Below are 144,179 nucleotides of genomic sequence, written 5' to 3'. Positions count from 1 at the left end.
CCTCTCCTCTCCGAGTCTGTGCAGAACCTACTCATTCCTTACCATCTCAGTCCACCAAATTTTCAACATTCGTCTGTAGCACCACATCACAAATGCTTCGATTCCCTTCTATTCCGGTTTTCCCACAGTCCATGTTTCACTACCATACAATGCTGTACTCCAAACGTACATTCTCAGAAATTTCTTCCTCAAATTAAGGCCGATATTTGATATTAGTAGACTTCTCTTGCTCAGGAATGCCCTTTCAGCCATTGCTAGTCTGCTTTTAATGTCCTCCTTGCTTCGTCCATCATTGGTTATTTTACTGCCTAGGAAGCAGAATTCCTTAACTTCAGCTACATCGTGACCATCAGTATTATATATTATAATAATTGGATATAATAAATAAGATTAATAATATTAAATATAAAATATTAATTAAGTTTCTCGCTGTTTTCATTTCTACTACTTCTCATTACCTTCGTCTTTCTTCGATTTATTCTCAATCCATACTCTGTACTCATTACGCTGTTCATACCGTTCAGCAGATCATGTAATTTTTCTTCACTTTCACTCAGGATAGCAGAGTCATCAGCGAATCGTATCATTGATATCCTTTCACCTTGAATTTTAATTCCACTTCTGAACCTTTCTTTTATTTCAATCATTTCTTCATAGATGTATGGATGGAACAGTAGGGGCGAAAGACTACATACTTGTCTTACAACCTTTGTAATACACTCCTGGAAATTGAAATAAGAACACCGTGAATTCATTGTCCCAGGAAGGGGAAACTTTATTGACACATTCCTGGGGTCAGATACATCACATGATCACACTGACAGAACCACAGGCACATAGACACAGGCAACAGAGCATGCACAATGTCGGCACTAGTACAGTGTATATCCACCTTTCGCAGCAATGCAGGCTGCTATTCTCCCATGGAGACGATCGTAGAGATGCTGGATGTAGTCCTGTGGAACGGCTTGCCATGCCATTTCCACCTGGCGCCTCAGTTGGACCAGCGTTCGTGCTGGACGTGCAGACCGCGTGAGACGACGCTTCATCCAGTCCCAAACATGCTCAATGGGGGACAGATCCGGAGATCTTGTTGGCCAGGGTAGTTGACTTACACCTTCTAGAGCACGTTGGGTGGCACGGGATACATGCGGACGTGCATTGTCCTGTTGGAGCAGCAAGTTCCCTTGCCGGTCTAGGAATGGTAGAACGATGGGTTCGATGACGGTTTGGATGTACCGTGCACTATTCAGTGTCCCCTCGACGATCACCAGTGGTGTACGGCCAGTGTAGGAGATCGCTCCCCACACCATGATGCCGGGTGTTGGCCCTGTGTGCCTCGGTCGTATGCAGTCCTGATTGTGGCGCTCACCTGCACGGCGCCAAACACGTATACGACCATCATTGGCACCAAGGCAGAAGCGACTCTCATCGCTGAAGACGACACGTCTCCATTCGTTCCTCCATTCACGCCTGTCGCGACACCACTGGAGGCGGGCTGCACGATGTTGGGGCGTGAGCGGAAGACGGCCTAACGGTGTGCGGGACCGTAGCCCAGCTTCATGGAGACGGTTGCGAATGGTCCTCGCCGATACCCCAGGAGCAACAGTGTCCCTAATTTGCTGGGAAGTGGCGGTGCGGTCCCCTACGGCACTGCGTAGGATCCTACGGTCTTGGCGTGCATCCGTGCGTCGCTGCGGTCCGGTCCCAGGTCGACGGGCACGTGCACCTTCCGCCGACCACTGGCGACAACATCGATGTACTGTGGAGACCTCACGCCCCACGTGTTGAGCAATTCGGCGGTACGTCCACCCGGCCTCCCGCATGCCCACTATACGCCCTCGCTCAAAGTCCGTCAACTGCACATACGGTTCACGTCCACGCTGTCGCGGCATGCTGCCAGTGTTAAAGACTGCGATGGAGCTCCGTATGCCACGGCAAACTGGCTGACACTGACGGCGGCGGTGCACAAATGCTGCGCAGCTAGCGCCATTCGACGGCCAACACCGCGGTTCCTGGTGTGTCCGCTGTGCCGTGCGTGTGATCATTGCTTGTACAGCCCTCTCGCAGTGTCCGGAGCAAGTATGGTGGGTCTGACACACCGGTGTTCAAAAATGGCTCTGAGCACTATGGGACTTAACTTCTAAGGTCATCAGTCCCCTAGAACTTAGAACTACTTAAACCTAACTAACCTAAGGACATCACACACATCCATGCCCGAGGCAGGATTCGAACCTGCGACCGTAGCGGTCACGCGGTTCCAGACTGTAGCGCCTTTAACCGCTTGGCCACACCGGCCGGCCACACCGGTGTCAATGTGTTCTTTTTTCCATTTCCCGGAGTGTATTAACACTTAGTTTCTTGGTCGTCCATTCTTATTATTCCCTCTTGGCTCATATTGTATATGATTCGTCTCTCCCTATAGCTTACTCCTACGTTTCTCAGAATTTAGAACATCTTCCACTGTTTTACATTGTCGAAGGCTTTTGCAGGTCGAGAAATCCTATGAATTGTCTTGATTTTCCTTCCATTATTAACCGCAACATCAGAAATGCCTCTGTCGTGCCTTTAAAATTAAACCACGTTCATACAGGCCTTGGAAGGCCCAACGGTACTAACCGGCCACCGTGCCATCCTCAGTCCACATGCATCACTGGATGCGGATATGGAAGGGCATGTGGTCAGCACACCGCTCTCCCGGCCGTATGTCAGTTTACGAGACTGGAGCCGCCACTTCTCTATCAAGTAGCTCCCCAGTTTGCGTCACAAGGGCTGAGTGCTCACTGCTCGCCAACAGCGCTCAGTAGAACGAATGGTCACCCATCCACGTTGTAGCCCAGCCCGACAGCGCTTAACTTCGTAGATCTGACGGAAACCGGTATTACCACTGTGGCAAGGCCGTTGCTCTCGTGCCTTTACCTTTCCTAAAGCCAAACTGATCGTCATCTAGCACATCCTCAATTTTCTTTTGCATTCTTCTGTATATTATTCTTGTAAGCAACTTGGATGCACGAGCTAACAGCTGATTGTGCGATAATTCTCGTACTTGCCAGCTGTTGCAGTCTTCGCAATTGTGTGGATGATGCTTTTCCGAAAGTCAGATGGTATGTCGCCAGACTCATACATTATACACACCAACGTTAATAGTTGTTTGTCGCCACTTCCCCAATGATTTCAAATATTCAGATGGAATGTTATCTATCCCTTCTGCCTTATTTTATCTTAGGTCCTCCAAAGTTCTTTTAAATTCTGATTCTAATACTGGATCCACTATCTCTTCTAAATCTTCCCCTTCATAGAGGCTTTCAGTGTATTCTTGCCACCTATCCGCTCTCTCCTCTGCATTTAACAGTGGAATTACCGTTGCCGTCTTCATGTTATCACCCTTGCTTTTAAGGTCACCGAAGGTTGTTTTGACTTTCCTGTATGCCGAGTCTGTCCTTCCGATAATCATTTCTTTTTCGATGTCTTCACATTTTTCCTGCAGCCATTTCGTCTTAGCTACCCTGCACTTCCTATTTATTTCATTCCTCAGCGACTTCTATTTCTGTTTCCTGAGTTTCCCGGAACATTTTTGTGCTTCCTCCTTTCATCGATCAATTGAAGTATTTCTTCTATTACCCATGGTTTCTTCGCAGTTACCTTCTTTGTACCTATGTTTTACTTCCCAACTTCTGTGATGGCCCTTTTTAGAGATGTCCATTCCTCTTCAACTGTACTGCCTATTGAGCTATTCCTTATTGTTGTATCTATAGCCTTAGAGAACTTCAAGCGTGTCTCGTCATTCCTTAGAACTTCCGTATCCCACTTCTTTGCGTATCGATTCTTCCTGACTAATATCTTAAACTTCAGCTTATTTTCATCACTGTTATATTCCGATCTATGTCTGCTCCTGGGTACACCTTATAATCCAATATCTGATTTCAGAATCTCTGTCTGACCCTGACGTAATCTAACTGAAGTCTTCACGTATCACGGGGCCTTTTCCAAGTATACCTCTCCCTATTGTGATTCTTGAACAAAGTTCTCGTGCCTGCATCCGTGGTCTAGGGGGCCGGCATGGCAGCTCAGCTGGTTGACCTCTGTAATAAAAAAACTGAGTGGAAGGATCAGCAAACGAACTTTAACGGGTGTCATCCGCAACGACCAAACACAACGATCATCAACGAACAAAATGCAAAAAAAAGGTAGCGTCTTTGATTTATAATAAAAACGTCTTTGTTCCCGGGTTCGAATCCCCCGCAGTCTAAATTTTGATTAATAATCAGCATTGATGGCCGAAGACTTCCAGCTTAAGAAGTCACCCCTCATTCTACCAACGGCCTCGTCAAAGATGGCGGAGGAGCGGACAGGGTTTCAAGGCACTCTCTTGTCCTAGGGGTATGAAATTGCCCCTAAAGGCGGAAGAATCAGCAATGATCAACGACATGAGTATGCAGAACGCAATGGAAACCACTGCATTAAAGACACGTAACGTGAATCCACAGGACGTGTGGCACGTAATTGAAGAAGAGTCTTGATGATCTCTCCATTGGCAAAAGATTCCGGAATAGTCCCCCATTCGGATCTCCGGAAGGGGACTGTCAAGGAGGAAGTTACCATGAGAAAAAGATTGATAACTTTCTACGAGCTGGGACGTGGAATGTCAGAAGCCTGAACGTGGTAGGGAAACTAGAAAATCTGAAAAGGGAAATGCAAAGGCTCAACGTAGACATAGTAGGGGTCAGTGAAGTGAAGGGAAAGAAGGATCTCTGGTCAGATGAGTATAGGGTAATATCAACAGCAGCAGAAAGTGGTATAACGGGAGTATGATTCGTTTTGGATAGTAAGGTAGGGCAGAGAGTGTGTTACTGTGAACAGTTCAGTGATAGGGTTGTTCTTATCTGAATCAACAGCAAAGCAACATCGACAACGATAGTTCAGGTATACATGCCGTCGTCGCAAGCTGAAGAGATAGAGAAAGTGTATGAGGATACTGAAAGGTTAAATACAGTATGCAAATTGATGCGAGAATCTAATAGTCATGGGAGACTGGAATGCAGTTGTAGGGGAAGGAGTAGAAGAGAAGGTTACAGGGAACATGCGCTTGGGACAAGTAATGAGAGAGGAGAAAGACTAATTGAGTTCTATGACAAAACATCTACAACAATATCCGCCAAGCCCATATAAATACCTTGACGTGCAACTGTAGTTGCCGATGCTACGTTGTTCTTGAAAATTCATTCGAATCATTAAAAAGTCATTAAAATCAGAGCATGTGATCTTTCTTTGCCCTGTAAATGATTTGATGGTACTTCATAACAAAATAAGTGAATGGCGCTATAGCACAGCATTTGTGCTTGATGTCCACATGTGAAGTCTGAAGGTTGCCTATTTCACTGGCCCCTGGCAGTCGGTGAACAGGCGTCTGTGTTGATAGAAACTTTTAAAGTGCCCAACAGAGGTGCATGGGTGGCACCAAGTGTGTTACCAAACTGGGGAGTCTCAGTGGGGCCTTTCACGTTGTGTCATTGTCAGTTTTCACATTTCTTCAAATTGTTTTTAATGCTGCTTAGCGATTCCGTCTTGTATACCGGAACAAAAATTGCAACGATGTCACATTCAGTGGCTCGCGTGCTCAGCGATATCCTTAGAGAAGAAGTGAATCATCTGAGTAGTGTCAGCAATGTCAGAGGCTGACAAAAGCGTCGTTCTTTTGTCAATCATACCGCAAAGTGTCGTTATCCACTTCGAAACGTGTGCAAATGAATGCCCAAGGGACATGCAAGTTACATTCTCTTCCTTTATGATTCCTCCTGAGACCTTTTCGTGTCGATTCTGAACAGCAGTGTGTCTGAAATGTTTTCCTCGGTCACCCTTAATGATTTCAACGTTGGGTGTCTCTGATCTGACCGTCAGAGAAGAGCTGAGAAGTGGGTAAGGGCAGGTGTGACACCCTTCCCACCGTGTGACATGTACACGGTTACGCTGGCCGGAACTGTGGATAAATTTGGTTGCACTTCAACCCCTCACATGAATTCAGAGCTTTGGTCTATTTTCGCACGTGTCGAGACCTTGGGTTTGAAGGTCGCCGAGTCCGAGGGAGACGCGCGACGTTACGCTTTTGCGTCACAGAGGGAGTCTGTAGGCACCTTCGACCCATATCTCGAACTTCTGTTTTGTTATGGGAATTCAAAAAAGATAGAGTATAATTTTGTGGCACATGTTAGTCCACAAAGTAAGCAAATCATTAAATAACTGGGAATTTAGAGAGGATTCGTAACAAAGCGAAACAGGAAAAAATCCCTCAACGTAGTGACAAATTCATTCAAGTCTTCGACGGAAGCACTTGAAAAGTCACAACACCCAGAAACAGATGGCCCCTGTAAGCCTGTATCGGAAATTATTTAGAGTCGCACAAGGGGCCTGAAGATGGCATGCTGAATTGGCGAAACTGGTAGCGAAAATAAAATAAAATAATTTTTCAATTTGCAAGGCTGTCTGACGAAAAAAAATTCAGAGAATCGTACATTCAACAATTACTGTTGTGGGTTGGCAGGAGAGCCAACACCGTATTATTAGAGGAAGCCGAAAGGCACGCGTTTTAGCTCACGCAGGCTGGCGTGAGGTCTGGAAGAGGACAAGGAAATTAGAATTTAGAAAAACGGACGTAGCTGGTGGAATACTTAACTTTAATCCATTAATGATGAGCGTCGCTCTTGACTGTACATGACTCAGTATCAATAGTAACTGGTAATGGCGCCTTGCTAGGTCGTAGCAAATGACGTAGCTGAAGGCTATGCTAACTATCGTCTCGGCAATTGAGAGCGTATTTCGTCAGTGAACCATCGCTAGCAAAGTCGGTTGTACAACTGGGGCGAGTGGTAGGAAGTCTCTCTAGACCTGCAGTGTGGCGGCGCTCGGTCTGCAATCACTGATAGTGGCGACACACGGGTCCGACGTATACTAACGGACCGCGGCCGATTTAAAGGCTACCACCTAGCAAGTGTGGTGTCTGGCGGTGACACCACAATTACCATGTGAAATTTATCTACGATCATAGCCCAGAAAAGAAGAAAGAGCCACAGCCACAGCCAAATGCTAACTACATGCGATGATATAGAAGAATGCTGCATATTAGATCACTAGATCGGATAACTAACGATGAGGTGCTCAATCGAATTGAGAGAAAAATGTTTGCACTACTTGACTGAAAGATTCTTGGTGGGATATACATTGTCGTCCAAGACTGATTTTATTCGTCGCGTACAAGCCATGTCAGTGCAGTAACTAGAATGGCAGTTTGAAATAACATCTGCAAACAGCAGGTGTGCATTCGACCAGTCAGTTGTGAGCAGGCAGAGTTAAGTAGTGGACGTGTGACAGTAGTGTGTCAACGTTGTCGTGTGAAAAATCGCAATGTATCGACATCTCCGAACCAAGTCCGTTTTGTCGAAAATTGTAAGCTCAAGTTTTCCCACACACTTTGACTGCCGAACAAAAACAACGATTCGGGGACACCTGCCACGATTTGACTGAAATGCAACGTGTTTACAATTCTTCTCTAGAAACACGCACAGTGAGACTTGGTGTCATCAATATGAATCTATCACAATACGAGAAAGTACAGAAATTCATTTGAAGGGTCGACACTTTGACAGTTTTAACCAGCAAGCAAGCCAAAGTCATGCGCAAGTTGGAAACATCCCACAGAAGGCATTTTATGACTGTTTCATATGGCTGTATGAACGGACTGAACATAGTACACAGTTGCAGGTGGACTGTGTAGAACATCTTATAACACTACTGGCGCAGCGCGCTACCTGTTTCCTGATAACCGAACTTCTAGTCCTGTTACAGAGAAGCCAAGTATAACGCAACCGCGGAATGTAAAAGGTCAAATATGACCCTAATATGCAGTAAGTGCCACCCTCTTGGAGTAATTTTGAAAAGTTTGACCGTGCTTTAACCTGACAGAGGGAATCGACCATGAATTTCGCAAGGGTGGCAATTAGTAGAAAGCAGAAAGCTTATAAATTTGTAAGAAATGAAGTTCATATAAAAGAATCAAAAACGGGCGCCAGTCATTAGGCATAATAATGTGCAAACATTATTCTCAGTGGATTTATATATACTCTTGCAAAAGGAACCTCCATAAATTCTTTTTAGTGAAGTGCAATGAACACCTACAACAACCAGACGAACTACACAATGGGTAGCGGAAGTTATCAACAGCATACGTTAGCAATCACAGAATTGTAAAAGAGACTTTCTCCCTGTTAACTACAATCATCACCTCCACCATTAATTAGCACAGAAAATGTTCTCAAAAAACAACACTAGACTAAGTGACACCTGACAATAGTTCAATTTTGACTAACATACATATACACATCATAAATGCAATAACATGACACTTAAATAACAAATTTCATATTTATTCCACTGTGGTAGCCGTCCGGAGTGGCCGAGCGGTTCTAGGCGCTACAGTCTGGAACTGCGCGACCGCTACGGTCGCAGGTTCGAATTCTGTCTCGGGCATGATTGTGTGTGATGTCCTTAGGTTAGTTAGGTTTAAGTAGTTCTAAGTTCCCATAGTGCTCAGAGCCATTTTGAACCCACTGTGGTAATGTTTTAGTTTCATTAGAAAAACTCCGATTCAAATTAACTTTCTCCTGTTAGTAAAATTTTAAAGTGGGGCCCTTAAACTGTTCCTTCCTTTATCAACTATGCACATCTTAAAGAAACACTTTTCATTACAATAATACTGATATCCAATCCCACTTGATATTAATTATCTTGAAATGCTTTATAACCATTGGCACTGACAATTAACTCTAACTTGAAATCATCTTGATCTTAATTACGTATAATTTCTAATAGGATCAAAATTAAGTGACTTATAAAACCACTTGTGAAGCAAGTGATTTTAACTAACCACTATTATGTTCATTAATACTAAAACTTGTGGTTCATGGTGTGGGTTCCTGTAGTCATGTCCTAGTTCATGAACCACGGGCAACGTATGAGTGGCCAAGTAAGTGGTCCCGACAGTCGGGATACCGGTTACTTCGGAATAAGGCTGGGCATCTCGGACATATTCTGAGTCGTGGTCACCTTTGTGCTCATACGGCAAAGACTACCAAATCCACCGGTTAGTCCCTCAGCCGTTAGGGGTAAAACCCAATGGGACTCGGGGCAAGTAAGGCTAGCAACCTGCTTCCCTGGTACTTTAAATATGATGCTGGCAACAATCAGAGCAAAATGCCTCGGACCTTTGGAGGTGACGGAGTCCCACCTCTAACTGACAAATCAGGGACTCCTAAGATACGACTTGGCAAACAAATGGTAATGAGATGGGGAGCTATTAATATCAATGGGGGCTACTCTGGGAAGAAGGTAGAGCTGGCAGAGGCTGCAAGTAAGATGGGGCTGGACGTTTTAGCTGTTAGTGACATTCGGATAAGGGGTGAAAAAGAAGAGGAAGTGGGAGAATACAAGGTCTACCTGTCAGGAGTCAAAGCAGGAATAGCACAATGGGGTGTAGGGCTTTACATCAGGAAAGAAATGGAACCCAGCGTAGTTGCAATAAGGTATGTAAACGAACGACTGATGTGGATAGATTTGACAGTGTCTAGCAAGAAAATTAGGATTGTGTCAGTATATTCGCATTGTGAAGGGACAGATCAAGATAAGATGGATAGTTTTTATGAGGCACTTAGTGATGTAGTTGTTAGAGTAAAGGACAAGGACAGTGTTCTGCTCATGGGTGATTCTAACGCCAGGATTGGAAATCGAACAGAAGGGTATGAAAAGGTTATGGGTAAATTTGGAGAGGATATGGAGGCCAACAGGAACGGGAAACAACTCTTGGATTTCTGTGCCAGTATGGGCTTAGTAATCACAAACTCCTTTTTTAAACATAAGAACATTCACCGGTATACTTGGGAAGACAGGGGAACCAGATCTGTCATTGACTATATAATAACAGATCAGGAATTCAGGAAGGCTGTGAGGGACACACGTGTATTCAGGGGATTCTTTGATGACACTGATCATTATTTAATCTGCAGTGAAATTGGGATTGTGAGGTCGAAAGTGCAGGAGGTCAGGTCCATATGTAGGAGGATAAGAGTGGAGAAACTTCAGGATAAGGAAATCAGGCACAAGTACATAACAGCGATCTCAGAAAGGTACCAGTTAGTTGAATGTAGTCAATTACAGTCATTGGAAAAGGAATGGACAAGGTACAGGGACACAGTACTAGAAGTGGCTAAAGAATGTCTTGGAACAGTAGTGTGTAAAAGTAGGATGAAGCAAACAGCTTGGTGGAATGATACAGTCAAGGCAGCCTGTAAAAGGAAAAAGAAGGCGTATCAAAAATGGCTACATACCAGAACCCAGGTAGACAGAGAAAGTTATGTTGAAGAAAGAAACAAAGCCAAACAGATAATTGCAGCATCCAAGAAGAAATCGTGGGAAGACTTTGGAAACAGGTTGGAAACTATGGGTCAAGCTGCTGGAAAACCATTCTGGAGTGTAATTAGCAGTCTTCAAAAGGGAGGTAAGATGGAAATGACAAGTATTCTGGACAGGTCAGGAAAACTGCTGGTGAATCCTGTGGATGCCTTGGGCAGATGGAGGGAATATTTTGAAGAGTTGCTCAATGTAGGTGAAAATGCGATCAGTAATGTTTCAGATTTCGAGGTAGAATGGGATAGGAATGATGATGGAAATAGGATCACATTTGAAGAAGTGGAAAAAATGGTCAACAGATTGCAGTGCAATAAAGCGGCTGGGGTGGATGAAATTAAGTCGGAACTCATCAAATACAGTGGAATGTCAGGTCTTAAATGGCTACACAGGATAATTGAAATGGCCTGGGAGTCGGGACAGGTTCCATCAGACTGGACAAAAGCAGTAATCACACCAATCTTTAAACATGGAAACAGAAAAGATTGTAACAACTACAGAGGTATCTCTTTAATCAGCGTTGTGGGTAAAATCTTCTCAGGTATTGTTGAAAGGAAAGTGCGAGTATTAGTTGAGGACCAATTGGATGAAAATCAGTGTGGGTTTAGGCCTCTTAGAGGTTGTCAGGACCAGGTCTTTAGCTTACGGCAACTAATGGAGAAGTGTTATGAGTGGAACAGGGAATTGTATCTATGCTTTATAGATCTAGAAAAGGCATATGACCGGGTTCCTAGGAGGAAGTTATTGTCTGTTCTACAAGATTATGGAATAGGAGGCAAACTTTTGCAAGCAATTAAACGTCTTTACATGGATAGTCAGGCAGCAGTTAGAGTTGACGGTAAATTGAGTTCATGGTTCAGAGTAGTTTCAGGGGTAAGGCAAGGCTGCAACCTGTCTCCACTGTTGTTCATATTATTTATGGATCATATGTTGAAAACAATAGACTGGCGGGGTGAGATTAAGATATGTGAACACAAAATAAGCAGTCTTGCATATGCGGATGACTTAGTTGTGATGGCAGATTCGATTGAAAGTTTGCAAAGTAATATTTCAGAGCTAGATCAGAAATGTAAGGAGTATGGTATGAAGATTAGCATCTCCAAAACGAAAGTAATGTCAGTGGGAAAGAAATATAAACGGATGGAGTGCCAAATAGGAGGAACAAAGTTAGAACAGGTGGACGGTTTCAAGTACTTGGGATGCATATTCTCACAGGATGGCAACATAGTGAAAGAACTGGAAGCAAGGTGTAGCAAAGCTAATGCAGTGAGCGCTCAGCTACGATCTACTCTCTTCTGCAAGAAGGAAGTCAGTACCAAGACTAAGTTATCTGTGCACCGTTCAATCTTTCGACCAACTTTGTTGTATGGGAGCGAAAGCTGGGTGGATTCAGGCTACCTTATCAACAAGGTTGAGGTTACGGATATGAAAGTAGCTAGGATGATTGCAGGTACTTGGTAGATGGGAACAATGGCAGGAGGGTGTCCACAATGAAGAAATCAAAGAAAAACTGGGAATGAGCTCTATAGATGTAGCAGTCAGGGCGAACAGGCTTAGATGGTGGGGTCATGTTACACGCATGGGAGAAGCAAGGTTACCCAAGAGACTCATGGGTTCAGCAGTAGAGGGTAGGAGGAGTCGGGGCAGACCGAGGAGAAGGTACCTGGATTCGGTTAAGAATGATTTTGAAGTAATAGGTTTAACATCAGAAGAGGCACCAAAGTTAGCACTGAATAGGGGATCATGGAGGAACTGTATAAGGGGGGCTATGCTCCAGACTGAACGCTGAAAGGCATAATCAGTCTTAAATGATGATGATGGTGATGATGATACTAAAACTTTGGCATTTTCAAAGTAAAAGCAGTTCATAGCAAATTAAAGCTTTTCATTAGTTTAATATTATGTGCCTCTCTTTTTATCTGTGAAACAAATGGTTTTACTAGCAACTTCTACATGCTTTAAAACTGAAACTTGAGGCACATTAAAATAAAAACAAATCAGCGTTGCTTCATAAACACGATACTCAGTCTTTAGCACTTTTAGGACAGGATCGTGCTTGGTACCACGAAGAGGACAATTTCCACGGTCAAACACAAATTTTGCAACACTTGAATTATTATTGCAAAAACACACACAAGCACACTGGTTAATACTGGTATACATATCTGTTCTCCAAAGTTGCTGAAAGAGTTGCGCGATAGTGGTGGCAAGCATGTGGCGGCTATCTGGTCTCCGCAGGCGGTTTAATGCTGAATTTCATTTCATCTTGGCGACGAGTTAATCATTTTTAGAGCAATTCGAAATGCGAGAGCATCATTTTACAGCCGGAACCACACCCGAGGCTATTCAATCATAGATTTGGTTTGAGAACGCCTCGCTTGGTACCTGCAGTGTTGACTATGCCTCTGCTAGCGATTACCTTTCTTTCCGCCCAGATTAACCTCCACTTCCACCTTTCCTTGCGCGTCAAACTCCTTCCGTAGTGGAAGGGGTTCCCTACGTCTTTTAAGTTACATGGTATAATTTCGCTAAGTATGAACCAGTTATTTATATACAACTTTGTTTTTACAAACAGACATATTTTATAAAAATCCATTATTTAAGCACACTGTTGAGTTAAACAAATTATACATCGTATAGTTCCACTTCCCTCCAACAATTCAAAGATCTTAACTCATACAGAATAAACACTTCATAGTTATATACACTTAATTACACTATATTAACTACTCATTGTCGATAATGGTGTTACAATCTGAAGCGTTAAAACCGCCATTTTAACCTCTCTCTGCTTTTGAATATTCCAGTCTCCTCGAAAGTTTTTGGACTTACAGGGTATCCTGAGGCATCAAGGAGTCCTTAGTTTTGTAATGGAGGGAAGTGTGAAGTATAAACTATGTGGACGGAGATGAAGGCCTGATTACAGTAAGTAGGTTCAGGTTAATATAAGTTGAAACTGTTATGTAGATATGATGAAGCTTGCACACAATAGATTGTCGTGGACAACTGCATGAGTACTGTTTCGTAGGTCTTCATACACAATTGTAAGGAGAGGTGGGCCACAGAGTGGTGCAGCAACTGGCATCGTAGGATAGCTGGAGAGGAGCAGAAATGACTGTGAACAAAGAACACAGCTAACAGAAGAATTATTTAACTTTTGTTTCTACAAACATACGAAGACTCAACACAAACAGTGCAGCAAGAAACAGAGACCAGCTGTTACAACAGAAACAACGATAGTGACGGAGCAGCGACTAGAAAGCGTCTGTGTAGTTTCCTAAACGATGTGGCTCCGAGCGCGAGTGACAGCCGCTGCCGCCGGCCCTCCTATACTGCGGCGGCAGAGGGCGCTCGAGGCACCCAGCTGCCAGAGGTGTGGCTCAGCGGGTGTGCTCCATTGGGTCCGCGGATCCCGCACGACTGCTATCAGCGTCTCACAGAAACTTGCAATTCGGTTGCAATGGCGCCTGTGGAGTAGTACCGCTATGTGATACCACAAAAACAGTCATCACACTGAAGACAACATCACCAACAATAAAGTAGAAGATTATATCATATCTCCTGAACATATGCTGTAATTGCTAGTGAAAGAGTGAAAAACACATTAGAGATTTCTTGTTTAGGACTTTTCCTTGTAGAGACAGAGGACTCAGTGTCATATTTTCATGTCGGCAGCAGTTTTCATGTCAGGCCCATACACAGGATATGTTAATTCGTCTCCTTGCCTTTCACGACGTAATACCCTCCTTTAGTACTCTTCTTTCGCTGGTTATTCCTATTGTTCGCATCTATTCACGGTCGACGTCTCCCGAACGGGAACAACAAGATTCTCTTGATATGAAGCCCATTACCTCAAACTTATTTGTGCATAAGTCCGTAACGTTTCCGGTTTGCAGGTTGCTGTTACGCTTGCTGTGGACTTGTTTGTCTGTTGTCAAAAAAAATGGTTCAAATGGCTCAGAGCACTATGGGACTTAACATCTATGGTCTTCAGTCCCCTAGAACTTAGAACTACTTAAACCTAACTAACCTAAGAACAGCACACAACACCCAGTCATCACGAGGCAGAGAAAATCCCTGACCCCGCCGGGAATCGAACCCGGGAACCCGGGCGTCTGTTGTCATTTTTTGTTTGTAGATCACTGTTACTTTCTGAGTCAACATATCGTCTTTTTGTCATTTGGAGGCAGTCAGTGGAGCTTTGGACGTTCAGTAGAGGGCTGACACCGAAGAAGGCAGCTAGAAACATTTTTGACGTGCAGGGGATAATGCCATTGAACAGAACACGATAAGAAAATGTTTTCTGCTTTTAAGGAGGATCTTTTTGACATCAGTGGCTCTCCATATTCATAAAGACCTTCGTGGTTAAATGAACGTTGTTTAAACTCGTTAAACCACAATCATCCACGCCACTGTACTCGACAACTGTAAAATGTAATGTACTGTGATCATTCCACTATCGTGCGACATTTGCAAGCAATGCGGAAGGTTCAAAAATCAGATCTGTAGGTCAGCATGCTCTTAGCCAAAATCACATAAATCAGCAGGTGATCATAAGTGCTTCTTTACTTGCTCGCCATCAATTGGTGCGTGAACGATGATCATTCCTGGCGTTTATTGTTACTGGTGACGAGATATGGTGGCTTTATGCTAACGTCAGGAAAAGGAAGAAATTGCTGAGCCCAAACAAAGCAGTACCTCCCCGTACAGAGACCTCGGCGCATCCACAACAGATGAAGTTATGCATCTGGTGGTACAGCTTCCTCGAGGTGTAACCATCACTGCTGATGTTTAATGTTCACGACTGAGACGTCTTGCAGACGCAGTCCAAGAACAACGACCACGAAGACAGCGTGAAGTGATGCTACTGCACGATAACGCCTGCCTGCATTCTGCCAGAGTGGCAAAAAGCACTATACAGCAGTCGTGTTGGGAGGTCATTGCGCATCCACCTTATTCACGTGATCTTGCGCCCTCAGAGTTTCACCTTTCCGACCTCTATCGAACAACCTTCAAGGAACTCCGTTCTGAATGAAAATGCACTCCGAGCATGGTTCAACGAGTTTATTATTGATGACAAGTCTCTGTTACGTGCCTGTGTTGTATTTATTAATTTTTTGGGAAACGGCTACGAACTTATGCACCAACCCAACAGTTACGCGGAGATGAGGAGGCTTGTACACAAGAGACTATCGTGGACAGCTGAATCAAAACAGCCACCATACTGAACAAAAACTACAGCAACAACACGAACAGCAACCCAAACGGTTAGAGTTTTTATCAGCATTCGTTGAAGGTATCCTGTAGTCGGTTGTGGAAGAAAGAGAAAAGCTAGAGGTAGTTATGATTTCTCTTTGCAGAGACAGAGGAATCAATATGATACTTTTCACGTCAGCAGCAGCTTTCATACACTACTGGCCATTACAATTGCTACACCAAGAAGAAATGCAGATGATAAACGGGTATTCATTGGACAAATATATTATACTAGAACCGACATGTGATTACATTTTCACGCAATTTGAGTGCATAGATCCTGAGAAATCAATACCCAGAACAACCACCTCTGACTGTAATAACGGCCTTGATACGCCTGAGCATTGAGTCAAACAGAGATTGGATGCCGTGTACAGGTACAGCTGCCCATGCAGCTTCAACACGATACCACAGTTCATCAAGAGTAGTGACTGGCGTCTTGTGACGAGCCAGTTGCTCGACCACCATTGACCAGACTTTTGAATTGGTGAGAGATCTGGAGAATGTGCTGGCCAGGGCAGCAGTCGAACATTTTCTGTATCCAGAAAGGCAGGACCTGCAACATGCGGTCGTGCATTATCCTGCTGAAATGTATGGTTTCGCAGGGATCGAATGAAGGGTAGAGCCACGGGTCGTAACACATCTGAAATGTACCGTCCACTGTTCAAAGTGCCGTCAATGCTAACAAGAGGTGACCGAGACGTGTAACCAATGCCACCCCATACCAACACGCCGGGTGATACGCCAGTATGGCGATGACGAATACACGCTTCTAGTGTGCGTTAACCGCGATGTGGCCAAACACGTATGCTGTAAACAGAACCTGGATTAATCCGAAAAAATTATGTTTGCCATTCGTGCACCCAGGTTCGTCGTTGAGTACACCATCGCAGGCGCTCCTGTCTGTGATACAGCGTCAAGGGTAACCGCAGCCATGGTCTCCGAGCTGATAGTCCATGCTGCTGCAAACGTCGTCGAACTGTTCGTGCAGATGGTTGTTGTCTTGCAAACGTCCCCATCTGTTGACTCAGGGATCGAGACGTGGCTGCACGATCCGTTACAGCCATGCGGATAAGATGCCTGTCACCTCGACTGCTAGTGATACGAGGCCGTTGGGATCCAGCACGGCGTTCCGTATTACCCTCCTGAACGCACCGATTCCATATTCTGCTAACAGTCATTGGATCTAGACCAACGCGAGCAGCAATGTCGCGATACGATAAACCGCAATCGCGATAGGCTACAATCCGACCTTTATCAAAATCGGAAACGTGATGGTACGAAATTGTCCTCCTTACACGGGGCATCAGAACAACGTTTCACCAGGCAACGCTGGTCAACTGCTGTTTGTGTATGAGAAATCGGTTGGTAACTTTCCTCATGTCAGCACGTTGTAGGAGTCGCCACCGGCGTCAACCTTGTGTGAATGCTCTGAAAAGCTAATCATTAGCATATCACAGCGTCTTCTTCCTGTCGGTTAAATTTCGCATCTTTAGCACGTCATCTTCGTGGTGTAGCAATTTTAATGGCCAGTAGTGTGTATCAAACCATTATACGATGAGGTTTCAAGTCACGGGCTAGCGATGTGCACGTATACTAATGGCGATAGGATCGCGTACTGAAGGTATAAAAGGGCAGTGCATTGGCAGAGCTGACATTTGTACTCAGGTGATCCATGTGACTAGGTTTCCGACGTAATTATGGCCGTACAACGGGAATTAACAGACTTTGAACGCGGAATGGTAGGTGGAACTAGATTCATGGGACACTACATTTCGGAAATCCTTAGGGAATGGAGTATTCCGAGATTCACAGTGGCAACGGTGTGTTGAGAATATCAAATTTCAGACATTACTTTCACCACGGGTAACTTAAGGAACGAGAGCAGCGGCGTTTGTGTGAGTTATCAGCACTAAGAGACAAACACTGCGAGGAATAATCACAGAACTCAAAGTGGGACGTACGATGAACGTATGTGTTAGCACAGTGCGGCGAAATTTGGAGTTAATGAGCTATGGCAGCAGAAGACCTTCGGAAGTGCCTTTGCTAACAAAAATGGTTCAAATGGCTCTGAGCACTATGGGACTCAACATCTGTGGTCATAAGTCCCCTGGAACTTAGAACTACTTAAACCTAACTAACCTAAGGACATCACACACATCCATGCCCGAGGCAGGATTCGAACCTGCGACTGTAGCGGTCACGCGGTTCCAGACTGAAGCGCCTTTAACCGCACGGCCACACCGGCCGGCCGCCTTTGCTAACAGCTCGACATCTCCTGCAGCTCCTCTCCTGGGCTCGTGACCATATTGGTTGAACCCTAGACGACTGGGAAACTGTAGCCTGGTTAGATGAGTCCCAATTCCAATTGATAAGATGATAGGGTCCGAGCAGGGCGCTGACCCTCAACGCCATGGACCCAGATCTACATCTACATCTACATCTACATCCATACTCCGCAAGCCACCTGACGGTGTGCGGTGGAGGTTACCTTGAGTACCTCTATCGGTTCTCCCTTCTATTCCAGTCTAATAATGTTCGTGGATTGTCAACAAGGCATTCATCTCCGGCGGTACTCCGAAAGGATACCGCCCTTCTATTGTGCCATTCCAGCACTAATCGAAGCGCTAGGGTTTCAGGTGCCAGCCAGCCAGCCAGCCAGCCAGCCAGCCAGCCAGCCGAGCAACAGCGATCCAGCCGAGCAGCAGCAGTCCAGCCGAGCAGCAGCAGCAGCTGCGGTCCCGGCTAGCAGCAGCAGTCCCGGCCAGCAGCAGCGGCCCCGCCAGCAGCAGTAGTCCAGCCAGCCAGCCCTCCAGCAGCAGCAGTCAAGTCAGCCAGCCTTGCAGCAGCAGCAGTCAAGTCAGCCAGCCAGCCAGCCAGCCAGCCAGCCCTCCAGCAGCAGCAGTGGCAGCCCCAGCAGCAGCTGCAGCCCCGGCCCCGTCCGCCGCAGCAGCAGCAGCTGTGGCATTTCTGCCAGCCGTTGCCAGCGTCAGCAGCGTGGGATTCTGGTCTTTGTCCGTCTTCATCTTCGTCCTTCTTCATCTTTGTCCATCTTCGTCCGTCTTCATCTGTCTTCGTCCGTCTTTGTCCGTCTTCGTCTGTCCCCAGTTTTTTCCTCTCCTTTTCGTCCTGTGCTTTTTTGTTTATCCCTGTCGTCATGTCATCCCCCACCACCACTGCCACTACTACCACCACTGCCATTGTGTACACGTCGCCCTCCGCCGCCACCATTACCATTACATGGTGTGCCCAGTCACACCCCCCCTCTTTCCATCCCTCGTGGCCTGTCGGGCCACTGCCCATGCCCAACTCTTTCCATCGCCTTTGCCATCACCACCACCACCGTCGCCTTCGCCGTTGCCTTCACCGTCACCATCTCCGGCCCCGACTGCTGCGTCCACACTGGGACCTGCCCCTTCCCGCCACCTCCCTATAGCTCCCGTCCCTCATATCACCACCCACCCTTCTGCCGCCGTTAAACGCCCTAGTGGCACCACCACCTGCTCCGCTCCCAAAAAGGCGCCGCCCCAACCTCCTTCCCCCCCCCCAGGATGCCATGGATGTCTCCCCACCAGGCCCTGCTCCCTCCGCCTCCTCCTCCTCCTCCTCCTCCTCCTCTCCCCCCCCCCAATCTTTATACAAATACCTCCTCTCCCGTCCCGATCCTTCCATTCTCGAGGCCCAGAATCTCTCCCTCCTCCTCCGCCAACACTTCGCTGGTGCCCCCATCTCACTCCTCACTCCCAGATGGGATTCAGTTCTCATCTCGTCCCCCAGCCCCACCCTCCATACTGACATCCTCTCCCACCTCCCCATCACCCGGTTTGGCCCCAACGCCTCCCTCACCCCTGCTCCTTCTCCATCTCCTACCTGCCAACCCCAACCCTGCATCACCTGCTGACCCTCACCGCCGTAATCACTCGGCTCAGTCCGACGATACGGAGGAGGAGGTGTTGGCGGAACTCAAAGCGCATCCCACACTGGAGGTCGGGCGGTCTGCCACATTTTCAACTCTGCCGGCCCCACCCGCCTTATGCGGGTTTTCTCCGAGGACCCCCCCTCCATTGACCGTCTCCTGAAGGAGCGTGCCCTCCTCTTCAACCAGCGCTATAAGGTCGACCCCTCCCATTCCCCCCCTCAATCCCTGCGCTGCCAGAGGTGTCTGCGCTATAACGCACACCCAACAGCCAAGTGCCACAAGGCCCCCACCTGCCCGCATTGTAGGCAAGTGCACTTCCTCTGGCAGTGCCTTAACCTTCAATCCCCTCCCTCCTGTACTATCTGCAATCTCCCCCATCCCACCTACTCCCAGAAGTGTAAAGCCCGACTCCCTCGACCACTCCTGAACTCATCGTCCCTGTCCGTCCTCCTGGCAACTCCCTTTGTCCCCCCCCCCCACACCGCTGAGGACATCATCAGGTTTCTCACCATTGTCCTACAAAACGTCCACCCTTTCCAGCGCCCTCACACCATCCAACAGGTCTCCCTCACCGCCCGTTCCGTCTTCCACCTCAAAATGTATGCCACCTACTCCCACAACAAGGCCCATTTCACCGTCTCCCATCTTGACACCCTCGTCTAAATCCCTGTTATGGCACGACAGCACTGTATCCTTTTCAACAACATCCGCTCCCTTCCCGCCAACAAGAACATCTTCCCGCACACCCTTGCCACCCACTGCGTGGATGCCCTCCTCCTCAATGAAACCTTCCTCCAAGCCCACCAGACCGTCCACACATCACCCTACCTCCTTCACCACTCCGATAAACCCCTCCCGATTGCGCATGGCGGAGTTGCCATTGGTCACCACCACCAGATCCCAGTTAGGCTCCAACCTCTCCTTCCCGACCCCACCGAACTCCTGATCCTTAGTCTCTTCTACCCCGGCCTTACTGTCACCTGCGCCACCATCTATGTCCGCCCTAACGCCGCTATTCCCTTCAACTTCCTCTCCCACATTGCCTGTACCTTCTCCTCCTACGTGATCGCCACCGACCTCAACATCCATAGTCGTTTCGCCACCCAGTTACGGCGGTCGCATCAGTTTCTTTCCTCCCTTCACGGCGACCTCATCCCTATCCCCCAGCACACCCATCCCAAATCCAACTCCACTCCCAATGTTATCCTTTCCTCCCCTAACCTCCTTGGCCGCATAACGGTGGATGTCCTGGAGCCTATTGGTAGCGACCTGACCCTCGTAATGACCCTCCCCCAAAGTACGTCCATGAGTATTCCCATGCCAACTGGAATGCCTACCGGGATACCCTCTCCACCCACGTTGATAGCCACCCCTTCACCTACCACCACCCTGATGATGTAACCCATGCCGCCTCCTTTCTCCAGTGGAGGCCCACATCCATACTGTAGCCATCCACTCCCACCGTCCTACCTTACCCCCACAGGCTGTCCTCCTCCTCCATGAATCCCGCCGTCTCTACCGTGCCTTCCTCCACACGCGTGACCCAGACACACTCTGATGCCACCGGCAACTCCACCGACACATTCGAAATTTGCTCGCGGCTAAGAAACGCCGGGACTGGCGACAGACATGCAGCCGTTTAAATGCTACCCTACCTATAAACTCGTCCAAGTTCTGGTCAGCCTTCCGTCGCCTTACCGCAACCAAACCCTCCCCCTACTATCCTCCTCTCCATGATGATCATCCCTTCCCTGACACCCTTAGTAAGCCCAATCACTTTGCCTCTTACCTCTCCGATGTCTTTTCTATCTCCGATGATCCCCAGTTCGATTACTCCCTCTTCCCAGATGTCTGCAATCAAACTGACACCTCTGTCCCTCCCCTTGCACCTGGTTTCCAGTACTTGGACAACACTGCACACACGGAACTCAATGCCCCTATCACTACACAGGATCTCATTGCTACACTCCGCACGAAACACAACACCGCTCCTGGTCACGATCGTGTCACCTACCGTCACCTTTGTGAAGCTCCTGTCTCTTTCCTCTCCACCCTGGCCAGGCTCTACAATGTCGTCCTGTCCACTGGTTACTACCCCGACCTGTGGAGAACCTCCCGTATCCTGATGTTCCTTAAACCTGGTAAACCGCCGTCCGCCGTCTCCTCCTACCATCCCATCAGCCTTACCTCGGTCTTCAGCAAGGTCCTGGAATCTATCCTCACCTGCTGCATCCACCAGCATCTCCACCAGCACCGCCTCCTTCCCGTTACCCAGTGTGGCTTTCGGCCATCCTTCTCTTCCGACAACCTTGTCCTTCACCTCACTCATCTCCTTTCTGAACAGTTTAATTCCCGTCGCTCCGCAATCTTCCTCTCCCTGGACCTCGAACGTGCTTATGACCGCGTATGGCATTCCGGTCTCCTCTTCAAGCTCCAAACCTTTGCCCTTCCCATTAACTACATCTGTCTGATTGGCTCCTTTCTTTCTGACCGTCCTTCCTACGTCACTATCCATAACACGGATTCCTACACCTTTTTTCCCTCCGCTGGTGTGCCCCAAGGCTCCATCCTCTCCCCCCTTCTGTACCTTTTATATACGGCGGACATGCCGCCGCCGTCACCTCCCGTCCACCTTCTCCAGTTTGCCGATGATGCCGCCTTCCTTGCCCTTGCCCCCACCCTGCAGCGCTCCCAACACCTTCTCCAATCCCATCTTGACTGGTTCACCGCTTGGTGCAATCAGTGGTTGCTCAAGGTCAATCCCTCCAAAACCCAGGTGATCATTGTAGGCAAAACCACCCCTTCCTTCCGCCCACTTGATTTCTATCTCACCATCTATGGCCGTCCTATCGCCCTCACCCCCACCCTTAAGTACTTTGGCGTCACCCTTGACTGTCGACTGTCCTGGACCCCCCATCTCAGGACAATCCAAGCCAAGGTACACTCCCGACTCCGTCTCCTCAAACTCCTTTCCGGCTGTACGTGGGGTCTGGACCCCTCCACCATCCTCCACACCTATAAATCCTTCATCCCCCCTGTGCTTTGTTACGCCCATCCGGCCTGGATCTCCGCACCCTCCCCCCCAACCTTTTTTAAATCCCTTCAAATCCTTGAACGCGATGCTCTCCGCCTTGCCTATCGCATCCATCTCCCCTCCCCCACGTGGATCCTGTACGATCTCATTCCGTTCCCCCACCTCCTCCTTTTCCTTGAAAGGATACGGATCCTGTACACCTCCCACAAACTCGATCCTCCTCACCCACTTGTCTCGCCCATCCTCTCCCGCCCCCACCCGCTGCCGCACCTGTATTCTCACATCCCACCCGGTCTCCATCTCTCCACCCTCCTTACCCTCTCCCAAGGTGGCTTCCGCCAGCTCCCTCTCCCTGATGATGCCCTCCTCATCTCCATCTACCCCTCCTACCAACTTTGATCCTCCCTCCCTCTTTCTGTGTTTGCTCCTTTGGGCACCCTCCCTCCCTTCTCTCCCTCTTCCCTCCCTCCTCCATTTCTCCCCACTCCTCCCCCGGGCTTCCCCTCCCCTGTCCCTCTCCTCCTCCCCCCATCTCCTCAGACATTGGCATCCTTGTTCTCCCCTCTCCCCCACCTCACCCTTCTTCCCCTCTTGGCAAGTCCCTGGACTCGCACACGCTAAGTGGACATTCGCGCGCCAGAGATGATCGCTGTCAGTGTCTCGTGTGTGCCGTCGTGTTTAGTATTCAGTGTTCACCGTCACACTCCATCGTTCACCAGTGCCATCGACATCTTCAGTGTTTGTGCTTCGTGTCAACAGTTTGTAGTGTGGATTGTCATCGAGTGTGAACGGCTTCGTGTTTTTTATGTTCATGTGTCTATTGTTTTTTTTCCCCGCCGTTTTGTTCCAACTCATGTGTCTTCTCTGTTTTATCATTGTACTATCTTTGGCTGAAGAGCGGTGTATTGTGCTGCTGCCAGCCTACCTGTTATACGGGTATTAAAATCACAATAAAAAATAAATAAAAAAATAAAAAAATCAAGGCATTATGGAAGCTGGTGGTGGCTCCATAATGGTGTGGGCTGTGTTTTCGCGGAATGGACTTTATCCTCTGGTCCAGCTGAACCGATCATTGAATCGAAATGGTTATGTTCGGATGCCTGGAGATCATTCAAGCCATTCGTGGATTTTGTGTTCCCAAAGGATATAATTTTTATGGATGGCAATCCGTCATGTCACGGGACCACAATTGTTCTCGATTGGTCTAAAGAACATTCTGGACAATTCGAGCAAATGGTTTGGCCACCCAGATCGCCCGATGTGAATTCTATCGAACATTTATGGAACATAATCGAGAGGTCATTTCGTGCACAAATTTCTGCCCGGCAACGCTTTCGCAGCTATGGACGGCTCTAGAGGCAGCATGGGTCAGCATTTCTGCACAGGACTTTCAATGATTGTTGAGTCCAAGCCGTTTCGAGCTGCTGCACTCAGCCGTGCGAAAGGAGGTCCGGGACGGTATTAGGAGGCATGCCATGACTTTTGTCTCCTCAGAGTAGGTCGAAATAGTCATGCAGAGACTAAGAGTCTTGCTCGCCAATAGCTGCATCAAAGCAGCCATAAAAATGAAGAAAACAAGTCCAACAACATACCAAAAGATTATAGTTTTCATTAGTATTCGCGGAATGTAAGCTGTAGTTGCTTGTGAAAGAGTGAAGAACGCAACAGACAGTTTCTTGCTTAGTTTTCTTTGTAGAGACAGAGGACTCAGTGTGATGGTTTCACGTCAGCAGCAGCTTTGACAAGTGAAGCCATTCCATAGCTTACCTTGTTACGTCACTCTGCCTTTCGCGACGTTCAAAATGGTTCAAATGGCCCTGAGCACTATGGGACTTAACATCTGATGTCATCAGTCCCCTAGAACTTAGAACTACTTAAACCTAACTAACCTAAGAACATCACACACATCCATACCCGAAGCAGGATTCTAACCTGCGACCGTAACAGTCGCGCGGTTCCGGACTAAAGCGCCTAGAACCTCACGGCCACCGCGGACGACCTTTCGCGACGTAATGGCCTCCTTTAGTATTCTTCTTTTCTCGATACATGCCTTTGTCCGCGTCTATTACGGATCGACGTCTTCTTAGCGAGAACACCAAACATCCGATGAAGTCAAGTCCATTAACTGGATTACAAGATAAATTTGTGTTAACACCAATTTCAGAATGTATAATAGTTGGTGTCTCTTGTCACTAAAGTCCGTTCTGAGTACGCATTACTATTAGTTACAGTTGACGTAATTGCTAGATGACGGTCCTCATAAAGCCATTTTACTAACGTTAAAATTTATTGCAATTGCGCTTGTCTACTTTGACTACTTTTTGTCATTCTCAGCCGAATTCTCTCTTCTCTTTTCATGATAGACTTCGTCTGCCTTCGGTCAAAAACGTCAGACGAACAGACAAGCACAGACATTCTTTGTGCAGCATTAACATTCTGCTTTCCTGCTGGCGGCTGCTCCAGGCTGCGTAATTCTTTGGCCAACTCCCAAGAGATACAGTTAATCTGTGAACACAGTGCACTGCATTCTGAAATGTCAGGGAGATACTGAATGCTGCTACAGTTATGAAAGAGGGAAAAATGCTGAATTGTGCTTTCTGTCCTGAAGAAAAAAAAGAAACCCTTGACGCAATAATTAAAAATGTTGCCGAAACGAATTCAACTAAAAAGCCATCGATTGTACATCAGTCTCGTTTAGAGCAACAAAACTATCACATTTTTGTTGGTTTCTAGCAGATTTCGTAGTAACCTGGTGGACTTTGTGAAATGTATGTTACTTTTTTTGCTAAATAGCGCATGAGGGGAAGAGATATTTGAGTTGAAATGAGAATGGTACATTGGCGAAAAAATAAAATAAAGACAGCTGTTGTACTGGGGACTGAGAGCTCTTAATGCCACGGCGTAGTTTGTCACGTGACTTGAATGTTATCAAACCTAGCACTGGGCGTCGTATCGAGAGTGCGGTAGCCGACCGGAGTGGCCATGCGGTTCTAGGCGCTACAATCTGGAACCGAGCGACCGCTACTGTCGCAGGTTCGAATCATGCCTCGGGCATGGATGTGTGTGATGTCCTTAGGTTAGTTAGGTTTACTTAGTTCTAAGTTCTAGGCAACTGATGACCTCAGAAGTTAAGTCGCATCGTACTCAGAGCCATTTGAGAGTGCGGTAGGCAACACTCACGATACACGTGTGCTCTTCAAACTGCAGTGGCTGGCACGTTGTGCGTCACGGAGACGTTTGTTACTAAAATCCTGAGAGTGTGTGTTGCAAGTAGAGTCAGGTGAGATACAGAGGGAGCATGAAGTCTTTCCCTGGAATCAAAACTTTATTTTTAAGAAACTGTGTAAAGTACAGCTACGTAGTTTGATGCGAATGGTAGCTTAACTTGTGAACTTAGTTCTTTTTTTACATATACACTTGCACATGAGCTCCGTTCGTTACCCGTAGATCGTCTAGCCCTTACTATCTTTGCCAACATTTCTTCCGTCACCGCCTCTATAGCATCTCTTATTCGTACGTAAGAATCTGTTCATCAGGAACTCGGAAACTGACAACTTTATTGTCTTTCAATATAAGGGTCTTTTCTGTTCGTCTCATTGTGTATTGCTTTCAGTCACTTTCTGTACTAAACCGTAGCTGCATGGTCCAAGTATGTATACGTAAGGTCAAAGTTTAATAGAGCTCTTTTACTTCGGTGTGACACATTGCGCCACACGAGCAACGTAACTGCCGTCCCCTTCACATCTGCTGTACAGCGAGCTACGTAAATTTAAGTATTAATTGTGTTTTTCTTACTTGTCACTTCCTTTTCCGTGTGTTTTTGCTTTTAGGAAGTTTTAATTTTCGAGTACTAGTAATAGTGCTCCATAGCTTTCGTGTTTGTTTTGAATATAGTCAGAAAGAGTAACTTTAGTCAACTGTAGTGCCAGTAGTGCTAGTGTCGTCGTAACTGCTGTCTGCTTCACATCTGCTGTAAAGCGAGCTACGTTAATTTAAGTATTAACTATGTTTTTCTTACTTGTCTCTTTTTTTTTCGTCTGTTTTTGCATTTAGGAAGCTTTAATTTTCGAGTGCTAGTAATAGTGTTCCACAGATTTCGTGTTTGTTTTGAATACAGTCCAGAGACAGGTAGTGCTTATTTTCATTGTTTCCAACAAGAAGTGTCTAGTAACAACAGTTTAGTCAGCTATCAGACGCCTTTAGTGAATTAGCAGTCTAGTTAAAAGTTGATTAAATCTCTACAGTAAATTGTTGATTTCTTAGGATGGATAGGATGTGTGACTGCTGTGTACAGACGCAGGAGGAGCTGGCCACTGTTCGCGAACATCTGAACGTGTTGATGGCCGCGGCCAGCCGTCTTCAGGCGGCTGCCTAGGAGTGTAGCGGCAATGGGGAGTCTGGTGCGTCGCATGCATGGTACACCCCAGGTGTTACATGCTTCACCCACGGTTCCTGCTGTCGAGACATCTTCGCGAGTACCTGGAGCGGTTGCGCCACCCTCTCCCCAAGGGGACTGGAGGGTTCAGCGGCGTTCGTGTCGCACGAGGCGGAGGGTCAATGTGGAGGCTGGCCATGTGGCATCGCTCGCTCTGCCTGTGAATGGACATGTGACCGCTCCTTCAGCAAGGTCCGAGCAGGCACACGGGGGGAGGGGTTTATTAGTGATTGGGAACTCCAACGTTAGGCAGGTGATGGAGCCCCTTAGGGAAATAGCGGAAAGGTCGGGGAAGAAGTCCAGTGTTCACTCTGTCTGCTTGCCGGGGGGTCTCATCCGAGATGTGGAGGAGGCCCTTTCGGCGGCGATAGAGAGCACTGGGTGCACCCGACTGCAAATTGTTGCTCATGTCGGCACCAATGACTCCTGCCGTCTGGGTTCAGAGGTCATCCTCAGTTCGTACAGGCGGTTGGCGGAATTGGTGAAGGTGGAAAGCCTCGCTCGCGGGGTGGAATCAGAGCTAACTATTTGTAGTATCGTTCCAAGAACCGATCGCAGTCCTTTGGTTTGGAGCCGATGGAAGGCTTAAACCAGAGGCTCGGACGATTCTGCGGAGATCTGGGGTGCAAATTTCTCGACCTCCGCTATCGGGTGGAGAAAAGTAGGGTCCCCCTGAGTAGGTCACGCGTGCAGTAGACGCAGGAAGCGGCTACAAGGGTAGCGGAGTACGTGTGGAATGCATATGTCTTTTTTTAGGTTAGAGAATTCCCTCCCTAGGCCCGACAAGACGCCTCCTGAGACGCGACAAGGTAGTAGTAGGCAGAACACAACAGGAAATAACAATATTAATGTGGTAATAGTAAACTGCAGGAGCTTCTATAGAAAGGTCCAGAACTGCTCTCATTAACAAACGGTCACAATACCCACATAGTACCAGGGACAGAAAGTTGGCTGAAACCAGATGTAAACAGTAATGAAATTCTAAACTCAGATTGGAATGTATACCGCAGAGACAGGCTGGACAGTGAAGGGGGAGGCGTGTTTATAGCGATAAAAAGTGCAATAGTATCGAAGGAAATTGGCGGAGATCCGAAATGTGAAATAATTTGGGTGAAGGTCACGGTTAAAGCAGGCTGAAACATGGGAATTGGATGTCTCTAGGCCCCTGTCTCAGCAGCTGTTGTGGCAAAGCAACTGAAGAAAAATTTGGAAAATATTTCGCGTAGATTTCCCGACCATGTTATAGTTCTGGGTGGAGATTTTAATTTGCCAGATATAGACTGGGAGACTCAAACGTTTATAACGGGTGGCAGGGACAAAGAATCAACTGAAATGTTTTTTAAGTGCGTTATCTGAAAACTACCTTGAGCAGTTAAACAGAGAACCGACTCGTGGCGATAACATATTAGATCTTCTGGTGACAAACAGACCCGAAATATTTGAAACAATTAACGCAAAACAGGGAATCGGCGATCATAAAGCGGTTACTGCATCAGTGATTTCAGCCGTAAATAGATATATTAAAAAGGGTAGGAAGATTTTTCTGTTTAGAAAAAGTGACAAAAAGCAGATTTCAGACTACTTGACGGCTTAACACAAAAGTTTTGTCTCAAGTACAGATAGTGTTGAGGATCAGTGGACAAACTTCAAAACCATCGTACAATATGCGTTAGATGAGTGTGTACCAAGCAAGATCGTAAGAGATGGAAAAGAGCCACCGTGGTACGACAACCGAGTTAGAAAACTGCAGCAGAAGCAAATAGAACTTCACAGCAGACATAAACATAGCCAAAGCCTTGCAGACAAACAAAAATTACACGAAGTGAAATGCAGTGTGAGGGGGGCTATGCGAGAGGCGTTCAATGAATTCGAAAGTGAAGTTCTATGTACTGACTTGGCAGAAAATCCTAATAAATTTTGGTCATTTGTCAAAGCGGTAGGTGGATCAAAACAAAATGTCCAGACACTCTGTGACCAAAATGGTACTGAAACAGAGGATGACAGACTAAAGGCCTAAATACTAAATGTCTTTTCCCAAAGCTGTTTCACAGAGGAAGACTTTACTGTAGTTCCTTCTCCAGATTGTCGCACAGATGACAAAATGATAGATATCGAAATAGAAGACAGAGGGATAGAAAAACAATTAAAATCGCTCAAAAGAGGAAAGGCCGCTGGACCTGTTGGGATACCAGTTCGATTTTACACAAGAGTACCCGAAGGAACTTCCCCCTTCCTGCAGCGGTGAACCGTAGGTCTCTAGAAGAGCGTCTAACATTCTGCGTGGTTTCTGCAATTCTATGTCGTGTCTCCCTACCACTTTCGCGCAACGACGCTCTGAGCGTGTTTTTTAGGGAATTGACTAGTTTGAACCTGGGACCTGTTGCTGGTAAGGAGACGCCAGACCACACATGACATGTAGAGTTCAGAAGATTTCAGTGAGACTAGCGATGATATAACCAAATAATTAATGATTTCAGCGTCAGCTCCACTGCACTCCCTGTAAAAGAATCTTAATACTAACTAAATTTAGTGGAAGGGGTTCAAGGCTTTCCTATTTTTAGTTATCTGGTAAAATAGCGTCGAAAAAGCAGTTGAGTTTGCCATTGGAAATTTTATTCTACTCTCAAAACATTGTTTATAAATTGCACTATTGATAAAATGAAGTATTTTAATACAGGATGATAAAAACCAACTGTGTTCAACAAAAATGTGAACGAATATTCCCTGAGTGGGTTTCCAAGTTCTACAATGGATCGAAGGATGACCTATACCATATCACATCTATAATCTAGGTTTAAATTAAGTTGCACAAAAGAGAAAACTATCAAAATGGTCTACAGTGACCCTCAATTATCTTTAATTACTTATCTAACTTGTAAATTACAGCGGCTGATGTGACTTCTCAATAATTATATAATAGAAAAATCATCGCGATTCAGATTTTAACTTATGTAGCAAATGTGAATACCATGAGCTTCAATTGACGATCGACACTAGCATTACGTAAGAAGGGGATGTAACAGATGAGACTTCTGCAGTTCTGAGTGAAGCCTTATGCGCTCAAAAATGCGGCACTGCGTCCGTTCATTACCTTGTCGGTGTTCGTCAGGGGGCGGCGGGCGGCGCAGCTCCATACAGCTCGCCGTCACCGAAGCAACTCTTTCCTAACTTCTCCTTACTACAATTTACCGAAGTTGGTTTTAAAAAAAAACTGTCTGGCTGTGTTTTCTACTGACCAATCAGGGTCTCAATGCTAACCTCAAGCTCCGCCTACAAAAATTATGTCTATCCAATGAGAAACGTTATACTTTTCGTGGTGGGGCAATGTTTTTAACGTTTGCAACATAACAGAGACGCGAAAAAGTCGCATGCCAAAACCTGCGGCTGGTGTGGCCCTTTTTTTGTTATCATAAGATCTATACTGTTCTTCTGGAGGGCTCTAGCTTTTAAAATGGGCAGGGGGTGGTCCTGGTGGTTAGCTGGCGACGTGGGTGTCCGTCCCTTATCGTAGGGCCTTCTAGCTTAACACGGTTCTGCTCTCAGGTCCTGTTCTCGTTTCTCCCCTCGGAACTGCGTCTGTCTCACAGTGGGAAGGTATGACATGCTTTTAGGAATTCTTGTGTTAGTCTGTGGTATACCATTTGCTCACTCGTTGCTCGTATTACTTTGGTTAATTTAATGTCACGATTTATTTGTAGCTATGTGACATACTACTGGATTTGCTTATCATCTCAGGGTTTTCATGGAAGGTGTTGGATTTGCCTGACACCTTACATATCACCACCCTTTGAACTTAATTTTTGCACTGAAGTTAGGCAATGATTGAATCGTTGTCTAAGTCAGTCAAAAATTATTCCTTTATCTAAATCTTGTTGCCTACTGTTTAACCACGTAATCCTGGTTCTATGCTAGTTTGTTACTAATTTATATTTTTATATTCTCTTCCACATTATTCTCAAAAATATGTTTATATTGAAATGAGAATAATATTTTTATTCTATTATAATTATTATTTTTTAATTATTTCCTTTCTTTATTTAAGTGTGAAGTTTGTTTTTTAAGAAGTTTGTTATCTAAAGTGAGGAGTTTTTCACATCGATTTTCTTAGAAATATTTTTTTTATAAATGTAGTAATTAAGTAAAATCTATTCCTAACACATTTTCCAAATATCTTGTACAAGTAAAATGTTTTTGTTTCTAGACACTCATTTCAACATCGTTACACTAACAAATGAGAATTATTTCCAAGAATTGCTTTGACAAAGAAATATACATACACAAGTATTGAGATATTATCCCAACAAATGGTACAAATGTTAAAAAAAGGGAAAACATTCCACAAGATAATTTTTTATTCTTTGCTTTTATAAGGAAAAAATAAGTAAAATATAGTTATTCTTTTATTTTTATGAGGAGAAAATAAGTGGCATATAGTTTTAGTGTTTATTATGCCTTACTTTTGTTCTTTATATACTGTCCATTTCAGAACTAATGACTTATTTTTATCGATAGTCTATTTTTTACTTAAGTCCATATCCAATGACTGTTATTTTGTAATTTATTAGCTGTCTGGTGTGCTTAACTTATTTAGTTTTTCACATGTTTCTTTTGCACAATTCCTACATCACATCATTTGATTTCACACATTCACACAATCCTATGAATGTTTAAGCATGAGGTTGGAGAATGTTTTTGCACAAAGGTGATGGACTTGAGCGAGATGGATGTGGGCAAGTATTTGATGTACAGCTTCGTTCGTCGTTCCTTGTTGGCTTTGCAAGTGTGTGTTGCTGTTGTGGAGGTCCCATAATGGAATGGAGCTGTGAGTGCAGAATCTCGTTGTTTACTCGCTTTGTATGCTTGAAAGTCATCGTTATGTGTCGCTGAAAGCGGTCGTTTCTCATTGTGATACTTCGCAGACGACTGGTTTACAGTAGGATAGGGATTTGGGAGGGTATGTCGTCTATTCTTCACCCTTCTTCTTTCTTGGTCTCAATCTTGCGAATCTTTGACTTCTGTCCTTCCTGCTTTTTCTCTGCTTCTTACTTGCTTCTTGGTTCTTCTCTGGGCAGGATATTCGAATATTTATTGATAACTAGTCACTTTGAAGTTCTCCTTATAGTAACAGTTTGATAAATTGATTGGATGTGTCATTTTTACTTTGTGGAAGTTTTCTTCAGTTTCGTGCATCAGCGTGCTGTTTAATAGCAGTAGTGTGACTTTTACACATATTTTTTTTGCCAGTGGTGGCTTGCCCAGGCCGTTTTTTGCTCGCTCCGTTCATTCGGGCGCCCCGGGGACCCTTCTGGCGTTCCGTGTCTTGTCGTGTCTCTGCAGGGTTCCGCCCCTCTGTGGTTCCACTGTCCTTTCGCTTCTCTCGACGCTTCTGCCTTGTAGGAATCGTGTCTTGCTAATTACGTCCTTTTCTTTCTTGATACTTCTCGCATTGCAACTTGTGGGTCATTGCATCTCATCCTTGTTGGAGTTTTTTCAATGGTTCTTACAAAAAGTTTTACTTATAATCATCTAACATATGTCTAGTACCTACATTGTTTTATGCCTTCTTAAAAAGCTTTACAAATTTCGGCGCCCTTTCCGTGTTACAATTCTAAGATATTTTGATTCTTAACTTCTACAAGAATCCTCAAATTAGTTTTTTATTTTTGTGTAGTGTCGTGGTGTATAGCATTTTAGTATTTCATGCTGTTAGACTATCTACGTTTTATCCCTTCACCTTAATCTGTGGTACTATTGGTGATATTTTTGTTTTTGTTTTTATTGAAACTACTTTCTTTTTCCCACCTTCCTCGCTCTTCATTCTTCTTTCTCCTGACGATCTTATCTGCAACATAATCTTGAAATATTGTGCTGATTATTTACCAGTAATAAAATTAATCTTCAATCTTTTTGATATGGCTCACATGGTGAAGTCCTAAGGTTTTGCATGTTTTACTTGAAACTTGTACTGAAAGTGTTTAATACTGCCCGTCTTAGGTAAAAATACCTCTGCTTTATCTTGTAAAATACCCTCTAATTCACTTTTACTGTGTTCTGAAATACCTTGAACTTCTTGCAATTTTTCGTCGATTTCTTTATGGACTTCTAACATGAGTTGAGGCGATTCCCCCTTTTGTGCATACCATTCTAATTCTTCATCCTCTTTATCTCGCGTCATTCGTAATTGTTTGTTTATAACTGGTATTTCTTCTAATTTTAGCTTTTGCTCAAAGAGAAGTGTGACATTCCCGAATGTTACGCTACCTTTCCCCATATCTATTATCGCTCGTCTCTCATTTAAAAAATCTGCACCTATTATCAAATCTACAGTTAGTTTAGGTATAATCACGAAGTTGGCTTCGATCTTTTGACCTTGACACGAAAGAGTTAACCTTGTTTGTCTCGTAACTTCCGCAGCATTCTTTCTAATAGGACCTCTTATTTTAATCTTACGTGTTTTCAGAACTGGCAATTCCACATTGGCATTACACTGCATGAATAAATTTTCTGAGATCGCAGTCAGTTCACTTCCGCTATCAATTACAATATTGACTGGGATATGCTTTACCATGGCCTTCACAATTGGTTGAATTTGAAAGGGTTGATTCTGTTCTTCTTCTTCTCGCATCAACGAATCCTCCACTGAATCATACATGAGTCTTTTCAGGAATTTCCCTTGTGAATTCGAACTTTCTGTAGGATAAGCTTCGACTGCTACTTCTCTCTCTTTTATTTCCTCTTCTCTATTTCTTCCTTCATTTACGCTTTCTTCAACATCCTCTACTTTCTCCTCATCCTCGTCTATCTTGTTCTTCGTCGCTACTTCCACATAATCGCATGTAAATGCTCTAATTATCGCTTCATAACTTCCTTCATTATATACGTTGGGTTGTGTGCCCACTTGTAACTTATTTTCAACTTCTGTCGACTGCGCATTATCCTCATTGAATTCGCTTTCCCTGGTTTCCATCTCAAATAGCTCTGCAATACTCATTACTTCGTCCTTTCCTACTACATTCGTTGTGCATGCCTCTGGTAATTCATCTTCCTCGTCAGTATTCTCCCAATTAATTTCGTCCCAACACGATATTGTTATTTTCCTGTCTTAGTTTTCATCTGGTCCCTGCGGATTTGTTTCTTCCTTCTTCTCTTCTCGTGATAAGGTATTTACTTCTCTGTTCAAGGTGCTGCAATTGTCCTGGGTCGGTGCGTCATTGTCTTTGGCATGGGCGCTTAGCTGTCAATTCGAACGTTTATCGGGGTTTGGTGGTCTTACCTCCACCTCTTCTATCTGTATTCTCTTTTCTTGCTCCGCTTGTTGATATTGGTTTCTTTGTTGATAATTTGTCGGTTTATTGGCGCTCGAATACCCGTTCCAGTTGTCGTTATTCCCTCTGTAATAGTTGTTGCCGTTCCTGGGTGAATTATAGTTATTGCCATATTCTCTTCTAAATCCATAACCGGTTCTTTGTTGAAATCTATTGTCGTTTCTTGGTGCGAAGTTATCACGTGGTTCGCAATTATTGTTTCTTCGTACTGTGTCTTGTGGATTCCACTGCTTTTTGCTTTCGTTTTCGTCTTTTTCTTGCGTCATCTTCCGAAAATATGAACTCTAGTTCCCTTAGAATCCCTTTAAATGCTTCGACGTCACTGCCTCCGCGCCCTACTAATGATTGCTGGTATTTCAATGGTAACTTCATCGCGCATAATTTAATCAACTCTCCGTCACTGTATGGTACATCTAAGCATTGATTTTTCTTTGCCATTACTTCGAAAAATTTCACGGGACTCTTCTCTCCTGAATTTTCAAAATATGGGTTCTGTAATAATTCGTACTTCACTCTGTTCTGTGCTTCGCTGGACCAATATCGTGAGAGAAACTTCTCTCTGAAATCATCGTACGATCGGCATGTCGCTGCAACATTCTGCATGGTTTCTGCGACTGTTCTTGACATGTGTGCACATATAAAGTCTAATTTGTGTGCTAGCGTCCAGTGTTCTGGTAATCCTACTCGGAATTGATCAATAAAAGTTCGTGGATGTAATAAGTTTCCTTCTCGAAAGTGTTGAAATTTTCTGACTGTGAGGAAATGATCATTGTCGTACTTCGTCATAGTTCCATATAAAATTCGCGATTCTTCGCCACTTTTGTTTCTGATCATTTCTCCCGTCGTTCTTTCCGGTTGTGGTAGATCCATTGGATATTGTCCACTCTAACTTTCGCCTACCCTTGCGTAGTATCGTTAGAGTGGTACGCAATAATTTTCTTCCATCGGTTGTGAACGTGTAGCTGAATGCATTGCACTGTACTCTTCGCGACCTGGCTTTCCATTGTCACGTATTGGTTGGGTCTCTTGTCTGGCTAACCTTGCCGCTTCATTGCACGATCAAAACTGTCTTGAAACATACATTTGTGGTTCCGCATGTGTTTGTGGTGCCGTTTGTTCATCAAGAATTTCGAAACGTGTTTGTTGCTGTGCAGGCTGTCTGATTTCACGTATGTTATTTTCCGCCTGTGATTGGAATCGAAAATTCATGATATCTTCGTTAACTGTTTGTTTTTCCGGTGCTGTTACAGATACGGATGTGATTGCAGACTCAGTGCTTGTTCGATCCTGTTCACTACGCTCTTCAATGGTTTGCAACAACTCTGTTCGCAATTTCTGAAATTGTTGCTTCGTTTGCGCTTCTATTTTGACTATGCGGTTATCATATCTTTTCAGCGCTGCTTTTGTGATACGTTTGTGTAGCACACTGTTTTCAACAATTTCACGCGCTGTACCTGCTGCTTGTCTAGTAATTACGTTTATCTGTTTCTCTAGTTTCTTGACTTCTCCCTGGGTGTTGTTGTAATGTTTTGATCTCGCCCTGAGTGTCATTACGCAATGTTAGTACGTCCGCTTGTACCTTGTCAATGTCTGTTTTCAATTGATTGTGACCTGTTATTAAGTTTCCTATCACTTCTCGAGATTCTTTTGCCTCGTCTTCAATACGACTTAGGTGTAACTGAATTTTTTTGTTTTGTTCTTTAATCTCACGCAATTGTCTCGTGGTTTCTGCAATTTGTTTCGTCGTTTCTGCATTCTGAATTTTAATTTGGTTCGCAATTTCTTTATTTTGTCTTGTCATGGTTTCCATCATTAATTGTAATAATTCTGCCAGATTGGTGGGTCCTATTGCGTTTTCTTCCGACGTCCTACGCTCTGTGTTTTCGTCCAAGTGTTGATTTGCAACCGATTGCATTGAACTGTGCGGTGACATGTTTCTCCTCGAATTCCTTGTACTCTGTGGTGAGGGAGCTCTGATTACTTGTACTATGGGTTCTACGTCTTCAAGACGTAAGTTAGAATCCTCATCGGCTGTCTCTCTACTTTCCTGCTTCTCTGTCGTATGCTGACTTATGTTTTCTATGCCTTGACGTACATTATCCTCGTTATGGTGCGTTGTCTGTCCTATTTCTCGCGATACCGCATCGTCTGTTGTACTGTCCTCTATTCCATCTTCATGCTGCGTCTCTACCTCAAGTCGGTCAAGGCCTCGATCTGCCATTGCTAATCTTTCCGAATCCCTTATTTACTGTTTTAAAAGCAATTCACGCGCCCTACTTCGCGTCAACATGCGCTCATACGATCTCACGCGTTTCATAAACTTTTTGCACACACGACTTGACAATCCATTCACTTACTTGTTGGGTCAGAACCAACTTGTCAACGATGTATCCGCCAATGGTGCACTTGCATTGGAAAGAAAACTTAATTCTAACAATATTAAAATTCATAACTTAATTATGCTATTGTCTCTGCTAGAATGTTTCACTTTGTATTGAATACTTTCTTACTATCTATCGCTGCAGCTCCTGTTTTCGACTATGTATAACTTTAAGAAAAAAAATTTTGTTACAAAAATTTTTCAACAAGATATTTTTCTAACCTAGTTAGGCATGTGATCGACCTTCAATCATAGTATTTTACCATCCCGGCAGGGTCGCCATTCTCTAAAATTCTGCGTGGTGTCTGTTTGTTCTAAGTCGTGTCTCCCTACCACTTTCGCTCAACGACGCTCTGAGCGTGTTTTTTTAGGGAATTGACTAGTTTGAACCTGGGACCTGTTGCTGGTAAGGAGACGCCAGACCACATATGACATGTAGAGTTCAGAAGAGTTCAGTGAGACTAGCGATGATATAACCAAATAATTAATGATTTCAGCGTCAGCTCCACTGCACTCCCTGTAAAAGAATCTTAATACTAACTAAATTTAGTGGAAAGGGTTCAAGGCTTTCCTATTTTTAGTTATCTGGTAAAATAACGTCGAAAAAGCAGTTACGTTTACCATTGGAAATTTTATTCTACTCTCAAAACATTGTTTATAAATTGCACTATTGATAAAAGGAAATGTTTTAATACAGAATGGTAAAAACCAACTGCGTTCAACAAAAATGTGAACGAATATTCCCTGAGTGGGTTTCCATGTTCTACAATGGATCGAAGGATGACCTATGCCATATCACATCTATAATCTAGGTTTAAATTAAGTTTCACAAAAGAGAAAACTATCAAAATGCTCTACAGTGACCCTCAATTATCTTTAATTACTTATCTAACTTGTCGTAAATTACAGTGGCTGATGTGGCTTCTCAATAATTATATAACAGAAAAATCATCACGTTTCAGATTTTAACTTATGTAGCAAATGTGAATACCATGAGCTTCAATTGACGATCGACACTAGTATTACGTAAGAAGGGGATGTAACAGATGAGACTTCTGCAGTTCTGAGTGGCCTTATGCGCTCAAAAATGCGGCACTGCGTCCGTTCATTACCTTGTCGGTGTTCGTCAGGGGGCGGCGGCCGGCTCAGCTCCATACACCTCGCCATCACCAAAGCAACTCTTTCCTAACTTCTCCTTACTACAATTTACCGAAGTTGGTTTTAAAAAAAACTGTCTGGCTGTGTTTTCATCTGACCGATCAGGGTCTCAATGTTAACCTTAAGCTCTGCCTACAAAAATTCTGTCTATGCAATGAGAAACGTTATACTTTTCGTGGTGGGGCAATGTTTTTAAAGTTTGCAACAAACAGAGACGCAAAAAAGTCTCACGCTAAAGCTTGCAGCTGGTGTGGCCCTTTTAGTGTTATCGTAAGATCTATACTCTTCTTCTCGAGGGCTCTATCATTTAACATGGGCTGGGGGCGGTCCTGGCGGTTACTTTTCGTGGTGGGCCAATGTTTTTAACGTTTGCAACGTAACAGAGACGCGAAAAAGTCTCACGCTAAAACTTGCGGCTGGTGTGGCCCTTTTAGTGTTATCGTAAGATCTATACTGTTCTTCTGGAGGGCTCTAGCCTTTAACATGGGCTGGGAGGTGGTCCTGGTGGTTATCTGGCGACGTGGGTGTCCGTCCCTTATCGTAGGGCCTTCTAGCTTAACACGGTTCTGCTCTCGGCTGCTGTTCTCGTTTCTCCCCACGGAACTGCGTCTGTCTCACGGTGGGAAGGTATGACATGCATTTAGGCATTCTTGTGTTAGTCTGTGGTATTCCATTTGCTCACTCGTTACTCGTATTACTTTGGTTAATTTATTTGGAGCTATGTGACATACTACTGGATTTGCTTATCATGTCAAGGTTTTCATGGAAGGTGTCGGATTTGCCTCACACCTTACAAGCATAGCGTTCCAAAGGATTGGAAAAAGGCCGTTTTCAAGAAGGGACGTCGAACAGATGTGCAGAACTATAGACCTATATCTCTAACGTCGATCAGTTGTAGAATTTTAGAACACGTATTATTTTCGAGTATAATGACTTTTCTGGAGACAAGAAATCTACTCTGTAGGAATTAGCATGGGTTTGGAAAAAGAATATCGTGTGAAACACAGCTCGCCCTATATATATATAGAGAGAGAGAGGTTTTAACAACGGAAAATTGTACTGAAATGCAGGAGGATCTGCAACGAATATACGCATGGTGCAGGGAATGGCAATTGAATATCAATGTAGACAAGTGTAATGTGCTGCGAATACACATAAAGAAAGATCCTTTATCATTTACTTGGAATCTAGCAGATCAGCAACTGGAAGCAGTTAATTTCATAAATTATCTGGGAGTAGGCATTAGGAGTCATTTAAAATGGAATGACCATATAAAATTAATCGTCGGTAAAGCAGATGCCAGACTGAGATTCATTGGAAGAATCCTAAGGAAATGCAATCCGAAAAGAAAGAAAGTAGGTTACAGTACACTTGTTCACCCATTGCTTGAATACTGCTCACCGGTGTGGGATCCGTACCAGATAGGGGTGATAGAAGAGATAGAGACGATCCAACGGAGAGCAGCGGGCTTCGTTACAGGGTCATTTAGTAATCGCAAAAGTGTTACGGATATGGTAGATAAACTCCAGTGGAAGACTCTGTAAGAGAGATGCTCGGTAGCTCGGTAAGGGCTTTTGTTGAAGTTTCGAGAACATACCTTCACCGAGGAGTCAAGCAGTATATTGCTCCCTCCTACGTATATCTCGCGAAGAGACCATGAGGCTAAAATCAGAGTGATTAGAGCCCGCACAGAGGCATATCTACAATCTTTCTTTCCATGAACAATAAGCGACTGGAATAGAAGGGAGAACCGATAGAGGTACTCAAAGTACCCTCCGCCACACACCGTCAGGTGGCTTGCGGAGTATGGATATAGATGTAGATGAGCGTAAAATGGTGTCTGCAGAGATGTCGCACGATCTCCTAATACAGATTTTCTAACTTTACTCAGCAGGTTTTTGCAAGAGCTATGTCGTCTTCCTTCGAAGAATTCCCACTTATCTCCGATCTTTTCTGTTACACTGTCCTATAAGCTATTAATCTATAAAGAAATATTATGATCCTAACAGCGTATCTCCAAATTCGTTTAAAATCTGTTCTCATTCATAAGGACTCCAAACACCGGAAGAATAGAACTGGTTACACTTGCGCTTTGTATTCAACAATGGTAAGTCCAAATAACTAAATTAATCGGCTGCTTTCCTAATCCAATTCTATCAATATCGCCTTATTGAATTCTACTACATTCCATTACCTTGTTTTACATTTGTAGATGTTAATTTTATCATCATTTTTCAAGACGCTGTCTCTAACAGAACTACAATTTCATCGGCATACGTCACGAATGAATTCCAGTTTCTGTCTTTCCCTGCAGTTTTTACGCTCTTCAGCTTCCGCAAATACAATGGAAGTTATAACCTGTCTATTTTTCTTGTCAGGGTTTTCTATACGTTTCTGTCTTTGCCTATTCTGCCGAATACCTGCTCATCCCGTACCTCATCAGTCACCTAATTTTCATCATCCTTCTACAGCACCACATTTCAAACGCTTCGATTCTCGTCTCCCACAGTCTATAACTCACTACCACACAACGCTCTGCTCCGTTCATTCTCAGAATTGTTTTCCTCAAATTAAGCCACTATTGGCGAAGAATGCCCTCTTTGTCTCCGCTAGTCTGGTTTTATGCCCTCCTTGCTTCGTTCTTCATGAGTTGCTTTGCTTCTACAGTGCACATTTTGTAAGTGTAAGAATAAGATTATATATATATATATATATATATATATATATATATATATATATATATATATATATTCAAGGACGATTTTAGCCAAAATCTCACGCTGCGCGCCCTCGCTGCATGTTAGGTTGCTTTCTCCGTCATTTTGAGGCTTTTCCCCGGTTGCATAGTTCACGGGCGTCCTGTATCAATTTACTCCATTTGATTTCACCTACACTACTGTGGTACGTTGTAAATAATCATCGTTTACATCCAGTATAGCAGACAGCTTTCAAGCTACAGTTTTGATACTAGCAATAATAATTATATACTAATAGCTGAGTAATAAAAAAAGAGATAAATACGAGGGCAGTTCAATAAGTAATGCAACACATTTTTTTTCTGAAACAGGGGTTGTTTTATTCAGCATTGAAATACACCAGGTTATTCCCCAATCTTTTAGCTACACAACACTATTTTTCAACGTAATCTCCATTCAATGCTACGGCCTTACGCCACCTTGAAATGAGGGCCTGTATGCCTGCACGGTACCATTCCACTGGTCGATGTCGGAGCCAACGTCGTACTGCATCAATAACTTCTTCATCATCCGCGTAGTGCCTCCCACGGATTGCGTCCTTCATTGGGCCAAACATATGGAAATCCGACGGTGCGAGATCGGGGCTGTAGGGTGCATGAGGAAGAATAGTCCACTGAAGTTTTGTGAGCTCCTCTCGGGTGCGAAGACTTGTGTGAGGTCTTGCGTTGTCATGAAGAAGGAGAAGTTCGTTCAGATTTTTGTGCCTACGAACACGCTGAAGTCGTTTCTTCAATTTCTGAAGAGTAGCACAATACACTTCAGAGTTGATCGTTTGACCATGGGGAAGGACATCGAACAGAATAACCCCTTCAGCATCCCAGAAGACTGTAACCATGACTTTACCGGCTGAGGGTATGGCTTTAAACTTTTTCTTGGTAGGGGAGTGGGTGTGGCGCCACTCCATTGATTGCCGTTTTGTTTCAGGTTCGAAGTGATGAACCCATGTTTCATCGCCTGTAACAATCTTTGACAAGAAATTGTCACCCTCAGCCACATGACGAGCAAGCAATTCCGCACAGATGGTTCTCCTTTGCTCTTTATGGTGTTCAGTTAGACAACGAGGGACCCAGCGGGAACAAACCTTTGAATATCCCAACTGGTGAACAATTGTGACAGCACTACCAACAGAGATGTCAAGTTGAGCACTGAGTTGTTTGATGGTGATCCGTCGATCATCTCGAACGAGTGTGTTCGCACGCTCCGCCATTGCAGGAGTCACAGCTGTGCACGGCCGGTCCGCACGCGGGAGATCAGACAGTCTTGCTTGACCTTGCGGCGATGATGACACACGCTTTGCCCAACGACTCACCGTGCTTTTGTCCACTGCCAGATCACCGTAGACATTCTGCAAGCGCCTATGAATATCTGAGATGCCCTGGTTTTCCGCCAAAAGAAACTCGATCACTGCCCGTTGTTCGCAACGCACATCCGTTACAGACGGCATTTTAACAGCTCCGTACAGCGCTGCCACCTGTCGGAAGTCAATGAAACTATACGAGACGAAGCGGGAATGTTTGAAAATATTCCACAAGAAATTTCCGGTTTTTTCAACCAAAATTGGCCGAGAAAAAAAATGTGTTTCATTACTTATTGAACTGCCCTCGTAGTAGTTGAAGTAGCAGTAGTAACAATGTAAAATGTCTGACAGGGCCTATAGCAAGAGAATTTGAAATTTGTGGTAAGGTCTTGTGGGACCAAATTACTTAGGTCATCGGCCCCTAAGCCTACCCACTACTTAATCTAACTTTAACTTACGCTATGGACAACACACACCCCCACGCGCGAGTGAGGACTCGAACCTCCGACGGAGGGAGCCGCACGGACCGTGACAAGGCGCCCTAGACCGCGCGGCTGTCCCACGCGGCCCTATAGCAAAGGAATTTGTTATCTATAACTGCACTACGTCATCTATGTGGTTGAATACTCTATTCCGAGGTGCGTTCATTAAGTAATGCAGATTATTTCTCGGCCAATTTCTGTTGAAAAAATGTGGAATTGGTTGTCAGGCATCGTGGATGGTTTCAAGAAGTCCCGGTAAGTGATGGCGCTATACGTAGCCTTCAAGATGGCGTCAGTAACGGTGGTGCGTTCCGGTCACAGAGCTGTCAGTCAGTGTCTTTTGGTGGAAAACCAGAGCATCAGAGATATTCGTAAGCTCTTGCAGAATGTCTACGGAGACCTGACAGTGAACAAATGAACGGTGAGTCGTTGGGTGAGGCGTCTGTCTTCAGCGCAACAAGATCGCGCAAACTTGTACGATCTTCCGCGTGCCGGCCGGCCGCTCAAAGCTCTGACTCTTGCAATATTGGAGCGTGTGGACACTCTCACCCGAGGTGATCGGTGGATTACAATTAAACACCTCGTTGCATAACTGGACGTCACTGTTGATGGTGCTGACACACCCGTCCAAAAGTTGGGGTACTCAAAGGTATGTGACTGCAGGGTTCCCCACTGGCTAACAGATTATCATTAAGAGTAACGAAGGAGCATCTGTGCGGAACTGCTTTCGCATTACGAGGCTCATCGTTATAATTTGTTGTCGAGCGTCTTCACAGACGGTGAAACATCGGTTCAACACCTCGAACCGGAGACAAAACGGCAATCCATAGCGTGGCGCCATACATTTGTAGCTGAGTAAAGAGAAAAGAAATAACTAGTAGTTGTAGTAAAACGTAATATTTTTGATAGACGTCTATACCTGCACTTGCGTTAAGCATGTGACTGAATATCCTGTTGTAAGAGGGTAAATAATAATAAAAACTATAATAATAATAAATCCGAACCACTTTGCAAATGAAATGCTTTTGCCGTCTGATACCCACTGCACTCTCTGTTCAGTTCGTCTCTCCAGAAGCAGTCTATTTCACCCTCGCTCTCTGTAAACAAATAACTTACAGCTGAGCACTGGCCAGTTATGAAAGTATCAGTGCTAGCGCATTTGATGGCGTCATTCTAGCATTTATTTTCCCTCTCTTCTCTCTTGTTCTGTCAGCGAACAGTCCATTTGGAGAAGGCTACCAGCCGGCCTCCCACCCAGGGCTACGTTCCTCCATTCCTCTCTCCCTCTCTGTCCTCCCTCTCCTATCTACGCCCCTTTCCACCCTGCCGCGCTTCTGATGGAACTCGCTGTGTTTCGCAACAGGCGGCCGACGGACACCAAAAGCTGGCGCCGCCGTTTGACCAGCAGTTCCGCTCCAGATACGCGCCTGACGTCAGCCACAAATGTTTGCCGCCTCCAGTCCACCCAAGGGATGTCCCTGAGGCATCTGTTGACTTCGGAACGGGGATCTCTCCGCAGTATCAAACTACACCACGACCCACAGTAATACACCGACTTACCCCACAAACGTCTACTAATTCCTGTCGTCTTAAGCAAAGCCCTGTGTACATAAGTTCAGTTTCGATACCTGTAAAATAGCCAATACTGCGGTCTTCCTAGACGGCTGAGCACGATGTTACAATTCTTTATTTAATTGTTGGAACTCGTTTTTATTTGATTGCAATAAAAGTACACCCTTTGTCGATCTCCACAACAGGAGCTAAGCATTATGTAGCACATCGCCGCTCTTCCTTTACTGGAAAATCAACGCATTTTAGTGACACTAAGTGAAAAGCTTATCAATTTTTTAAAATATTTCATTGAGAGGCAAGATTTTGTTACATCTTTCCCGACTGTCATGTTTTTGTATAATTCTATATCACCGAAGATACTTCCGACGAAGTCTTTGCTTAAAATGTTCCCGGATCTTTGCAGCTTTATATTAGAGCAAAACTCGACCTTTCGATGAACACCTCCAACACCTTCGTCAGCAGCAACTAGCTATGGTAAATGCTGCTGCGATCCCCTTTCTACAACAGTTACTCAGTTTGTGATTGGTTAACCTACGTTTTGTGACATCATACCGTCAGAGATCCCGCCGATATCTCCGATGGACAATCGATAGCGGCGTCACCGCTTTCGTTGGAACGTAAACTTCTAGGCGTATTTCTCTTTATATTATAGATCAGTAATTCCGACAACGGACCTAAGGCTATGTGGAATGTAGTGAATCGAAAGACAGGGCAACAAGGAACAGAACAGGATAACGTCACTATTTATTTAAACGGAAGGACTCCAAACGACCTGTCACACGTAGCATACATGCTTAATAATCATTTCAGGAGGAATAGCAAAAGAATATGTTGAACAAGCAACTTGCATTAAATTCAATCATATGGAATCGTATCCGCTTCTCCTTCTGAAATTAAGAGATTTATATATTGTCTCAAAAACGAAGGATCATCTGCATTTGATGGTGGTTACTACAGAGCACTAAACAATTGTTCGAACGTACCAAGCACTGTCTTTTCTGAAATATGTAATTCGTTACTAACTCACGACACATTTCTAAAGGGATTGAAATAAGCTTTCGTTAAACCTCTATAGCAAAGGTGATAGGAGAAGTGTGAATAACTACCGACCTGTTTCAATACTGACTCCATTTTCCAAAAGTTTCGAGGAGATCATTTATTCTACAACAGTATTCCACCTGAGGAAAAATAATATACTCAGTAAATCACAGTTCGTATTTCAGAAGAGTTGCTCAATTGAGAATGCCATTCACATATTCACTCACCAAATTTTATAAGCAGTAAATAACTAAACAGCACCATTTGGTGTTTTCTGTGAGCTATCTGAGGCATTTGAGTGTGTGGATCATAACATTCTCCGGGATAAAATGAGGTTTGGTGGAATTGATGGACTAGCGGATCAGTAAATAATGTCCTTTCTGACTAAAAGGAATCACAAAATCATACTTAATTATTCAACCAATGTAAGCATGGGAGATTATTATGACTGAGAAGAAATCACTTATGGGATTCCACATGGCTCAATCTTAGGTCTACTATTGTACAACAAGCAGAATTATTTCTTTCTACAAATGACTCTAGCATCGTAATCAATCCAAACATACTTACAGCAACTGAGGAAACGGTAAATGTTTTTCTTAAAAGTATTATTGGCTGGTTTCCTCGAAATGATCTCATACTCAATTTTAAAAAGAAATAACATATTCAATTCTGGACATTTAGCGGTACTACACCAGAGATAAGTGTAACACTTGATGAGGCAATAAAACCAGCTTGGAAAAGTCAAAGATTTTAGGTGTTCATACTGACGAAAATTTAAACTGAAAAAAAAACAATTTGGCAGTCCTAAAACAACTTAGTTCACCCGCATTAGCACTTCGAACTTCTGCAAATCTTGGGGAGAGGCAAACAGTAAGTTGACTTAGTTTCCGTATTTTCATTCATTACTGTCATGTGGAATAATGCACTGCGGTAACTTAACTTTAAGAAAAGATGCGTTCATTTCTCAAAATCGTGCTGTAAGAATAATGTGTGGTACTCACTCACGACCATCTTGGGGACATCTGCTTAAGGTGTTAGGCATTTTAATTACCGGTTCAAAATATATTTTTATTCGCTCATGAAATTTTTCATAAATAATCCACTACTGTTCAACAAGAATAATGATGATCACAATTATAATACCGGAAGAAAACGTGTCATTCATTACTCCACATTAAGGTTGTCTGTTGCACAAAAGATGGTGCACAATGCTGCCACCAAAATTTTTAGTCACATATCCGATAATATAAAATGTCTGACTGAGAGCAAGGTAAAATTTGAAAATAAATTGGAAAAGTTTCTCCTTGTCAACTCCTCCCATTTTGTAGAAGAGTTTCTAATTCTGTAATGTGTAAAACGTGATGGACAGGAATTAGCAACTCTCAACAGCACTAAAAATGAAAAAAACATAAAGAAAAATAACTGAAGATGATCAGCATGTAACCATGTTTACATAGTGTTATTTTGGGTGGCCAAGGTAAATGAGACATTTTGTACTGTAAATGCTCCAGTATCGGAAGAAGTACTTCGACCTGGTTTGAAGCACACTGTCCAGCTGAAGTGAAGGTGTTGAAGCACTGGAGTCGCATTCGTGAAGCGTGAGATTTGATTACGACCATACAGGTCAGGTTTCTCCGTGGTTTCTCTTATCTGGTTAAGGCGAATAGCTGGAAAGATCCTTTGAGATGGGTACCATTAAATATTGCTTTGAGAACACAGCGCAGGGGCTAATAACGAAAGAGAACGACTACAACACCTTGTCACGCTGCAGTACTTAATCGTAGCGTAATGTTTTTACAGTAATGTAATGTGCCAAGACATATGGTGCATGATATTAATGTCTTGTTACTTTCCTGAGCTCAATATCTCACTCATGAGAGCGGAATGTTTACACAGTTTTCCAGGTGGAGACTGAAGAGATGGAGGTGTGCATTGTTCACGTAGCATGTTTATGGACTTGGAGTCAGTATTCTGGACAGATTGAAGATAGTACAGGGAGCATAGCAACATTTTATTGATCCTGGAGTCACCACCACTAGACCGTAGAGTTTGCAGTGATAGTGTAATGAGATTTAAAGAAACAGAAGCAAAACTGTATTTATGTTATATGTAGCCTGGTGCAAATTGTGTATAATCAAAATAACATAGCGCAGTAGGGAACAAAGAATGAGGCATTGTAGGTTTTAAGACACTAGCTTCATATTCACAAGCATGAGTGTTCCGTCCGACCATAGTGATTTAGGATTTTCGTGGTTATCCTAAATCATTTCAGGCTAATGCGGGATAGTTCCTTCAACAAGGCCACGGCCGACCGCCTGCCTATCCGTGTAAAAGGTATACTCTATTTGTATGTTTATTTGAGATTTTTTTCGCTGTATTATAATCACAAATCTAATATTACTGTGTAATGTACCCCACGTGAATAATTAAATAAATAAATTTACTAGTTTCTAGATGCCATCTTTCTTTCCCCAGCTTTTACAAAGTATTATGGTACATATGTAAGTATTACGATTTAGAAAGAAGCTTGTGACTACTGGAGGTGTTTTATTTTAGTTTCTTGACTTTCGAATTTACACTATCGTTCAGTTTTTGGTCAACGAACTCCACAAAATTGTGAGCCTCGTTCTGAAGTAGTGTATGGTTCTTCTATACTAGCCAGTGCCACAGGGCATCCGAAAGTCATAACAAAACATAAGCACGCCATATTAATCCACAGAAATCCACCTACCGTTGCAGATTCAAACTTTCGAAAAGCCTTGTGGAAATAAATAAACAATGACTAGTAACAGTAAACTTGTTGTTTCTTACGAATAAATAAATGATTCCCTTCTCCATACTTGTCTAATCCAAGATCTAATGGTCCAGATCTAATGACCTCGCTGTCGAAGGAATGTATGAGTGGCGCTCAAGAAGTACTGCAACACTATTCTCTCGACCAATTTAGTTTGAAAAAATGAGGAATTTTTTGTGGATATCTTGGAATATCCAGAATGAAATTTTCACTCTGCAGCGGAGTGTGTGCTGATATGACACGTTCAGACTCGAACTCAGGACCTTTGCCTTTCGCGGGCAGTTGCTCTACCAACTGACCTACCCAAGCACGGCTCACGTCCGTCTTCACAACTCCTTTCTTCCAGGAGTACTTGTTCTGCAAGGTCTGCAGGAGAGCTTTTGTGAAGTTAGGAAGATAGGAGGTGAAGTACTGGCGGAACTGGGGCTGTGAAAACACGTCGTGACTCGTGCTTGGTTAGCTCAGTTCGTAGAACACTTGTCTGCGAAGGGCAAAGGTCACGAGTTCCAGTCTCGGTCCGGCACACGTTTTAATCTGCCAGGACGTTTCATCTTGGAATATTCCCGCTTCAACCTCCAAAGTTCCATGAAGCTCCGATAGCTGGCGGTGCTATAAGTAGCCTTCAAAATAGCGTCTGTAGCGGAGGAGCGTTCCGAGCCCTTCAGTTTCTTTGGCAGAAAATCAGAGGATCACAGATATTCATAGGCGCATGCAGACTGTCTACGGAGACCTGCCAGTGAACAAAATCACGGTGAGTCGTTGGGCGAGGCGTCAGTCATAACCGCAACAAGGTCGCGCAAACCTTTCCGATCTCCCACTTCCCGGCCGGCTGTGACTCCTGCAATGTTGGAACATGTAGAAACTCTCATTCGACGTGGTCGACGGATCACAATCAAACATCTCACTGCACAACTGGACTTCTCAATTGGTAGTGATGACACGTTCATCCACTAATTGGGGTGTGTGTGTATTGTGTGTGGAACAGGGGACCTCGAAACGACGGAGAGGCTTCATCTCGCCGTAGCCCTCACTGGTTCACAACCCCACAACAGCCCACAGCAGCCCACCCACCCCACCGCCGCCCCAAACCAAACCCAGGGTTATTGTGTGGTTCGGCCCCCAGTGGACCTCTACGGGAACGTCCCATATCACACGAGTGTAACCCAAAATATTTGGGTGGTAGAGTAATTATGGTGTACGCGTACGTGGAGACTGTTTGCGCAGCAATCGCCGACATAGTGTGCCTGAGGCGAGTTAAGGGGAACCATCCCGAATTCACCGAGGCAGATGGAAAACCGCCTTAAAAGCCACGCACAGGCTGTCCGGCAGACTGGACCTCGACACTAATCCACCGGGCGTATTCGTGCCGGGGACCGGTATGCCTTCCCGCTCAGGAAGCAGCGCGTTAGACCGCGCGGCTAGCCGGGCGGGCCCAATTGGGGTACTCAAACATGTGTGCCCGCATGATTCCTCACCACCTAACAGAAGAGCATAGAGAGCATCTATCCGTTTGGTCCGATGAAGGATGCACTCCACGGGAGGCAGTACGCGGATGACGAGGATGTTATTGATGTAGCAAGATGTTGGCCCCGATGTCGACCAGTAGAGTGGTACCACGCGGGCATATAGTCCTCCCATTAAAGTGGCATAAGGCCGTCGTATTGAACGGGGAATATGTTGAAAATAGAGATTTGTATACACAGAAGTGGGGAAGAGCATAGTGTACTGGAATCTTCAATAAAACCGAACTGTTTTCAGAGAAAAAATGCGTTGGATACTTATTGAACGCCCATCGTGAAAACCTGTTCTCCCTTTTCCAATATGGCTCAGTGTGACGGAGATAACAGTCATCTGAGACATCGTAAATAAACGTCAATGAAGTCACTTCGCTTACATCGGATTAGCTGTAGCCATTTCGCTACAGCATATGGGATGGAAAGACGAACAGCCATAAAGATACGAGGTGCATTCAAGTTCTAAGGCCTCCGATTTTTTTTCTAATTAACTACTCACCCGAAATCGATGAAACTGGCGTTACTTCTCGACGTAATCGCCCTGCAGACGTACACATTTTTCACAACGCTGACGCCATGATTCCATGGCAGCGACGAAGGCTTCTTTAGGGGTCTGTTTTGACCACTGGAAAATCGCTGAGGCAATAGCAGCACGGCTGGTGAATGTGCGGCCACGGAGAGTGTCTTTCATTGTTGGAAAAAGCCAAAAGTCACTAGGAGCCAGGTCAGGTGACTAGGGAGCATGAGGAATCACTTCAAAGTTGTTATCACGAAGAAACTGTTGCGTAACGTTAGCTCCATGTGCGGGTGCGTTGTCTTGGTAAACAGCACACACGCAGCCCTTCCCGGACGTTTTTGTTGCAGTGCAGGAAGGAATTTGTTCTTCAAAGCATTTTCGTAGGATGCACCGGTTACAGTAGTGCCCTTTGGAACGCAATGGGTAAGGATTACGCCCTTGCTGTCCCAGAACATGGACACCATAATTTTTTCAGCACTGGCGGTTACCCGAAATTTTTTTGGTGGCGGTGAATGTATGTGCTTCCATTGAGCTGACTGGCGCTTTGTTTCTGGATTGAAAAATGGCATCCACGTCTCATCCATTGTCACTACCGATGAAAAGAAAGTCCCATTCATGCTGTCGTTGCACGTCAACATTGCTTGGCAACATGCCAAACGGGCAGCCATGTGGTCGTCCGTCAGCATTCGTGGCACCCACCTGGATGACACTTTTCGCATTTTCAGGTCGTCATGCAAGATTGTGTGCACAGAACCCACAGAAATGCCAACTCTGGAGGCGATCTGTTCAACAGTCATTCGGCGATCCCCCAAAATAATTCTCTCCACTTTCTCGATCATGTCGTCAGACCGGCTTGTGCGAGCCCGAGGTTGTTTGGGTTTGTTGTCACACGATGTTCTGCCTTCATTAAACTGTCGCACCCACGAACGCACTCTCGACATATCCATAATTCCATCACCACATGCCTCCTTCAACTGTCGATGAATTTCAATTGGTTTCACACCACGCAAATTCAGAAAACGAATGATTGCACGGTGTTCAAGTAAGGAAAACGTCGCCATTTTAAGTATTTAAAACAGTTCTCATTCTCGCCACTGGCGGTAAAATTCCATCTTCCGTACGGTGCTGCCATCTCTGGGACGTATTGACGATGAACGCAGCCTCATTTCAAAACAATGCGCATGTTTCTATCTCTTTCCAGTCCGGAGAAAAAAATCGGAGGCCTTAGAACTTGAATGCACCTCGTAAAACGTCTCACTTACAGCACTCACCCGCTGAACGCAGTTGAGTAATGACGACACATACAAAGTCCCCGCTAGAGTTGTCAGAGATAGCTACTTGGTGACGCTGCCTTCACTGGCTCGGAAATGCCCCAGAGTGGGGTGATTCCGTCGCCAGCGCGCGCCTTGCAGTCTGCCGGCAGATAAGCTCGCTTCTGAGACAGCCTCTGTCGCGCCGCCTCTCAGAAACACGAGCAGCTTCCAGAGAATTGCGTAACGGCTGCTGGCCGCGACCCCAAGTTCACTGGGCGGCTTCGCGCGAACTCGCAAACTGCGTTCCGACATCCCTCCGCTGTCAGCTTTCGGGGTGTTCTTGATATCGTCTGGAAAATTGTACCCCTAGGTCACTTCCGAGTAATTCTTCTCCGGAGATGGATTACTCAAGATGAAACACAAGAGTGATGCAACGAGCTGTAGCACTTCTGTATGGCTTCCATTTGTCTAATTCTCCATCCCTGTTATCACCCTGGAAAAGATAATGCCTTTAACAAAGAGAGAGAGATTATTGGTGAACATCTTGAGCACGACACATGTATAAGTATTGAGGGATAATACTGTGAGGGATATGAAATTGAACGATCACGCAAAATCAGCAACAGGGAAGACAAGTGTAAGAGTTAAATGATTCAAATGGCTAAGAGCACTATGGGACTTAACATCTGAGGTCATCAGTCCCATAGAACGTAGAACTAATTAAGCCTAACTAACCTAAGGATATCACACAAATCCATGCCCGAGGCAGGATTCGAACCTGCGACCGTAGCGGTCGCGCGATTCCAGACTGTAGTGCCTAGAACCGCCCGGCCACTACGGCCGGCTGAAAGAGTTAGATTTGTTGGAACGGTCCTCGAAAAGTGTAATGCATTTGTAATGGAACCACACAGAAGGCTCTTGGTCGACCAGTTATTGAGTACTGTTCCAGTATTTGACGTGACAACACGAATATAACGAATTGAGACACGCGCTACTGGAACCTTAACAGGTCGGCATAACCCATGTGAAAGTGTAACCGAAATGCTCATGGGAATATAAATGGGAATCCTCGGAAGGAAGACGACGTAGTTCTCGCAAAACCATCTTCGGTATATTTAGAGAACCAAAACTGGGCGGGCGCTGTGGCCTAGCGGTTCTAGGCGCTTCAGTCTGGAACCGCGCGGCAGCTACGGTCGCAGGTTCGAATCCTGCCTCGGGCATGGATGTGTGTGATGTCCTTAGGTTTGTTAGGTTTAAGTAGTTCTAAGTTCTAGGGGACTGATGACCTCAAATGTTGAGTCCTATAGTGCTCAGAGCCATTTGAACCAAAACTGGAAGATGACTTGGTGACCACTGTGCTGCCACCAATTACATCTATTGTAGGGATCATTAGAAAAAAAACGAGAAATTAGACGGTCCTTCGTCCCTCACGCACCACGCGAATAGAACAGGACAAAACATTAATAATATTGTTACGATATACCCTCCGCCATGCACTGTATAGTGGCTTGAGACTTAGATGTCAAAGGAAGATACCACGTCTATGCTACCCTTTAGTATGTGAAGCTTTCGTAGCACAAATCGCTAACTCCTATTTAGTTAGCACAAATGGACCGCTATCTCTGACTGCACAAAACTAATGAACGTGTGTTATGCGATATACGTCAGTTCTCAGTTTAATGTACACTACTGGCCATTAAAATTGCTACACCACGAAGATGACGTGCTACAGACGCGAAATTTAACCGACAGGAAGAAGATGCTGTGATATGCAAATGATTAGCTTTTCAGAGCATTCACACAAGGTTGCCGCCGGTGGCGAAACTTACAACGTGCTGACATGAGGAAAGTTTCCAAGCGATTTCTCATACACAAACAGAAGTTGACCGGCGTTGCCTGGTGAAACGTTGTTGTGATAGCTCTTGTAAGGAGGAGAAATGCGTTCCATCACGTTTCCGACTTTGATAAAGGTCGGATTGTAGCCTATCGCAATTGCGGTTTATCGTATCTTGACATTGCTGCTCGCGTTGGTCGAGATCCAATGACTGTTAGCAGAATATGGAATCGGTGGGTTCAGGAGAGTAATACGGAACGCAGTGCTGGATCCCAACGGCCTCGTATCACTAGCAGTCGAGATGACAGGCATCTTATCCGCATGGCTGTAACGGATCGTGCAGCAACGTCTCGATCCCTGAGTCAACAGATGGGGACGTTTACAAGAAAACAACCATCTGCACGAACAGTTCGACGACGTTTGCAGCAGCATGGACTATCAGCTCGGAGATAATGGCTGCGGTTACCCTTGACGCTGCGATGGTTTACTCAACGACGAACCTGGGTGCACGAATGGTAAAACGTCATTTTCTCGGATGAATCCAGTTTCTGTTTACAGCATCATGACGGTCGCGTCCGTGTTTGTCGACATCGCAGTGAATGCACATTGGAAGCGTGTATTCGTCATCGCCATACTGGCGTATCACCCGGCGTTATGGTATGGAGTGCCATTGGTTACTCGTATCGATCACCTCTTGTTCGCATTGACTGCACTTTGAAAAGTGGACGTTACATTTCAGATGTGTTACGACCCGTGGCTCTACCCTTCATTCGATCCCTGCGAAACCCTACATTTCAGCAGGATAATGCACGACCGCATGTTGCAGGTCCTGTACGGGCCTTTCTGGATACAGAAAATGTTCCACTGCTGCCCTGGCTAGCACATTCTCCAGATCTCTCACCAATTGAAAACATCTGGTCAATGGTGGCCGAGCAACTGGCTCAATACGCCAGTCACTACTTTTGATGAACTGTGGTATCGTGTTGAAACTGCATGGGCAGTTGTACCTGTACACGCCATCGAAGCTCTGTTTGACTCAATGCCCAGGCGTATCGAAGGCGTTATTACGGCCAAAGGTGGTTCTTCTGGGTACTGATTTCTCAGGATCTATGCACCCAAATTGCCTGAAAATGTAATCACATGCCAGCTCTAGTATAATGTATTGTCCAATGAATATCCATTTTTCATCTGCATTTCTTCTTCGTGTAGCAATTTTAATGGCCAGTAGTGTATTTCTACAGTAAGATTAAAACATGGTGCTAATAAGATATAACTAAAGAATTCCCGTTACAATCCACACAGTTTCATGGAGTTTCGATAGGTGGTGACGGTATACGTAGCCTTCGAAATGGCGTCTGTAACCTGTAACAGAGGTGCGTTACAAGCAGAGATACGTCATTCAGTTTGTTTTAGCGGAAAACCAGAACATCGCAGATACTCTCATAAGCATTACAGAATGTCTGCGGAGACCTGGCAGTAAACAAAAGCACGGTGAGTCGTAGGGTGAGGCGTCAGTCATCAGCGCAACAATGTTGCTCAAACCTGTCCGATCTCCCGCTTGCTGCCCTGCTTCTCACAGCTGTGACTCCTCCGCTGTTGAAACGTGCGGACATTCACATTCGACGTGACCGACGGTTCACAATCATTGCGGACACTCTCACACGAGGTGATCGACGGATCATAATCAAACACCCCGCTGTTCAGCTGGATGTCTCTGTTGGTAGAGCTGACATACTGGACCACCACTTGCGGGTCTCAAAGGTGTGAGCCTTCTAGGTTCGTCACCGAACTTCCATCTGTTTGGCCCAATGAAGGTTGCACTCCCCTGGAAGCAGTACGTGACTGATGGGGAAGTTATTGCTGCAGCACGACGTTGACTCCGACGTCGACCAGTAGACATGTACTAAGTGGGTACAAGGCTCTCTCAGTAAGGTGGCTTAACACCGTCGCAGTGAACGAATATTATGTTAAAAACAGGGTTTTGCAGCCAAAAGAGTGGGGCATAATACGGTGTAATTGAATCCTAAATAAAAGCAACCTGCTTTCAGAAAAAGAAAGTGTTGCCTTACGCATTGAGCGCCTCTCGTATTGTGCATGTTAAACAGCAGCATATGAAATGGGTAGGACAAGCAGCGACTTGTCGTTCTAAGACATCCTTGTGGTCTGGAAACATAATAATAACTCAGTTATAGGGCTCTATGGAAATTTCGTTAATTTCATTCATAAAAGAGTTCGGGCAGCATTGGAAATTACAACTGCGACATTACGACAGAGTTGAATAAACTGTTCAACAAAAAGAACCATAAGAGCTTATTTGGAAACCTGTTACAAACAATGTTTTGTAAGGAAGATATAGGACGATATCTTGCAGGATTCGAGTGAAACAGCAAGAATCAACAAAAGTTAAGAATCAGCTCCTGCAACGATTCAAAACAAGGAGTTTAAAAATGGTTCAAATGGCTCTAAGCACTATGGGACTTAACATCTGAGGTCATCAGTCCCCTAGACTTAGAACTATTTAAACCTAACTAACCTAAGGACATCACACACATCCATACCAGAGGCAGGATTCTAACCTGCGACCGTAGCAGCAAGTGCCGTTCCCGACTGAAGCGCCTAGAACCGCTAGGCCACAGCGAGAAGTTTCAAGAAAGAAAAAACACTTGCAGAAAAAGTGAAATCCACATCCAAGAAGCCTCCTAAGCAAGATTATAACAGCAAGCCAGATTCAGTTTCCAATTCGCAAGAAGTATAAATTAGCTAATTTTTTGAAGGCTTTGTAAAAAATAACTTACCTAAAAGTATTTTAATGAAGAGTGCTGAGACATGTAAAATGTTCGAAAGCATTATTGTAATTGACGTACATAGATTTATTTGTGTTGATGTCTTGTGCTGATCTTGAGTGATACTAGCTTTTATTTCTACTTCAGTTATTTCTTGGCACTGAAAGTGTCTTCAGTCACTTCATAATTTAAGTGGTGCATGTAATGTGGATAATCTTGCCAAAGATTTGTCAGCCGTCTTGTTGCAACTGGATCAGCTTCTTCGAGGAGTGATAATTTCTAAACTGTTAAGCTATTTGTGAAACAAATACTTGTTTTTGTAATTTTTTCCTCAAATTTAGCTTTGAAAACGCCTATAGCACTTTTATAATTACATGTACATATATTTAAACGTAAATAAGTCGCAAACTTTCTCGTGAAAATAGTGGTAAAACGTGTTCATAGAAACCTAGAGGTAGCGGGATCGAATCCCGGTCGAACTACGAAAGCTTTTCAGTCTCCCTGTAACCTTGTCTTGACTTATCAACGATGTGAGGATTCACCAAAAACGACACTTGGTTCGATTCCCACGTTAAAATGTAGGTCCGCTTTTCCCAGTTCAATAAACAGGGTAGGTTAGGGACACCCAGGTCGCCTGAAGTGGCGTCCATTAAAAAGGTTGCACCAGAGTGTCGAGCCACACGCAGTTCTTATACCAGGAATATTACATCTCGTCCGCAGATCGTTTAGAAAGTGTATTGAACTGTGCATTCAGAAATATTTGAACTAGCTTGAACACCTCACTTAAACTAATCTTCCACCACTTGAACATCCACCTGAACACTGCCGATTATATATAGCATGTTGCATCCACTACTAAAACTTTGAAAGTCTGCAACTGCTTACCTAAAACTAATAGAAACTTGATATAATTTTATTTTTACGCAGTTGGTTTAAAAACAGATACGTTATAGAAAAAAAATCAAGATCAGCCTGAAAGATTTAAGTCATCGCTCTCTGGAAAATAGCTGGATAAACCATGTTATAAATTCGCAGAGAGAGTAACGCTGTTTATGTTTACCTCTCTAAGTAAGCATTTAGAGTTGTATATCTTAAATACCGTCTTTTGCAACTGTAATGAAAGTCTTACTTCAGTCCAAATGCGTTTCGCATTATTCTAAAGCATCTTCAGTGGTCACTGTAACAATATGGTTTATTTTTCCCTTACAAGTTTTTTTGTTAAGATCCCGAACAGTCCGCATCCTTTAACTTACTACTATAAACAGTATTAATTTTTATCGTTACTAACAGGTTTTTAGCTTATTTCTTTCTTCTTGTTCTTCCACGTGTAAGTGTTAGATTTTGACGCACAGCACTTTCACTAACACTAAACATATTGACGTTTTTGTGTGTTGCGAAGATTCACTGCCATCTCGCAGTTTCGTGTGTTTTGCTGTTGCAGGATGCGTTTTTTTTTTTTTATGGTGGAAGCGTCTGCTATTGCTCCGTGTAAGTGCTTATACTTTTCGACTAGTATCTGTCTGTGTGTCAGTGTGTTTATGGGTGCGCGCGCGCGCGCGCGCGCGTGTGTGTGTGTGTGTGTGTGTGTGTGTGTGTGTGTGTGTGTGTGTGTGCATGTGTATGTGTATGTGTGTGTTTGTGTGATTCATTGAGTTTGTGTGTACAATTTTTTTAAGTGGATGTGACTGTCCTTGTACGTGTGTGTGTGAAAGAGAGACAGAGAGAGAGAGAGAGAGAGAGAGAGAGAGAGAGGGAGAGTTTGAAACAGTTTTTTAAGTGGGTGTGATTGTCCTCGTGCGTATATACACTCCTGGAAATTGAAATAAGAACACCGTGAATTCATTGTCCCAGGAAGGGGAAACTTTATTCACACATTCCTGGGGTCAGATACATCACATGATCACACTGACAGAACCACAGGCACATAGACACAGGCAACAGAGCATGCACAATGTCGGCACTAGTACAGTGTATATCCACCTTTCGCAGCAATGCAGGCTGCTATTCTCCCATGGAGACGATCGTAGAGATGCTGGATGTAGTCCTGTGGAACGGCTTGCCATGCCATTTCCACCTGGCGCCTCAGTTGGACCAGCGTTCGTGCTGGACGTGCAGACCGCGTGAGACGACGCTTCATCCAGTCCCAAACATGCTCAATGGGGGACAGATCCGGAGATTTTGCTGGCCAGGGTAGTTGACTTACACTTTCTAGAGCACGTTGGGTGGCACGGGATACATGCGAACGTGCATTGTCCTGTTGGAACAGCAAGTTCCCTTGCCGGTCTAGGAATGGTAGAACGATGGGTTCGATGACGGTTTGGATGTACCGTGCACTATTCAGTGTCCCCTCGGCGATCACCAGTGGTGTACGGCCAGTGTAGGAGATCGCTCCCCACACCATGATGCCGGGTGTTGGCCCTGTGTGCCTCGGTCGTATGCAGTCCTGATTGTGGCGCTCACCTGCACGGCGCCAAACACGCATACGATCATCATTGGCACCAAGGCAGAAGCGACTCTCATCGCTGAAGACGACACGTCTCCATTCGTCCCTCCATTCACGCCTGTCGCGACACCACTGGAGGCGGGCTGCACGATGTTGGGGCGTGAGCAGAAGACGGCCTAACGGTGTGCGGGACCGTAGCCCAGCTTCATGGAGATGGTTGCGAATGGTCCTCGCCGATACCCCAGGAGCAACAGTGTCCCTAATTTGCTGGGAAGTGGCGGTGCGGTCCCCTACGGCACTGCGTAGGATCCTACGGTCTTGGCGTGCATCCGTGCGTCGCTGCGGTCCGGTCCCAGGTCGACGGGCACGTGCACCTTCCGCCGACCACTGGCGACAACATCGATGTACTGTGGAGACCTCACGCCCCACGTGTTGAGCAATTCGGCGGTACGTCCACCCGGCCTCCCGCATGCCCACTATACGCCCTCGCTCAAAGTCCGTCAACTGCACATACGGTTCACGTCCACGCTGTCGCGGCATGCTACCAGTGTTAAAGACTGCGATGGAGCTCCGTATGCCACGGCAAACTGGCTGACACTGACGGCGGCGGTGCACAAATGCTGCGCAGCTAGCGCCATTCGACGGCCAACACCGCGGTTCCCGGTGTGTCCGCTGTGCCGTGCGTGTGATCATTGCTTGTACAGCCCTCTCGCCGTGTCCGGAGCAAGTATGGTGGGTCTGACACACCGGTGTCAATGTGTTCTTTTTTCCATTTCCAAGAGTATTATATATATATGTGTGTGTGTGTGTTACATGTACTTCTTTTATTTATTGTCTTAAGTGGGAGGATTCTCCCTCTCTTCCTCCCTCCCTCCCTCCCTCTCTCTCTCTCTCTCTCTCTCTCTCTCTCTCTCTGTGTGTGTGTGTGTGTGTGTGTGTGTGTGTGTGTGTGTGTGTGTGTGTGTTTCTCCCCATCTGTGTGTGTCTGTGTGTGTGTGTGTGTGTGTGTGTGTGTGTGTTTGTTTGTAAGAGCAGCTAACACGTCTTAACTGCTGTTAGTTTTTACTATGGTATAGTGGTAGGTGACCTACACGACTTGTATATCTGCAACTGCGGAAAAAAAACAAAGAAGACGACATGTATAAATATTTCTTTCACTTATTATTTTTTAAGTTATGAATTAGAAACACTCTGGATGGTGCACAGTACGCTTTCCTTGGCCCTCCAGGAGAGAAAGTCCGACCGCTCTTTCTTATGCGAACACCTTGCGAGGATCGCAATCCTCGTCCTCCACTCGACGATCCCGCGCTCTTACAATGCAGACTCGGGCTGTAATTTGCAAAAGCCGCACGCCGCTCCGCCGCGTCCTCAATGACAGCACGCGCATTGCACTAACTGCCCGCGAGGAGCTGCTCAGGCAGTCATTTGAAATTCAGCCGCCTCATTGATGCGGAGTGGGTGTGACAACTCTCGCGTCAGCGGTGCGGAATTCCGACAACGTGCTCTTTATCGTGCCTCACTTATGACACTTTGGCTTATCGCCCGTGTGCAAAGGTTGTGCAAACCTGTTTGGAATGCGGCACGTCTACACTCAGAGTCGTTACGATGATAAAAACTTGTTTGCGAAATGTTTACGGGGACGTTAGAGCGACCTTCCCCCACAAATTACCCAGAGCGGTACCAGCTATGTTACGACTCTCGACTAGGGATGGGAAAAACCGACAATTTAAAACAGATACCGGAATTTTCGTTACAAAAAACCGGTATTTTTCAGTATTATTTCGGCCTCGGTTGCAACAAACGTTTGTTTTTTACTAATAACCGGAGAAGAAAACCGAAATATCTGTTACCAATAGTATCAGTGTTAATAATTTTGGTTTTTAAACAAACCTTTCCTTTAAAAAACGAGTAATTCGTGTTCAATAAATTTCCATTTCATAGTTTTATGGTGGTATAGAAAACGCCAAAAAGGGGGCATTGCTAACAACAATATCGACAGAAATGAGCAAGAAGCTCATGGCATAAGAATTGGTACCGCACTGCTGGGATAATAACGTACCTGTTACCATGTGATGTGGCCCCTAAGGTTGCTAGTGTGTACCTACAGCGTGAAAGACTTGCCTCATCTGATCTGTGCTGTATGCTGGTTCCTCGCTGTTGTCGTTCGGCATCAGTTGTATTACAGAATGGCACCATCCATAGCCTGGTAGTATTTTACGAAGTACGGTATCAGTAATACGTCATTTGCTCTAAATGATTAAAAACAGGAGGAGGCACAAGAAATTTGCAGCGTCGTGCATGGTTTACAATAAAAATTCAAAATATTCTGACTTGCTGGCTGTGTCTAATTAATAGGCCATTATCTGCTTGTCACCTTGGAAATTAATAAATTAACGGAAAGCAACGTTCTTCAATTTCTTTTTTCACCCTTTAGTACAGACTATTCGTAATGCCCAAATAGTGGAATGATCCTCGATTATAACATGATTTTTGAGCAGAGTTTCAAAAAATTAGAACAAATAGGATAATACTGGTGATTTTTTGTAGTATTCAACCACTTAACCCTTTCCGAGAAAAGTAGCAAATGGTGGACGGATTAAGTTTTCGTTTAGTTGCCTAGCTGAAAAAGAGAGAGGCAAACCTTTTCAAGTTTTGCTCGTTTTAAGTTTGTTGCAGGAAATAACAGGAATAGAAATACGAAAATCGGTTATTTCAGAAACCGGTTATTTTGAGCGGTTTTAATACTCCGGTTTACTGGCGTTGGAATGAACGATATAACCGAAAATCAGGTGTTTCCGTGATAACCGTCACTCCTACTCTCGACCTGCATTTTACGTGTTAGAGTGTGAAACAGTAAGACAAGAATGGGAATATCGCTGGTCTATATCTAGGTTTCTCATGTCTCGTCGGGAAAGTGAATATTCAAGATTTGCGTGTAACAATCCAATTTAATTGTAATAAGGTAATTTCGGGAATGCTCAATGCGAGTGTTAACAGGGACATTACTGTTTACATAACTGACCTAGTGGATAATGTCGGAAGCTCCACTGGCGGTTCCGTTGTGTTTAGGAGAGTGTGAGCACCAGAAGACTGTAACAAAATCGTGGAAGTCCTGCTGCGGAAGACCAGGAACTGGGGAAGTGGCCGGCGGCGTGTTGTACATGAACGGGTGGAGAGAAACATAACTGTTCGTTTGTACTATCGGCGGAAAATCAAACAGTAACAACGGTAAAATACCTTGGAGTAACCGTCCAGAGCGAGCTTAATTGTAATGACCACATAAAATTAATTGTAAGAGGAGCAGATGCCAGGATTATATTCACTGGGAAAATCTTAAGGAAATGTAATTCATTCACGAAAGAAGTTGCTTGTAAAACCGATCATCTTCTGACGTCGCCAGGAGATGATAGGCACGAAACTCGTTGAAACGTTGCGACAAGACGACATCACCACTCGGCTGATAACCCGAGAAGAATTCATCAGTGGAATACGCCGAGAAAAACTGCAATGGCAAATAAAAAGGCTGCCCACAGGATTTGTTCGAGGCCATTAAGCTTTCTTAACTGGAGGAACTGTCGTGGAAGGGACGAGTCTGAGATCGATAATGGACGACCTGTTTAAACTGTAATCACACACAGTTCGGTGCAATACGTCTTTCGCGAAAAGGTCAGGAAAAAAGCTTCGTGAAGCTCTTATATCAATATAGAGCTTCACCGTAGTAAAGATCACGAGCGAGCATGGCTATAAACACCGGCATATTCACTCCGCATCGCAGTAGAACTTGCCAGTTGCAGTACAGTCACACCAGACGATACCGCCTTTCGGTGACATGATACGCTCTCGGATGTATACTACATCGATTATAATGCTAGGAGCCTGAAGATGGAGCCTCCTGTGGTTTGAAATCTATCGGAGATAATTATGATAAACTTATACGGTTGACTGGGAATAAATACACTGAAGCCTCAAATAAACTGGTATAGGCATGCATATTCAAATACAGACATTTGTAAATAGGCAGAATATGGCGCTGCGGTCGGCAAAGCCTATATAAGACAACAAATAGGCTTGGTTCAGATGGCTCTGAGCACTATGGGACTTAACATCTGAGGTCATTAGTCCCCTAGAACTTAGAACTACTTAAACCTAACTAACCTAAGGACATCACACACATCCATACCCGAGACAGGATGCGAACCTGCGACCGTAGCGGTCACGCGATTCCAGACTGAAGCGCCTAGAACCGCCAGCCACACCGGCCGGCTAAGACAGCAAGAGTCTGGCGCAGTTGTTAGATCGGTCACTGCTACTAAAATGGTAGGTTATCAAGATATAAGAGAGTCTGAACGAGGTGCATAGTCGGCGCACGAGCGATGGGGCACAGCATCTCCGAGGTAGCTATGAAGTGGGGATTTTCCCGTATGACCATTCCACGAGTGTACCATGAATATCAGCAAACCGGTAAAACATTGCTGTGGCCGGAAATACATCCAGCCAGAACGGAACCAACGACAACTGAAGAGAATCGTGACGAGAGCGCAACCCATTCGCAAATTTCTGCAGATTTCAGTGCTGGCCCATCAACAAGTGTCTGCGTGCGAACCATTCAACGAAAAATCATTGATATTGGCATTCGGAGCCGAAGGTGCACTTGTGTACCCTTGATGACTGCACGACACAGAGCTTTACGCCTCACCTGGGCCCATCAACACCGACATTGGACTGGAAACATATTGCCTCGTCGGAAGAGTCTCGTTTCAAATTGTATCGGCCGGATGGACGTCTACGGGTATGGAGACAACGTCATGAATCCATGGACCCTGCATGTCAGCAGGAGATTGTTCAAGCTGGTGACGACTCTGGAATGGTTTGGAGCGTGTGCAGTTGGAGTGATATGGGACCCATGATACGTCTAAATACGAGCCTGACAGGAGTCACGTACGTAAGCATCCTGTATAATGCCTGCATCGATCCATGCCCATTGTACATTCCGAAGGACATGGGCAATTCCAGTAGGACAATGCGACACCCCATAAGTGCAGAATTGCTACTCAGTGCCTCCAGGAATACCGTTCTGATTTTAAACACCTCCGGTGCCCACCAAACTCTACAGACATGAACATTATTGAGCATATCTCGGATGCCTTGCAACTTGCTATTGAAAAGATATCTCCACCCCCTCGTACTCTTACCGATTTATGGACAGCCCTGCAGGATTCATGGTGTTAATCCCCTCCAACACTACTTCAGACATTAGTCAAGTCAATGCCGCGTCGTGTTGCGGCACTTCTGCGTGCTCGCGGGGACCCTACGGGATATTAGGCAGGTGTACCAGTTTCTTTGGCTCTTCTGCGTTTGATGATAAATGGAATAAATATTTTCTATTCTCTGACTAAGACATTAAAAGGGTGTTCTGCGCACACATCATATGTATGGACCCCACGCTCTCCGGGACTCTGAGCGGCACTTCCTGTTTTTCGCGGAAGGAAATTAGTCATCAATTTTAAACTGAAATAGTATTACTTTTGGCAATTTTGTACACGTGGATGTATAGTTTACTAAAGCAGTGGGAGCAACAGACCACAGACATAATATTGTGCGTACTTTCGAAAGTCTCAATAATAATTCGACATAAAGCTATTTCATTAACCTTCCTTTTACGTATTACAGATTACCATATAAGTTTTATTTACGCATTCTTTTTCACTATGGTCTACTGTTCCTTGCCACGAACTTGTGCCGCAATAGAATTGGACGAGACATATTATTTGCTTTACACTGTAAGAAAGCTCACATATAAGTCGTTCGTTTGTATACCATCTCAACAAACTTAAGCCAGGCAGAACAATGTTTGAGCAACTAGAATACTCACAATGTCAGACAGTTATTCGTTTGAATTACATTTAATGACACACTATCTCAGAACTAATTTTTCAGTCCTCTTTTGTATTCCTTTTACTAATTCTCAATTCAGGCATAACGTGCCATTACTGTATGTTACTCAACAATGTTTCGAAGAATTTAGGTGAAGTTTTAGGTTTCGAACTTCTACTAGCAAGCATAACAATGTGTCTAATAGTGTACTTTACTACGACAGTATGCCATCTTAGGCAGTTTATAACACTTAAAACATTTTATAATGGCATTTTGAAGCCGAAATCATGATTGTGTAAGTGTAAATGTAACTCTGTAAATAAACAACAGTATAATGGCGGTACTGACTTTAAAGAAATATATTATGACAGTGGCCCCGCATTATGAAAAAATTTTTAATATCTCAGATTTTATTCAGTTTATACACAGAATAAATAGAAAAGGAAGTCCAAGGAAAAGTTTGTAAAAGAATTTAAAGTTCGAGTAGAGAAAAAGAAAAATTTTAGGCTTGTCGATGACGTCGTAATACTTTCAGAGACAGGTAAAGGCTTATGAGATCAACTGAACAGAATACCGTCTTGAAAAGAGGCTAAAAGGCAAATATCAAGAAATGCACAGGAAGGGCAATGGAATGAAGTCGTATTAAATCAGGTAATGCTGAGGGACTTAGATCCATGAAATACTAAAAGTAGTCTTTGAGTTTCGCTAATTGGTCAGCAAAATAAGTGGCGAAGGTCGAAGTAGAGAGGATATAAAATAAAATCTGGAAATAACAAGATAAGCGTTACTGAAAAAGAGGAATACGTTTACATCGGACATCAGTTAAATTGTTAGAAATACATTCTTGAAAGTGATTCTTGTATGAGAGTGAAAATTCGGCTACAAGCAGTTCAAACAAGAAGAGAATAGAAGCTTTTGAAATGTAGTGCAACAGAAGAATGCTAAAGATTACATCGGTACGTCGGGTACGTGATGAAGAGGAATTTTTTTGAGTCATCAGTCTTCTGAATGGTTTGATGCGGCTCACCAGGCATTCCTCTCCTGTGCCTGCTTTTCATTTCAGAGCAGCAATTGCAACATACGTCCCCAGTCATTTGCTGGATGCATTCCAGTCTTTGTCTTTCTCTGGAGTTTTTGCCCTCTACAGCTCCCTCTAACACCACAGAAGTTATTCCCTGGTATCTTATCAGATGTCCTATCATCCTATCCCTTCTTCCTGTAAGTGTTTTTCCTTATATTCACTTCCTCATCGTTTCTGTGCAGAACCTCCTCATTCCGTACCTCATCAGTCCACCTAATTTTCAACATCCGTGTATAGCACCACGTCTCAAACAGTTCGATTCTCTTCAGTTCCGGTTTCCACATAGTCCATGTCTCACTACCATTCAAAGCTGTGCTCTAAATGTACGTTCTCAGAAATTTCTTCCCCATAGTAGACTTCTCTTGGCCAAGAACGCCCTTTTTTGCTGGTGCTAGTCTGCTTTTTATGTCCTCCTTGCTCCTTCCATCACGTGTTATTTTACTGTCTAGGTAGCAGAACTCCTTAATTCGTCTACTTCATGGTCCTCAGTTCTGAACTTAAGTTTCTTGGTGTTCTCATTTCTGCTTCTCCTCAATTATTTCGCCTTTCTTCGATGTACTTGCAATCCATATTCTGTACCCATTAAACTGTTCATTCCATTCACCAGATCCTGGAGTTCCTCGTTTTTGCTGAGGATAGGAGTATCATTGTCGGATCTTATCATTGGTATCCTTCACCTTGTATCTAAATCGTACTCTTAGAGCCTTATTTCATTTGTGTTATTGCTTTTTAATTGTACAGATTGAACTGAGGGGGTGAAAGACATCCCTGTCTTACGCCCTTTTTAATCCGAGAACTTTCCTCTTCGTGTTCAGTCTTATTGTTCCTCTTGGTTCTGTAAGCTTTCTTTTAAAAATTTGTCTATATGTGTGAATACTGAATATTTCTTTTTCCAAAACTTTCTCCTCGTGTAGCGTGTAATTCTCGTTCAACTGCAGAGCAATACTTCCTGCGGACTGATCCTGTGTTGCGCACATGAACAGTGTCTGAAACAAAACTTTAACCTTAATGAAATGCAGAATTTGAAATATTTAAAATAAATGTATTTAAATGCCATAAGAAATAACTGTGTGCTCAGTGAAAATTATGTTGCTGAAACCCAATACCAAAGTTCATTACGACAGTTGCGTGATATGAAGTGTAATGTGTGACGTGAAATATCCACAAAAAACTAAAATTCTGCTCAACTCCGAAGAAAATAGCTCTCTGAAATTACGTACACTGTTCATTGTAATATAGTCTACTTGCTTAGCACAACAACTGATAGTTCTAACTGACTTGCCTCTTGCTCAGCATGATATGCTATGTGTGGTATAGTGACGTTCTCGAAAGCAAATTGCGCAAATTAAATTCAGCAGATGCAGCACCTAAAGAAAGATAATCTACTTTCTTTGTTTTTGGTCAGAAATAATATCTGATTTAGTGTCGCGTAAGATGCAATGAACACATGACAAAGTGTTGAAAACTTAACTAAGAATGATGAATGTGGGTTTTACTAAAAAAGTAAATCATTCTTTAAATATTAAACTCTAATTATAGTCAAAATAGACTTTACAACGTAAGAAATCTCAAACTACTGGGAATTCCTCTCATTATAAAAATTACAGGCATCTCAACCAGTTGCGTAATTCGTGACATAAAGAAAAAAAAGAGATCAGATTAACACAATCATAAATATTATTAGTTGAGGGACAAAGATTTCCTTCAGTTAATAGTTTGACAAACAAACATCTTATTCCCCCGCCCGAATGGGTTACCTTCAAAAATTCCTCCAACAATCCTCTCCATTAATATAAATAATGAAATAGCTTTGCATCTCCGTAATAAAGTGTTCCGGGTAGTTTCTCCCAGATTCACAAATAACAGATCTCATTCTCGGACAAACTCAACTGCTCGCTACTGTGCCTCAAAATATAAGAATATCCCAGAACTGCACAGCTGACTTACCAGCAAGTGAACCGCAGACAAAACTAAACACAAAGTCAAGGATCTCATTCACTATTCGTGTAATGCGGTCATTCATCTATGCCCAATACAGTAAAGGTGAATTATTTACAGTAGCAGAAAGCATATGAAAACCTTACAGTTCTTATACATATTGTATATTATCCATATTTCCCTACACATCCCCTATTTTTCCCAGAAGTTCGAACATCTTGTTTCATTTTTCAATATCGAATGCTTTTTCTAGGTCGACAAATCCTATGAATGAGTCTTGATTTTCCTACAGTCGTTCCTCCATTATCAACCGAACCGATCGTCATCTAGAAGATCCTTAATTTTCCTTCCCAGTCTTCTTGTCAGAAATTTGGATGCATGAGTTGTTAAACTGACTATGTGATAATTCTCGCACTTGTGGGCAATTGCTGTCTTCGTAATTGTATGGATTACGAATTTCCGAAACTCTGGTGGTATCGCAAGTCCCATACATGCTACACACTTGCCACTTCCCCTAATAATATTACGAATTTCGATGCAATATTTTCTACCCTTTCTGTCTTTTTTTACATCAAGTCGTCCAAAGCTCTTTATTCTAATACTGTATCCCCTGTCTCTTCAGTGTCAACTCCTGTTTCTTCTTCCACCACCTCATCAGACAAATCCTTCGCCTCATAGAGATCTTCAGTTTACTCTCTCCACCTGTCCGCTGTCTCCTCTGAATGTAACGGTAGAATTCCCGTTTCAGTCTCAATGCAGCCCTTGCTTTTAATTTCACCCCGAAAGGTTGTTCTGGCTTTTCTACATGTTGAGTCATTTCTTTTTTGATTTCTTCATATTTTTCACGTAGCCATTTCACCTTAGTTTGCGTGCACTTCCTATTTATTTCATTCCTAAGTGTCTTCTATTTCTGTATTCTTGAATTTCACTAAACATTTTTGTACATCCTTCTTTCGTTCATAAATTGAAGTACTTCATCTGTTACCCGTACATTCTTCGCAGTTACGCTCCCTGTGCCTATTTTTTCTTCGCAACTTCTGTTATTGCCTTTTCTAGAGATGTCCATTCCTCTTCAACTGAACTGCCTACTGAGCTATTCCTTATCGCGATATCTAAAGCCTGAAATCTTGAAGCGTGTCTCTTCTTCCCTTAGTACTCCATGCCCTATCTTCGTATTCGTAATGAATCCTACTCCGGAATATCATCTTCTGGTGCTATTAAGCTATAGTCACAAACCAGAAAGCCTTGTCTTCATTCCGTATCATTTCACTGACCTCTATTATATATAGAATGTGGCTTAGCATTTCCCTTTCCTCATTTTCTAGCCTCTCTGCCACTTCAGACTTCTGACATTCCACGCAACGATTCTTAGAACGTTACCCTTTCGTTGGTTATTGAGACTTTTCTTCAGGTCACCTCCCCCTTGGCAGTCTCCTCTGGCGACCGGAATGAGGGACTAGGACGGAATCTTTTGCCAATGGAGAGATCATAAAGCCACTTTTTCAATTACAGGCCACATGTCCTCTGGAAACGCATTATACATCTTCAATGCAGTTCCATCGACTGTGGGAAAGCCAGAAAAGAAGAGAATCGAGGCCTTTGAGATGTAGTGTTACAGATGAATATTGAAAGTTAGGTGGATTGATAAGGTACGGAGAATCGGCGAGGAAACGAATATATGTAAAACACTGACCTGATGAAGGGACAAGGTAACACGACGACTGCTAAGACAATAGGGAATAACTTCGATGGTGATAGAGGCAGCTGAAGATGGTAAAAATTGTAGAGGAAGACAAAGATCGGAATACATCGGGCAAATAATTGAAGACATAGGTTGCAAGTGCAATTTTGAGATGAAGATATTGGCGCAGGAGAGGAATTCGTAGCGGGCAGCATCAAACCGGTAAGAAGACTGACGATTATAAAAATTACAATGGTTACGATTGCCTTCTGCATCCTCATACCGTCGATCATTGTGATTCTTCCGCCTGTGGGGCGGGGTTTCCCACCACAAGGGCAACTCCAGTGGAAGACTCTGCAGGAGAGACGCTCAGTAGCTCGGCACGGGCTTTTGTTGAAGCTTCGGGAACATACCCTCACCGAGGAGTCAAGCAGTATATCTCGCGAAGAGACCATGAGGATAAAATCAGAGAGATTAGAGCCCACACAGAGGCATACCGACAATCCTTCTTTCCACGAACAATACTAGACTGGAATAGAAGGGAGAACCGATAGAGGTACTCAAGGTACCCTGCGCCACACACCGTCAGATGGCTTGCGGAGTATGGATGTAGATGTAGATGTAGATGTAGAAGAGAGTGCCTCGAAACTCTGTCTGCTCCTCCGCCCTCTTTGACAAGGCCGTTGGCGGCCGCCTTTTTATTCTAAACTGACGAATATGGTAACGGAAGAAAGTGTGACGTGTAAAATTTCGGAAGCGGTCAAGGCATGACTACAGAAAGGAGGCTCAAATTGATATCGGATGCAGTACTTAGGCAGAGCTGAAAAGTCTAGGACACGGTAGATTAGCATGGAGAGTCGCATGAAGGACATTCTTTGGAGTGATGACAGCAACAGAGCGCTAATGCAGCATTGAAACTTCCTCATACACTTAAAATCTTACTTTTCGAATGGAACATAATTGCTATTATATTGTTGTATTGGAAGAGAAACGTAGTTCTGTCAGGATATGCTTAGTAACTTAATCGTGTTGTGAATCCCCAACCACCGTGTTTCCTGCACTCAGCACTTGTGACTCTGTATATACCTTCTACATGATGCAATACGGCGTTTAGATCTGAGCCGCACTTGAGCTCCAGGACAGACTTGGAGTCGCCAGCGGAGAACATGGCAGTAGCCCTAGACTTATTGACGGCGCCTACCCGGATAGCGAGAGATGCGCACTGCGCCTATGGGCAGGATGCGCCTTCTCCTTCTTCTCCTTTTGTAGCCACCGGGACGCCGCCCTGTCGGCACCTCTCTGACGAGGAAGATCAACAGGAAGGCCCGCCACCGCACGCATCTCAGCAGCCCATCCACGCTCTTGTTTGCTTGCGCTGTTAACGGTTCTTCTCTCAGGACCATATCTGTGCCATCGAACGAGCTGGCGCGGCAGTTAAATCCCTCCACTTGCGTTTGAGAGGAACCGGATTCAGGTCTCCGTTCTGTCATCCAGTTTTACTTTTCACGTCGTTCCCGTAACTCGATTTAAGTGATTTCCGGTGTGGTTCCTGTGAAAAGAAAGTGGCCAGCTTGTTTCTGATAGATGTCATGAAAGTTCATTACTAGCACCAAGGCTATTTTTGTACAGAGCGATGAATGACGCCTCTGTACGCCGTGTAAGCTGGTTATTGACTATGTGTCTCCCCCGATTTCATCCAGATTTACGGTATGTGCAGGGATTGGCCAGAACTGGAAGTGACAGTAGCAGAAGCTCCAGAGGGGCAAGCGTTTAAGCATCGCGCCTGGCAAGGCCCATCTCTGTTGGCGTAGTTCACAGCCGGCGTTTGGCGTAGGAAGTGCTGAAAGGTAATCCGTCGGTCGTGGGTCGAGTCTCTGTTCGGAAAGCTTTTTATTTTAAATTATTACGTACTTAACACTGCAAATAAACAGAAATAATATTCAGTGTATTGTGTTTATTAATGTTTTTAAACGAAACAAAAAGAAAAGGCAAAGAAAAATTTGGGATTGCAAATAAATTTTGGATAAGGACTTCGTATCTAAAATTAGATACTTTTATTGTTTTACAGTTGATGATATACATCCTGCAGTTATGTTCTTCGTAAAACAATTGCTTGTTCGTTTTGAGGTCTCTTTACAAAAACAAACGTGGTTTACATTCATAAAACGTTCTCTCTGATCGGACAGTTTGACACTAAACTACGCGTAACTAAGTCCTGTAGACTTGAATTGTCCCTTCTTGGAAAGTTATTTGCAAAGTCCTTGCCTAGGCTGTTAATTGAGTCCCTTCTGTGCCTTTCGTTTTCATACGTTTTATGAAAATACTAATAAATATAATACACTGAGCTTTATTTTTGTTTATACGCAGCGTAAGTAACGTAAAAATTGAAGATAAAAATATATGTTACGCGCTGGCTGGAAGCTACTCGTCTGGAGCTCCCACTTCTGACACTGGCGTTTCCGATCCTTCAAACTGGACGATATCAATAATGAGTAGATGCGGTCTCCCTCGTGAGTCTCGACAGCTTACGCACCACAGCCTTAGCAGTTATCCCTTCTCCTCTGCGCGTGCCTCCACGAGGTTATGTACACGTGTTTACTTCAAATTTGTTAAATCATGATTTGATATTGACTAAGTGCGGTTGACATACTGAGGTCTCTTTTGGCACTTGTTACTTTTTTTTGGAAACGGTAACCGACCCGAAGAGTTAATTAATCTTTTAGGAGACGTCGTCAATATCTCGACATCTTGCTCTGTAGACCTCCACAGAGGACTTCTCTACGGCTGTGCCGACGCTATCATCAATCATGTTACGGCACGTCTTCTAGAACATTCGAAGAGGATATGAATTTCACGCTCATCGACCAATCAGCTCCCTTCTTCCCAAGTGCACTTATGATAACCTCAGTATCCGTACGTAAAATTCCGTGTATGGCTGTATCACGCCCACGTTCTATGGAACTCTTGGTGGAAAATTAATCAAAATTATCAGAACAAGCTCTAGAAGGGAAAACATTTATGTAATACTTCGTTTAGTAGCCACGCTACAACAAATTTTCGCTAGCGCAGAGTAAACAAATACGAAAAGACAGTGCTCTTATTGCTCTTGCGTAATGTCGACGCTTTCTGGCGCTTCGAATTCAGTAACTTCGTATTTTCCCACAGAATGTCTGACACACTACGCGGAAGTGATTGTCTGTAGCTCATATTTCATCTGAATGAAAAGCTCGACAAATATGCAGAAAATGCAATACTGTATTAAACTGTATGAGCAATATATGAAGAAAGATTGTATTAGTGTACACTTTCTCATTGTGTCTTGAATTTTGTCATAGTTTAAATATCTGTCTATATCTACATCTACATAGATACTCCACAAGCTACCATACGTTGCGTGGCGGAGGGTGACCTGTATCACTATTAGTAACTTCCTTTCCTGTTCCACTCGAACATAGAGCGAGGGAAAAACGACTATCTACATGCCTCTCTACGAACCCTAATTTCTTGTATATTATCTTCGTGGTTCTTACTCGCAATGTATGTAGGCGGCTGTAGAATCGTTCGGCACACAGTTTCAAATGCCAGTTCTCTAAATTTTTTCAACATTGTTTCTCGAAAAGAACGTCACCTTCCCTTCAGGCATTCCCATTGGAGTTCGCAAAGCATCTCCGCATAACGTGTTGTTCAAACCTACGGGTAACAAATCTAGCAGCCCGCCTCTGAATTGCTTCGATGTCTTACTTCAATCCGACCTGGTATGGTTCCCAAACATTGGAGCAATACTCAAGAAGAGATCACAACAGCGTCCTATATGCGGTCTACTTTACAGGTGAACGACTCTTTCCTAAAGTCACTTACTTACTTACTTACTCCTCTGCTCTACAGCCTTTGAAGGGCCTCGGCCTGCACAACAATATCCTGCCATCCTATCCGGTCCATGGCTTTCCGTCTCCATACTCCGACACCCAGTTTTTTCACGTCTTCTTCAATTCCATCCACCCATCTCTTTGCGGGACGGCCCTTCCGTCGTCTGCCTCCAGCCTTTGCCATAAAAGATTTTCTTACGTGTTCTGTCTTCCTCCATTCTGACCACGTGTGCTGCCTATCGCAGTCTTCTTATTTTAATGGTAGTGACAATGCCAAGTTCTCCAAAAAAGTTATTCTAATTCTGCATTCGTATGGACGCGCCAACCTTCTTGATCGTATATTGGGCCATATATTTTACGCAGAATCTTCCTCTCCCAAAGTATAAGGATCCTTTACTCACTTGCAGTCATGGTCCATCTCTCGGCACCATATATAACAACTGGTCTTATAATTGTTTTGTAAATGAGGATTTTAGATTTTCGTAATAGAAGTAAGCTCTTAAGCGTGGGTAGTGTGGCAAAGTAACATCTATTGCTTGCAGCTGTTCTAGCTTTCACTTCGCTGCTGATGTCATTTGTCTCCGTGATAATCGATCAGACGTACTTGAACTCTCTCACCCTTTCAAACTCCTTGTCGGCTATCCAAAGATTTGGTTGGTTACGTTGGTTGCTCACTGACATTTATTTGGTCTTTTCGACATTGAGTACCAGGCCAAGTTCCCTTGTAGCTCCCTCCAGTTGTTGATAGGCATCAACCAGCACAGCAGTGTTCCGTGCTAGTAATGCTACATCAGCTGCGTGGGCTGGGTACTGCAGTGAACGTTTAAAAATGGTTCCTCCTCTATTTAACTCTATCCGACTTATGACTGTTTCTAGGCTGAGGTTGAATAGCAGTGAGGAGATATTGTTACCCTGACTCAGTCCCTTCTTCACTTCCAGTTCTCTGCAGATTTCGCCTTGTATTTTTACTTTACAGTTGGTTAACAAGTTTCTTAGGTATTTCAGCCTCTTCCATCACATATAAAGCTGGTGAATGTTTATTTGACATTCATGACAATTTTCAAGTACTATGCGTAATGTGAATATTTGGTCATTTGTTGACCTATTTCTTCTAAAGCTACTCTGATAGTCTGAAATTCTCTCCCACATAGGGAGTAAGCCTTCTAGTTAGGATCTTGGAGAACACTTTATATGTAGTATTTAGCAGGGATATTCCTCGGTAATTCTGGCAGTTTAATTTATGTCCTTTTTATGTATGAGGCACATAATAGCCGTTTTCCATTCCATTGGCATGCTCTCCTCGTGCCATATGCTCACTATTACTTTATGTATTGTTTTCCACAATGCTTCCCCACCGTATTTGAGAAGTTCCGCCTGAACTGGTCTTCGCCAGGTGTCTTATTACTTTTTAATGTCTTAATGGCTTGTATCACTTACTCCAGCGTGGGTTCTGGTATTAAGACCTCTGGTTTGTAAAAAGTTATTTCCACCAGTACTTCTTGCTCTAATCCTTCTACTTCTGGGTTCAGTAACTCTTGGAAGTATTCTGCCCATTTTACAGGTATTTTATTACTCTCCCCTACCAAATCCCCTTCTTTATTTCTACATATATGTGATCTGGTTTGAAACCCAGCTTTTCTTTTTTTAGTCTTTTGGTACATTTCACGTACTTACTTTTCTTTTCCTAGCTGTTCAATTTCTCTCAGTTTTTTTCTTTTCTGGTGCTCTTTTCTTCTTTCTGTAAACCCTCTTAGCTTCTCATCATATTCATTCAGATTTGCTCTACATCTTCTCTGAAATAATTTCTTTCGTGCTATTCTACGCTCCTCAGTTCTCCTCGTACATTCTTCATCAACCCAATCTGCCTTCCTTTGAGACTGTACATGTACCAAAACCTCAACGGCTGCCTCGAGGATTGCAGCCGTACATTGTTTCCATATCATTTCTATACACACATCAAAAAAGTTTTGCATCACCCCAGTTCCCAGAACTCCTTAACGTAGAGGTTTACTGTAGATATTGTATCACAGACACAGTCCCTTTGACTCTTCAGAGATGTCACTAAACCCACCCAAAGATGTAAGCAACCATGCATGAGCAGCGCCTATTAAAGGGAGGGGGTCCGACAGCCGATCAGGTCCAGTCATTCCACCAGGCAGAAAGTACACAGCTCGTGTTGTCTGTACTTCAACCGTGCCTAGACGGTCAATACCGCGATTCGATCACTTCCGCATTGCACTTTGTGCCACGAAGGGCTCTCAACAAGGGACGTGTCCAGGCGTCTCGGAGTGAACCAAGAAAATGGCTCTAAGCGCTAAGGGACTTAACATCTGAGGTCATCAGTCTCCTAGACTTAGAACTACTTAAACCTAACTAACCTAAGGACATCCTGCCCGAGGCAGGATTCGAACCTGTGACCGTAGCAGCAGCGCGGTTCCGGACTGAAGCGCCTACAACTGCTCGGCCACAGCGGCCGGCCGGAGTGAACCAAAGCGATGTTGTTCGGATATGGTGGGATACAGAGAAACAGGAACTGTCAATGACATGCCTCGCTCAGGCCGTCCAAGGGCTACTACAGCAGTGGATGACCGCCACCCATGGATTATGGCTCGAAGGAACTCTGACAGCAACGCTACCATGTTGAATAATGCTTATCGTGCAGCCACAGGACGTCGTGTTACGACTCAAATTGAGAGCAATAGGTTGCATGATGCGTAACTTCACTCCCGACGTCCATGGTGAGATCTATCTTTGCAACCACGACACTATGCAGCGCGGTATAGATGGGCCCAACAATATGCCGAATGGACCGCTCAGGATTGGCATCGTGTTCTCTTCACTGAGTGTCGCATATGCCTTCAACCAGACGATCGTCGGAGACGTGTTTGGAGGTAATCCGGTCAGGTTGAACGCCTTACTCACGTTGACCAGCGAGTGCAGCAAGGTGGAGGTTCCCTGTGTTTTGGGGTGGCATTATGTGGGGCCGACGTATGCTGCTGGTGGTCATGGAAAGCGCTGTAACGACTCTACGATACGTGAATGCCATCCTCCAATCGACGGTGCAACCATATCGGCAGCATATTGGCGAGGCATTCGTCTTCATGGACGACAATTCGTGTCCCCATAGTGCCATCTTGTGAATGACTTCCTTCAGGGTAACGACATCGCTCGACAAGAGTGGCCAGTATGTTCTCCATGCATGAACCCTACCGAACATGCCTGGGATGGATTGAAAAGGGCTGTTTATGGACGACGTAACCCACCAACCACTCTGACGGATCCACGCCGAATCTCGTTGAGGGGTGGGACAATCTGGACCAACAGTGCCTTGATGAACTTGTGGATAGTATGCCACGACGAATACAGGCATGCATCAACGCAAGAGGACATGCTACTGGGTATTAGAGGTACCGGTGTGTACAGCAATCTGGACCACCACCTTTGAAGGTCTCGCTGTATGTCGGTACAACATGCAATGTGTGGTTTTCATGAGCTGTTAAAAAGTCGGAAATGAAGTTTATGTTGATCTCTATTGCAATTTTCTGTACAGGTTCCGGAACTTTCGGAACCGAGGTGATGCAAAACTTTTTTTGATGTGTGTATGTCCATTTGATGTGTCGGTATCGTTCTTAATCCCTTCTATTTTCGTCTGATATGTTCTCTGTATTTCTTCTAACTTTAGTTTCTTAGTGTCAAAACTCTTCTGTTTGCGGCCTTTTTGTTTACTCAGTAGTGATATCCTTTGCCTGTACTTAATTCTCACTAGATGATTGTCTGTGTTGCAGTCAGCTCCATGTTGGCTGCTAACATCCTTTATGTGAGATCCGTGCCACCGATCAATCAATATATGGTCTACCCGATTTCAAGTTTGTCCATCTGGTGACACCCATGTTTCTTTGTGTATATTTTTGTGTGGAAATCATGTACTGCAGACAGTCATGTTCTTATTTATAGCAAAATCTACAACCCTATTTCCATAGCCATTTGATATTTCATGGAGGCTATGTCTTACTATAGTTAATTGATAAGCATCTTCATTTCGTATTTTAGCTTTCAGGTCTCCTACCAACATCTTACCACCGTGTTTAGGAGCCTGATCATATAACTGCTCTATCTTGCAGTAAAACTCAACCTTCTGTTGTTCATCTGCTTCCTCTGTGGGTGCCTGTACATTTATAACTGTTATACTGAAAAATTTTCCCCTTAATCTTAATATGGACATCCGTTCATTGAATGGTTCGAAGCGCATTACAGCATCTTTCAGTCCTTTGGCGACCACAAAATCTGTACCAAAGGTATTCGTCCTCCCGCCGCTACAGAAGATAGTAAAATTTCCTGAGTCCATTATGTCATTTCCCTTCCTCCTAATTTCCTGGAGAGCCAATAGTTTTATACCGTAGTTGTTTACTTGCGTAAGCTTCAAATGGTTCAAATGGCTCTGAGCACTATGGGACTCAACTGCTGAGGTCATTAGTCCCCTAGAACTTAGAACTAGTTAAACCTAACTAACCTAAGGACATCACAAACATCCATGCCCGAGGCAGGATTCGAACCTGCGACCGTAGCGGTCTTGCGGTTCCAGACTGCAGCGCCTTTAACCACACGGCCACTTCGGCCGGCACTTGCGTAAGCAGCTGCCGTAGGGCTCCAGTTTGGTACAAGCTCCGAACATTCAATGTTCCTATGTACACCACTCTTATCCTTTCTCTGTTTGCTGGGGTTGGTATCTAAATATCTGTCCGGCTTATCCCTTTGTTAGCACTCGCAACACGTGATTTTTACAACCATTTGAGGGGTTGCCCCTTGCAGCTCGCCGGGTAGCTTGTTCCATTTTCAGGGGAACATCCTTAGCCTTTGTAGATCCCTCTGCTGACTGCAAGGCAGCAGTTGATGGTTGGGGGCTCGTCTGCCTTTTTTTTCCAAGCAATTGGCCCTCATACCTGCTGGTTTTGGTCCGCCCCAGGTATTTTATTTCCCTGGTACCCTCCATTTTTGGAGAACGTTCCCCTATCCGCCACTTGCGTTATCTATATGCCTCTGTGCGAGCCCTAATTTCTCGTATCTTTCCGTGGGTCTTACTCGCAGTGTATGTTGGAGGCTATAGAATCGTTCGGCAGCCAGTTCTCTAAATTTTCTCAACAGCGTTTCTCGAAAAGAAAGTCGCCTTCCCTCCAGACATTCCCATTTGAGTTCCCGAAGCATCTCCGTAACACTTACGAGTTGGTCAAACCTACCGTTAACAAATCTAGCAGCCCGCTTCTGAAGTGCTTCGACGTCTTCCTGGTACGGATACCAAACACTCGCTCGAGCAGCATTACTCAAGAAGAGATCACACCAGCGTCCTATATGCGGTCTCCTTTACAGATGGACGACCTTTTCCTAAAATTCTCCCAATAAACCGAAATACTTTAGCTGACCAACAAGAAGGCTTTCCTTTGATCGCATGGAGTGCGATGACGCTGACACGTAACATGATATACTGTCGATTTTCCCACGTTCTGCCAGTGAATGGAACAGGAAGTCTGCATAACTGAAGAGTCTGTCTCTTCCAAAACTCGATCATTAAAGCACAACCTCGGATAAAATAATGATGTAAAAGGAAATCGGTCGGACTCTTTCCAAAGGAACCGTCCTAGTAGTTCCACTAATAAATTTACTAAAGTTACGAGAAATCTGAATGACAGTGGGCGGATGGGGAACTAAAACCCGCTCTTCCCAAATGCGAGCCCATTGCCTTAACCATTATTCCACCATGCCTCGTTTCGTCTGCACGTGGGTGATTATACATCTCAGTACATTACATTCCAAAACGGTGATTTTTATGGAAGTAAATTCATTACCTGGGCACCGACAAGTGCAGCGCAAACAGTGCTTCATTTTTGTTTATGTGGTTGGAAGAAGAGAGATTTACACAGGAGAGACGTGGATACGAGCGATCAACTACTAGATCGCATCAAAGACATCACTGCGAACACGAAGGAAGCATTCATGTAGCACGAAGGGGTTTCTCAAACTATGACCTCAAAGCTTGCAAAAAAAAAAAAAAAAAAAAAAAAACAAATAAAAGAAGAACATATAGAGATCTGTAAGTCTAGCGTGTCTGAATAATTATAGACATTTCCAACCAGGGATTTGCTTACAGAAATCTTGTAGTTGCTTCGATTTAAAAGTGGTCCTAATTTGGATGTTCTTGTTTCCACGCAGATTTAACGAAAAAAAAACTACAAAGCCCGATAACATTTTATTCAACCGACGATAAAGCTTGCGTTTCGTCAAAATGTATACCTTTGTGCCTACAGTGCGATGTATATTGATTTCGACACGTGAAAAATTTCGTAGAAATTACATAACGCAAGTGAGTTCATTGGTTGAAGATACCGCAGCGACAGAATTAAGGGTCACTATAAAACTATACTCATTAGGAGTGATCAGACGCAGGCCCACATTCATCGAGATAATAAAATATGCCTGTGTTGCATGACAGCTTACACCAACGTTTATTTAAAAAGAATTCTTCTGTAGTATTTATCAGATCTCTTTTCCTGCGGAATTCGCTACGGAAAAATACTACGTGTACAAAAGTCTCTCTCTTCTGGCGTGGTTCTTGTTTCTAGGATGTGTACCGCAGTTTTATCTAAAACACAGACCTTAACTATCATCCAGCAGTATCCGAGAACACCAAATAATCACGATTCGGTTACGTTATTTTATAGCAAATAGTTTCATAGTGATAGTCGCCCTATATATGTGTCAAATGTTTTTCTTATTTTGTTGCAAAATATTGTGAATGATACGCCGCACCAGATTGTTATACATCTTTGGAGGCAGAGTCACTTCGCGGAACAGTAAGCTTTTCTCTTGGGACAGCCTATATGATAGAGAATTAATTAGCCAAAAGAACACTCTGTCCACGGAATGCAGAAGAATTCTGCTCTGTACTGAAGTGGAAAAACAGTAAAAGAAAAAAAAAACAGAACACTGGCGGAACATACGTACCAAAGAAAGATGTGCTACACAAGAGAAGCAAGGAAAGAATTAAGCAGAGCAGCGTAATGAGAAGTGGAGAGAGACGCTGTGAACAATTACTTACTTCGGCTATCAGAGAAATAGAGGAGTATAATATTTCCACCTGTCTAAAAAATGAGATTGACAGGAAATGTAGAATAGCAAAGCAGAAATGGGCAGAGGGGAAATGCTTTAGAAGCCCGCAAAGAAAAATTGAAGAGACCTTTGGAGAAAACAGAAGCATATCAAGAGCTCGGTTGGCAAGCCGGTACTTAGCAAAGAAGGTACAGCAGAAAGGTGAAAGGAATATCAGAAGGGCTATACAAAGTAAACAAACTTGAAGACAATATATAAACAGTAAAGATGGGAGACATGATACTGCGTGAAGAATTTGACAGCAATGAAAGACCTAAGTCGAAACTTGATGTAGATGACATGCTCTCAGAATTATTGACATCCTTCGGTGAGCAAGTCATGACAAAACAGTTCCACCTGAGACTTAAAGTAATTGCACTAAGCGAAATACCCTAAGACTTCAAGAAGAATGTACTTCATATTTCCGACATATTGTCGTGAAACGGCAGCGACCACACAATACTGAAAATGTATATGTTTTAGCCTATAGTCGTAGTTTATTATTATGAATGTAAAATGCCAATTCCGAAGAATGCAATTGCTGACAGACGTAAATACTAAAGAAACATCAATTTAATAAGTCATAGATAGTTGCAAAATACTGCCACGGGTTATCTACAATGTAATGACAAAACTGGTAGAATCCGATCTCGGCGGAGGTCAGTTTGAGTTTCAGAGAAATTCAGGAACACTGTAGGTAGTACTGACTCTTCTAACCTTCTTAGAAGATTGGTTGAAGGAAGGAAAGCCTGGATTTGTAGATTTAGAGAAAGTTTTTGACAATCTTGACTCGAATACACTCTTTGAAATTGTGAAGGTTGCAGGGATATAATACAGGAAGCAAAAGGTTATCTACAACTCGTACAGAAACCAGAGTCTGTAACACCTCCGTTTTTAGCCCGACCTGATCTGATCGAATAGCAGCCCAATATTTATTATTAACATGACCGTGAACCTAATGGGGCTGGTAATCGGAATCGACTGCTACGGAAGTTGTTACTTTCCAGTTCGTCCTGTTCAATACGCTAATACTGAATGTATGGTAATAAGGAACACCAACACAGTTTTACTAATTACGAACTTATATTCTTCTCAAAACACAAGAAGGAGACAGCCACTGCCTTCGTCATACATATCTGACTACGGCTAATCTCAGCACAGGCTTTCTTCGTTTGCCATTATCGTCACACGCTAATCCATCACTGCATCCAACACTGCAATCCAAGGTTAGGGCGGCGCAGTAGACGCGAAACTAAATATCGCAGTAGTATCGTCGCTGACCATTTTTATAAAGATACTTCATCACTTTCCCGCTATTTATTTATTATTTAGAGGGTCTGACCACGGCGATGATGACACCCTTCTCGGTTAAAAACCCTGTATTCCAATAACGGCCTCCACACAAGATACTAAGGGTAATGGAATGTAGTCGAATCAAATCATTTGATGCTGAGAAACTTAAACTAGTAAATTAGACACCAAAAGTAGTATATGAGTTTGGTTATTTTGTCGAAATAGAGAGGATATAAAATTCTGACTTTCAACATCAAGAGGAGCATATCTAAAAAGAAGAGGATTTGTTAATATCGAATAAAAATTTAAGTGTTAGGAGTCTTTACCGAAGGTATTTGTCTGGCGAGTAGCCTTGTATGGGAGTGAAACGTAGAAGGTAAACAGTTTAGACAAAGAGAGAGTAGAAATATATGAAATGTAGTGTTACAGATGAATGTTGATTAGATGGGTAGATCAGATAACTAATACAGTACTAAACCAGAGTACGGGAAGAAATAAATTTATGGCATACCTTGACTAAAAGAAGTTATTGGTTTATAGGACAAATTACGAGACATCAAGGAATAATTAGTTTGGTAATGGAGAGAAGTGTGGTGGGACTAAAGCTGTAGCGTTTGTAGTTCGGGGACAGTTTTGCGAGTATGCAGTGCAGGGTATTATTTAGTATGACTGCATGGAACTCTACACAATGGGGCATCATTTAGAAAATGACCATTAGTCACTGCTGAATAACATTATTCGGCAACGTATTCGCAAGAGCGAATATGAAGCACCATCGCCTGATGTTGGAATGACGACAATGAAAATTTGTCTGGGCAGTGACTTGAACTCGGGTTTCCCGCTTTACGGGAGCAAAATAGTTCAAATGGCTCTGAGCACTATGGGACTTAAGATCTGAGGTCATCAGCCCCCTAGAACTTAGAACTACTTCAACCTAACTAACCTAAGGACATCACACACATCCATGCCCGAGGCAGGATTCGAACCTGCGTCCGTAGCGGTCGCGCGGTTCTGGACCGAAGTGTCTACAACTGCTCGGCCACTCCGGCCGGCTTATGGGAGCAATCGCCTTAATCGCCTCGGCTATCTGTGCACGAACCACAGCAAGGCTCAAACCTCCATATGACATCGTCCATGTGTCACAAATTGCACTCATACGTTGCGTATGAGTATTGAGAGTTGAGGACCTGGTATTGGCGAAGAAATACGAAATAGCAGTCCCTGTGTAATTAAGAAGCATGATGCAATGTTCCTAACATTCCATCGTGTTTCCTAACAACACAGCCACTGACTGCTATTTCGTAGTAATATTATAGATCATACAAGCACAGGCTTTATGGTTAATGGCTTGAATGAAATGCGTCTTGGTGGATGACCGAGTAATGGGCACCAAATACTCCAATGATACGATCGCTATGGCGGATGCTCTTTTTCAGGCTGATGATGATTTGGAAAATATTAAACCTGTTTACACTAAAATTATTTTTCTCATTTTTTTGCAAACTTTACATGTACCTTCTGTTTCCTACAATATTATGAATGAAAGATGCCAATGCAACAGCACTTAGGCAGGTACAAAAGGAAAAGAGGAACACAGAAAAACTTCACATAATTTAGCTGGCCTCATAACGCCATACTCATTTTTTTCTTTCTTATTTTGGTCGAAGGGGTCGAAGAGGAATGATGCATGACATTTTACTTACTTTTTGAGTGGCCTGATAAGGGAAAAGAGCGCTGAGTTCAAAGGCAAGAAACATCTGACGATTACGACGTAGCAGCTCTCTTAACCGCTTACGCAACATTGGCTGCTAGTCGGTCACGAGCCCACTTATCGCTCGTTATATTTCGCATTAATAAATTACTGGTCTCTGGAGGCCATTTAGATGGACAGCTGCGCGAAATATTGCTGTAAACATGGTCTGCTTTGTGTCTTCATCCGCATACTGGTTTGGAAGTCTCGCCTGCTTTCGACTACGGGTGTGTAGCTCGAGCAAGCAGGTTACTCGATAATTTTGCTGTTGATAAACACGAGAAACAATCAAGCCCGGACAAAATCATCGACAATTGAGGTTTTAACCAAAGTTGCTGGCTCGAGAAAAAAAGTGATCTCTCCGAAAAATAGTAGACCATTAAGTGAAACGAATAGTGTTACTGTCCGCAGCTCGTGGTCGTGCGGTAGCGTTCTCGCTTCCCGCGCCCGGGTTCCCGGGTTCGATTCCCGGCGGGGTTAGGGATTTTCTCTGCCTCGTGATGCCTGGGTATTGTGTGATGTCCTTAGGTTAGTTAGGTTTAAGTAGTTCTAAGTTCTAGGGGACTGATGACCATAGCTGTTAAGTCCCATAGTGCTCAGAGCCATTTGAACCATTTTTTTGAATAGTGTTACTTCTGTAACACCACTGTTTCCCCGTCATGTGTCTAACTCACGACATAATCATACGACTGTCAACATATGTCCGTCCGATCGTGTTCTGCACGGAAGATGGCAATCCGGTCAACGACCAATGATAACGTCACGGCACCTATCAAACGGGATAGTGTTTGCTGGGTAATCCAAATCCACAATCGCTATGTCAACAGTCAAAAAAATAAAATGGTGCAAATGGCTCTGAGCACTATGGGACTTAACATCTGTGGTCATTAGTCCCCTAGAACTTAGAACTACTTAAATCTAACTAACCTAAGGACATCACACATCCATGCCCGAGGCAGGATTCGAACCTGCGACCGTAGCAGTCACGCGGTTCCGGACTGAGCGCCTAGTGTACACAGTCAATGACGGTGCTGTATGGCACAGTGGGAAGGCCTACCAGACTCTCTGCGGTGGACGGACGTTGGAAGAATGGAAGCAGGACAGTCGAAAACTGATGTGGCCCGATGGTTTAACGTGAATCGTTTTCTTTTTTTAATATGACGATAGTTCATACAGACCGGAACTGTATCCCGAAGATCACATGAGGGCCGAACACGTGTGACATTAGAAAGAGAGGACCGTTATTTGGCTGTAAGGGGATGAAGGTACTGCTTTAGTACGGCACGGCAACTGGACGTGTTGTATCGAGGCAAAAGTTGTGCAGAAGGCTTCGTCAGAGTGGCCTTTATGTCTGAGACCTGCTGTATGTGTACCTCTGAAGCGTCTTCGCAGAAGGGAACGTCTGGAGTAGAGTCATCAACATGCCACCTGAACGGTAGAACAATGGGCGAATGTTCTTTTCAAAGATTATTTCCGATTTCGTCTGGAGAATGATTCTCGACGGATTCGCTGCAGCCCTTGTTGTTTTGCGTGGCACTATCACAGCACAGGTCCACACTGATGTTCTAAGCACTTTCTTGCTTCCCACTGTCGAAGAGCAATTCGGAAATGGCGATTGCATCTTTCGAGATGATCGAGCACCTGTTCATAATGCACGGCCTGTGGTGGAATGGTTACACGATAACGATATCCCTGTAATGGGCTGGCCTGTACAGAGTCCTGATCTGAATCCTGAAGAACATCTTTGGGGTGTATTGGAACGCCGAGTTCGTGCCAGGCCTCACCAACCGACATCGATATCTCTCTTCAGTGCAGCACTCCGTGAAGAATGGGCTGCCATTCCCCAACAAACCTTCCAGCACCTGCTTGAACGTATGCCTGCGAGAGTGGAAGCTGTCATCAAGAGTAAGGGTGGGCCAACACCATACTGAATTTCGGCATTACCGATGGAGTGCGCCACGAACTTGTAAGCCATTTTCAGCCAGGTGTCCGGATACTTTTGATCACATAGTGTATTGTGGTATTTCATTTGCGGGAGGCCAGGAAGTGTCTTGTGCGACACCACTGTGACAGTCACCTACCCACACCATCAATGTTTTTATGGCTGTGGGCGACGAAGGTTGACAAGTATTTCTATGAGACAGAATATTCAGAAATAGAATCTTCCCGCTAGTCAGTTAGTAAGATTTCTTCATGAATATTTGTATACTGATCATGTTTATCGTTGATCCTTGACGATATTTGAAGAATATCCTTCTGGATATTATGTCACATCATTCTTTAACAACAGTTAAATGAAGCTTTGTTTGTAGCTGTCCTCTTTCGCCCAGCGGAACTTCTGGAATCTATCGACATCATCGTCCACATACGGTCCTTTTGCGGTCGTCACATAACAACCATTGTAACTATGCAGGAACTTTATTGAACAGATGCGTGTGGAGGGGTCTGTGTGTTGCCTGTGTTACTCTAACACTACAAACACAGTTCATTTTCTGTTTTCGTCTCTAATAGACAACTGGCAAAATGAATACCCGGGAAATGCCAGATATCTCATCTAGTAATGGGATAAATATTGAAATGCACTGACTTCTTCTTTCTTAAAGTTTCTGCCGTTTCATTACATACGATTTTAACATCGTGTAACTCAAAGCAGGTCGTATATCCTGAAGTTGGACGTCCTTATGTCAAAGTCGAATGACACAGTTCATTACACAATTGTTATTTTTCGCACCATTTTAATACGTCGTATTATAACTTAGTACGGTTAAATACAAAAGACTCAAGAGTCAAGTATTCTGATACTTTCTTTTTGTCAGTCTTCTGAAGCAGACCTAATAAACCGTTGGTTTGCAACTGGTTGGCTGATTTTCAAAGCTTCTTGAAACTTACATTGTCAGAAGCTTCTTTCTCAATTTAAGGTCTACATTTGATGCTAGTGAATTTTCTTACGGTGAAGAACGCGTTCTTTGCCTGTGTCAGTCTACTTGTTATATTCTCATTTCGGTTCGTCTGCAACACTACTGTTGAAATGAGAGGAAAGGGAAAGAGCAGAGCCAGAGGAGACGACAGGTGCATTTTGCTGTAGAAAAGGAATGAGAATGGCGTTTAAAGTCCCATCAAGTACAGTATCTCTAGAGGGCGAGGAAGGAGCGGAGCCATTTGGGCATTCGCGTAAATTGGTTCACAGAAACCACGAGAAATGTGAGCTTTGATCGTAGGACTGAGAGTTCAAGTCCAGTAACTGAGTCAGTACACCGCCTCGCTTGGCGTCGTTGTGCGGTCATTTCAAGTGCAGCGTGTAAAACTGCAAGAGACATGACGGTGTAATTACAGAGAGAGGCGTTTGAGCAGACTGTTAGCGAGCACGACGAACCGCAGGAGGTGGGCGTGGCCAGCTCTTCTGCTGCAGTAAAGGGGCGAACGGTAGGGCGGCGACCGCTTCCTGTGCAGAACCGCTCCACCCGGCTGCGGTGCATCACGCGACCACTGGCAGCACGCGGGAACAGCGCGTGCGCAGCTGTCTCGACCCCCAGTACTGTGTACGTCGGCTCCGTACCCCGTGTGTGGCCTTTCTGCGGTTTACCTATCTGGTCACAATGAGCTGACCGTCTCTACTACGTTACAACTACACAATGTGATCAAAAGTATCCGGACACCTGGCTGAAAACGACATACAAGTTCGTCGAGCCCTCTATCGGTTACGCTGGATTTCAGTATGGTGTTGACCCAACCTTAGCCTTGATGACAGCTTCCACTATCGCAGACATACGTGCAATCAGGTGCTGTAAGGTTTCTTGTGGAATGGCAGCCCATTCTTCACGGAGTGCTGCACTGAGGAGAGGTATCGATGTTGGTTGGTGAGGCCTGGCACGAAGTCGGCGTTCCAAAACATCCCAAAGGTTTCTGTAGTAGCATTCTCGTCAGGACTCTGTGCAGGCCAGACCATTACAGGGATGTTATTGTCGTGTAACCACTCCGCCACAGACCGTGCATTATGAACAGGTGCTCGATCGGGTTGGAAGTTACAATCGCCACACCTGAATTGCTCTTCAACACAGCGAAGCAAGAAGGTGCTTAAAACATCAATGTAGACTTGTGCTGTGATAGTGCCACGCAAAACAACAAGGGGTGCAATCCCGCTCCATGAAAGACACGACCACACCACTGTTGACACCACACACGTTGGCAGATGAGTTCACAGTGCATTCGCCGTACCCACACCCTGCCATCGGATCGCCCCACTGTTTACAGTGATTCATCATTCCACATGACGTTTTTACACTATTCAGCCGTCCAATGTTTACGCTCCTTACACCAAGCGAGGCGTCGTTCGGCGTGATGTGTGGCTTATGAGCAGCCGCTCGAGCATGAAATCCAAGTTTTCTCTCCTCCCGCGTAACTATCATAGTATATGCTGTGGATCCAGATCCTGTGTGATGGTCTGGATAGATGTCTGAAAATTACACATTACGACCCTCTTTAACTGTCGATGGTCTCTGTCAGCCAACAGACGAGGTCGGCCTGTACTCTTTTGTGTTGTACGTGTCCCCTCGCGTTTCCACTTCACCATCACATCAGACACAGTGGACATAGGGATGTTTAGGAGTGTGGAAATTTCGCGTACAGACGTATGACACAAGTGACACACAATCACGTGACCACGGTCGAAGTCTGTCAGCTCCGCGGAGCCCCCCGTTCTGCTCTCTCATGATGTCTAATGACTACTGAGGTCGCTGATATGGAGTACCTGGCAGTAGGTGTCAGCGCAATGCATCTAATATGAAAAACGTATGTTTTTGGGGGTGTCCGGATACTTTTGATCACATAGTATACGTGTACGTTTTTTATGTTATTGACCTGCCAACACTTGTTAGTAATTTTTTGGTAATGGTACTGACTTTATGCCTGGTGCAGCTGATCTAATGCAGTCTGTTTTGCATAAACGTCTCGTCTCAGTTTATTTGAGCGTGTTCAGCCGACAGAGACACTCCCAGATTTTCTTATATATGCAGCACTAGCATTTATTATTTGTTTACTCCGCCATTTCCTCTTTCTTTACCATACACCCGACTCTACTCTTTAAAGAGTCATCTCATTCTTATGAAGCCATATTTCATTAATTATGTGCCTCACAATGATTACTTTCCAGGTTGATGGTTGTCTGTTATATTTTATGTTCTTACGTCTCTACTACCTGGGAGCAATCTTTGCTGCCGGCCGAGGTGGCCGAGCGATTCTAGGCACTACAGTCTGGAACCGCGCGACCTCTACGGTCACAAGTTCGAATCCTGCCTCGGTCATGGATGTGTGTGACGCCCTTAGGTTAGTTAGGTTTAAATAGTTCTAAGTTCTAGGGGACTGATGACATCAGCAGTTAAGTTCCATAGTGCTCAGAGCCATTTGAACCATTTTTTCAGCACTCTTTGCTGTCATATTTGCGGCCAATGACCGATTTTCCGTTTATTCACTGCTGCGTCTAATATGCTAGACTGCGCTACAGAATTAAAGCAATTTTTAGAAACACGGTAATTCTCATCCTTAGCGACGCACAAGTTTGAAATATGGCTGAAGGATGAGTACAACATTCCCATGCAAAAGCGCAAAAGCGTGCCGCCCTGCGATACTTGCGAAAAAAAGGTCACAGATAAGAAGTTTATGTAACGAGTGACGTCGGTTAATTATGTCATTTTGGCACCTAATTTCGACACGATTTTGTCCAATGCCGCCTTGGATTTTTGTGTGAACAATGTATTACGCCACGAACAGTTGAGTGTTATAAGCCATTACGGAATGCACGACATGATACATGTCCTTCGTACTAGACTCTAGATGATGCGTATGGGGTCGGACGTTAGATTCAGAGATGCGAATTTTGCTCAGTTAGCAACAGTAAATCATTTCAGATGCAAAATAATATTTTTTGAGTTACGTATGTGCGGGCGCGCGCTCACGCGCATGTGTGTGTGTGTGTGTGTGTGTGTGCGTGTGTGTGTGTGTCGAATCATATCTCAAAGGCAGTCAACTCATGTAATTATATCCTGCTTTTGGAGTTCATTCATTTGGTAAAGAGGCCATCTTTAATCAGGGAAATTTTATGTTAACTTAATGAACACTGTCACAGTAAACAGTATTTCACAGACGAAATACATTCAGTAGTGTATGTGGATACTGCCTGAAAAATGTGTTGCAAATAGGGTTAGTAAGAAGTGTGATGTCTGATACTGAAGTAATATTGCACAAAACACGAAAATGTAGCGAAAAACTTGTTTACTTACAATATTTTGGGGGGTTTAGTGAGAAAGAGATTCTAAAAGGTTTGAAGTAATGTGTAATGTTTGTTGGATTAGCTAAGTTTTCACATTCTCAAATACTGGATAATTATAATCTGGATAATTTGAACCGCGTGCGTTGCGCTGCCGGCTTATAAACGGTTTTTAACTTTAATACTTACCTTAGCGTTTTAAATATAATAAGTTAGATAATACCTATTAACAAGTGCTGTATGACGCCACTTCAAATTTTTAAATTTGTCGGCAATTATACGAATGTGAAAATCAAATTTTGTTGCCCCTCGAAGCCGTTAGATAGACAACCTACAGCTTGAAGCGGTTGACCGTTTTAAACGTTTAATAATACAGAATCCGAACGCTTGTAGAAGCGGTCACGATAAACACTAGACCACGAGCTGTAGCTGACTCCTTGGGTGCATATTCTGTATACGTCTACTAGGCCTAAATGATCTCTGTATGGACTGCTTATGATAACTATGGGTCTCCGAACTTTATTTAACCTTCTTCGTGGAGAGAGTTTTGCCATTATGGGAGAGATTTCATCCGAGGAAACTTTCAATCCTATTGTTTGTGAGTTAGCTGGAATAAATTCTGGCCTATCTGGACATACAGATGCTGAAACGGCAGTGTTGGGCCTAGTACTATGTGGTTCCAGGATTAGCTCATCGGCAGGTGCTTCTGATACAGGAAAATCGTTTGTTCCAGACTACAGAAAATCAGTCTTGAAAAACAATTCCCTTAACCGGCTAGACTCCTTTTTGCAAAGCCATTCATTGCGGTCCCTATTTTTACTACCGAAGAGACACGAAATATGAAATACACTGAAGTGCCAAAGAAAGTGGTACACCTGCCTAATGTAGTGTAGCAACCCCGTGAGCAAGCAGAACTGCCGCAACACGACGTGGCATGGTCGTGACTGATGTCTGAAGTAGCACTGGGGGTTGCAGACACCATGAATCTTGCAGGATTGTCTGTAAGTCTCTAAGAGTACGAAGAGGTGGAGATCTCTTCTGAACAGCACGTTGCAAGGCATCCCAGATATGCTCAATAATATACATGTCTGGGGAGTTTCCTGGAGCCAGTCTGTAGCAGTTCTGGACGTCTGGGATGTCGCATTGTCGTGCTGAAAATACCCCAGTCACAATGCAAATGAATGGATGCAGGTGATCAGACAGGATTCTTACGTATGTGTCACCTGTCGAGTCGTATCTACACGTATCAGGGATCACGTATCACTCCAACTGCATCCGCCCCACACCATTACAGAGCCTCCAGCAGCTTGAACAGTCCCCTGCTGATATGCGGGGTCCATGGATTCATCAGGTTGTCTCCGTACCCATACACGTCCATCCGTTCGATACAATTTGAAGCGACACACGGTCCGACCAGGCAACGTGTGTCAACGATGGGCCCCGGCTAGGCGTGTTGTGCAGTCATCAAGTGTACACGGGCGGGCTTTCGGCTCCGAACACCCACTCCAATGATGTTTCGTTGAAGGGTTCGCACGCTGACGCTTGTTCATGGCCCAGCATTGGAATCTGCAGTAGTTTGCGGAAGGGTTGCACTTCTGTCACGTTCAACGATTCTCTTCAATTGCCGTTGGTCCCGTTCTTGCATGATCTTTTTTCGGCCGCAGAGACGACAGAGATTTGACGTTTTACCGGATTCCTGATATTCACGGCACACTCCTGATATGGTCGTACGGAAAAATCCCCGCTTCATCACTACCTCGGAGATACTGTGTCCCATCTCTCGTGCGTCGGGTATAATACCGCGTTCAAACTCACTTAAATCTTCATAACCTGCTATTGTAGCAGTAGTAACCGATGTAACAACTGCGCCAGACACTTGTTGGCTTATACAGACGTTGCCGAAAGCAGCGCCGTATTCTGCCTGTTTACATATCTCTGCATTTGAATACGTATGCCCGTACCAGTTTCACTGACGCTTTAATGTGTATGATAAATTAACCCTTCACTGCGCTGCTTTGCGGACGTGCAAACGAAGTTTCAGCTGCGCGGGATTAGCCGAGCGGTCTGGGGCGCTGCAGTCAGGGACTTTGCGGCTGGTCCCGGCGGAGGTTAGAGTCCTCCCTCGGGCATGGGATGGGTGTGTCTGTTTGTCCTTAGGATAATTTAGGTTAAGTAGTGTGTAAGCTTAGGGACTGATGACCTTAGCAGTTAAGTCCCATAAGATTTCACACACACCAAACGAAGTTTCACCTACCCTGAATCAGGAAACTGGTTTGTTTGCAACAAGATGAGCATCCACACACACAGCGTGACAACGTCCGAGGCCCCTAGGGTTCTCAGCCGGTCGACCATTGTGGTGATTTCCCCTGGTACGGCAGCAGAAAAAGGCGCGCCGACTGCGGTGCATACGAGAGTGGCACCACGTCGTCTTTCGGACGACTCGCACTTTCGCGTGCACCGCCACTAGCCAGAGTGCATTCGTGATCGCTATACGGGCCATCATCTTTGTGCGATTGTATGCTGTGCTACCGGGTAAACAATATAGTCGCATCACCTTCACTTAGCCGGTAATCGGACGGCAGGCACTACACTGCCCTGTTTTTTTAGGTTTCCATGATGTTATCTTTCAACAGAACAACTCAAGACCGCATGTTTCCCCTGCTGTCTTGTCCTACATTGATACTGAAAGTGCCCAGCTGTTGTAGTAAGCACACTCTCCAAGCTCTTAAATACTGAGAAAATAAGATCGTGGATTGTCGACAGAATGGCACGCCTTCAGCTCGCCAGCCACTAAAGCTGTAGAACGCTGGTATCGCGTTGAGGCAGGGTGGATGACGTACCCGTATCCGTCATCCAAGCTCTTCTCGTTTCAAATGGCTCTAAGCATTATGGGACTTAACATCAGAGGTCATCAGTCCCATAGACGTAGAACTAGCTAAACCTAACTAACCTAAGGACATCACACACATCCACGCCCGAAGCAGGATTCGAACCTGCGACTGTAGCGCTCGCGCGGTTCCAGACTGTAGTGCCTAGAACCGCTCGGCCACTGCGGCCGGCTGAAAGAGTTAGATTTGACTTCTGAAATTTTCCCGGCGTATTTCTTCTTCTAATAATTTCCGGGTATGCAGCCGGATCCCGTCGACATTCTGCCACGATATTTCGGCCCAGAGACGTCCGGCCATCATCAGGTGAGTACACAACTACTGAAGAGCCCAGGTGCAGTCGCGGTATTTATGCCGAATCTCGCGCATGTGAAATGTACTGGCATCCTACAGCGCATGCGTCAGGTGTTGACATGCGCAGCATAGCCGAGTTGTACGTGCTGCCCTCGGTGGTGGAAATAAAGGTTCATCTAGTCATTGAGTATCGAATGACACTGTCGATTCCGCTGTGATTGTATAATTTTAATAACAGGATTCCAATTTTTATCCAGCTGAAAGCCGTTGTCACGATTTATAAGATTATTGGCAAGACGTATTTCCACTGATTCCTTGATTACGGAATCCCAAAAACCGGAAACCGGTTTCCGGTTTTTGGGATTCCGTAATCAAGGAATCAGTGGAAATACGTCTTGCCAATAATCTTATAAATCGTGACAACGGCTTTCAGCTGGATAAAAATTGGAATCCTGTTATTAAAATTATACAATCACAGCGGAATCGACAGTGTCATTCGATACTCAATGACTAGATGAACCTTTATTTCCACCACCGAGGGCAGCACGTACAACTCGGCTATGCTGCGCATGTCAACACCTGACGCATGCGCTGTAGGATGCCAGTACATTTCACATGCGCGAGATTCGGCATAAATACCGCGACTGCACCTGGGCTCTTCAGTAGTTGTGTACTCACCTGATGATGGCCGGACGTCTCTGGGCCGAAATATCGTGGCAGAATGTCGACGGGATCCGGCTGCATACCCGGAAATTATTAGAAGAGTTAGATTTGTTGGAACGGTCCTCGAAAAGGGTAATGCATTTGTAATGGAACCACACAGAAGGCTCTTGGTCGACCAGTTATTCAGTACTGTTCCAGTATTGAGGCGCCTAGAACCACTCGGCTACAACGTCCAGCAGTTGTCGTTCTCAGCGTGTTGCAGCCGTAGTCGGTGACACAGATGGCAGCTCCATGTACAAATTTCAAGCCATGTACAACCCCAAATGGTCTACAACAAGGGATAGCGTCAGGCACATATGATATAGTTTCACGCACGAGAGGTATAAAAGGGCAGTGCACCGGCGCAGCTGTCATTTGCACTCGAGTGATTCATGTGAAAAGGTTTGCGGCATGATTCTGTCCACAAACGGAAATGTACAGACTTTCAATGCGGTTTGGTACTACGAGCTAGACGTATGGGACATTCAGTTTCGGGAATCATTGAAGAATTCAATATTCAGAAATCCGCAGTGTCAAGAGTGTGCCAAGATTACCACATTTTAGGCATTACGTCTCCCGACGGACGATGCAGTGACCGGCGGCCTTCACTTATCGACCGAGGGCAGCGGCGTTTGCGCAGCGATGTCAGATAAGCAACACTGCGTTAAGTAACAGCCGAAATCAATGTACGACGAACGTATCCGTTAAGGACGATGCGGGAAATTTTGCGTTAATAGGCTATAGCAGCAGACAGCCGACGTGAGTGCCTTTGCTAACAGCACGTCATCGCCTGCAGTCGTAGAACAACCGGTGATATGTATATCGAAATTTCAGCATATTAAACTCGATTCATAACTAAGCTGGTGCCTTATTTAGGACTGTGAAAATGTGAGTTTGTAATCTTACGGAACACATCAAATATGGAGCCAAGATTGGGAGACTGCATACAACACTGCATTCATAAAATAACACACGAAGAACGTTGAAATATATGCAAGAGGAAATTAACCACAACCAACCGATTCAATTTTCACCCAAAGAAGTTACGTTCGTAGCGCAATCCTGTCCGTCATGTAATTACCACACACTGGTATACTAAATTCATACTAGCTCTCTGTTAAGTCTTCCCGAAAAGAATAGCTGAGGGCTACTTTGATGATTACACCACATGCTTCACGTGGTCAACTTGGTTTACACAAAGCGTGTAACTCCACAATAATTTTGATAATTAAAATAAATTAGATCGAAAAGCAATTTACAAAAGAAAAACCTCGAACTGGTTACTATCGTCTTACTATTAACCTGATGGGTCAAACAATTGTACAAGCACATGGTACTTGTCTCACAAAGTACACCCCACGTGACTTGAACATAAAGAAAAGTTGCTATATTGAAAAATATTGTCAAGACGAGACGATATAATCTCACGCACATTCGCATTGAAGATTGATGATGCTAGTTAGAGTTACTGATCAACACGTGGTTCCACTTTACTCACAAAGTAGTGACAAAGCAACTACCGGAATATATTCTGAACTGTACACTCGAATCACAGTGCGTTGCAATTTAAGATAACATTAGATATTTTAGAGATGAACCTGAAGTAAAGGTGATTAAATTTTCAGTTAGGCTGAACTTAAGAAATCCATTGTCCTACGGACTCAGCAGACACGCGCTTAGCCGGAGATCTTACCACTTCAGACGCTCACCACGGACAGACTGCCCTGGTCCCTTCCTGAGGGTGGCTCACAAATACAAACGGAAGTGGCCAGAGGGGCAGCTTCCTATACCAACATGACAAGGGATGGATAGGACCATACTAAGGATAGAAACCTCTTTGCTTTTAGAAAGCGTAGCTACCTGTTCCGACGTTGGTTCTACTGCTCTCTAGCAGACAGGCTTGTCTGCTACCCTCAAGCATGCAACTAGAAATACATTTGCTCATTCATCCTCTCACACAGAAGGGAAGGGGGATGACAGTATCTTATCATATACAGTATATAAAAGAAAGCGGATGTAGGTTCCGTATGAGACTGTGTGACATGAATTACATATAAACTGTGTTTTAAAGTGTAGTAGTGTGACAGATCGTTCTTGTTTATGTGTAAAAGTAACACGTTTCACTGCTCAGTCTCCTCCCAGATAGTCAGAAACACCACAGTAAATTTAGAAGAGGAATTTATGCCGTAAATGACAACAGATTTAAGAAATTAACATGAAAGGAATCCAACAGAGACCTTTCAACATCTATGCCCCAGGGTCAGGTAAGAGGATAGGAGAACGAAGACTCTACAACAGTTCGACAAATTAGTAATAAAGTCATACAAAGGAGTTCAAAAGGTTTACTTATCTTTGTGTATTGTCGAATAATGAAGTCTGCAACATCGCTTGTAATATAACACAAAGAGGCCCTCAATGGTTAAGTGAAAATAATCGTAGATAAACTTCACAGTAATAGCAAATGCAATTTACAACAACTTGAAAGGTCTCTGTTGGATTCCTTTCATGTTAATTTCTTAAATCTGTTGTCATTTACGGCATAAATTCCTCTTCTAAATTTACTGTGGCGTTTCTGACTATTGAAAGGTCTCTGACAACGTTACAAAGTGTCTGCTCACTTCTAAGAGTTCACTAAACGACGTTCCCTGTCTAAATCAGCACTGCACTATTATCTATATCTAAGTGGGCGAGTAGGCTTTTGTCCGTTGTCGTCTGGTCATTGATGGATTGTTCTCGGGCGGCAGTTGGCCGAGGTGTAGTCGAAATCTTCATCCTCAACGCCGGCCGTGGCGCTGGCGAAAATCGCGCAAGTGGAGAGTCTCCATGGCACTAGCACCAGCTCGCATCTTTCGCCTGTGGTGTTTTTGCACCTGGCTGTGTCTTGTCCGGGCGACACGGTAAGTTGGGCTCGACAGATGAGTCCCGTTTTTAAGGCGTGATGGTAGGGTTCGAGTGTGGCGGAGACTCCAAGAAGCCATGGACCCAGTTTTCAATAAGGCACTGTGCACACTGGTGGTGGTCCCATAACGATTTGGCCACCTAGATCATTATGGCACATAATCGAGAGGTCAGTTCGTGCACAAAATCCTGCACCGGCAACAGTTCCGCAGTTCTGATCTGCTATGGAGGCAGCATGGCTCAGTATTTCTGCAGGGGTCTTCCAAGTACTTGTTGAGTCCATGACACGTTGAGTTGCTGTACTACGCTGGGCAAAAGGAGGTCCGACACGATATTAGGAGGTATCCCACGACTTCTGTCACCTCAGTGTGTATGCGCAGTCAGTAATACTTTCTTGCTTACCATTTTTCCTGGTGTTGCTATTTCTACGGCCAGCAGTGCACACAGTGTTCTCGCCATCTGGGCACAGACTCGCGGCCCTTTCTCCACGTAACGAGCCTGGTCCCTGGCCTACGCCTGCCGATGTCTGGCGGCGACGCCCGCAGGTCGCCTTGGCTGCTGCTGCTGCTGCTGCCGCTGGCCCACCGCGCTCATTATGCGGCTCGCGCTATGAATTATTCAGCGGCTCACAGCCAGCAGAGGGCGCTCATCCATCTCGGCTTCTCGCCGCAGGTAGGCTCCTACCATTTTCGTTGACACCCAGCTATCAATTCCGTCAGCGTGTTGTGGCTCGAGGCATCGCCTGTCCGAGGAATTGATTCACACCTGGGCGAAATTAAGCTCAGCCGCACCACCGTCTGGAAACCGAAAGCTACGTATAAACAGAATCGATTTGGCTATCTAGTCATGAATCGAAACATCTGTTATGCAGACTAATAATACTGTAAGGGAAAAGGAAGATCTTTTTGTCGCTACTGACAGTCAGGAACGGCATTGATTGTGGTGGAAAATGAAATGACTGCACGGCGTTATTGGGCAGCACAACTCGTCTGGGGTTGGTCAATCGCCTGCTGCAAGTCTTTTTATTGGACGTCACTTCGACGGATTGCGCGCCGACGGAGATGAGTTGAAATGATTAGGACAAAACAAACATATAGTCCCTGAGTGAAGAAAATTCCCGATCAGTGCGGCCGCCGAACCCGGGACTCCGCAGCCTAGAAACAACCGAGTAACCACTAGTCCACGACTTGCGGATGATAGTAGTAATACAATGCGCTATGTGATCGAAAGTATCCGGGCACCTGGCTGAAAATGACTTACAAGTTCGTGGCGCCCTCCATCGGTAATGCTGGAATTCAATATGGTGTTGGCCCGCCCTTAGCCTTGATGACAGCTTCCACTCTCGCAGGCATACATTCAGTCAGGTGCTGGAAGGTTTCTTGGGGTATGGCAGCCCATTCTTCACGGAGTGCTGCACTGAAGAGAGGTATCGAAGTCGGGTGGGTGACGCCTGGGACGAAGTCGGCGTTCCAAGACGACCCAAATGTGTTCTGCAGAATTCAGGTCAGGACTCTGTGCAGGCCATTCCATTACAGGGATGTCACTGTCGTGTAATCACTTCGCCATAGGCCGTGCGTTATGAATAGGTGCTCGATCATGTTGAAAGAGGCAGTCGCTATCCCCGAATTGCTCTTCAACAGTGCGAAGCAAGAAGGTGCTTAAAACGTCAATGTAGGCCTGTGCTGTGACAGTACCACACAAAACAACAGGGGGCGCAAGCCCCGTCCATGAAAAACACAACCACACCATAACACCACCGCCTACGAATTTTACTGTTGGCACTAATAACGCTGGTAGATGACGTTCACGGAGCATTCGCCATACTCACACCCTGCTATCGGATCGCCACATTGTGAACCGTGATTCGTCACTCCACACAACGTTTTTCCAATCGTCCAATGTTTACGCTCCTTACACCAAGCGAGGCGTCGTTTGCATTTTCCGGCGTGATGTGTGACTTATGTGCAGCCGCTCGACCATGAAATCCAAGTTTTCTCACCTCCCGCATAACTATCATAGCACTTGCTGTGGATCCTGATGCAGTTTGGTATTTCTGTGTGATGGTCTGGATAGGTGTTGGCCTATTACACATTACGACCCTCTTTAACTGTTGGCGGTCTCTGTCAGTCAACACGCATTTGTGTTATACGTGTCCCTTCAAGTTTCCACTTCACTATCACATCAGAAACAGTGGACCTAGAGATGTTTAGGAGTGTGGAAATGTCGCACACAGGAGTATGAGACAACAGACACCCAATCATCTGACCACGTTCGAAGTCCTGAGTTCCGTGGAGCGTCCCATTCTGCTCTCTCTAAGGACTACTGAGGTCGCTGATATGGAGTACCTGGCAGTACGTGGCAGTGAAATGCGCCTAATATGAAAAACGTATGTTTTTGGGTGTGTCCGGATACTTTTGATCACGTAGTGTATGTTAATGAGGGTCAGTATTCTTAAAACTTTCATTATTTCCAAAGTTATATCACTAACGTATATACCATCAATCATAATCGACATCGTTCCCTCAGTGCTCAAGATCGTGATCAGCAAGTAAATATCATTGCATTGTCCTTAACACGGGATGTGCGGTCACAATGCTTACGCGGGCACTTACTGCTGTTTCCCTGTTAACGCCAGAGGTCGTGCTCTTTCTTAAAGTGATTGCTGAACTTTCGGTTACGCTATCAGAATATCTGTCAACATATATCGGAGCTACGGCGTTGGCAAGCCACAGAAAGAATTTTGTGTTATATATTTTAAAATATATTTTTTAATTTTTATTATTTTTTAATGTAAAGCATAGAATATATTTCTCTTTCTGAACACTCCGTGTTAAGAAGTTAGCTGTTAGATTCTTCGTTGTAGGAATCCTGTAACGATATTCCAACTAACCAATATTTAGCCCATTGATTTTCCTTTTTCTTCTGCGATATTACTGTTCTCTCTAAATTTTATCGCTTCTAGCGTCATCGCTGTGTTTCTGAGCGCAGAGTGGCAAACAAAACGACAAGAAGCGACGAACTGCCACTTTCAGATAAAATAATAATGACATAAAATCACACCGGCTGCGGTGGTCTCGCGGTTCGAGGCGCTCAGTCCGAAACCGCGCGACTGCTACGGTCGCAGGTTCGAATCCTGCCTTGGGCATGGATGTGTGTGATGTCCTTAGGTTAGTTAGGTTTAAGTAGTTCTAAGTTCTAGGGGACTGATGACCACAGATGTTAAGTCCCATAGTGCTCAGAGCCATTTGAACCATATAAAATCACGAAGGCATACATCCGCGTATTCTCCAAGTAACGATCCCTTATTCTGCAACCAATCGGGCTGAATGCTACCGCCATTCCCATTTCGCACTCCCGGACAAGCTTGTGCAGCCTATTATTCTCCAAACCTATTCTAACCAGATTTCACTCTAACTCCTGACAGATACCCTTTCCCAACCATCCGCCCCCTCTAACTTGAGCTGCATATCTACATTGCACTTGCACTTTGCTTCTCACGGTATCATGATACTATTCCATCTATTTGTTGACTGTATCTCGTGTTCTATGGTTATCGTTTCCACCTCCAGATCAAGAACTCTCGCGTTCCTGACTGGGTGCTGTCTAATCATTTCATCTCCAGCGAGGCGCAGGGACCTCAAATAGAAAGACTTGCAACATGCAACGGCAACGGCCTTGCCGCAGTGGATACACCGGTTCCCGTCAGATCACCGAAGTTAAGCGCTGTCGGGCGTGGCCGGCACTTGGATGGGTGACCATCCAGGCCGCTATGAGCTGTTGGAATTATTCGGGGTGCACTCAGCCTCGTGATGCCAACTGAGGAGCTACTCGACCGAATAGTAGCGGCTCCCGTCAAAGAAAACCATCGTAACCACCGGGAGAGCGGTGTGCTGACCACACGCCCCTCCCATCTGCATCCTCAACTGCGGATGACACGGCGGTCGGATTGTCCCGATGGTTCACTTGAGGCCTGACGACGGAGTGTGCACCATGCAACCGAAATACCCACATGGGATCTACCTGCCAATAGTCTCATACGATCATTTCATATACTTCTTCACTTGCAGCTGATTAAATATGTCTGATTGTCGCCTTCCAGCGGACCTGCAGAACAGAAGCATCAATATCACAACCAACAGTCAAAAGAAACAACATCTAAAGTTCACCTTGCAAATCATCTATTTTAATATAAAAATTTACTAATATATTTAATAATATCTATGTTTTTCGTCTTTAATGTTAGAACAACACTGAGTTTTCAAAAATTTAGCGGATGGAGAGTATTCTCTTATAGAGCAAGCTACTGACCTTTATAAGCGAACTACAATGATATTACGGACACTGATTAGCCCCCCGATGGCAATAAAATGTCTTGTAAGAATTTGCCGCCATTCTAGGCGACAAGAGACAAGATATACACAAATCTACCTCTACATCTACATACATATTCGTACTCCGCAAGTCACCGTAAGGTCAGTGGTGGAGTGCACCCTGTACACTGCTAGTCGTTTCCGTTCCTGTTCCACGTGGAGAGAGAGCGAGGGAAAAACGACAATCTATATACCTCCTTATGACCGCTAATTCCTCGTACCTTATCTCCGTGGTCCTTAGGCGAGATGTACACTAAAGCGTCAAAGAAACTGGTGTAGGCATGCGCATTTAAATATAGAGATATGCAAACAGGCAGAATACGGCGCTGCGGTCGGCAACGCCTACATAAGACAACATGTGTCTGGCGCAGTTGTTACATCGGTTACTGCTGTTACAATAGCAGCTTATCAGGATTTAAGTGAGGCTGAACGTGATGTTATAGTCGGCGCACGAACAATGGGAAACAGCATCTCCGAAGTAGCGATGAAGTGGGGATTTTCCCGTACGACCATTCCAGGAGTGCACCGTGAATCAGGAATCCGGTAAAACATTAAATCTCCGACATCGATGCAGCTGGAAAAAGATCCTGCAATGGATTCGTCCAACGATGAATGAAGAGAATCGTTCAGCGAAGTGCAACCCTTCCGCAAATTGCTGCAGATTTCAATGCTGAACCATCAATAAGTGTCAGCGTGCGAACCATTCAGTGTGAGCTTCCGAAGCCGAAGACCCTCTGGTGTACTCTTGATGACTGCACGACACAAAGATTTAAGCCTCGTCTGGTCCCGCCGGCACCGACATTGGACTGTTGATGACTGGAAACATATTGCCTGGTCGGACGAGTCTCGTTTCAGATTGTATCGAGTGGATGGTCGTGTACGGGTATGGAGACAGCCTCATTAATCCATGGACCCTGCGCTGGCCTGTGTGGCCGTGCGGTTCTAGGCGCTTCAGTCTGGAACCGCGTGATCGCTACGGTCGCAGGTTCGAATCCTGCCTCGGGCATGGATGTGTGTGATGCCCTTAGGTTAGTTAGGTTTAAGTAGTTCTAAGTTCTAGGGGACTGATGATCTTAGATGTTAAGTCCCATAGTGCTCAGAGCCATGGACCCTGCATGTCAGCATGAGACTGTTCAAGGTGGTGGAGGTTCTGTAATGGTGTGGGTCGTGTGCAGTTTGATTGATATGGGACCCCTAATACGTCTAGATACGACTCTGACACATGAAACGTACGTAAGCATCCTGTCTTATCACCTGGAGCCATTCACGTCTATTGCGTATTCCGACGGACTTGGGCGATTCTAGCAGGACAATGCTACACCCCGCACGTCCAGAATTGCTACGGAATGGCTCAGGACACTCTTCTGAGTTTAAACACTTCCGCTGGCCACCAAACTCTCCAGACACGTTCATTATTGAGCAAATCTGGGATGCCTTGCAATGTTTAGAGGGGATCTCCACCCCCTCGTACTCTCACGAATTTGTGGAGAACCCTGCAGGATTAATGGTGTCAGTTCCCTCCAGCACTACTTCAGACATTAATCGAGTCCATTGCGGGACTTCCGTGTCATCGCGGTTGCCCTACACGATATTAGGCAAGTGCCATCGTCCTGTACGCTATCACCTTTACAGATGAACAACATTTTCTTAAAATTTTCCCAATAAACCGAAATCGACCATTCACCTTTCCTACCAGGATCGTCACACGCTCGGTCAATTTCATATCGCTTCGCAACAGAATCCTCACATGCCGATTCCATTTCATACCGCTTTGCAAAGTTATGCCGAGATATTTAAACGACTTGACTGTGTCAAGCACGACACTACTAATGCTGTAACCGAATATTATGGGTTCGTTTATTCTAATAATCCGCAGAAATTTACAGTTATCTACATTCAGAGCAAGCTGTAATTCGTAACACAAACTAGAAATTTTGTCTAATTAATCTTGCATCATCCTACGGTCACTCATGTTCGACACCGCAGCATCATCAGCAAACAACCGAAGATTGCTGCTCACCCCTTCCACTTGATTATTCATGTCCTCCCGTATACACAAGAGTAAAAATGCGCATTGGGAGAGAACTTGCAGATCAATAACTGTTCAAAAAAAGAAGCTACTTGTAAACTTGCACTAATTACGTTACACGATGTAACACAGTAACTACAACCAACTAATCTAAGATCTATATCACATCTACACTGCCTGACAAAAAAAGTTAAACACCCAATAGGAGAGGAGGGAACTAAATGAAACTTTAGGGGGTATGTGATGTTATTTCAGTGAATACGAAACAATATTGAATTTACAAAGAACTTGGCAGTATCAGCCTACTTTGCAGAATGACGTTGCATTCCTTTTTGCCTAGATTTGCATTCATTCGATTGAGAAGATTGTCATAAATGCGCTGTATTCTCTCTTGAGGAAAGCTGACTCGCAGCTGTTCTACCTGGTCCTCGACATCCTCGATGCACTGACACGTTGTTGACCTCCGAGCTGATTCCACGTGTATTCTAAAGGGGCAGATCTGAAGAGATTTCTGGTCACAACAGCGCCTTAAAATCGCACAAACAGTTTACAGAGACGCCTTCTATGGGTCGATGTGCATTGTCATGTTGAAACATGGCACCATGGTACTGTCGCGTGAGAGGTAACACATGAGGACGCAAAATTTCCGTGTCGTACCACTACCAACCATAACCTTACACGATGGCTCATCACGCAATGACGCCAGGAAGAACACCGCAGTGCCTATGTAAAACATCCCCAGCGGTCGCCGGCATATTCGCCGGCGATGGTCATCCGGGATAGTGCAGAACTGCGACTCATCGTTGAACACAACGCAATACCGTTCAGCAGCTGTCCATACTTCCTGGTCATGTGCAACATTCCAAACGCAGTAGTTTGTGTTGTGGTGTTAATGGCAGCCTACGTATGCGACGGTAAATCCCTAGTCCGGTAGCTGCCAGTCTCCAATCAAAGGAGCGGGATGTCAGGGACAGATGTGAAGGGGTGCGATGTGCCTGGAACGGAATACGGCGATCTTCCCATGTGGTGGTCACACGCGTTTGATCGGAACATTACAACCCATTCCCATACAGTCGAGCATCGGACCACTGTCACATCCGAATGCTGCACTAATCTGGAGATTGCAGGTTTCGAATAACTGGCCGCATAGAGAACCACAATGAAACTCTTTTCTAATTCTGTCAGTTGCTGATAACATTTTCTCATAAGAGTACGCAGCATATCCGTATCCTTGATAGTGATCAGTGAGCGTCTGACATTGTTCACAGTCCTTGCATCCGTACCAAGCATGGTAACAACACGAAACACAAAGAACACTAATGTCCTGTCGTGGCAATTCTACCTGTCAGTGAAATGTAACAGCTATTATTTACATACCTGCCGATGGTGTCTATGTGTACGAAGTTATTTTGACATCCTAATATGCCTTCTGGGTGCTTCCTTTTTTTTCAGGCAATGTATATTCTTAGTACATTTTTCACTTATGAATACATATTAATTTGTCTAACTTTGTAGTGTGTCTTACGTTTTCTTTCCTTCTTTTTCACTCTGTCATTTTTTAACTTACCTAACTCCACTAAGTGATCTCATATGTCTAATACTAAACCTTCGTTCTAACTCTTGCTATCTCTCCAATTACCTATTAAGTTCCATTAGACTAATTGAAACCACTAGACAAACCTGCTAAGAAATTTTAGGAATTAAGTGATCTTTCTTTCTTTCTCGGGGCCTTTGTCCCACTTTCAACGCAGGGTCGGCCATGTTACTATTGATTTGGCAGTGTTAGTTGCAGAGGGTGGCTGGATGCCCTTCTTGCCGCTACCCCGAACCCCCTAGGATTGAATTTGTGTACCCCAGATGTCTGCGTCTAGTGTAAGCCATGGAAGAGTGTGAATGTTTTCAAATATCTGAAAATCGTGTAACTGAGGCGGAACGTGGGGACCATCCCGGTATTCATCTATTGGGATGTGGAGAACCGCCTAAAAACCACATCCAGGCTGGCCAGCATACCGGTCCTCATTAATCCACCGGTCGGATTCGAGCCGGGGCCGGCGCGCCTACCCGAGTCCAGGAAGCAGCGCATTAGCGCTCTCGGCTACCCTGGCGCGGTTTAGGAATTTAGTGATGAGGATCAGAAATTGCATGTAGCTGGTTGTACAGTAGAGACGTAAAGGCAAGTATAGAAAATAGAAAGAACGGGAGTACTCCTCAAATAAAGAAAATGAAAAGAACAGCAGTAGTCCTTTCTTTGTTCTTTCATGTCCTGCCCTATTGGACGGACTGCCTGAAGTAAAGCAAGTAGACTTCATACTCCTACAAGTGACTTGCGTGTTTTATAGTAAACACAGTTCGATGGCATCTTTCTTAGCCTTTGTGCAACGTGTTTCGTCCATTAAATGCAACGGCAGGTAACTGTGGCAACAGAAAGCTATCTACTCTTTGCGTGAATTGAATGTGTATATGTTCATTAATTTTGGATACAGAACACAATGAAATTAGCCAGACAGATACGTATTGACAAGAAACGTAATTCATCTTGTCAGGCGACACGTGTACATTCATCCACGGCCCAATTTCAATGACACCATGCCCACTGGGATTATAATTGAGAATGTCATTGGGTCCAAATGGGAATGGCGTGCTTCAGAACACTTGTTCCTGCACCACCATTGTTCTCTGCCGTCAGATCGCAGCTTATTCCGTTTTACAAAGCGGGTAAGTTTCCAACCTGCACGTCCTGGGATGAGGCGTCGACGTCCAGCACCTTGTCGTCTGCCAGTAGACTACTGCGCGAACAGTCGATCTGCTTCAGCGTTTCCAAGTTGTTCATTCCTAGGCTCCAAGGCCTAACACATGCCTCTGAGCACTATGGGACTTGACTTCTGAGGTCATAAGTCCCCTAGAACTTAGAACTACTTAAACCTAACTAAACTAAGGACATCACACGCATCCATGCCCGAGGCAGGATTCGAACCTGCGACCGTAGTGGTCGCGCAGCTCTAGACTGTAGCGCAAGGCCTAACAATCAGCTTTTTATCAAAATTGCTGAGGTGGCCAAAGTCACAGGCACCTCTTACTGTCGTGTCGGACCTCCTTCCATTGGCGTAGTGCAGCAATTTGAGGTGGCGTGGTGTCTGTAAAGAGTTGGAGATCCCCTGCAGAAACATTGAGACTTACTGGTTCTACACCCATCCATAATTGGGAACGTATTGCCAATACAGAATTTTATACAGGTACTGACTTCTCTATTATGTCCCATGTTGGGCGATCTGGGCGGCCGAATCATTCATTCGAATTACCCAGAATGTTTTTCAAACCGGTCGCGAAGATTTGTGGCAGGTGACATAGCGCATTGTCATCCATAAAAATTGGATTGTTGTTTTGGAACATGAAGTCCATGAGTGAATGGTCTAGAAGTGGCCGAACATAACCATTTCCAGTCAATGATCGTTTCAATTCGACCAGAGGAGCCAGTCCATTCCATATAAACATTGCTCACACCGTTATGGAGCCACCACCAGCGTTCACAGTGCATTGTTGACAGCTTGGGTCCATGGCTTCGTGACGTCTGTCCCACACTCGAACCGTACCATCAGTTCTTACCAACTGAAATCGGGACTTATCTGACCAGGACACTGTGTTTCAGTAGTGTCCAACCGATATGCGCTGCACTGTCCTAACGGATTTCTGCAGTTATTTAAAGCATTGTTCCTTGTCTGTTACCTCTGACACAGCTCGACGCAAACGACGCTGCTCTCGATCGTTATGTGAAGACTGTCGGCCACTGCGTTGTCCGTTTTAAGAGGTAATTCCTGAAATTTGGTATTCCGAGGCTGTCGATTCCCGTCGTGTGGCCATAATCACGCCGGGCAGCTTTTCACAAGAATCACCTGAGGACAAATGACAGCTCCGCCAACGCCCTAGCTTTTATATCTAGTTTACTACGCCATCTGTAAATGTACATATCACTACCCCATGACTTTTGTCACCTCATTGTATGTCAACGTATCCTCCCGTTTGCGGCAAGTATCAGAACGATTTCCCACTCGTCTTTGTCCCGCTTGTGTATCTTATTTACGTCTCATGTGTACACCACCAGGCGGCATTCAGTCTCGCAATGGGTAGTGGTTTTGGTCCGTCAGTATATATTCGTATTACATTTATGACGTATGTAAACCTATGCATTTTCTACCTTTATAGATTTTTTCTCTTTCTCGCGAGGTCTTCTTTCTTGAAATTCCCTAAATTCGTCCCACATAGCTTCTCATTCTAAACCTTTATTCTAAACCGCTGTATGACTCCGTCTACGTAGTTATCCAAAAGAAGTTCTATTGACCAACTAAAGCCAATTAATTTGCCTGTAAAGAAATTTTATGAATTGTATGTAGCATGTACCGGGTGACAATTATTGAATTATATGGAAAAAACGTAAATTAGTCATAAACTACGGTGTGCGCACTTTATTCAATATGTAAAAGTCACTACAGATATTCGGATTTAGGTCATGACATGTTCGATATGCCTGCCGTCACTGGCGATGATGTAGCGCAGACGAATAGCGAAATTCTGGATGACCCGCTGAAGTGTCGGACCATCGACGCTGTCGATTACCTCCTAAATGGCTGTTTTTGCCTCAGCAATGGTTTTCGGGTTATTGCTGTACACCGTGTCTTTAATTTAGCCACGCAAGAAGTAGTCGCACGTGTTCAGATCTGGAGAATATGGCGGCTAATTGAGGCCCATGCCAGTGGCCTCTGGATATCCCAGAGCCAGAATCGATCCCCAAAGTGCTCCTCCAGGACATCAAACACACTCCTACCTCGATGGTGTCGAGCTCCGTCTTGCATGAACCACATCTTGTCGAAATCAGGGATACTTTGTACAAAGGGGCTGAAATCATCTTCAAAAACGTTCACATGCCGTTCGGTAGTCACCGTGCCATCAAGGAATATCGCACCGATTATTCCATGACTGGACACTGCACACTGCACAGTCATCCACTGAGGGTGAAGAGACTTCTCGATCACGAAATGCGGATACTCAGTCCCTGAAACGCGCCAGTTTTGCTTTCTGATGAATCCATCCAAATGAAAAAGCACTTTGTCGCTAAATCAAACCATACAGCGCATATAATTCTCATCATGACCCGCGACCAATCGTGCAGTTTGAACGTCCTAACGCAAACCATTCAGAAGTTATAGCGATTTTGTTTCATATAGTTCAATAATATTGTCACCCTGTAGATGGTTACAAGGGTAGAGACATAAAGGCCAACAAAGACATAGAAAAGTTCAGCTACGCACATTTTGGCCCACGAAAATGTTATCATATTCTTCGAACGACTTGTTATTTTAACAATATGGAAAAGCGAATTCGAAGAGTCTTGTCTATTTGTAAACTTTGTCAAAAGGCGAAACCAGCTACATTCACTATGATGAGGAATACTGTTATCCTCAAACATAATTTGCATTAATAATATGTTATTTACTTTGTAAAGATGTTTAGACATTATTTATTCTGTTCTGTTTTAATGCTCATGTGTGAAGTTGAAGTTTCAATAATTATTCTGATCTTTTATATATTTACTTCTGTCATAATTCCTGTAACACTGATGTATATGTCTATTTCTATTCTTTTGTAAAGCTTGTACTACAAATGTTATCTGTATCATTATGTTTTAATAATGTATTTTGTACCTTTGTTATTGTATTTTTTATGTTATAAAATTGTAATTGACACCAGTTCATCATATTATTGACTTGTAAGTTCCATTTCACTGCACACGTTTCTGTTGGTCATAGTATATGGACAATATGTGAGAAGCAGAGACTGTTAGTGTTTGCACGTGTGTTGATAATTCAGCAAGGGACTGGATAACAGCATTGCTGGTTCTAAGGACAATTCCAAAAACTTCGTGAGTGTACAAGTGGTGGTTTATGGACTTGCTATATTGTCTGCAAGACTTCTAAGGACAATTCCAAAAACTTTGTGCGTGCATAAGTGGTGGTTTATGGACTTGCTATATTATCTCCAAGACTCTTCAATGGTGATTGTGCACCCGCACATGGCTGCTGGCCATCTCTACAAGGACTACAGTGGGTCTGCATCTTTGATGACCCACCAATACCATTATTTCTACAAGGACTGCAGTGGGTCTGCACCTCTGGTGGCCCACCAATACCGTAACCTCTACCAGGACTACAGTGGGTCTACTCTGTGATGACCTACCTACCAATATTCTTCAAAACGTCGAATGACTCTGCTGTGGGTTTGCTCTGTTGTGGCCCATTACCTGTCAGCATGTCAAGAGTCAGCACTGTTTTTCCGTTGGAAGGACAACACTACTTCTTCAAGACTCCATGGAAATCCACTACATCCGTGTGCATTTTCTTTTACTGCTCAGACATTGAGAAAAACACTGCAATTTTACAGTGATGAACAATCTGGACTGTCTCTATGGACTGTGAGAAAATTTTAGCGTTTGGCCAACATTGTATCAATAAGTGTGTGCATTTGATTTCTTTGTTATACTTATACTTATCGCGAATGGACCCAAAAGGATCACGCAAAGCTTTCTGACGTCGTTTCTTCCATACTTCTTTCATTCGTTCTCCATGTTTTCTTTTTCTTTCTTCTGTCCATTTTGTTCCTGGTCTCTTTAGTGCTTCCTTCTCCGACAATACAATCCACTTTTCCACCTTATTTCTAAAAGTTTTTCTATCTTTGACATCTTTAAGTTCAATATTTGCTTTTTGTAAATCTAATTTTACTTGGCTAATCCATGGTGTTGTTGATTTGACTTTTTCTATGTAAGTGAGAATTCTGTTGTTGAGTCGTGTGGGGGGAAGTCTAGTGACATGTCCATAAAATTTTAATCTTCGCCTTCTTATGTCTGCTGCCAGGTTTAATAAAGTTTCTGTGGTTCTTCTTGATTGTATCCGGTATCCTTCTTCTGTTAATTTTGGACCTAAAATCTTTCTCATAATTTTGCGTTCTTCTTTTAGTATTTTTTCTAAGTCACATTTTGTGTGGAGTGTGAGCGTTACACTAGCATATAGTGCTGCTGGCTTAATTACTGCGCAGTAGTGTCTGATTTTTGTGTTCGAGGAGATGCATTTTTTATTTGTTCTTTGTTATTGTAATTATGAAAAATTTTATCAAATCATTATTGGCCACTGCCCAAAGCAATTTGTAAAATTTTTTGTGGGGATCATGGGGGCTATGTAAGTAGGCTGTTTATGTTTTCTTATCGGCAACGTTACGTAGCGCTCGGTATGAAAATCACTGGCTGTGCTGTGTGCAGTCTGTAGCTAGTTTGCATTGTTGTCTGCCATTGTAGTGTTGGGCAGCGGCAGCTGGATGTGAACAGCGCGTAGCGTTGCGCAGTTGGAGGTGAGCCGCCAGCAGTGGTGGATGTGGGGAGAGAGATGGCGGAGTTGTGAAATTTGTAAGACTGGTTGGCATGAACTGCTATATATATTATGATCATTAAGGTAAATACATTGTTTGTTCTCTATTAAAATCTTTCATTTGCTAACTATGCCCATCAGTAGCTAGTGCCTTCAGTAGTTTGAATCTTTTATTTAGCTGGCAGTAGTGGCGCTCGCTGTATTGCAGTAGTTCGAGTAACGAAGATTTTTGGTGAGGTAAGTGATTTGTGAAACGTATAGGTTAATGTTAGTCAGGGGCATTCCTTTGTAGGGATTTCTGAAAGTCAGATTGCGTTGCGCTAAAAAATATTGTGTGTCAGTTTAAGCACAGTCTTGTATAATTTTTCAAAGGGGACGTTTCAAAGTAAAAGGAAGAAATACATCGCGCACTAAGACGAAAACATTTGACAACATTCAGTGGAATCTCAGTCGTTAAACGGTTTCACCGTTCATACAATAATCTTCAAGAGACTACAAGAAACAACAGAATGACGTGAAGAAGTAGCTGCTTTCCCATTACAAAAACCTATCCTGAATATATCTCGCATGGCAAAATGTACATAAATGTCGTGTGACAAGGGCCTCCAGTCGGGTAGACCGTTCGCCGGGTGTAAGTCTTTCGGGTTCACGCCACTTCGGCGACTTGAGCGTCGATGGCGATGAAATGACTATGACTAGGACAACTTAACCCCCAGTCCCTGAGCGGAGAAAATCTCCGACCCAGCCGGGAATCGATCCCGGGCCCTTAGGACTGACATTCTGCCGCGCTGAATACTTTTTTTTTTAATTTTGTTCGGTAACGTTCGTCGCGTTTGGTCTGGGCGGGCGTCATAGGACATCCGTGCAAGTTGATCGTTGATTCCTTAGTATTTTTTTTGTTTTTTTTTTAATACAAAAAAGTACTCATTACACTACTCAGGAATCTACCTGCTTTTATCGTTGTTTTAATTCGATGTTGGTTTGTAAACCAAACTCCCTGAGTTCCATAATAGTAAACGAAAATTCTGATTATCACAACGTGAATTGTGCTTTCTCCTGGCCGAACTCCATCTTTCTATCTTATGGATCCTGAGTTTTTCCACATTCCTAAGGTTTATTAAATACATACGAAAATTTACGAGATATGTTTCACAGTAGGAACTTATTGTGCTGCAGAAAATGCTAAAATAGTGAAAACTGCTAAATTACTGGGTCTCGTACAGGTTTCTGATTTCTTACACATATACGCAAAAGCATAATGCTAAATGCTAAAATAGTGAAAACTGCTAAATTACTGGGTCTCGTACAGGTTTCTGAATTCTTACACAATACGCAAAAGCATAATACGAGCCTACCAATACAGATTCAGCTGGTTATCGGAGACACTTTTCAAGGGCGTAGTAACTGTAAAATGAAGCATTAAATCAGTCTATTCATATTCTCTGTGGGAAATGCCGATAGCCAGTAAACAGATGGAAGTACCGCTGCGCCAAAATTTGAGGATTTGCACGAAGCTCACTGACACCACGGGACAAAAGAGGAAGAATACCCTGTACAGCTATATGACCACTCCTATTTAGCAGCCGGTGGCAGACGTCCATGTCATAAGAGTGCGATGTTGACTGAGGTTGCGTCAGAACGACTTAGTGGACGCCTGGTAATCTGGCCGGCTAATGCACAGAAGCTGCCGTTCGTCCAAAGACCAGCGTGACTCAGTTTTAATATGTCCATTATAATTATCCGGGCTGTTATGCCGTGGTCGGTTGATGAATTCTTTGTCGATTCCCAACGTTTCGTTTCCGACTGCGGGAGACATCTTCAAGCAGGTCCGTAGCTCAATGGAAGGTCCAACACACCCACTGGCTCGCAGTCAGTAGCAGGTAGTCAGTAGTCCAACACACCAACTGGCTCGCTACTGACTGCGAGCCAGTGGGTGTGTTGGACCTTCCATTGAGCTACGGACCCCCTTGAAGATGTCTCCCGCAGTCGGAAACGAAACGTTCGGAATCGACAAAGAATTCATCAACCGACCACGGCATAACAGCCCGGATAATTGTAATGGACATGATATTTCCGGCCGTGAAAGTCTACATTTTAGTATCAGTCTTAATAACTTTATTATATTCACGAAGAAATCACTAGAATTACCTCTTGTTACCCTAATTTAGTTATTAGTTCAAGCATTCGAAAGCTAGACCAAAGTTCGATCATTCAGAAATTCTTAAACAAGCTAAATAGGTCTTTCGCCGGCATTAACAGCCAGACTCTGAATGGATGATTAATCCGAAAATATTTTCAATCGCTTTATGGTTACTGATTTTTAATATAGTGTTTTGTGAATTGCAATTTGACAGTAAGGCACTGAAAATTTAAAGCATGTTGTGGGTTTATTCAATAATGCGACAAGATGGTAGCCTTGTTGAAAACTATGTCCAAATTATCAGTTACAACTAATCTAAACGCAATGACCTGCGAATATGAATTATAGAATTGGAACTTTCAAGCCATAATATTACACAAGGTGCTATTAGCAAATTAGAAGTAACATTAGTGAAGGTCCATGTGATTGAATTAGCTGTTTATCGTAGTCCATTCAAAGGCCCACCATCGGTTTCGCAACATAAAGGTACATCATCAGGTGTATTTAAGTAATCACTTGTGCGTGATGGGAATTACAATGTTCCAAGGTGCAGCTACAAACGAAAGTGACTAGCCAAACTAAAAGGCTCTGAAAAACCGATGGTGGGATTCCTAAATAAAATCCGCAAGCTGCGAAAATGTGGCTTTGGATGGTTCAATAAGCGGGAGAAGCGCTCATTGGAATTCGCACAGCAACTCATATGGTTAGTTGGACAGAAATGCCTATACAAAATTCGATAATGACCATCGTCACCTGGACCAGATCGGATACTCGGTTGGCCTGCTTGATCCATCTGACGATGAATGTAATCGAATTTTGTACACACATTTCTGTCCAACTGACCATACGCGTTGCTGTGCGAATTCCAATGAGCGCTTCTCCCGCTTATTGGACGCCCTCCATTTGTGTTCAATAGCCTTTCTGTTTGATGTAAACCGTTGAGGGACCACTCACTTCCGTTTATAGCTGCACACCTTGGAATATACTAAAAAGCATGAAGTGATTACTGAAATGAGCCTGAGGATTTACCTTTAAGGTTTGTCTTTGAATGGACTACAATAAACATCCTACTGACCCAGAAGGAGGCCACTGTAAACGTGGTCCAAAATTGGTTTTTTCAGCATAGTGTTTCACTTTATGACGCGGTGCAATACAAAGAAAACTTTCATGTCAGCACAAAAAAATTCTTTAACTTGTCTGTCATATCATCAAATTAGATTTTGTTTTCCTGCCAAACACTGGCTACATTCAACCCTTTCAAACACTAATTCAAATGGCTCTGAGCACTATAGGACTTAATTTTTGAGGTCATCAGTCCCCTATAACTTAGAACTACTTAAACCTAACTAACCTAAGGACATAACACACATCCATGTCCGAGGCAGGATTCGAACCTGCGACCGTAGCGGTCGCGCGGTTCGAGACTGTAGCGCCTAGAACCTCTTGGGCACTCTGGCCGGTTCAAACAACTCTGCTTACAATTGTGTACATGAAGTTTTACTGTGTCTTAGCTCCAACAGCAGTATTTTTTCTAATGGGAACTTGAGGTACATATTTGTGAATGTTCAACCTTTTCACCATGCGCAAGTGCTGCCGTCTGTTGGGCATTCCGCTATATAACTGAATATTGTTATTTCGCGTGGTAATTACTGAGTGATAATTTTACTATTTATTCCAATACAGAATATTTCGTAATTAGTTATTTAAGTCCATAAAATTAAACCAAGTGTGCCAGTGTGTTCTGAAAGTGGGTACATATTTTTGTATAAATCTAGTATACAGAATTATTTAAAAAATCAGCTAAGAGCATTATGACACAAATAAAAGTTTTACGTCCCCCCAGAAAAAATTCTAGTTTGAAAGGGTTAAATCTGCTATGAATCTCTCTATGTTTTCCTGGTAGCCTTCTAACATGGCTGTCGCACCACGACCGGTTTTCCCATCCTTCACAACTTTACTCGGCACGTACCTTTGTAAAACGCATTGTGTAAAATTCTAGAAATTCTTCAATTTGTAATCCACCATTTAACGCCTCAAACCACCCAACCCCTTTTCTTTAATAAACCGAAGTTCACTGAATAAAACAGCTAGTTTTTCACATATCTCATTGCTTATGACGTCATATCTCACGAACTATATGTCACGCAATGATACAATTTTGGAGATGGATTCTATGGTCCATGTGGATACTGTCTACAGAACATGTTGCGAACAGAGTTAGTAGTGAAGAAGTAATAAACTAAAATGTATACATGAAGTTGAATTTTGAGAGCTCACGATTACACACAGCTGTATGACTCCAAAATCAATTATAAAACACGTCGTTAACAGACCATCTTTTGGTATCTGCACACAATAGGAAACAAAAGTAAGGCACAATGCATCATCACATAAGAAGGAGGGTTTAAGCACAGCTATTTTTATTGATTACTGAGAACAGGCCCGACGTTACTCTGTATTTACTTCATTTGCAGACTAATAATTATTGCAATTGGGAATGGTATGTTTTAGGTTGGTTAATACCTCCAAGTACATGTGGCACGTGTGAGCTATTAATGCCAATTTTCCCCTGGGCAGCAGATCAGGTGTTGAAGTGTGGACATGTGGACGCAAAATGGTTAGTCTATACTGACAGGCGTAGTCTGCTTAGTGGTGCAGTTACGACCGTGCAGAAGACATCAGATAGTAAATTATGTGACGCGTTTGTAGGAGGATTGTTAGACGAAGAGAAGAAACAACTAACGCACTGATGTGAGTACATTTTAAGACTCTGCATATCAGCTTTCGTTTGTCAGTTAGGTTTTGATATTTTTTGAAGTTTTCTTTGTTTATGTAGCAATTTTTTAACCAGCCTATTAAACCATGGTGGGTTTTTCTCATCTCTAAAGACCTTGCTAGCAACATACTTGTCTAAGTCTTACTGAACGATGCTTTTTGAATTTTTGCCTTTTTGCCCCAAGCACTAGATATCTGTGGTAACCACTCAGATACTGTGCTATTTATAACCTGTCACTCTTGTTAAGCAAGAATATTTCCGTGCGTTTCTTTATGCTCCTTATAATATATGTAGTCAAAGCCTGTTGATCACTGATACCTTCTTCTTATACCTCTGTAACTGATTAAAGAAGTTCAGGTCTGTTTGTTGTTAAGAACCCTAAGACATTACCTTCACTCATGGAAAAATTCCAGTAGTAGTTGGTGTAAGAGCTGCACATTTTTGGACTGATGTCAGCTGATAAGTATACCTGCTTAAAGGAAGTCCCTCTAAATAAGAGCTCACCTTCAAAGGATGTCACGTTTCCAAGTAGAGAAGGAATTGGCATATTTCATCAAAATATAAGATGAATTAAAGATAAAGTTAGTGAACTGCTTATAGATGTTGATTTTGAAATTATTAGTATATCGGAGCACCGCTTAAATAATTTTACAATTTACTTTGCCAAGATACAGATTAGCTGGCTGTTTTTCAAGAAGTTCCATTTGAGTCCATAGACTTATCATGGCACTGCACTGTTGTGCAGGGGCAGTTGAATTTAGTGAAACTAAACTTCTAATTGTTGTTGTTTATAGGTTCCCTAACTCTGACTTCAGAGCATTTATGCTCAAGCTAGAGAGGGTTCTTGATTCACTTTATAGGAAGTACCAAAAATTAGTTTATACGGGGTGACTTCAATATTAATCTTGTATTTGATGGTCCAAGAAAAAGGATGTTGGTAGATCTCATAAATCCATATGATCTGATGCAGACCGTGCTTTTTCCATCTAGAGTGCAGGCGAACAGTAGCATGGCCATAGAAAATATATTTATTCATTCTTCATTACTAGATGGGCATTCTGTTAGTAAAAGGGTGAATGGCCTTCCAGACCATGATGCACAAATTTTAACGCTAAAGGCTTTTGTACTCAAACAAATGTCACATATAATTAAAAACAATGTAGGAAAGTTAATCCAACAGCAATAGAGAGTTTTTTAAACCCCGTCAAGGAACAAGAGTGGAAAAATGTTTATAGCGCCGATAACATAGATGACAAATATAATGCTTTCCTTTACACATTTCTCATGCTCTTTGAGAGTTGCTTTACATTAGAACGCTCTAAACGGGGTACTAGTAGTAAAAGGTAGCCGGTATGGTTTGTAACACCATAGCTCTAATGCTGTACTGACTTATTTTGCTTTTGTTTCATTTAATGTTACATTGCTGTGCTTCTGTAAATGTGTTTGTCTGAATCGATAACATAAAATTGTATACTCCTTTCTTTGTACAAACTTTGATGTCATGGTTTGGTTCTATGCAAAGTAGTGTATCTGTCAATTAAGTTCTTTGTCCCATTTGGAGGGAAGGAAACTTACTGTAAGTAATTGTAATTTCTGTGTGAATAATTTTTTTAGAAATGTCAATATGTGCAAATGTTCTGTTTTATTTAATGTATTTGGTTACTGTTATGTAAACTGCTGATCCTCACTTAGGGTTCTTAGTTAGTTTGTATGTAAATGGTGTAGTGGTTCCCCTCGGGAACGGAACTGTGTAGCGCGCGCAAATTGTGGTTGGCCTACGTAGAAAAGGTGGAACTGATTGTCAGTCGGGGACAAGCTACGAGTCGGGGACAAGCAACGAATTGGGGACGAGCTACGAAGAAATGACAGAGTCCAGCAATTCTACCTGCAATTCCACCTACTAACATGCAGTTGCCACCACATTGCGCAATCATTGCATCGGAATACTACAATGATGTACAGTGAAGGATCAGCTTAATGGATGTTTTTGTGTGCACAAATATAAGGTAACTTATAACTGAATTTATGTACCTACCATGATTTTTTCCTCATCATAACACCTCTCAGGTTCCTCTCCGTTTGAACTATAGTGATTACCGAGTGTCCCTACTGAAAGAACATTAATGACCAGTGTTTTTGCTAATTAATGCCTCTTGAACATAGTAAAAGAGAAAGTTAAAGTCAATGTGGCAGGAGAGTGAGTTAAAGTTATGGTGCTTGCTGAAAATAATTTTCCTAGTAAAACTGCTTGTTAATGTGTTTTTGCCAACTTCAAATTAAAAGTTCTTAAGACTGAGGCTTATAAAGTTTTGCTTAGTAAATGATCACATTACTGCCTGTTGTAAATCGTAGAAGGTGAGTCAGTATCTTACATATACGTTAATTTTGTCTCTCAATGTAGTAACAGTAGAAAACTGCAGTTGTGAAACGTTATATACCCATGTTTACTAAGTGTTTGTCTCTCATGTGTATTGGAAGTGCATATTAATAATATAACAGGATCCACAGTTTGTCTATTGTGTTGATGCTAGGTAACAAGTAATGAGAAGACCACTAATTATGAAAACCATAATTTCTTAATTCAAATGATAGTGAGAAGCAACCTGTTAGTGGATTCCAATTAACTTTCATTTTTAAATAGTAAAGTATTTAACTGAGAGAGACTTAACCTATGTCGAATTTATGATCCTGCAGTGAATGTTAATAGTAATATTATAAAGACCGTTCAGTTTGAACAAGCCCTAAAGGTAGTAGTGTGTTTAGGTATCTGTTACATTTTTGCAAATAGTTTGTGCTGCCTCAGTTGTTAACTTCAATCTTAACGTAAACATATGTATGTGTCAGAGTTCATTGCACTCGCATGGGGCCAAGTATAGGTTGTGTTTACCCATTAAAGTTACTAATAACTATTTTCTTGAACGAGAATGTTAATCATTCTCTTGCCTAGTTAGGCTGGCGACCGTTTTCTTTATCAGTTAAACAGTGCAGATACGCAAAATTTTGTTTGTTACTGTTCAAATATTTACGTAATTCTGACTTTCATTTCCGATAAGCCATTTCCGTTAGGTACATCACGGTCAACCCAGCAAAATTCCTCTCAGAGGGTAACACTGTTCTGTTGCTTTATACCATTGTTACTCTAACAAAATAATTCTGTTTGCAAACTGCCTCCAGTTTCGAGGTTATGGTGTAGCGGTAGCAGACAGGAGTGTTATAGGTTGACTAGTGGGATAAGGATATCGTGTAGAACAAAGCGGAAAATATACACTACTAACCATTAAAATTGCTACACCACGAACATAACGTGCTACAGGCGCGAAATTTAACCGACGGGAAGAAGATGCTGTGATATGCAAATGATTAGCTTTTCAGAGCATTCACACAAGGCTGGCGCCGGTGGCGACACCTACAACGTGCTGACATGAGGAAAGTTCCCAGCCGATTTCTCATACACAAACAGCAGTTGACCGGCGTTGTCTGGAGAAACGTTGTTGTGATGCCTCGTGTAAGGAGGAGAAATGCGTATCATCACGTTTCCGACTTTGATAAAGGTCGGATTGTAACCTACCGTGATATTGCTGCTCGCGTTGGTCGAGATCCAATGACTGTTAGCAGAATATGGAATCGGTGGGTTCAGGAGGGTAATACAAAACGCCGTGCTGGATTCCAAAGGCCTCTTATCACTAGCAGTCGAGATCACAGGCGTCTTATCCGCATGGCTGTAACGGGTCGTGCAGCAACGTCTCTATCCCTGAGTCAACAGATGGGGATGTTTGCAAAACAACAACCATCTGCACGAACAGTTCGACGACGTTTGCAGCTGCATGGACGATCAGCTCTGAGACCATGCCTGCGGTTACCCTTGACGCTGCATCACAGACATGAGCGCCTGCGATGGTGTACTCAACGACGAACCTGGGTGCACGAATGGCAAAACGTCATTTTTTCGAATGAATCCAGGTTCTGTTTACAGCATTATGAAGGTCGCATCCGTGTTTGGCGACATCACGCTGAACGCACATTGGAAGCGTGTATTCGTCATCGCCATACTGGCGTATCAACCGGCGTGATGGTATGGGGTGCCTTTGGTCACACGTCTCGGTCACCTCTTGTTCGCATTGACGGCACTTTGAACAGTGGACGCTACATTTCAGATGTGTTACGACCCGTGGCTCTACCCTTCATTCGATCCCTGCGAAACCCTACATTTCAGCAGAATAATGCACGACCGCATGTTGCAGGTCGTGTACTGGCCTTTCTGGATACAGAAAATGTTCGACTGCTGCCATGGCCAGCACATTCTCCACATCTGTCACCAATTGAAAACGTCTGGTCAATGGTAGCCGAGAAACTGGCTCGTCACAATACGCCAGTCACTACTCTTGATGAACTGTGGTATCGTGTTTAAGCTGCATGGGCAGCTGTACCTGTACACGTCACCCAAGCCCTGTTTGACTCAATGCCCAGGCATATCAAGGCCGTTATTACGGCCAGAGGTGGTTGTTCAGGATACTGATTTCTCAGGATCTATGCACCCAAATTGTGTGAAAATGTAATCACATGTCAGTTCTAGTATAATATATTTGTCCAATGAATACCCGTTTATCATCTGCATTTCTTCCTGGTGTAGCAATTTCAATGGCCAGTAGTGTATCTATGTTAGAAGTAGTCACAATCAAGCTATAGTAATCCATTACAAGCAGTACTGTAAGATGATTAAAATGTTATTAGGAAGGCAAAGAGTATTTAGTACGAAAATAGAATATCTAATTCACAGAATAAAATTAAAACCATATGGTCAGCTGTGAAGGAAGTGTATGGTCATCAGGTTGAAGCCGACGATATAACGTCAGTTCGTAATAAAAATATTTCTGTTAAATCTGATAAATCAGATATTTGTACAGCATTTAACAATCATTTTCTGAGCATTGCTGGTGAATTAAATAGAAATTTAGTTTCTTCAGGGAATCTTATAACCCTCATGGCAAATGCCTCTCCGAGATTGTCTGAAATACTCCTTTGTGATACAGACAAGGGTAGGCTGAGTCAATAATTAAATCACTGAAGACTAAGGACTCTGATGGATATGATGGAGTGCCAAGCAGAATATTAAAGTACTGTGTTGCACACGTTGGCCCTGTATTTAATCATATTTGTAATTTTTCCTTTAGGAATGGTTAGTTTCCTGAACGATTAAAGTTCTCAGTAGTAAAGCCGTATTATAAAAAGGGATGGAGGGATAATGTAGACAATTTTAGACCTGAAACTTCTTGGCAGATTAAAACTGTGTGCCCGGCCGAGACTCGAACTCGGGACCTCTACCATCTGAGCTACCGAAGCACGACTCACGCCCGGTCCTCACAGCTTTACTTCTGCCTGTATCTCGTCTCCTACCTTCCAAACTTTACAGAAGCTCTCCTGCGAACCTTGCAGAACTAGCACTCCTGAAAGAAAGGATACCGCGGAGACATGGCTTAGCCACAGCCTGGGGGATGTTTCCAGAATGAGATTTTCACTCCGCTGCAGAGTGAAAATCTCATTTTGGAATTTTAGACCTATTTCTATGCCATCAGAGTTTGCACAGTAATTGAATAGGCTGTGTATGTAATGATAGTTGATCGTTTTATATCACACGATTTGCTAGCAACGTTGGACCATTATGGGATACGGGGAATAGCTCACAATTGGTTCACCTCTTACTTTAGCAACAGACAGGAAAAGGTAATTATTCACAGAGTTGAGAATGGCTGTGATGTGGCGTCTGAGTGGGGTTCGGGCGAATAGGGGGTGCCGCAGGGATCAGTGTTGGGGCCACTCCTGTTCCTTATTTATCTAAATGATATACCCTCTAGTATTGCTCTAGTATTACGGGTACCTCTAAAATATTTCTGTTTTCTGTCGACACTAGCTTGCTAGTAAAGGATGTTGTGTGCAGCATTGGCTTGGTTTCAAATAGTGCAGTTCACGACGTAAGTTCATGGCTTGTAGAAAATAAATTAACGCTAAATCACAGTAAGACTCAGTTTTTACAGTTTCGAATACACAATTCAACAAAACTTGACGTTTTAATTTCAGAGAATGGGCATATGATAAGTTAAACTGAACAGTTCACATTTCTATGTGTTCAGATAGATAGTAAACTGTCATGGAAAGCCCAAGTTCAGGATCTTGTTCAAAGACTTAGTGCTGTCATTTTTACTATTCGAACGGTATCTGATGTACGTGATCGTTCGACACGATAATTAGTCTACTGTGCTTATTTTCATTCTCTTATTTCGTTTAATATTATATTTTGGGTTGCTCTTCCGATTCTAAACGGATATTTTTGCCTGAGAGACGGGCGGTTCTGGCAGTAAGTGGTGTAAGTTAACGAACCTCTTGTCGACCCGTTTTCACTAGTCTTTGTATTTTGACATTGGCCTCTCAATGTATATGTTCCTTACTGTCACTTCTTGTTCACAATATTAACTTATTCCCAAAAATAAGCAGCTTTCGCTCAGTTAATACTCGGCAGAAATCAAACCTGCATTGAATCGGACTTCGTTAACTCTTGTGCAGAAGGGCGTGCGGTATACTACTGCATCCATTTCCAATAAGCTACCACAATTATTCAAAAATCTTAGCAGTAATCCACGCGCTTTCAAATCGAAACTGAGGACATTCCTCATGGGTCACTCTTTCTATTCTGTCGTGTACTGCCTTGGAAAATTTAGCTGATTCGTGTTGAATTGTTGATTGCGTTTACTTAAACTTATTGCATGACTTTTTCGGGTTCATGAACATTTTATTTTTATCTATTATTGCTTTTATGTTGTAACCTCATGTACTGACACGTTCCATGACCCTGGAGATTTGCTCCTCAATTTGGTCCTACTGTAATATTATTGGATTTCAGATACTTTGCATATGAGATATTTGTCATAAAAGAAAAGAACAGGCAACGAGCTGTAGTTCGTAAAAATGCTAAGCATCACAGCGCGAGAGTAAAGAGACGAAATATTTTTTTAATGTGCGCCTATATCAAGAAGCGCGTCCAGCGTTTAAATTCTCTAAACACTATGACCCGCTGGGGGCAGATATTTAAAATCATTTTCTCAGCGCTTGATAGCAAGAAGCTGCGAAACAGAAGAATGAACAATCTACCTTTTGTTAAGAAATATTCTGCAGACTTCATTATCCCTTGTACTTTTGGTCGCCGACATGTTAAGACGTACTACATAGCATTGCTACAAGTTGTATTTTTATTTTGTGTAAAAACTATGTGAAACGACGAACAAACATTTCGGTAACTCGGGTGAGGATACAGTGTACTTACGCACACGCAAGGACATTTAATTTTAAGAAGGAACGGACTGACAAAACAGCGATTACTGGACTGCGCCATGTACAAAAGAAATATCACTTGTAAGTCATGCATTTATTGTTTACTTGGCAATGTCTAGAAGTTTAAAGCCAATTAGTTCAAAATACATTAATATTTTACGATGCAGTAATTTTCTTTTTATTCTTTTCATTCACTAACCAAAAATGATGTTCAAGTTGTATATGAGCTTTGTAACAGGTTCGCTCTTTAACGAGGTGTCTCGATTGTATTTGGGAGACCACTAATGTGTTCAACTTCCGACCTGTTAATCTTTCTCTTACGAAATTCCACTAATTTGTTTTCATTTCCATTTTTATATTCAAATAGGTCTCTTAGGTATTTTCATCGAAGATTCTGATTGCGTGAAGGCAATCCGGGTCAAAAGGTCAATTAAGAAAACCCCTTCGCGTAATCAATCCGTACGTCTCCTGAACACAATCGAGAACCGACGCATCGGTGATCAATTAACCATCTCGCTCTCTTTTTAAGTTACGAAAAAACGGCCACACAGGACAGCCGTAAGCACGCAATCAGTGTTAGGTTACATTTTGTCAGTAAATATTACCAACAAACAGTTACAGCATCACTATTATTATTTACTACTATTTCTTATACAGAATAAGCAAGTTCCTAACGCCAGATGTGGCGCCCGAACAGGGACCTGACTAAAAACTAATCTGTTCTTTTTATTTTTCATGACCATCTGGAGGAAATTTGGAAGCGGTGGTATCAGCGAGAAAAGATTTTTAAAATGTTCGAAACCATGTGTATATTTTGTTATAGAAGTCGATATCTGCTCTTATTCTCAAATACTATATGACGATACTGATTAGTCACTTGTCGTTGTGCGACCTTTAATAATTGCATTATGTGTTGCACTGACCGGGAGTTTCTGGGAGGACGACAGGGACAGGTGTGAGCGAAATTCAGTGTCCGCTAAAATTCCCCGCTGGTGGGACGAGAGGCGTGCGGCCACCCACTTTCTTGAGGTTCCCTGTGGTTGAATAGCGGCGTCTCGAGATGTTACCAGAATTTTTCATGTGGGCGCATGAAGCCGGTGAGACAGCTAGCCGAGAGTGCTACTCTCTGGCCAGCGGTACTGTTAGCCGCCTTTCTGTTGCATACTGTGCTGTTCTTCAGCTTTCACCTGAAGACAATCAGAAACGCAGCTGCGCGTTTTCTGGAAACATAGCACAGGCGAAGCCACAACCATGTTTTCGCATACAGCATGGGAAACGAGTGACTTTTCCCACAATACACGTGTAGCCAACAGGGAAAGAAAGAAGCGCCTATTGCCAACTTCTGGTTAGTCTGCTGCAGTACAACAGGCACTAAATGGGAAACTTAGGCAAGCCTTCCCTGTAAAGTGGCGTGGAAAAAAAAACACGCATTTATTAGTGTTAAACCCGGAGATTGGCACCCTCTGTGTGTGAGACCAGAGTGAAGTGAGTTGGAGAGGAGTCAGGATGCAGAGAAGTTGCTGGACGGTGCTATCTGGCACCGCAGAGCGATGTCTTTTCCGCATGGGTTACGAGTGGTGACCGGTCCAAACCGGCGCTTCTTATACCTGTTACGAGTAAGTGCCGCGCATGGCGTTTGTGATACTTGTAGGCTGCGCAGCTCTTAACTTGTGACTGCTTGCCGCAAGTTGTGACGCGTCGCTGTTCCAGAGTTAAACAGGTACCACCACCTGGAACGTTATGATTAACTAGGGAAACGTAATTGCTTCATTTCCGGTTTATATAAATATTTTAATTAATTTTTCTTAGTGATAAACTGAAGTTCACCTGCTTTTACACGTGCAGAGAGGTGTTTCTGCTTTTTCAGTATCACTTCTGTGGTGTGATAATTTCCAAAGTACCTATTTGCAGGTGGAATTAATAGCGTTCCAAGTTGGTGAGTGTGTGTGGCTTGCAGATTTTCCTGGCCTCTGCTGAAACCACGAGCGACGGCCAACGCAACAAAAAAAAAAGGTCAAGAAAGTAAGTGGGAATTTTGGAACTGGATGAGTGTAGTCTGGGTAATTTGCGCGCCGTGAGGTAAGCTGCCTGTACACATATACACTGTTTCTACCTTATTTGTCTTGTTGTGTTAAAAATTACATGTTCATGACACTGACGGTGGCAGAGCAACGAGTACAATAGAAAAACAGTGTACGTTTTAGTCCATGAGTCAAATATTTGGCACACGTCTGCGTACCGTGGGATGGCCTGAGGATGGTACCGTGTACCGAAACCAGTAGCCAGGAGGCAAAATAAATAAATTGCGACAATAGACTAAAACTTATAATTTTTCATTATTGTGTTAAACCTTTAAAGTAAGATTACACTCTTTGAGAGTAGATTGTAACAGCACTTTACGTTTCTTAATTCGATTGAAAATTATATGAAATGGAGAAAATTAAGTTTTTATTGTTCCTGAAAGCCGTTAGATAGGCAACCTGCAATTATGCACCTGCGTGGCCGTTTAGCCGTTTAGTATTATAGATATTATTTAGTACCGGTATCAGAGATTAATGCTTGAGGTAATCCGAAGCCCATTTCCTGTCTCAGCTAGTAAACATTACCAGTAGTACTGTAATTGTCTAGTAATGGCTATAATCATCATGTAGCTTACGGTAGTTCTACGACGAAATTACCTCAAAAAAGTGATTGATCAAGATAGTCGTATTTACGTCGGGATGAACCGTTTGTCGAAGCAGCAGGGTATCATTCCGAGCGTTAGACATGTCCTGCATCGCCAGCCGGTCGTGAAATATGCTCTTCGCTTGAGGGATGGGCGCGGCAGCGCACCCTGCTATAGTGCGTATGCCGGGCACGCACTGCTCCTGCGTGACCGATGCTCCGAAATTTCGGCGCGTAACGCGGAAGGCCGCGGGCCGCGGACGTGGACGCGAACGTGTCCCGCCAGCCTTCCGCGTGCCGTGACTCACGCCAGCACACGCGTGACGGAGCGCAGCTGCGACCGCCGCTACGCAACGCCCAAACTTATGGCGGCGCGGCCCCGCGCGCTGTTTCGCCACCTGAGATATATGGCCGAGCGCACAGCCGCTTCTTCTGCGGGAACGGGCAATGTCTGGGAAACCAGTTCCTTCTAGCGTCCGAGGATGCGCACCGCTACGCTGCAGAATTCTAGTTGGCGTACCATAAGCACACCGGGCAAAAAATTTACCCTCCCTCCCACCTCCCTCTCCCCTCCCCCCAAGGAACACCACCCTAACACCTTGCAACACTGTCTCCAAAGTCGAGAAAGCAAAGCAATCCCTACATTTCCTTACGTTTGCAATATCGAATGAATTCACTCAATGATGAATGTATCCCGTCGAGCTACAAACACTAAGCGCATGTTGATCTTGTAGTGAAAAAGTCATTCTGAAGTCCAGATATCGTCATGGGGAGACAGACGACGCTCCGTTTCACGTGGCCCCTCCAACCTCCTGCAGTATCAGACGAATGTTCGTAGATACTATTTCTTTTTCCTTCTCTCTCTCTCTCTCTCTCTCTCTCTCTCTCTCTCACACACACACATAGAGACACGCACACACACACTCACACCCTCCCTCTCCGTCCTTTGTCTTTATTTGTTCTTTTTATGGTCTTCTTTCCCAAGATTCGTTCATGCCGCCTTCCACAGTAGTCTGTACAGTACAACCCTCTCCAACATGCACCCACTTCAGCCTGTGTACTGTGGTCAATCTGGGAAACGGGACTGATCACATCATACTCCATATGGATATGTCCAGAATAGGGGAGGATTTGAGCATTTGGTCAGCGACATAGTTGAAATAAACATTATGATTTATTTAAGGACAACAGCCATAATGTACTTTGCGAATAAATTGCCATCATTTTCTTATTATTCATTTATTTCACACTACCGCGACTTCAGCTTTATAGTCATTATCAAGTACGCCGGTGAAACAGTCATTAAATATCCGACCTGTCAGGATGACATGTTGTCTTCGGGATATAATAACACAGATCTGGTTATATACACCAATCGTAGCACTCAGTCCTCGCGCTCAGATCTTATAATGTGACAACTGGTGTATACGGCGCGTCTCGGGAGCAATGGGCGATATTCTGCGATGTGACAAGAACGGTCATTCGAAGCAAAAAGGTCCGGTGAACATGGGCTCCCAAATGCATCTACATCTACATCTACATCCATACTCCGCAAGCCACCTGACGGTGTGTGGCGGAGGGTACCTTGAGTATCTCTATCGGTTCTCCCTTCTATTCCAGTCTCGTATTGTTCGTGGAAAGAAGGATTGTCGGTATGCCTCTGTGTGGGCTCTAATCTCTCTGATTTTATCCTCATGGTCTCTTCGCGAGATATACGTAGGAGGGAGCAATATACTGCTTGACTCTTCGGTGAAGGTATGTTCTCGAAACTTTGACAAAAGCCCGTACCGAGCTACTGAGCGTCTCTCCTGCAGAGTCTTCCACTGGAGTTTATCTATCATCTCCGTAACGCTTTCGCGATTACTAAATGATCCTGTAACGAAGCGCGCTGCTCTCCGTTGGATCTTCTCTATATCTTCTATCAACCCTATCTGGTACGGATCCCACACTGCTGAGCAGTATTCAAGCAGTGGGCGAACAAGCGTACTGTAACCTACTTCCTTTGTTTTCGGATTGCATTTCCTTAGGATTCTTCCAATGAATCTCAGTCTGGCATCTGCTTTAACGACGATCAACATTATATGATCATTCCATTTTAAATCACTCCTAATGCGTACTCCCAGATAATTTATGGTATTAAATGCTTCCAGTTGCTGACCTTCTATTTTGTTGCTAAATGATAAAGGATCTATCTTTCTGTGTATTCGCAGCACATTACACTTGTCTACATTGAGATTCAACTGCCATTCCCTGCACTATGCGTCAATTCGCTGCAGATCCTCCTGCATTTCAGTACAATTTTCCATTGTTACAACCTCTCGATACACCACAGCATCATCTGAAAAGAGCCTCAGTGAACTTCCGATGTCATCCACCAGGTCATTTATGTATATTGTGAATAGCAACGGTCCTATGACACTCCCCTGCGGCACACCTGAAGTCACTCTTACTTCGGAAGACTTCTCTCCATTGAGAATGACATGCTGCGTCCTGTTATCCAGGAACGTAAAGAGCTATGAGCACTTCTTCATTTTTGATGCTGTGAAACAAACCTCTTCTACTGCAACCTTTTTCCTGTCTATAATTTGAGAGGTGATATTGTGAATCAAAACGAGAAAGAAATGTCCAGTAAACACAGGCTCTGATGTGTATACTTTAGGAGCCATGAACAACGGCCGATCCTCGCTACTGCGAAACACATCTCTTCTACTGAACAATTGCAGGTACCTCTGAAGGTAAGTATCTTACAGCCCATGCTTACTAGACAATTCTTTCTTGTTTTGCTCTGTACTACCTCCACCCAAAATATGGAAAGCAGATAGCTTACAATAGACATTTGTTTCACAGTTCAAAGATGAAATGCTCATAGCTATACGCACTTTAGAGTCCATGTTTAATGGATCTTTTTTTCTTGTTTTTGTCCATACTACCACCTATGAAAGATTCTCACCATAAAATATTAGCAACAACAGTTCTGATGCATTTATTCCACTGTCACAGGTATCAGAACGGTTTTAGTTTGTAACTTCCGACTCGGTCGTTTCCAGACCAGGGTCCCTTATGTCAAATTGATACATTTACACTTCGCATCATCCCTCAAACTTTTTAAGATCATAATGGAATGACCCTGTATATAACCACATATTTGTTGTAATATTCAGACGACGATACGCCATCCAGACATACTTGATATTTAATGACAGTTACACCTTTACACTTAACAATAGAAATAAAGCCAAGAACGAGATACAGCGAAGAAAAAACCATAAGAGAAATATTACAGTAGAGTGGTGACAGTTTCATTAATGAAAAATCCTGATTGATGTTTACGGTAACCTGAATAAGTGTACCAAAGTCATGGTAAGAAAAACACCCTGAAACATCACGGACCGATCTACGATCTGATCTTTTCCTCCATTTTCTCATCAGTCTTCTGACGGGTTAAATGCGGGCCGACTCGCTACGAATTACCCTCCCGTGCCATCCTCTTCATCTCATAGTAGCTTTTGCAACTTACGTCCTCATTTATTTGCTGGATGTATTCCAATTTCTCTCTTCCTCTTCAGTTTCTATCCTCTACAGCTCCGTCTGGTACGATGGAAGTTTTACCCTCATGTCTTAACAGAGATCGTATCATCCAGTCCCTTCTTCTTGTGTGTTTCACATCTATTCCTTTTTCTCCGATTCTGAAGAGGACCTCCTCATTCCTTAGCTTATCAGCCCACATAGAGGACCTCCTCATTCCTTAGCTTATCAGCCCACATAATTTTCAACATTCATCCGTGGCACCACATCTCCAATGCTTCGATTCTCTTCTGTTCCAGTTTTCCCACAGCCCATGTTTCACTACCATAGAATGCTGTGCTCCACACAATGCAAGATAAACGCCTCATTTAACCGTCGGTGCACTAGGTGCTTCACATTATTTGAAAAAGGTAAAATCGCATCGCGTCGTACCACATCATACGGTTCCACTCAGCTACGTTCAAATTTCTAACATCCACTGCATGCACTACCCTTCACAAAGCTCGCTCGAAATGTGGTTGAGATATACCCGCATTCATCGACAGGAGCATTTCCTGTCGGCTTTCAGTTCGACTGTGAAATCAAGGAGTAATACTCGTTGTAGATAACAGTCGGTTGGTCATAAACTTTTTTAATACTGGCCTTACTCTGTGTTAAGTGACCGCGTGTAAGACACCATTCCTTGTAAAGAAATCGGCCATCTTCATTCACGATGCGATGACAGGCACGTCCATACACGGCATATAAGTCCTTTCACGTATCCACATCGATCAGACTATCTGCATCGATTCCATACTTAGGACTGGCACATACACGCCACTTCAGTCCACTGACTTAAGTCTGTGATGGAGGACCACGTGACCCCCTGGTACCAATTCCACACCCACTACAGTGATCCAAGGTGACCAGTCTGCTATTTCAAAGGGATGACTAATATATTATCCGTTGAACTTATCGTCTAATTATTCTGTGCTCTTCTTTCCCCATTTCATCAAAAAGCCTTTTATTAGCAACAGCGATCAAGATGGTTTTAGGATGTATCCACACTTTTGGGGTGTGCCGAATCCTTGTTCAGTAAGTTATTCCATTTTAAGCTAATTACCTCAGTGGGCATATTATGACTATGTACCCCGCAGAAAAATAGTTATCCTAGTGATTTGCCTGAAAAAGAATTATTAACGCATCAAGTAGGTCATTTCATTTGCACTGTTACAGGCAGAGAACTGTATGTCGTTCGTAATGTTTTGTTCAGAAACCTGAAAATATCTATCTAATTTGCATACTATGTGAAAGTTAAGTTGCTATATTATTGCGGCCAGGCAATGTAATACACTCCTGGAAATGGAAAAAAGAACACATTGACACCGGTGTGTCAGACCCACCATACTTGCTCCGGACACTGCGAGAGGGCTGTACAAGCGATGATCACACGCACGGCACAGCGGACACACCAGGAACCGCGGTGTTGGCCGTCGAATGGCGCTAGCTGCGCAGCATTTGTGCACCGCCGCCGTCAGTGTCAGCCAGTTTGCCGTGGCATACGGAGCTCCATCGCAGTCTTTAACACTGGTAGCATGCCGCGACAGCGTGGACGTGAACCGTATGTGCAGTTGACGGACTTTGAGCGAGGGCGTATAGTGGGCATGCGGGAGGCCGGGTGGACGTACCGCCGAATTGCTCAACACGTGGGGCGTGAGGTCTCCACAGTACATCGATGTTGTCGCCAGTGGTCGGCGGAAGGTGCACGTGCCCGTCGACCTGGGACCGGACCGCAGCGACGCACGGATGCACGCCAAGACCGTAGGATCCTACGCAGTGCCGTAGGGGACCGCACCGCCACTTCCCAGCAAATTAGGGACACTGTTGCTCCTGGGGTATCGGCGAGGACCATTCGCAACCGTCTCCATGAAGCTGGGCTACGGTCCCGCACACCGTTAGGCCGTCTTCCGCTCACGCCCCAACATCGTGCAGCCCACCTCCAGTGGTGTCGCGACAGGCGTGAATGGAGGGACGAATGGAGACATGTCGTCTTCAGCGATGAGAGTCGCTTCTGCCTTGGTGCCAATGATGGTCGTATGCGTGTTTGGCGCCGTGCAGGTGAGCGCCACAATCAGGACTGCATACGACCGAGGCACACAGGGCCAACACCCGGCATCATGGTGTGGGGAGCGATCTCCTACACTGGCCGTACACCACTGGTGATCGTCGAGGGGACACTGAATAGTGCACGGTACATCCAAACCGTCATCGAACCCATCGTTCTACCATTCCTAGACCGGCAAGGGAACTTGCTGTTCCAACAGGACAATGCACGTCCGCATGTATCCCGTGCCACCCAACGTGCTCTAGAAGGTGTAAGTCAACTACCCTGGCCAGCAAGATCTCCGGATCTGTCCCCCATTGAGCATGTTTGGGACTGGATGAAGCGTCGTCTCACGCGGTCTGCACGTCCAGCACGAACGCTGGTCCAACTGAGGCGCCAGGTGGAAATGGCACGGCAAGCCGTTCCACAGGACTACGTCCAGCATCTCTACGATCGTCTCCATGGGAGAATAGCAGCCTGCATTGCTGCGAAAGGTGGATATACACTGTACTAGTGCCGACAATGTGCATGCTCTGTTGCCTGTGTCTATGTGCCTGTGGTTCTGTCAGTGTGATCATGTGATGTATCTGACCCCAGGAATGTGTCAATAAAGTTTCCCCTTCCTGGGACAATGAATTCACGGTGTTCTTATTTCAATTTCCAGGAGTGTAGATTGATTACTTATCAGCTGGATCAGAACACCATGATCCTCCTTTGCGAACTCACAGTATTGATTGATACTGCAAAGAAATGTTCAAAAATTCTGAAAAATAATCTTACAAAAGTTTAAAAAATTTTTCGAAAATGAATGAAACTTTTTCAAAGCCGCGTTAGCTATATACAGGTTCCTTTATTAGGCAACATAACAGATTTCACACCATTACAAATGTTACGGGATATCGATATGCACATATAGTGGTAAGCCAAAACATTATGATCACTGCCCACCGTGAAGTTGAATGCAACCTGGTGGTATCGCGAGCACGTAACGCGGTGACAAAAGTATGTAAGCGGAGCAGACACGGACGGGGGAACCCTAGCGAAGTTATGGGCTTCTAATGGGGAAAATCCATTGAAATAATCAACTTTGATAAAGAACAGATTATTACTATGCAGAGCCTGTGAACGAGTATCTCGAAAGTAGCGAAGCTGATCGAATTTTCATGTGTTACTCTCGTGAGCATCTACGGAAAGACGGTGAAACTACCACTAGGCGCTAAAAGGTTGGACGTCCATGACTCTTCACAGAACGTGTGTGCTGGAGGCTTGTCTGCACTATAAAGTAGGACAGATGGTGATCTGTGACCTCTCTGCCGAAAGAGTACAATGCTGGTGCACGCAGAAGTGTTTCGGAGCCCACCGTTCATCGTACGCAAATCAGGGTTCCGTTATTTATGCGAATTACATGACCTCGGAGTAGACATCTCATGCCACATACCTCCACAAAACTACCAACAAACTGTCGGATCCCTGATACACAGAATCAGCGATGTATTTCGTTCCAAAGACGGACTACATGTTATTAAGCTAGTGGTCACAATGATTTGACTCACCAGTGTATGTTACGTATGAAGGTAGTTCCTCATACACGAGGTATAAAATAGCAGTGCATTGCAGAAGCTGTCTTTGTACGCAGGTGATTCGTGTGAAAAGGATTCCGACGTGTTTACTGCCGCACGACGCGTATTAATAGACTCTGAACGCGGAGTGGTAGTTAGCGCTAGATGCAGGACACATTACGTTATGGAAATCGTTAGGGAATTCAATGTTTCCAGATCGACAGTGTCAGGAGTGGGCCGAGAATACCAAATTTCGGGCGTTACCTCTCACCACGGGCAACGCAGCGGTGTTTGCGTAGGTCTGACAGTGCTAACAGACAAGCAACACTGAGTGAAACAACCACAGAAATCAATGTGAAATGTACCAAGAAGGTATCCGTTACAACAGTGCAGCGAAATTTGGCGTTAATGGTCTATGGCAGCAGACGACCGATGCGAGTGCGTTTGCTGACAGCACGACATCGCCTGTAGCGCCTCTCCTGGGCTCTTGACCATATCGGTTGGACCCTGGACGACTGGAAACTTTAGCCTGGTCGGATGAGTCCCGATTTCAGTTGGTAAGAACTGATGGTAGGGTCCGAGTGCGGCGCAGACTCCACGAAGCCATGCACCCAAGTTATCAACAACGTATTGTGTAACCTGGTGGTGGCTCCATAACGGTGTGGGCTGTGTTTACGTGGAATGGACTTTGTCCTCTGGTCCAACTGAACTGATCATTGATTGGAAATGGTGTTCGGCTACCTGGGGACCATTTGCTGCATTCATGGACTTCATGTTTCCAAACGACGAAGGTATTTTCAAGCATGACAGTGCGCCATGTCAGACCATTCTCGACAATTCGAGCGAATGATTTGCCCATCCAGATCCCTCGACATGAATCCCATAGAACATTAATAGGATGTAATAAAGCGGTCAGTTTGCGCAAAATATCCTGCACCGGCAGCACTTTTGCAATTATGGACAGCTGTAGAGGCAACATGGCTTAATATTTCTGCAGGGGGCTTCTAATGACTTGTTGAGTCAATGCCACGTCGATTTGCTGCACGACACGATATTACGTACTGTCTCATGACTTTAGTCGCCTCAGTGTACAGGTGCACCTTCAGATGATAACTTCCATTTCATAAGGCTAGAGAGAATGTACGATATGCCATCGTTCAATTTGTAATTCGACTAATTGCGTAACCTCTTAAAAGGTTGAAATCATGGAATAGTTGTCCTAGCACAGTTTTAATGGTGATCTACATGAACCTGCAGAGATCTTGCGCTCCTCTTTTCGTGCGGACTGCATTTTACGACTACGTTTAATGACACAAATTTAATTGATTTTGTGTGTATTATAATTTGGCTTGGTATTTTACTGGAGTTTCAGTGTATGAATTCAAAGTTCAGCTATTCGATTATCAACCTTTCAAGAGGTTACGCAAGTAATGGGATTACAACTTGAACGATGGGACATCGTACATTTTCTCAGCCTTATAAACTGAAAAGTTATTATCCCTGAAGATGCCCTTTTAATGGTGTGAAACCGGCTTTCTGTTGCATAATAAAGAAAGCTGTATACGGTTAATGATATCTTTAGGAAATTTTATTCATTTTCGGAAACTTTTAAAGTTTTATTCAACACTATATTGGAGAATTTTTGGAAATTTCTTTACAGTAACCATGCGTAATCTAATCTGTGGTCACCTTAACTATACAGTCTTCGCTTTGTCCGTGGTCTGTTAGACGTGAATCTGCTTGCAGCCGCAGGTACTGCTCGCCACATTCTCGAAGATGTGTCATCCGCTAAACAGACTCATCGCTAAACAGGCGCTCCGCTATGCATACAAAAAGTGGTTGAGCTTTTTGAATAAGTAGTTAGTGCGCTTTCAGCCTACTCACGTGTCCTGTAGCTATTTGTATTCAGATGAAAGAGTAGATTTGAAAATTTGAATGTTACAGAGATCAAATCGATGCACCATTCCGTGTAATGACCGTACATACTGATTTCAAAGGGCCGCTGACGGAAAATTTCGGTCCTTGAAGTAAAGAACACAATGGACGCACGCAAATCTAATTTCAGAGATGCAAAACAACAGCAATTAGTCGCCGTAATGTAGATTCTTCATGTTCTTCACACTTGAAAATATTAATTTGACGTTAAGTTTCAGCCACAGTTCGCGTAATTCCTTTGGATTGCAAGGAGATGATTTGACAACAATAATGGCCAGGAAAGCAACTGGGATGCTTGGACAGTTTAGCATGATTTGACAGCAATGATGGCCAGGGAAGCAACTGGGATGCAACATTTTGTTGCTCTGACCTTGCGGCTTGGACAGTTAAGCTTCCGGAAAAAAGTTATTTTTGACTAGAAAACATCAATCAAAAAATGAATAGAGTAATATTCATGTAATCTTCAATCCCTATCCGCCACAGATACACACACAGTTTGGCTGGAGTCCAAACAGCGAGCAACGAATTCTCCACTCTACGCAAGAGATAGAGAGTCAGGAAAGTTTTCGAAAGATTGGTTAAATATGAAGTATATGTCAGCTGAAAACCCAAACTAGTGCTTATATAGTCCACACAGGATATTTGTGACAGAGATGGATTCCAAGCAAGGGTAAGTGAATGTACACTGTGGCTAATTTTTGCACCACTGACCAGTATACGCTTCATCGCACTGCTCCCATGCACTTGCTATCCTAGCAGATGGCGTTTCCTGAAATGACAGTATATATGCTGTAAAATTCAGCTACCCTTCTACGTTGGTTTAAGTCCATTAATAATGACCCTGTGTCTTCTTCTGCGACTGACGATGTACACTGCGTGACAAAAAATAAGTGAAGCATCCAGAAGAAGAAGAAGAAGAAGAAGAAGAATAAATGAAATGTCATGGGTTGAGAGGACAGGTGAGGCTGTTCCAGTGAGCCAAACTTACAGAGAACTTGGCAACATGCGCCCATTTATCTGTTTGACAGTATATCCTCTCTGGTCCAGATGCGGGGTGTGATTGCTTTGGAAAAGATGCCATAAAATCACTATATCCTCTCCTGAGACAAACTGGCCCACAATTGTTGTAAGTGGTTCTTCATATCCTGGATACTGGTTACGGGACATTATTGTACGAGCTGGTCCCACACAGGTTCTATCGGGGGACACATCTGGATCCCTGCTGATCACGTGTTTCAAGATCACATAGATAGTTCACAGCCACGCTAACCGCGTTCGAACGAGCATTATCATGCTGAAAAATGGTACCGTGGTGCTACAGCATGAGACGTAGCACATGTGGGGTACCGTTGTGCCGTCAGAGCTTCCTCAGTCACTAACAGGCTTGACCTGAAATCATACCCGATTGCTCTCCACAACAGAACTCCAGGAGTAACACCGCTCCAAACATTGAAAGTATGGGATCTCCCACCAGGTCGCAGCCATAGACGCCAACGATGGTCACTTGGATCAGCACAGAAGCACGATCATCGCTAAATACACAGTGGAAATTCATTCATCAGCAGTCCAAGATTTCTGATCGTAGCACCGCACGGAAAACAGCCGTTTGTCTTGTGGAGTTAACAGGAGCCCACACTGGGCTGCTGCTGGTCTCCGAGCAATGGTGCGGGATGATACAGAATGTTGCAGGAAGTTCAAGAGTCCATTACCTGTTTTCGGATGACAGGCGCAGATGTGAAGGGGTTGCCACGTGCATGGTGCACAATACAGCTGCCGAGAATTCTTCTGGGTTGTATGGTCGTGGTCCATGGAACTCTTCTATCCCTGACGTTGCGTCCAAATCTACGTTGGACATCTTCGGAGGTGCTCCTAGTTGTGCTGAGTCTTGCCGACTGACGAGTCGGACGTCGAAGAACGGTCTAAATATCGCGGAAAGTGGGCGTGGTCTGGATTTTACGTGATGGCAGAGATAAACCTTGTCAAGGATAAAATACAACTATCGATCATAGTACGTCAAAGATATAAACTTCTCATCGATTCTGTAGCCCCACTGTCCATATATCGCTGAAATTCATAGCTTCTTCTTTTCTGTTAAAATTATCCCCATGTTTATATATGTCGATGGTTTCTCTATAAAGCCATAGATAATAGTTCGTCTAATACATAAAACTTCGCCGGCCGAAGTGGCCGAGCGGTTAAAGGCGCTACAGTCTGGAACCGCACGACCGCTACGGTCGCAGGTTCGAATCCTGCCTCGGACATGGATGTGTGTGATGTCCTTAGGTTAGTTAGGTTTAAGTAGTTCTAAGTTCTAGGGGACTTATGACCACAGCAGTTGAGTCCCATAGTGCTCAGAGCCATTTGAACCATAAAACTTCAGTTTCCAAGAATTTCACTACGTGATCACCTGACAGAAGAGCATGTTCCGCCACGACGATCCTCCCTTGTGGTAGTCAGGCGTGGTCGACCAGAACCTTGACACGGGGAATATGCCTGGCCTCCTCTCTCCCCCTCCCTCCCCCCCTCCAGTCCGCAGCTCGTGGTCTAAGGGCTAGCGTTGCTGCCTCTGGATCACGGGTTCCTGGGTTCGATCCCCGGCAGGTTTGGGGATTTTCTCTGCTGGGGACTGGGTGTTTGTGTTGCCCGCATCATTTCATCATCATCATTTGTGAGAGTGACTAGACTGGACTGTGAAAAGAAGATGGACTGTGTAAAAACTGGGTCTTTGTACGGTCGCTGATGACCGCGCAGTTGAGCACCCCATAAACCAAACATCATCATCATCATCATCATCATCTCCCTTCCCCATGCCGTTCAATGTCGGGCCACTGGCCGATCTGAATGCACCACAGATCTCATTACCGCACGATTCTACCAGCCGGCCAAATGGAGACCCACTATGAGACGCTTTTCAAACTCCGCCATCTGTTGATAACGCTGTCACACACGGGTACGTGGCATCTCACTCGACATCAAACACTGTGAGAGGGGAGGGGGGGGGGGAGGAGGGGAAGAGGGTGTTCGATTGAAAGGTGTTTGGCTGATGGACTAACATTTGCTGGTAGATCACGAAGAGACGTCGAGAAAGGCTATTTGCATTTGCGTAGAGTTACGTACAAAGTGCAAGTTCAAAACTTAAGGAAATTCAGATACTCAGTTACTGAACACTTCATCTGCTATGTACTCTACGTCTCCACCAACCTATCTCTATATGTGACGGTGAAAGACTTCTGAAAAAATGGGACTTAACATCTATGGTCATCAGTCCCCAATCTTCTGACAGCAAAGAAGAAAATTCTATATAGAGCATTAAATGTATAGCGTACAAAAACACGCATGTACTTTTGAACTATAACCTCACTGTTACATTTTTACAATACTTTCTTTAATCTATAGTTCTCACTACAAAGAACGTACCGCCCAAATTTTATGTCTCTAGTATCAACGGTAAAGGCTGCACGTCACTTCAATAGGCGTTGCTCTTTCAAAAAAATCCTTCGTTACACAAACAATGTTTCCACCAAATTTCAAGCTTTTCTCCAGTGGTTTAGGCTGCGCGTCATTAGGTTAATCAGTTTCCCCACAAAAGTGGCTGAAAGGCACTGGATGGTCCCATTTATTTAAAGATAAGTCGTGTACGACACCAGACTCTTTGCAGCAAGATGTGCCACGGCTGTAGACGCGATAGCCGAGCAGTCTGACAGAGACAAATGTGCAGTGAAGAAGGCAGCACTTAATGAGTCAACCGGCTTTGAACGTAGTATGACAATTGGTTCAAGACGCTTCTGCCATAGCATTTCGGAAATTACACAGGAATTTTTGTTTCCCAGGTCTACAGTGTCCAGCATGATTCTTTAATATCTCGGAGACCATGTTTCCACTCGCGTAATCCGTGGCACAGGTCCACCGCAAACGTCATGACTCCTTCTGTGGAGCCATACCAAGCGTTTGACGGTCAGCTAAGAATCAAACCACCAGCGACTTGAACGTCGGGTGCCAGGCAGCCATTCCTGCCAGGACTGTACGGAGAGAAACGCAATGCTCAGGATTCAACTGCCGCTGTGCAAGCCACCGACCGACATCATATTCAGTGCCTTCCCATGATTTTTGTCCACTCATTGTGTATAAAACACGTTAAAAAGTTTTGCATCATCCTTTTATTTCTATATACATGGCACACACAAAATTATTTCAGAGGTACGCGTTCGTTCTCATTTGCAGTATGTCCAGAACAAAAATAAAATTCACTAAAGACAAAATCATCTGTTTCCCGGAGGCATTTTTAACAGCACTACTGAGTACTGTTAACACATGGTCGTACGTCACATTGTTCAGAAACAGGCTTCAATCCGTCGTGGCATGCCATCGATAAGATCATCAACCCAGCCGGGTCGAAACTGTCCCACTATTCAATGGCGATTCTGCCTAAGTCGCGCGCACTACATGGTTGTTGTCGACGTCCCAAAACAGCGCGTTTCAGTCGATCCCATACATGTTCGATTGGTTTCACGTCCGGGGCACAGGCAAGTCACTCTGTTCTTGTGATCCAAGCATGCTGAAAGAACGTGTTCACGAGAACAGCATGATGGACACGTGAATCATTATCTATCAAAACGAAATATTCACCGATACAGTCCTCCTATTGGTTGCAGAATCTCGTCCATGTAACATAGAACACTGAGATTGCCTTCAGTAACCACGACAGGCGTACGGTAGCTCCATGTAATGCCATACCAGACGATCACACCACCAAAACATTGTTGCACATGTGGGACACAGTGTTGGAGGCGTTCGATGTTACCGAGTTATCTGCGGTTACCAGAACACAACACCTGACACCGATGTAACTGAGTCAATTGTGTTGTGGTGCACGATGTTCTGCTTGCCACGGTCGTTGGGAATGAAGATTGGCATCATGCAATCGTCTCGTAACAGTTTGATGCAATACATGACACCCCGCATCCACTTCTAATGCCGAATTTAGTTCTGGAGTACTCATCCCGCAGTTCCTTTGGCTCATAAGACGAAGATATCGATCATTCTGTGCACTGTACGCAGCACATCACTCTGATTCCGGTGCACACCACACGTCGAGCGGATTCCCTGGTTGACAAGCCTTCTACAAGTAATGTGATGATGCGGACCCGGTCATTCGTGGCGATTTTCCTTCTTGGCATAATGGATGGTCACTCTACTATTCCACAGAAGTCTCTAACGCGTCCCAACTCCCAACTGGCGCTAGTGTTTCAACTGAAATGCTACAGTTCATTCGAGCTCAAGCCGTAGGTAACGCTCATGGTAATTGTATGTTTACAAACAACGTCTGGGACGACCTTCCGATCGGTGCAGGTAATCACAATACCAACACACCTGCGCGACGTATCGGGCTGATGCAGAATTTTTACCGATGTATGCGGATAACAACGACCTACAAAGCCTACTCCCCCAAATACTTTTCGTCACTTACACTTCAAATCTTACCAAGAATCTACATTCTATAAACAAACAATATTCTGACACAGATTTAATGCTGTATTTTTGGTCATCTAAGAATCACGAGTTTCATCGATGGAGAAAGGCACTCCTTCCCTTCTCGGAATGCATATTTCTGGTTGCTGGCATTGTGCTTAACTTTTAGACGTTAGTGTACCTCCCAGTACTGATTTGCTACAAGGTGCAGGCAGTAGGATTCAGTGAGCTGAAAACACTTGTACTCGTTCCACAGATAGAAAGGTTTTGTTTCTCTGACCTTGATTATGCCCGAACCATTAAACCAATTATTTCAGATGTTCCATTCGCTCAGGTAACGCTTCTGGTGAATGCTACAGGCAGCGCAAAGTGTTATCCGTTTGGCACGGCAAAGTATCAATTTGCCGGCCGGACTGCTACAAACGCAGGTTGGCGCTGCAGATTACAGCCTCCGCCTTGAGGTAGGGCGACCCTGGGTGCGTCCGCTCGCGGCCGACCTTCGCAGCCCGTGTGGGCTGACTGCGGTCTAATTATCGAATTACAGTGGCAGCTTACAAAACGGGTATTACGTTCTTCCATGGCCGCCGCACGGCTGAGTTTTGACCAGCGAACTCTTTTGTCGTTTCTGTCTTGCAGAAACAAAGGACACGCCAAAATGAGATTTTCACTCTGAAACGGAGTGTGCGCTGATATGAAACTTCCTGTCAGATTAAAACTGTGTGCCAGACCGATACTCGAACTCGGGACCTTTGTCTTTCGCGGGCAAGTGCTCTACCAATTGAGCTACCAAAGCGCGACTCACGCCCCGTCCTCACAGCTTTACTTCTGCCAGTACCTCGTCTCCTACCTTCCAAACTTTACAGAAGCTCTCCTACAAAGGTTTGGAAGGTAGGAGACGAGGTACTGGCAGAAGTAAAGCTGTGAGGACGGGGTGTGAGTCGTGCTTGGGTAGCTCAGTGGAGAGAGAGATGCCAGAGTTTTGAGAGGCTACTATAAGCGGACGATCTGGATATGTGTCCGCCAGAAAAAAGAAATTTGTAAAGATGGATGTCATATATATGATGACTTTTGAACACTATTAAGGTAAATACATTGTTTGTTCTCTATCAAAATATTTCATTTGCTAACTATGCCTATCAGTAGTTAGTGCCTTCAGCAGTTAGAATCTTTCATTTAGCTGGCAGAATTGACGCTCGCTGTATTGCAGTAGTTCGAGTAACGAAGATTTTTGTGAGGTAAGTGATTCATGAAAGGTATAGGTTATTATTAGTAAGGGCCATTCTTTTGTAGGGATTATTGAAAGTCAGACTGCGTTGCGCTAAAAAATATTGTGTATCAATTTAGTGATTATCAGAATAATTAAAAAGCTGTCTGAGTACATTCAGTTTTACACAGCTGTCTTTTTTACTAGCACAGTCATTCATAATTTTTCTAAGGGGACGTTTCAACATCAAGTACACTGACGGAAAGAAAACCCAAACACCAAGAACGAGTTGTGCGACATAAACGACAGTTGGTAGGCACGTTTCTACAACTGAAAGATGATGTATATTCAAATTTCGCGCCAGTAGCATAAGAGTGGCACTAGTAGCGTCACTACGACGATGCGCTTCAAATGCAGACTGTAACGGCCTTGAGATTTAGTTCCTTTTGAGACTTTACAGAACATACATGGCTCGAACATCAATTGACTTGGGAAGCATCGAAATGCTTGTATATTTTGGCGCAACTGTTGCACTAAACTTAACATGTTCACAGAAAACTACACAAGAACACATCGAAATGTTTGCGTGAATTGTCGCAACTGCTGCACTAATCCTCACACATTAACACAAAAGTTTTACAGAAGAACATACACTTAGGGGCCAAAGAAACTGGTACATATGGCTAATATCGTGTAGGGCCTCCGCGAGAACGCAGAAGTGCCGCAACACGATGTGGCACGGACTCGACTAATGTCTAACGTAGTGCTGGAGAGAACTGACACCATGAATCCTGCAGGCTGTCCATAAATCCGTACGAGTACGAGGGGGTGGAGATACCTTCTGAACAGCAAGTTGCAAGATAGCCCACATGTGCTCAATTATGCTCTTGTCTTGGGCCTTTTCGGGCCGACAGAAGTGTCTAAACTCAGAAGACTGTTCCTGGAGCCACTGTGTAGCAATTTTGGACGTGCTAGGTGTCGCATTGTTTTGCTGGAATTGTCCAAGTCCAAAAAGTGGTTCAAATGGCTCTAAGCACTATGTGACCTAACTGCCCAAGTCCGTAGGAATGCACAATCGACATGAATGGATGCAGGTGATCAGACAGGATGCTTAAGTAAGTTTCACCTGTCAAAGTCGTGTCTAGGCGTATCAGGGGTCCCATATCATTCCAACTGCCCCCGATCCACACCATTACAGAGCCTCCACCACCTTGAACAGTCCTCTGCTGGCATGCAGGGTCCATGGATTCATCAAGTTGTCTCCACATCCGTACACGTCCATCCGCTCGATACAATTTTAAATGAAACTCGTCCGACCAGGCATCATATTTCCAGTCATCAACAGTCCAGGCGTAAGGCTTTGTGTCGTGCAGTCATCAAGGGTACACGAGTGGGCCTTTGACTCAGAAAGCCCATATCGATGATGTTTTGTTGAATGGTTCGCACGCTGACACTTGGTGGCCCAACACTGAAATCTGCAGCAACTTGCGGAAGGGTTGCATTTCCGTCGCGTTGAACGATTCTGTTCAGTCGTCGTTGGTCCCGTTATTGCATGATCTTTTCCCGGCCTCAGCGATGTCGGAGATTTGACGTTTTACCGAATTTCTGATATCACGGTACACTCGTGAAATGGTCGTAAGGGAAAGTCCCTACTTCATCGCTACCTCGGAGATGCTGTATCCCATCGCTCGTGGTTCAAATGGTTCAAATGGCTCTGAGCACTATGGGACTTAACATCTATGGTCATCAGTCTCCTAGAACTTAGAACTACTTAAACCTAACTAACCTAAGGATAGCACACAACACCCAGCCATCACGAGGCAGAGAAAATCCCTGACCCCGCCGGGAATCGAACCCGGGAACCCGGGCGTGGGAAGCGAGAACGCTACCGCTCGACCACGAGATGCGCCATCGCTCGTGCGCCGACTATAACATCTCGTACAAACTCACATAAATCTTGGTAACCTGCCATTGTGGCAGTTGTAACCAATCTGAAAATTGCGCCAGACACTTGTTTTATATAGGCGTTGCCGACAGCAGCGCCGTATTCTGGCTGTGTACATATCTCTGCACTTGAATACGCATGCCTATACCACTTTCTTTGGCTCTGAATTGTACATGACAAGTACACCAGCTAACTTGAGACACACGTACATCATTAATACTCGAAAAGAGCGTGATAGTATTTTGCAGCACTTAAACATATGATTACAGCCATAAATACACGACAAATGAACCTAACACTAATTTCAACAAAGAGGAGCGAAAGAGAATAAACTTGACATGTCATAACAAATCCCCTGGATTGTAAGAGAGAGCACCGAACCGATATAAACATCACTTGCGGTAGGGAACTCAACGCAATTCCGGGAACACCACGAACATGAGACAGAAGTCAGCTAAAACCTCCGAAACAAATACAACGCCGTACGGTGCATAATTACTCACAGAACAACGTCGCTCACTCATGACCGGCCTGCAGCAGCCTCAGCTGGGCACCATTTGAACATCCTCAAAGCGCCATCCTCCAGACACACAGCGGCAAGAAAATGGCCAGCCGACAGCTTACACCAGCTGCTGGTGAATCCACAGCGCCCATCTGGGTTCGGTATTCGGTACACAGTATTGACCTAACGACGGGCGACAGCCTGATACTGATGCCTGTTGCTCCACAACAGCCCTACAGATGGCGTCCTCCGTGCGTGACACGGAAAAGAGGCAGACAGACACACAGCCTGCACTCGGTGCGCACAGCTCAGGAATGACCTCCGTGCTCAAAGGTCGCGGCCACAACTTCAATATACGGGCCGTCCCAAGGCACTGCAGCGAACCACGTGTTCTCCTGCTTGTTCGTAGGCAGACTAGCGACTGAGCACGCGCCTAGCCAACGCTGCCCGACTTCCTCCTCGGAAGCGCCACAACGTACTCGCGACGGACCTCTCTGACTTCGACTGCCACAGGCATGCTGTCATGGGTGAAACCCAAAAAGTCTCTAGACGCATTGTAAGTACTGCTGCTACGCTACTTCTGGTTTTTACTACACTTTCAAGCCAGCTCACACAATACAGATGCAGTGAAAGGTAAGGAATAACTTAGTATAACTTGGTATATACAGGTATAGACTCAGACACAGTTCACTTCTTCACAGAGATAAGTGAGAGCAAAAAATTAAGAAAATCTTGTATATAAACATACACTGCTGTTGCTCCCGAACGCAGCCATGGTCTCCGCGCTGATAGTCCGTGCTGCTGCAAACGTCGCCGAACTGTTCGTGCAGATGGTTGTTGTCTTGCAAACGTCCCCATCTGTTGACTCAGGGATCGAGACGTGGCTGCACAATCCGTTACAGCCATGCGGATAAGATGCCTGTCATCTCGTCTGATAGTGATACGAGGCCGTTGGGATCCAGCACGGCGTTCCGTATTACCCTCCTGAACCCACCGATTCCATAATCCATATTGGATCTCGACCAACGCGAGCAGCAATCTCGCGATACGATAAACCGCAATCGCGACAGGCTACAATCCGACCTTTATCCTAGTCGGAAACGTGATGGAACGCATTTCTCCTCCTTACACGAGACATCACAACAACGTTTCACCAGACAACGCCGGTCAACTGCTGTTTGTGTTTGAGAAATCGGTTGGAAACTTTTCTCATGTCAGCACGTTGTAGGTGTCACCACCGGCGTCAACCTTGTGTGAATGCTCTGAAAAGCTAATAATTTGCATATCACAGCATCTTCTTCCTGTCGGTTAAATTTCGCGTCTGTAGCACGTCATCT

Source organism: Schistocerca cancellata, chromosome 3 (assembly GCF_023864275.1).
Source record: "Schistocerca cancellata isolate TAMUIC-IGC-003103 chromosome 3, iqSchCanc2.1, whole genome shotgun sequence".
Taxonomy (NCBI): Eukaryota; Metazoa; Arthropoda; class Insecta; order Orthoptera; family Acrididae; genus Schistocerca; species Schistocerca cancellata.
The sequence above is the reverse complement of the archived record's forward strand: the minus strand, read 5'-3'. Positions refer to the sequence as shown.